The 130803-nt window shown below is 44.1% G+C and overlaps 2 protein-coding genes across 8 annotated transcripts; one reads left to right on the top strand and one right to left on the bottom strand.

Annotated features, from left to right (window-relative positions):
- Positions 1-31984: 31984 nt before the first annotated feature.
- On the bottom strand, positions 31985-117265 carry LOC136562607 (uncharacterized). Of its 7 annotated transcripts, none has more exons than XR_010784534.1 (12): positions 117106-117265; positions 111871-112003; positions 92265-92386; positions 68119-68222; positions 66433-66518; positions 50573-50711; positions 47656-47774; positions 47385-47538; positions 41293-41574; positions 39276-39586; positions 38442-39170; positions 31985-32864 (listed from the first exon to the last, which is right to left on the bottom strand). XR_010784534.1 is itself a non-coding variant. In XM_066559536.1 (12 exons), exons 2-7 carry the CDS (start codon positions 111883-111885, stop codon positions 47688-47690), a joined length of 567 nt encoding a protein of 188 aa, XP_066415633.1. In that variant the 5' UTR covers positions 111886-112003; positions 117106-117265; the 3' UTR covers positions 31985-32864; positions 38442-39170; positions 39276-39586; positions 41293-41574; positions 47385-47538; positions 47656-47687. The 7 variants fall into 7 exon arrangements, 5 of the variants coding, with proteins under 5 accessions (XP_066415633.1, XP_066415631.1, XP_066415632.1 ...); XR_010784533.1 differs by having other exon boundaries at positions 66433-66522; XM_066559536.1 differs by having other exon boundaries at positions 66433-66522; positions 68109-68222.
- A 1083-nt stretch (positions 117266-118348) lies between these two features.
- Positions 118349-121434, top strand: POU3F4 (POU class 3 homeobox 4). Its single transcript, XM_066559636.1, has one exon. The coding sequence runs from the start codon at positions 118356-118358 to the stop codon at positions 119475-119477; it is 1122 nt and encodes a 373-aa protein (XP_066415733.1). The 5' UTR covers positions 118349-118355; the 3' UTR covers positions 119478-121434.
- The last annotated feature ends 9369 nt before the right edge of the window (positions 121435-130803 follow it).

Below are 130803 nucleotides of genomic sequence, written 5' to 3' on the forward strand. Positions count from 1 at the left end.
ACCCTAATGAACATAATCCCAGAAACCTCACATGAAACCCTCTGTGTCAGCCTGAAATGACAGCAGCAACATGCCTAAAATAAAAACTCAGGGTTAAACAACAGTTCTTGACTCTTGGGTCTGAGCAGATGAGCAACATCCATCCATCAGCCACTCAGAATTGTTGTCATCCTCTACTCATACACTTTCCATAAATCCCTGCTGAATGAAATGAAGTTGTGCTGTTGGAAACACAAACCTGGAGTAGCCACCACCCAAACTTGACCACTCCCCAGCTCACCCCATCCTTTTGCCCCACTTGCCCACGATAATCTCCTTTCAATAGACCATGGCGGAGGGTTAACAAAGCTCTTGTTACCTTCTGTGGGAATTTCAGCCCCAAACTGTTTAGGAGCTTAAAAACCAGAAGGCAAACAAGCCTAACATTCACCACAGAGCTTGTAGCAGCCAGCAGGATTTACCATGGGTATTAAGGAGATTGTGGTGTGCATATGCCAACACCACGGCCTGCCGCCATCCCGCTGCTCCCACCACGTTCCTACCACCCGTCCAGCGCCGCGGGACTCGGAGCTGCAGCTCCCTTTGTTTCCGTCTCTTGCAAGAAAAAACTCGAGTTACTAAAATATCCCCCTCTCTCTCTGTAATTCTTTATTTTTTTTTTTTTTTTTGCTATATTAGGTTGACACATCGGTGTCAGAGCGAACCCTCCGCTCTCCAGATGCTCCGCCCGCTCCCGCAGCACGCTGCGGAGGGGAAGGTGGCAGCGAGCCAGCTGGAGCGCTCATCCTGACAACATATTTTTGCAGATTATGCAAAAGCGGCAACATTTAGCTTTAGAGGAACATCACAGCTGTTCCCCTTCCCCTGTCAATCCCAGGCTCAAACCCGCAACAGGTTTCATTTAGGAAGGGCCAAAAGTGCTCCCAAAGCGGCGCTTTCCGCGCGCGCGGCCGCGTGCGGGAAACGTGAGAAGTTGAAGAGCCACCCTTCGAGGACAGAACCAACTCTCCCAGCCAGCAGAGATATCACAGGCTGCCAGGAAGGGACCAGAACAGAAAACTGATCTTTGTCATCACTTTAGGTACTTGTGCCAGATTTGCTTCTTGATGAATTATGAAAAAAAATAAAAACTAGAGTATCAGGCAGACTTCATTCATTCATAGTTGTACAAATGCTCACAGCCCAGAAGGTTCCTGCTCCAACCCAGAGGATGAAATGGAGCCCTTCAACAACAGAGGAACCTTCCTGGCTCTGGCCAAGCTCCCAAAGAGCACAGGAGCACTCTGGAGACAGAAATCAGACTGAAACTCCCATTAACAGAGTCAGGGTGACTCAACAACGCACATTTAAGAGGATATTTTAATTTTAAAGCAGGAGTGAGCATACACTTGCTGATACACAAACTATTACAATGCTCCAGTCATCCATAACCTGTAAACTCTTTGGTTCATGGCTCATTTTGGACCAAGTGCCTTCACATGGTGCTAAAACCAGATTTTTGCCCATCAGCAGGAGGCTCATCTACTTATTAATGCATTGCTCCTAACAGCAGTACATGATGATTTTTCTAACATATTTCTAAAGGCCCATATGGGGAAAATAACTTGTGAAAAACTTGAATATTAAGCCCATAAATAAAATTAAACTTGACATCTTATTGCACGATAAACCAAATGGAGGTGACACTGAATGTGTAGGTGTGTTCAATGGGAACAGAGATACAGTAGAACAAGCTGCATTCAAAATCTCAATATTCTTCTAAACACTATTTAAATTAAGCAAAAAAATTCTGCCCCAGCTTGAGACAGTTCCTACAGTAACTTTTCCCCCTGTATAGAGCCTACAGAGCTTCCTGTGCAGAGAGAAGAATTAGACTCCTCACAAAACACCAAAAAATCAAATTATTCTGAAAAGTGCAGATAAAAGTGAGATCACAGCCTCAGTTTCCTTAGGTAGAAACTTGTGTCTTCAGTGGGGCTTCACACCAGGAGTTTATTTACACAAATTAGGGCAGAGGAACATGGGGTTGGGTTCTGCCATGGTCCCCCTGCTCAGCTCAGGCTCTCCAGCCATTCCTGCTGACACAGCTGAGTCTCCATTCCTCTCATTGATTATTTTTTATTGTCCATTAGTGCCATTTCTGGATTTCTGACACAAACTACCACTAGGTCTCAGGTTTATGGCATCTTACAGTGCTCAGCTGCCACGGGGGACAAGAACACTGAAAGGGAGGGAACTGTGCCTAAAACCATTAAACCAGAGCAAACCTTCATTGATCTTTTAATCTTATTTTTGTTATGATCTACCTAGAGACCTGTGAAAAAATGACGAGCTATTGAAAGACTAAAAAATATTGAAAGACTTGAAGCTTTGTAGCAGAATGTCTTTCAGTGAACTGCAGAACAGGAAGGACAATCAGAGCGTCCTGTGTAATTCCAGAAAACCTTTGGTCATGACAAATCATTTGAATGGTGCCTTTTTCTCTAATAAGGAGTTTATTCCATGGCTGATTGCTCCTGGCAGCCAGAAGGTAATGGCTGCTTTAGAGAAACTGCTGATAAATCTGAGCTAGATGCTTTTTAAGGTCCCATCCAGCCCAAACCACTCTATGAAGAAAAGCCAGTGACCAGGGATGAGCTCTGCTCACATGATGAGGTTGGACTCACAGGAAAGCCCACATTATTTTTAGGTGCCTTTTAAACATTATTTAGGTTTGATCACATTACTCATGGCAAGTCTAGGGTTTGTCAGGTGGTACAAAGAGGCAGAGCTGTTCCTGCTCCTGAATTTCAGCTGCATTTACCAGTCCATAAAACCCATCAGACCCCACTCAGTGGAAAGAGAGCTACCTAAAAAGCCAGAAAGTCACAAGTTAAATTTCAGTTCTCCAAAGGTGTTTGAAGAGAGTAGAAGGGGTGGCTGTGAAATGGAGGAATACATGGGAGGGAAGAGGACTGCACAAAGGTTTGGTTTCAGTTGCAAATTTTCAGGATTATTGATGTCCCCACTCCGTGTGCTCGAGGCAGAGCATTGCCAACAGCTGCATTTGATGGGCAAGGGGAGTAATGAATTCCCTATCACAGAGATGTGAGTTCTCAGATCTAATCTTCACTGATATTGGCACAGAATTTTCACAGCCTCTTCATCTACCCATATTGAAGTCATAGTTTTAAAATAATACAGAAAGATTTATTTTTATTAGAGGCTGTGAGAGCCCGGTTGTCAGCTCCAGTTTGCCCAGCAATGGGCATCCAGAAAAGGTGGAGTTCAGAGCCAAACGTCAGCACTGATATCCAATGCAGGTGATGTCAAATTCCTCCTATGAGGCACAAAAAGGCACCAGGCTGGAAATCTTGTGCTAAATAAACATGTCACTTCAACAGCAGCAAGCATGAAACACGAGCCTGGCACTGCACACTCCTAATACGTGTCAAGGTGTGTTAAAGGGCTCAGTGCAATGATTTTCTAAGGGCTGATATCAAGCATCAGGAAAAAAAACCATCTCTTCCCTTTATTTGTTAAAACAGCCAGCACTGAAACACCCTGTGAGCAGATTTGAGGGGTTAAATTGTTATTTCTGCTCAAATGTGTTGCAAAAGACATTTGAAAAGTCTGTTTCGTGAAAGGAATGGAGGTGGTCCTTTTTTTTTTCTTTCCTTTAATTGAGAGTTAAAACTAAAAATTCCCATATACTCTCACTTCCCTTTAGAGATCTGCTGGGCTTGGCTTATTCCTCTGCTTTGATATGCAAATGGGCAGCTTGCTTTCCTGCAGGGGACACTGGCTGGGGGCCAAGGCACACAGAGGAGATGTCCTGTCAGGAGAGCAGCCCCGAACGCTCCTTGGGCAGCGCCGGAGCCAAGCCTGGGCTTTGGCTTCAAAATAAAATACCTTTGTTAATGGTTTCTCCTTCCAATATAAATGTTTGTGTATTTACCCTTCAAGTCATCTCTGCTGGCCAATGGCAGGAGCACAAGAGTTGAGCTGTTCCTTTTGGGCCAGAGTGGTGCTAAAGTCAGATTCCTCTTTGAAGATACTCTTTAAACTGCCCTTCATTAAAATCATAGAATATGGGTTATTTAAGGAGCATTTAAACCATCCAGCTGCAGTGAACAGCCATATTTTCAGAAATGTGATAAACTTATTTCTACTGGGCAGTTTTCTCATCATTTTTCCATCTGGCCCATTCTGGGGGCATGGCACAAGGGAAAGCCCATTTTAGTTTCTGTGTCCTGGTCCCTTTAAGTTCCACTCTCTCACTTTCTTGTTTTTCTGCCTTTTCTTTTAACTGACATAATGGAGTACCTATAAAAAAAGATTAAATGGGACCATAAAGTTTTATTAATGCCTTACATCACTGATATCGTCTCTGTATTGATAGTTCCACTTCCATTATTGCTACTTAGGCATTTAATTAGTGATTCATACAGTATGTTGTAAACTACAGTATTAGCGTTAACCATCTATATAAAAGCCCTCATTATGTAAAAACTCTTCCTGATATCATAATTGGAGTATAGTTATCCACTTTAACTGACTTGAATTAGATTATTATAGATTAATTTATAAAAAGTTACTTGTAAAGGACATTGAAGATCATGGAATATTAAGAGTGGAACTTCATTACAATAAAATGGACTTCAAGAACAATGGCACTGTCTGAGTTTTATATAAATCCATTAAAATCTTCTGGTAATATGAACAATAACTGTGTTATCTGGCAAGTCAGTGATACTTAAGGATGGAAAGACAGAAGGTGAAAAAAGAAGTGTGCAGAATTAAAGGGAGAGCATGCACTTAAATCCTGGATAAAGCAGCAGAGAGATAATTGCTCTTTGCAGAGGAAATTGGGGTAAGAACATAAGCTATAACAGGCATCTCACATGGAAGAAGTGCATGGAAAACTGTATTTTCCAGAGCATGGAGGTTAAATATAAGAATCAGTAAAGATTAACATGAACTCTTGAGAAAGCTTTGATCCAAATGCAGTTGTTATTAAATCACAGTAAAAAAGAACAAAATTTGGGCCACCTCCCCAAAAAGCCATACATATTTTCTTCTCTCTGGTGTCACCATCTACATTATTCCACTCAGCTCCTGAAATTACACGGTCTGGAGCCCAATTTGCTGACCTGGCAAAGGGAATGCTGAGCTCAGGCCTCAGTTTGGTCACTTTGCAAGGGAAGATGTTGACGTTCCTGTGAATTGGGTCTTCTCACACATCTCCTCCACTTGCCAGTGGATCCCTCCTGGTGAGCAGGGGATGCAGAACCTGTTTTTCTGCCCCAGCTCTGTACTTTATGTCCAAGGCATCCACTTTTGCCAAAGCCAAAAGATGAGCAGATACCACTCTGCTCTTTGCTGCTGGGGGATTTCCCCTTACTAAGGGATAAAATAATCTCTACTGGCTTTATTGAGGCTTGGCACCATCAAACCCAGTGGGAGGATTTTAGTGAGCTCTTGGAATTTGTGGCTGCATTTCTCTGCAATCAGCCCAGGCTTTGGGGTGAGCAGAGTCACTTTTCCTCTGCAGTTTCACCCTTTTCAGAAGGATTTCACTTTTCCTGACAGATAACACATTACAATGTGCACAATATGCATTGTACACATTGTACAATAATGTACAATGTGTACAATGAATGTACAATAATATTCTCTCAAATTTCCCAAGTCCATTTCTATGTGGTTGAGCATTTGCCTGCCTTCCAAAGAAGTGGTCCTCCCCATATTTCAGATTTAATAGGCACAACATGATGTGGGACAACAATACCACATTTGTCACCTGGATATTTGCAGGGTCCCTGAGTGGCCAGGCTGCATTTCCTCTGGGATTCAGGAATCCCAGGAATAATTTCACTGAGTTAATCAACCAGCCCATCCAGCCTGTCAGGTGAAGCTGATGGTCAGTGGGAAATTTCCTTCAGCACACCCTCCCCAAATGGACCAAGAGAAGCCTATCAAGGCTGTCAACCCTCTGCGCTGATTTTCCATATAATACAGAGCCATGCCAGAGGTTCAGACTACAGCTTTTATCTGCTTTTGGACCATTGTGCACTGAAAAAAAAGATTAATATGTAAAGGATGTCAAATGACCTTCCCTGGCACAGTAAGATTTTTTAAGTGTATCCCTGTGGGACACAACTTCCTTGGGAGCTGCTTCAGGAGGAAAGGTCATAGGGGAAAGCTCCAAAAGAAAAAATGAAAGACAGAAAATATCACTTTATGGTCACAGAACCAGACATGGTTCATCAACATTGACCTTCACACCCACACACCAAGGGGAACCCCCAAGTCAGACCTCAGGGTGTCTGTGTGGCTCCTGCTGCAGGACCAACAAATCCTCCAGGATTTGGGGTGGTGGTTCCAGAGGTTAATGCACAGCTGGAGCAGGACCAAACAGTGCTAACACGGGCTGTGAGGAGAAGGGACAGGGCTGGAAGAGCTCTTGTCATCTCAGGCTACTCCAGAGCTCTAATTAACACCAGATGCTTTTCCAAAACTCATTTCCCTGCCCAACAGCCCCTCTCTCCTTCTGAGTTTGGCCAGGTTGACTAAAGGCACTTCCATTACATCCCACCTTTATTAAAGCTGTCTTAAGCCACACTTTTTTCTGTCTCTGACATATCTCAATCCCCAAAGTTTTGTTTTAATTAAACTAATCTGACATCCTTTCCCAGCTCCTTCTTTCCTTTTTCTTCAACTACTCCAAACCCCTATATTTTTTAAAAACCAGAATGCAGCAGAAAGATTAGAATCCAGCTCTCCCTGCCCATACTGTTTCTTGCAGTCTCTCTCTGGCCATAAATTTTGTAGGAGAGCAATAGAATGCAAAACACATTAGCAGTAACGCCGAAATCCCTGTGCTACAGGGTAAATAGGAAATGGAACAGCACATTTACAATTTTGGCCAGCCAAGTACCAGCACTATTCATTGATCTCATTAAAGACCAATCTACATTCAGGGAAGAATAAGATTGATGAGCTGTTAGACTCTTTAAACACAAAAAAAAAAAGTTACCAGCTACATGCATGTGTAAACAGCCCAAAGAGAGGCACGAGGGGCTCTTTGCTCCTTCAGCCTCATGGCAATAATCACTGGGAAATGGAAGTGGAGCCTCCTGCCATTCCAAGAATTGGATGGGAACCTGCTCTGACACTTTGGAATAACCAGTGCACAGAAACAAAAAAGTGATATATTGAAATTTCATTTATCCTGGAAATTTATCATTTCATATAATTTTTTTTTTACTGTAAAAGGGAAAGAGAAAAATACATTCCTTTAGATATTTCTCATCTTTCATTAACCGTAAACAGGTCTAAACTGCAGCCTCTTCACCAACACTCAACTCAGACATTACAGGTGACTCGTCCTAGAACCTGAATTGCTATCCCAGTTCTGCCACAGCCTTCACTCCCTTTGGAAAATGTCTTTTTTTTCCTCTAATCTCAAGTTTCCCCAACTGAAAAATGGAAATGCTGATACTTGCACAGCTTTGGAGCCCAGAGATGTAAAGCACTCCATTGGTGCAAGGTATTACTGTGTTGATGATGATGAAATAAGCTTTCATACACCACTAAATTATTCAGGAACATCTACTTTGGTTTCACCCCTGGCACTCCCAGAATGCACCTCCACTGCCATTACTCTGCAGGGAACAGCAGTGGTGAGTAAATGCCTATGAAACTCATATATTAACCTCACTTGGTGGCTGGAATATTCATTTCTTTTTGAGTCATTTCAAGCAAGAAAGGAAAATCTTCACTCTTGAAAATCATCTTTAGCTGACACATTAAGGAGCAGAGCTGAACAAATAATTTCCAATGAATAATGTGATGAATTTATTTTCCTTTTCTCTGTCCCCAAGCAGACTAGGATTTCCTCAAATGTATTTGTTATTCAAATGTATTCCACAACTATCCTTTGCAGTGTTTTTCTTCTGTGTTTATCGTGCCTGAATGTGCTTAATATCCTTCTTTCCTTCTGCTTTCAGCTCTGGGGTTTTTCTGGGGTTTCTGGGGAGCAGAGTGTGGGGGTATTGCTTCCATTGATCACCCAGGTGTATTTTAGGGATGCGAAAACATCTGATTTGCAACATCCTGATATAAGAACGACACATGATAGCTGTGCGTGCCTGTCCAAACCCCCTGCCCAGACCTCCCTGGAGAATTCACCAGGTTTTTGGGGGGAATTTGCAGTGCCCTGTGTGTCTGGCACCTGAAGGAGCAGGTGAGACACGACGTGTGTCCAATGCGCTGCCCAGGAGCTGCTCCTCTCCCGGCACCTGACGTGCGGCAGAGCCCTGCAACTCCAACAACCCGAGCACAGACTCTGTGACAGAAGGAGAGGAACTGCTGAGGATTTTTTTCTCAGTTTGGACAGCCTCTTAATGTGTTAAGAGAGACATCTTGTCAAGGATATTTTCAGTTTTGTCGTTTGCTTTATCCCAAGCTCTGGAGTTGGCACATTTTGGAGCCATCCTAATGTATTAGCAAAAGTATGGCCTTGGCTGTTATCCTTAACTCTGCTGTAAACCTGGCACAGGACTCTTCCCTTTTCCCACTCTAAGTTTTGCTCCATAAAAGGTGGATTCTATCACTTTTTGAGAGCTCTTCCAAGACCCTCTGACCCAGGTATTACAGTCATTTATAGGTACAGAGCTCAAGGAGACACTTCCCAGCAATGAGTGCCCAGAAATGTATTTCCCGAGTACAGTGAGTAAATCAAAGCTGGAGCTTGTACATTCCTGCTTAAGAAAAGTCTGAGCACATCCTGCATATTTCAGCTGATTTTAGTACCCTCTGATATGTCCCATGGTGGCTCCTCTCTGTACCCAGAGATATTTTGAAGTACAGGCTTACTTGTTTTCTTCCTGTGACTTTGCTACTGAAGAGCCTGGCCATACAAAGGGAAATAAAGGAGCTAATCAATACTCTGGGATTGTGATATATTAACAGGCATCCCCAACCATTAGCAGAGAATTACCCATTAACAGATTAATAATCAAAGAACAGCTGGAAAAAATATGTTGTTATTGCTGGTGAGGCAGTGGGTTTTTTCCCCCCTACAGCTTAATTCAAAATAAGCAGCCAATTTTCAACAAACTTAGAGGTCCCTTCTTCCAGGAAACTTCTTCTGCCTTTAATTACATCAGTGGATCCTCAAGAGCCACCCCTACCAGAACCAATCCTTGGCAAAAATTGCCCCTTTGGTGACTGAAATTGAAATAATTCCATTATTTAACTGAAAGAAGGGTATTTCAGGCAGCTGCTGGCCCATGCTCAATGCAGTCTCCCTTTTCCACGTGCTGCCAGAGAGGCCACATCTGGTTCTGTGAAAACTGGCACTTGGCACAGGTATGGCATTCTTATTTCTTATTCTGACCCTCCTTTTAATTTCTTTAAAATCACACACCATTAAGTATAACCACACATTTCAGAATTTCATCAAGCCATTTCTAACCAAGAAGTCACACAGAAATATTTGGGGGGTTCCAAACCTGTCCCATTCCATGTGCCCCACCTTTAACAGGCACCCAATACTCGTGAGCCACTGCTTGAAACCTCATTTTTATAACAATTTTCCAAAAGTATTTTCCTTATTGAAATAAACAGAGACTTCAGTGACTCCTTTCTGCCTTTCTTCCCAGCCTCCACAGCTCCCAAAGCCCAGGGAGTGGGAAGGAAACGTTTCTTTCAGCAAGATGCTTGTTTCCCCTCGCCTTTGAATTCTTAAAAGAAGAATATTGTTTCATACTCTTCCAAATCTGCTCTGCCTTCCCCGACTCTCACCTTACCTTCTCTTCCTCCCTCTTCTTGATGACTATTTTCTTTCTTCCTCACTGTTTTTCTTTCCTCTCGTCCTCTCCTGCCTCTGCTGCTCTGGTTTCACCATCTGGTTCTGCTCTCCTTATCGCTCTCCTTCCCTCTGCCACAACCGCGCTTTCCCCCTCTCCCACCTTCCCCACCCTTGTTTCTCCTCTCCTTTCCACTCACTCCTTTCCTGTCTTATTTCCCCCAAGGTTTTCAAAGGGAAGCCCAGCCAGGGCCAGCTCTCCCTTCCTGCCTGCTGCTAATTGAGCAGTTCATGAATTCCCACTTCTGGTGGCGGCTTTGCAACTTTCCAGTTCGCCGTTCGACGAGATGGGGACGGCACCAGACAAATCCCAACCAGAAAATTATCCTGGAGGCTGAAAGTCACAGCTCCCACTTGGGTTTTATTTTATTTTATTGTACCACTTACTTTTTAAAATTTCTTTACCATTTTCTCTGTTTCTTAAACAGGCAAGCTGGACTTTAATATACAGTTAAAAAATTCTTATCAAGAACCTTCATACATTTTCAATGCTGAAGCAACAAGTAACTAAATTGGGAGCCTTTTTGTTTCCTTATCGAGCAAATCTATTCCTGAATGCTAACAAGCAGGTCTTTATATACTTTGTCCACTTGATAATAGACTAATAATCTTATCATGATGTTTTCTTGAACTTGAACTAGGTGTACAAAGTTAAGGCTGGAAATGTGGGAAATTACTAAATTATATAATGTGGCAGAGATATTACAAGGAATTTCTTATATTGCGCAGCGAAATATTGCCAATTATTGTAGCTGTCAATTTAACAATAGGCTTATTCACTATGGTGTTTGATTAATGTGAAATTATTCAGTTGGCTACCTTGTAGTTGGCCTATTTTTGTGTCCAATTAGTATGCTAATAATGGTAATTATGTTCTATACTGCATGTCTCATCACCTAGAGGGTTTTTAAAATGATAAAATAATGAGAATAAACAAGCTGATGCTGACATTCACTGGGCCATTCTAATTACTTACTGAGAGCACACTGGGGAATCAACACTCAACCAAAGAAAATGATTCTTGCTTACTTTGTTAAAACTACTCTTTTCAAAGAGCATTAATAGTTTGCTGCTGTTTTCTTTATTACAAGGGACTGCACTATTTTCCCTTTTATTTGCCCTGTTAATGTACAGTACCAGGAAAAAGGAAAAAAAAAAGATAATTTGATTATGTTTGACTGAAGCGATAACTGTTTGCAGGGGGTGTCAGAAAAAACAAATAACTGTAATTGCTGAATTATACACCTTTGTAATGGCTCCCATTTATTTCTTGGCTGTGTGATAAACATACCATCACCTTTCTCACCACGGGAATGGGGCATTTTTCCAGTGCTGGGCTTGCTGTGGGATGGAGAGCTGCCAGGGATGGACCCGAGGTGGGATTCCCGCGGCTGCCGGACCCGCTGCCTCTGCTCCCCCTCCATCCTCTTCCCCACACTCACACTCCCCTCGGGGTTTAGGGTTTTTTTTTTTTTTGCTATTTGTAAAGATAATGCCCTACAATTTTTTTCTGATAAAAGCTTTCACGTTACATGAGGGACATTATTAATAAATAATAAATAATAACACATTCTTGTTAATAGGCTCGGCTTTAAAACAATGCTTGGCACCTTGTGAACAAATACACAGGGTTTGAAAACCCCTGTCATTTCTTAATCCTCCCTTATCCTGCAGTAACAACATCCCTTCTCACTGGCTGCACCAGATATGCCAGCTGAGGATGGGACTCAGACATCTGTTGCACTGACACCGGAATAAAGAGTCAGGATTTTCCAGCTTCAGCACAAAAGGAAACAGAGCTGGGCACAGAGGGTAAAGCTGAGCAGAGCGTGTGGGAATTCTGAATCCTTTATGGAGCAATTTGGGATCCATGCACAGCTCTATTTGTTTTTTGAATGGAATTCAAGTGATAAATTATATAAAAGAAACAAAGACTATGAAAGGAAAAATATTATTTGAAAAGTCACTGCACCAGGTACAAGGGAAGCTGCACAAAAACTTAGGATAATGGGAAAAATTCAAGGAAGCTGCAGACCTGAGGCAGACAGCTGGTCAGGTATGCCTTAACTCTCAGATTAATTGATTGTGCAGAAGAGGGACGTTGAAATACCTCCAAGCTTTGCAATCCAGGCTGCCCTGGGAAGCCTATTTAAAACTACGAGCTGTGATTAAAAAGATTGTTTGAATGGAAATCCCTATAAAGACAATACAAAGGAAAAAACCCTCCATTATGAGAACATTGTGTGTTTATATGGATGCTGATATTTTACTCCACATACAAGCAAGCTCCAGGACAATCCATCATAAAGCTGTGCTGGGGGATGGCTGGAAATGCTGTTTGCCAACATGGAGCAGGGGCTGGTTTTAATAAAGGATGTAATACGTGACATGTTAACAGGGAGTCATTTGTGCACCGTGTATTGGTTACTCCTGTCCTGTCAAATTGAATTATGTCTCAATATATCTCACTTGTTAAAAAAACCAACTACCAGCAAACAAAAAGTTACTGTAATCCAGGAAAAACAACAAAAAATATTGGGATAAGTAATTCCAAAAGACTTTTGTTTTGCACCATAATAAACAGATACTCAACTTAGAAATAGAGTTGCAGTGCTAAAGAGAAAATCCCTGGATGTGCCTGTTCCCCTTTCCCACCCCAGCAGCAAAATGTCACCCTTGTCTCATGGACTATGAGTTTAAATTTCTGTTTGGTGAATTATCCCTGTGTTTATTTTCCACCCCACTGTAGCAATCAGGGAGGGTTTGAAGAGGCTCAGAAACATTTGGAATTGCAGTTTGAATTTCGCAGCGTCCCTGCTGGTGTGGGAAATCTCCCTGACACTTCCTAATAATTTTGGACATTATTTTTTTTTTAATTTCACAACGGCAAGCTACTGAAGAAAGGGGAAACTCCAGGAATTTATCTGAGATCAGCGGTTATTTGTGCCTTTTGTCTGTCAGAGAGATCATCCGTATTTATGCCACAAAATCCTAAAAATTAATTTAACTCCTTTTAATAATTCTGGAGACAAATTCTGAGCAGCAGCTTCACTCCGAGGAGTGTTGAGAGAGTTCAGCGTGGAGTTTGAGTCACCAGTGCCCAAGATAAATTCAGCAGCCTCGTGGCAAATATAATCTGAAACTGTTTTTAAAAGGAAGACTGAAGGAGCGAGGAGGTAATTTAGAAGTGAAAGCTGGTAGTGCAGGAGCTAATAATTAACTGCTGCACAAAGGTGATCTGGATCAACTCATCTGTAAATCCTGGAACTTTCAGTAAGGGTTGTTATAAATGACAAATTATGCCAAACTGCAGATACCTTCTACTTGATAACCTCAGCAATTACCGTCTCACAGTAAATTCTAGGCTGATATCTTTGATTTAGCGTGGAATTTAGCACTATCTACATCATTACCTTTCTAAGTTGCACCCAAATTAATTAGCCATTAGTGAGAACAAATAAGTACAGCCAACTAATAATAAACATAAGTATGTACATTTTTATATAATGCTTATATTATAATGCTTATATAGACATTATTTATATAAAAATTCTTATAGTATAGTTCATCTTTAAGGAACAGGGGGAAGGTCATAAGTAAGGAAAATCTTGCTCCAAAATCTTCAGGTTTCACTGCAAAGGTGAACCATTAATGATTTGTAGGCACCCTGGATTATGTTGTTCGATAGGAACAGTGTCAGAAAGCTGGGGACATTTACAGATGGGTTGGAATCTGATAAAGAAAAATACAGAAAATGTGAACTTGGTAGTTCTGATACTTCAGATCTCAGCAGCTACAGGAGATTGATCTGCAAAATCCAGGCTGCTATCTTGGCATCAGCTGCTGCAATAAATTAGAGATTTTCAAACACTAGCTAGCAAGAGTAGCTGATATTTCTCACAACTGCTTTACTGATCACTGTTTGCTAAAAGTACATAGATGGAAGAGAAAAACTTCCTGTTTTTTGTTTTCTTCTACCCTGAAAGAATTAGGGGGGGAAAAAGTATTTTTCTCTTTGTTTTTGCTGAGCACTGCCTGATGAATTATCTCAGAGCCATATTTTCTTTTTGTTACCCAAGGGTGAGGTTTGGAGGGTTTTTATTACTTATTTAAATTTGCATTGCTCTTATCAGTTGAACTTCTGAGTACTTTTACAACTAAGATAAGCCCCTCCATGTCTTCCCCCGAGTCTGCTCCCTGTTAACAATGTCCCTAAAGTAAAAATATGGGGGATTTCAAAGGGGAAGGGGGGAGAAGGGAAAATATAGTTTGGAAAATATAGTTTGTCAGAAGTAGCTGACAGTGCACACAGCAACCCTTGGGAGAAGAATTTACCTATAGACCATCACTGCCTGCATTAAACCAGGACAGGATTTAACTAATTCTTCTCAAAATAAGGTATCCACACACCTTTTAAATCCCTCATTCTCTTTTGGAGGGATGTTTTGAAGGGTTGAATTAACTTTTCTCGTTGGTAGTGAATATCTCTGTTGCAGATGCAGGGAAAACACCTGAATTTAACACCCTCTCAGCTTTTCCAAATTGAGCAGAGGAGTTAGAGCAGAGAAAGTAGGAGACAGTGGGTTGGGACTTCTCTGCTCCCCTTCTGCACTAAGAATCAAAGGAGAGATAAACCAGATTTTTTAATTTTCATCAGAGTTTGGATGGAGCAGGACAATGAAACAGAAAAGAGAGGATGTGACCCTCATCCCCAACAACCACCCCCAGGAACTGCAGCCAGTCACAGAGACATTTATATTTTATGCCATTTTAAGCCTGGCCCCTCATGTATTTTTGCACTTTAACATCTGATTTCCCAGCACATGACATCAGCAAGAAGTGGAATAGATAAGTATCTTCCACCAAAACATAGTTCAGTGACCTAAATTACATATTCAGCAATGGGAACGCTGCAAGTCCTAAATCTCACCACCATCTCTCTGGGATCAAAGGCTGTTTCTGCTACAGCAGCACTTTTGGGATGAGGAGTTATCCCTTCCTGAACTCAAGTCTCCCCTCTCTGCTTCCCAAGATCAGCCATAGCAGCATAATGGGAAAGGCAGTGCAGATACAAATAAATTACACAGAATCCATTAATTAACAGGCAAACTTTGGATGTTTTCTTGTGTAAGAATAATGCAAACATCAGGGCATTATGTTCCTTCTCTAGGTTGGTTCCTTTAGAACTGTAATTAAATCATAAAACACACTTTTGAATAAGTATTAATGTATAAATTCACTCCTGATTCATCTGAACCTATACTGCTCACTTCAAAATGTGCAGCATATTATTACAGTTAATCACTTAATTATTAGCTAGTGTTGGGCTTTTCTCCTTTCAAGTCTGAAGATGTAATGCACTAAAAATAACATTTTCAGTGGACGTGAAAGACAAGCTCCTGGCCTCCACCAACGCCTCTGATATGAAGATACTGAATTTATCCACCAGGATTTTGGAAACATTTAGTGCTGTCCCAGCCAAGGCAGTTGGTTTCTCATCTCTGCAGCATGTCAGAGGCACAGGAGGGGGTTTGGGGTTGTGTTGCTCAATGCCCCCTGCCCTGGTGCTGGGCTTGGTAGATGCCCCAGGACAAAAGGCTCCAGGCTGACCAAAGGGGCCTTTTCCAGCTCAGCTCTGCAGCTTCTGGGCCACCAGGTCAGTAAAACAGACCAAGGAATGTTGGTGACTCCCAGCCTGAAGCCACAGACTGATACCAGCCCATGCCCTACCTGCAAGCCTTGCAAGGAAACTGGATGGAGCAAATTTGGGTTTATTTTAATTTTAGACCATATTTACTTTTAACATCTTTCTGTCTCTTGGTCTCGTTGGTTTCGTCTTACAGGAATATTTGGTCAATTGGGAAGTCTCTGATATTTTCACTCAGCCCTGAAGCCCAAATTCTCTCCCCTCTCCCCATCCAAATCTGTGATAATTAATTACACAGTTAAAACCTCAACTGCTCTTCCTTTGCTGGAGCCAGGCAGTGATTCCCACTACCCAGAGCTGCTCCCAGACACCACTTCAGTGCCAGCAGCTCCAACCCATTCTTGGCTGGGAATTGCCTTGCCAGGGGAAGCTCTGCAGCATCCCATCCTCCCTGCCAAAGTAATTGGGGCCAGGCAGGGAGTACCCAGCACTCAGGAACCTGGGACTGCACATGCCACTGCAAAGAGAAAATAAAGTGTTGCAGCCATTAGTGAGTTGTCATTAATTGTTCTCCTGGCGAATGGATGAATGAGGAATCTTGGAGGGAAGAATTCCCACCTTCTCCCAGTAATAATTATTTCTGCCAGCCTGACAAGATATCTCAGACCAGGAAATCCACACAGAGGGGAACAAATCCCTGTTTTATTTTGAGTGATGTTCAGGCTTGGATGGCACTTCCAGCATGTGCCATGGGTTCAGTGGGAACTGCCAGGAGTTTTATACCCTGGCAATTGCTTCTCCTGCACAGCCCTTCTGACACAGGGTAAACAATTGAATAAAGACTCTTCTGCATTATAAAAAGCCCAATTCTCAGCCATGACAGCCCTCAGATCCCGACAAACTCCCTGTCCAGTTCAAAACAATCTCAAGCTGAACAAGATACAGCAAAACAAGCAGAAATTCCTTACACAGCAGTTTAACTTTTATAACCAACCACAGTTTCACCCCCTCAGTTTAACAAAGAAGGACTTTTAACCCTCACGTTAGGGACAAGATAAAGTGCCTTTTTTGGGTTGGGAGAGCCTTTTTCCCAAAGATTTGCAGTCATTGTGGTTTATTGGATGGGACTGGTCCAACTTCTGATGATTTTCTTGGAAGATGCTAATTAACAGATTTTCAGATGAGTTTTCCAAGGGTTCTCTCCATCAGCAAAGCACAAAGATCTACATGTGTCACTTCATCTGGTTTTTTGCCCCAACAAACAGGAAACACCAACTGCTAAAAATTGCCAGAACTGAAAAATGCAGCAAAATACTGGGGAAAGACCTCTCCTCACCTGAATATTTCATGTTAAAAAATCAAATGGGAGGTGGAACCAATGGGTCAAAAGTGTAAAAATCTCCCCTCTGAGCATCTGCTTGAGCAAGCCCTGGGCCAGGCAGGCAGAGAGATGATGTTTTATTGTTTGTGGCCTGCTGTAAGAGGTGTTCCAGGGAGCTGCAGGCCCAAGGAAGGGCATCCAGCATCCGTGTGAAGGACGTGTGTTTACAGCTATATTGAATATTGATCTATGCATACTCCACTGGCAATAAACTTCTTAATATGTACTTGAAAATCCCAACTCATACATCCTCCCTGTGAAGGCTCAAGGGCAGGGGGAGGTCTGATTGCTCTGTAGAAGTGAAATTTCTTCGTGTGTCTGTTGAAGGAGTTAAACAGGGTGTGATACATAATCTGCCCTGAGGAGGGGAAAGCCAGGAGCAATTCTGCAGGCTGCTAAAACCTACAATAAGAACTATTGTACGTTGTTGAAATTTAAAATTGATGGACAATTTTTTTTAATTCAGCACTTTTTCTGCAAACATTTTAACAACTAGTGCAAAAAAAAAAAAAAATTAAAAGCCAAGAAACTACCAAAAAAAAAAAAAAAAAAAGAAATATCAACTATTTTGACTTGCAAGTGCATGAAGAGCCCACCACAGCTTTACACTGAAGTACAGGAAGCCTAAAGCAAACCCAAGATCTTTAATGCCAGCTCTGCCACTCCAGTTCAGAAGCTGCTGTATAACCAACTCCTCCTGCCATTCCTTGGCCCTGGGAATCAGCACTAATAAATGTCAAGAGCAAAACTGACCAACTTCCATCTCTTATCAAAGGGCAATGGATGTGGTGCCTCAGGTGTCACTTTGGTGTGATTTTTCATCAAAAATAGTAAATTATGTAAAATCCTGTGCACGTGCCTTTTACTGCAGGGGGTTTTATACTTGGAAAGGTTGAAGATATCTAAGTCTTGCAAGTAAATTCAGACATTTGTTTCCATGCTGACAAACTCCAATCACATTTTTCACTCTTATCCAGTTAAAGAAAGGGAAAAAAAGCTTATTTTCTTTCCAGTCCCCCCTGCAGCATCCCTGGTAACTTAAGAGCAATTGCATATCCACAAAAGCAAAGTATCACTCCATGTATGAGACTAACTAGGAAAAAAACCCTTAATTTATTGAATTGCTTCTTCTTCCATGTGGATCTTCCAGGAAACAACATAGAACACACCAAAACTCCACACATACAGAGACTCTTGCTGACTTGCATCTCAAATTTGACAATGCCCTCTTAACCATCACTTTATCACTAAGTTGTCACAAAATGCATTCCCATTAATTTCCCATAACTACTGTGGAAGTTGGGTCTGGGTGGAGATGAGTCTCCAGCTGCACAACCTCCCCCAGCCAGATTTAGCATGAGAGGTGCAACCTCCAAGCCAATTTCCAAACTTCTGGCGACTTTGGAACAAGAAATGGAAATAGGGAGATGCCAACATGAATTCTGACACATCCAGGGTAAATCCTACAGACTGATCAAACGTTTTGATTGAACATTTCCTCCACCACCTCTCCAGCTAAACATTATTGGGAGTTTGCTTCATCTTTCTTAATCACTTCCTAGAACATTTCCCCTTGACAAGAGTTGAATCCAAGCTTCAAGAAGCAGGAGCTTCTGGATTTGGATTGGATCCAAGGATTTGGATGCCTTGGTCCATCATTTGTGGTCAGCATCCTACAAATCATAGAAATAGCACAGGAGGAGGAGCTGGGACATCCCCAGGACTCACTACACTTTGATATTCATTGACATCCACTTTGACAAAGTTAATATTCCCAGTCTTTCCCAATTTTTACGCTTCCGCAGTTTCTTCCTGCCTTTGACACAATTCCCAAATAGATTTGGTGTTTTGGCTCGTGGGCAGTCGCACCTGACACAGCTTGGCACAGCCACAGCAAAAATCGAAGTTTTTGAAGCGCAATGTCAAAAACACAACTTCAGAGGGAACAGAATTCATTCCTGGGAGTCACACCCTCCCGCCTTTTCTGAGAAACTACGACAACAGGAGAAAACAAATGCTGGGAAAAGCATGGAGAAAAACAGGATGTCTAATTCCTGCCTTAAAGTGCCGTGTTTAGGTTGAGGTCAGCTCCAATGGCAGAACACGATGATGGAACAAGTTGACCTTCTCTGGCATAGACATGATTTCTCAAGCAAATTAACCTTTTTCTCACCTACAGACAGAACAACAAAAACAAAACAAACAACCCATAAATCAACCAGTAAACCTGTTATTTTAGAAAAGACAGAGTAGTGAAGTAAATTCTTCCAAAATGCCCTTACATCATTCATAGAGACAGAAAAACAATTACAAAGCAAATCAGATCCTTTCTTTAATTGATTGCACTCAAGTTCTTTCCTCAAGTAGAAATGTTGCCAAAAAAAAGAAAGTAAAAATCAACCAGTATTTCAATTCCAGGCATCAGTGAAAACATAACTGCCTCTGGATTGCTGGATTGCTTTCCAGCAGTTTATACACTACAGGAAAGATTAAAACAGTCCCTGTTAATCCCTTCCAAAAATGAAGCTTCAAAATGTTGCCTTGGATTATTACACAAACCTAAAAGATCATTAAAAATGCAACATGGAGTTTTGAAGAGGCTGTTTGGGTGTTTGGTTTTTGCTATTTGGGAGTTTAAAACTTCTCTTTTAGAAATTAAAGGAATAGAAGAGTTAGAGGAAAGCAGCAGGTTCAAAAAGAACCCAACCAAAACCCTCTTGTCATATCTGTCATCAACCCTGGCCATGCCCTACTGACAGAGCTTCAGCAGGAGCTGGAATGATCCTATTCCACAGTGGTGACAGCTCTGGAGCCCAGGCAGACCTGGGATAAAAGAAGCAAAACCAAATTAAAGCCCTGGGAAGCCTGGTTTTTTCACATTTAGCACTAAAAGCAAGGTCAATCCATGCTGATGAGGAGTGCTGCACTTGTTCAGTTATTAATGATGTATTAATTCAAAGTTTTTGTATTAATTCAAAGTTTGTTTTTCAAACAAAGCTTTAGTTTGGTGATTCCAGGTCCAGCTTTCAGCTGTCACTGTCTCAGCACATCAGTCCAAACATCATTGAAAATATCCTCACACACTCTCTGAAAAAAAAGTTCATACTTGGACCTATACAGTGCTCCTCTGTTCCTGCTGCAGATTTTCCTGGGAAAATCCTTCACTCCTTAATGCAAAATCCACCTGCCCTGTGCTGGAGCGGCACCAAGATGAATTGCCCTGGTTTTGGAGCTCATAACATTGCAGTGCCACCATTGTCACCTTCCAGGAGTGCCAGAGCTCGGCAATGGGGAAGAAAGAAAATGGATTGAAGTCAGGATTCTTCATCATTTCAGATTCTAGGAGTTCAAAAGGTTACAGCAACTTGCATCCCTAATTAAGGGTGCTTCTCTGGGAGGCCTGACATTCCCATCCCTCTGGATGGGGGGATACATCTCTGGTGCCCAGAAAAGCAGCTCCTGAGACAAACCAGCTCTTCCCCTCATGGCCCTTCACTACAAGTCAAAATTCTTATCATGATCTGTCCAGTCTCCTCCCATAACTTGCTCAAGATCTTGTTTTCATTTACTGTTCCCTGTTTTTTCCAGGTAGAGCTCCTGCCCCCTCATCTCACATGAAACCTTTCCAACTCTCTCGGCCTCTGCCTTGAATTTCTTGCTCTTATCTTCCAAATAATGCAAGGCAGGGATCTGGATTGAAAACCTATTGAATCACCTGACACAAATGGTCTAATGCAAAGTGCAGCCAAACCCAGAAATGCTTTTACTGCGTCAAGGCCCCAGGTGCAGCTCTCAGGGCACTTTGGCCAAGCTGGGTGTTGAACTAATGACTGAACAAATTCCCAAGCAAAAGCCACCAGAAAGTGCTAATCCTTCTCCTGGAGAAAGTTTATCATGCTGGGGTTAGGTTACAGCCATGGCAGAGAGACCAGATAAATCCTTTTAAATTATATTCCACTAAATGATTATCCATTAACTGGAAGAGGTATCTTCTGCACTAAAAGCTTTGCTACTCAATAGAACTAATGACAAATTAAAGCTGACCGTGTAAATAAGCAAGATGGGAGCTGATCTGATTTTGCACTTTACTGAAAAAGTGACAGATTAATCAATTCAAATTCACTACAGAAATATTTATTGTGAGACCCAACAGTTACAATTAGAGCTTTCTCCCCCTCCAAACAAACACTTATTTGTGAAGAAGACTTTTCCAGTTTGAACGGAAAGCACAGGTTCTGATTGCAAGTTTGCAATTGAGATTAAATATCAAATAAATAAAAAGAGATTTGAGTAGTTTTCATTTAGCACAAGAAATATTCCTTCTTATTTTTGTCAGCTGCCTTTCTGGGGAAAAAAAGGCAGTAGGTGGAAGACAGAAAAAGCAATGAAGGTAAAGACATGTTTTCATGTTGCACTTTATAAAAATTTAACTACACCCAGGTATCGCTCTTACTGTGCTTGAAAGAATTTCTGAAAAGCACTTGGCATTTCAATTTTATTTTAGAAAATACATGCATTCAGTTTATGATAAACAAATGTATGTGATCATTATAGAGATGGAAAAAAAAGAACATTACATGATAAAAAGCTTAACAAGCCATGACATTGATGAGGTCAATTAAAGTCAGTATTAAATGTGTTAATTACATATAATATAAGAACTAGATAAAGATATGGAAGAACAAGACAAACACACTCTAAGTTTCCACCCTGATGGAATTTTTTATGCATTGGGAATTTATGTGGGTATAAAGAAGTGTTTTTAATGGGAATAACCTTCAGGGTTTCCTGAAAATAGATTTACAGCTGTAGAAAAGTCCAGGGCTCATCCAGAGTGTCACAAGACTTCTGTTGATTAACATGAAGGCTTTTTGCTGAGCAATCCAAGTTGGTTGTTTTTTAAGGAAATTTATGGCAGTACCAGAACTGCAGCACTTGAGACTCACGTCCCAGTTGCTCAAAATCAGGCAGAGGCTGAAATCTTCAGCTGGGACCATGTCAAGGGGAAGCACAAATCTGAAGAGGGGGAGAGGATGTGAACAACACCTGGGGATGTGGGGAAAAATAATTTCTTTACAGTGCAGGGGGTCCCACCACATATTTTTTCCCTCATCTGGAGTATGTCTAGGAAGAAGGTGGCTTTTTGTAAGGAATAATTCCTGAGCAAGGCTCCTGCACCAGCAGTTATGAGTGGATGCGAGTGTGGGGGAGACTCTGGGCTCAGCCCTTAAGGATTTCACCAGGATTAATGTTCAACCAGAAGTTAGAAAACAAGTAGATTAGATTTTAGCAGAGCAAAGTTGGGAGAGTAAGTGCAGGGTGAAATTCAACATGATAAAGCTGGGGAGAGAAAGGACACAGAGGAAATAGAAAGTGTTCAAAGATAAATTAATGTATGCCCGGGGGTTGTGTGTGCCACCTCCCAGTAATTGCACAGGGAATGTTCAAGTTGTTTTTTCTATTTTTTTTTTCCTGTAAAGCCAGTGTGAAGGAACATCAAAATGTAAAAGTAATCAACAGTGGAAGAAAAGGCAGACACGAGTTATAAAACATCAAATACAGAGCAGGGTTGGAACAATTGCATAATGAAGTTGAGAGCATAAAAAGCGATAAGAAAAGCAAAGGCAGCGAATGAAAAGAAACTTTACAGGGAGGTAAAATAAAATTAGAACAGTTTTCAGGTCCAGGGAGGAAACAAGAGGCTGGAAAAGCAGCTCAGGTGTCTACCAGAGTCAGGACAAGGTGTTACCCAAAGAAGTGACAGTGCTAAAAACCAAAAGCACTGCTCAGTGATTTGGAAAGTAACTAAAATTTAGACTATCTCACAGAAGGCAGCATGGAAGAAATAAATCCCAGAGAGATTTTCTGTGCTTAGGAACCCCCCAGGCAGCTCTTGGGCAAACAGCAGAACAAGCTGAGCTGGTCCTGAGGATTGGGGGACAGGAAAACACAACCCTTGGACAAGGGCTCCCAGCCTGGGTGAGCCCAGGCAGCCACCACCATCCCTGAGAGCCCTGCCAGAATTCCTGTGCCTCATCCTCTCCCCAGAGAGTCCCAACATGGAACAGGCCCCAGAGAAACAGCCCTCAGAAAGGACACAAGAATCACTAACTTTGGAAGAAAGGAGCTGGAATTTGGGTGCCTTTGGCTGCCCCAGCTGGAAGGAGCAGAGTTTGCACTTCACTCTGAAGTCACCAAGTTCCTCCATCAAGGAAGACTTTCCAGTTCCTGGACTAACTCATGCAGGAGACCTTTCCTGTGTCCCAAGGATGCAATAATGTCACTGCAGATTCTGGCCACATTTTCCTCCCCAGGCCTTCCCAAGGCACAGCTCCCCATCCCCAGAGCCAGGTGGAGCTTCCCAAGGACACGGGGGAGTCTACACAAGTCCCACCCCCAAAGCAGCCAAGGACATTTCTTCTGCAGTCCCACATCAAAGGGGGCCTGAGCTGCACCCCAATCACAGGGAGGATGAGGGTGCCTTGTGTTTTCTGTTGATAACACAACATCCTTTGGCTCAACACTATTTTCAGCACCATAGCCTGAAGGACACTTTCTCCCTGGATTTAAGATGCTGTTTCCACCTTTCCTTCACGTAATCTATTAAAGTGAGAGTGTACACTGAAGTCTTTACCAGAAGCAGGGACTGAGTCATGGGGACTAAAACATCAGTGACAGATTCAGAAACCAACCAGGGACAAATGTTTCACCCAGGCTCCCTCCACAGATCAACCTTTCTGCTCATCTAAAACAAATATTAGTGGCTTTATGCTCTTCTTGGGTAGCTAAAGCACCATCAGGAGATGAAAAGCAGAAACAGGACAGAAGATACAGGTTTTATAGAATCCTGGGATGGTTTGGGTGGGAAGGGACCTTAAAGCCCATCCAGTGCCACCCCTGCAATGGGCAGGGACACCTCCCACTGTCCCAGGTTGCTCCAAGCTCCATCCAACCTGGCCTTGGACACTCCCAGGGATCCAGGGGCAGCCACAGCTTCTCTGGGCTTATTATTTGACTTTTAGGTGGTGTTCAGCCTCTCCTGCTTGTAGATACTTTTTTTTTTTTCTTACAGGTGCACAAGGGCAGTTTGGTCCTTGAGAGCAGGTGGGTTTGCATTTTATGTGTCAAATAAACACAGTAGCCCCAGATATGATTCAAACACTCCCCAGCGCAGTTTTCTGAATATCCCCATCCCTCCCTCTCTGCAGGCTGTCCAGTGCCAGGCATTTCAGGGAGGGATGCTGAAATAATTCCAACACTTATTCCCAAGTACAGTGTCTGCTCCATTATTCTGCCACCAGGAATTAGCAGGACACCAAACTGACCAGAATTTGTGTTTCTCAAGTTGTCTCTGTCATACTTTGAGGTCTTAAAAATTAGAGAAACACCATTCAGTGTATTGGTTTTAAGGTATTTCAGTGATTAAAGAGAATCAGGAGGCAGCTGCAGATACTTTGTACCATATTAATATTTCTTTGAAGCTGTAAATAAACAGCAGCTCTTTTACGTCATATGATTTCCCAAAGGGGAAAAAAGAAAAAGAAACTACCTGGTCCAAGAGTTCTGCATCTCCCTTTCTGCTGCCACTAGAGGGAGAAGCCTATTCCTGGGTTCCCGTGGCTCCGAGTCTGTTTTTTTGGAATAGAATGGGAATTATTTCCGTTGCAGGGAAGGACGTTTGTCCCTCTGTGATAAGCAGGGATATGGCAAAGGGAGAGCCTCTAAAATGAAGTGGGATAAACATTTCCTCCCCCCACGCTCAAATAAACTCCAGTTACAATCCTCCAACCTTGTGAATTTAAACACTGCTGCAATTGTTCTTCTTTGTTGGAACACAAATCCTTGCACTGTGTTTATTCCCGTTGCATCCAGGGCAGAGGAGGCCAAACAGGAAGAAAGGAGAATACTGCATTCCTATCAATATAGGAACAAAGGATGTTTTCTAGCGGCCTGAACTAATTCTGATGGAAAAACCATAAAATTTTCAATCAGCTGTAAGGAACAGTGGAAATTCACTGTGGGCAGGAAAAGATCCTAAAGCAGCATTTAAATAACTAAAATAATACAATTCTGGATTTGCACTTTGTCTTGGTCTAATTCAACTTAAGGAATTGTACTGATAAATATTTCTTGTGTCACTACAGTTTAAATATTTGAACTAATAATGATTGCTTTGGATAAGTGATTATAGAAGTTGCACAGTCATTTCACTGCTATGGAAGTGTTGCAAAACAGCCTCAAATGTGGGTGCAGAAAACATTAGCACCTTCCCTAAATATGAAATATCTCAGACATGCAGAGTAACCCCCAAAATATGCTTTCAAACACAGGCTGCTGGTGGCCAACAATGTGCAGCCAGACCTGGCTTTGTGACACTGATGAGCATAACAGACTTAGAGGGTAAAAAAAGTCATTTTTCCAGACAATGAGGCACTTTGCAGGCTCAGGGCTGGGCCACATCTCTTCTGGGACACTCATTGTCCTTGTTCATGCCAAAAAAGAGCAGCAACACTGGTCCTTAAGGTCATCAAGGATGAAACTTTGCCAATCTTAGACTTAAACTGCAGGTGAAAACATCACCATATTCCTAGGATAATCCCAAAGGATTCCTTCCTGTCCTTCAAAGGGTCTGAAAAGTGGCTAAACCCACCTAAACATGAAAACCTCCCATGGCTCAGCCGTCCCAGCCTCCTGCTGCAGTGGCCAAGGTTAGCAAGTTATCCCTGGTACAACCCCTGTGTTTTATCCCAAATATATAAAACCATCCTGCCATGGTTTTAACAGGAAGAATACCAGTCCCCACCTGCTCTTTTGTCACTCTCCTACAGCCTGGACACAAATATCTTGGATATTGTTCTTCACCAACACACTCAGCCTAAATTCTGCCTCTTCTCATCATGCACTAAGCAGGAAAACAAGTTATTCCAAATATAATTCCAATTCTCAGACAATTAATAATAAAATGTTTTAAAAGCAAGATGAGCAATGCAGCAGAAGGCTCCCAGGCTCAGTGCAGGGGCTGCCCCCAAGGTTTGTAGAGAAGCACATCCTCTCTCATCAGCTGAAAACCTGGGGAGCCAAAGCATCAACTACAACAAGCTTTTCTTTTCCTGGTGCTTTACTTGATGTTTTTTCAGACCAGCTGCAGTGCTTTCCTTGCTGAATGGGAGGTCACTTCAGCACTGTTTCTGTAAAAGAGGCTGGAATCTCAAACTGGTGTTAAAAGTTCAAACTCATGACCCATCACATCTACAGTATTTTGTTGTCATTGTTGTGAGAGTGACAGGGTTTGGGATTTAAAAACTGCTGTTATATTTGTATGATCCAAGTGATTTTCTTCTCCTGTGATGATTTCATAGCAGAAAGCTTAAGACAACATTCCAGATTTTCCACCCTTTGGTGTGCATGTGTCTATGTACATGCACACATATACAGAAAATAGAAAACATTCCCCAGTAAGTTTTCCTTTCTGAAAGGATTTTCACCAGCCTTGCAGAGTAACAGCATATGCAATATGTGTGTCACTCAACATTTCCCTTAACTGCAAAGTTTGTGTCAAAATCTGTTCTGAAACAACTCCATAACGTGCACTTCACATAACCCTGAGCTGCAGGTTGGGCTCCACTTTAAGTATGAAATATTAAGTGAGCTCATAATAGCTAAATCACTCCATTGTCACCCAGCACTAACCCAGGTTGGCAGAGCTCACGCTCCATGATGTCACCATTTATACCTTGCTGCAGTTGCCAGCAGAGCCCAGTTTGCATAAATTAGCTTTGATCGATGAAAAGTGTTAACATCTTTTATTTTTACCTTGGAGCACACTTGGAATGATCCTTTTTAGTGTTTTAAAAATGCATATGGGTGGCTTAAGTGCCAGGTTAGAATATATTGCAGTGCCAGCCACTGGAGAACGGTCAGTGCACTGGAATTTGGAGGGACTGGGGACAGCAAACACCCCTGACCATCAGCAACACCTTGATAACATCCAAAAAGCCACATTCCAATGTGCAGGTTGGAAAGAGTTTTGAAGCCAGCCTTGAAATAGCAAGGACAGCTGTAGGATGGATTTCACCATCCCTCCACACATTAAACCCCATCCCACTTTGCATCAACTCCCACTGAAATAAATAACTCAAGAACCACGCAACATAAATAACAGCAGAATGGTTTGGGGGGGGAAATATCATCTCTCCATCTTCTAAAAATAGCTTCCTTTTGGCTATGCTGTTCCTTTATGTCTTTCCTTGAGAAAGCAGGGATGAACAGAATACTGATTGGGATCCACGGGCACAGGCAGCCTCAGGAGCTGCATTAGAGGCACATTTCTCCCCCAGCCTGCTGGTTTTCAGAAGGAGAGGGTCTTTTCCATCTCCCTTTTCCCAAGGTTGGCTCTGTGGCTGCCCATTCCCTGCTCCTCTTCATCTCAAGGCTGTCTCTGCCCAAGAGGTGCCATGGGGTGGCTGAGATTCTGAAATCCCAAACCAAATCCAGCACAGCCCCAAAACTCCCTCTGGGCTTGCATAGAGCCCTCAGGAGGACCTACAGACACATGTGAAAGTGCAGGTTTACCCACCCAGCCTTCCACAGCCTTCCCCTGGTCAGCTCTTACCATCAATTCTTACATTCACAAATGTAGGGGTCAAACCCTGACCAGGGTTAAGCTGAGGACTCCCATCCTTGCTCTCTTCCATTCCCAAATCCTGATGGATCAACTGGAACCTCCTTCACATCAGCAAGTTCCAGCTTGGTCACATTGAGCTCACACAAATTATGGAATCAGAGAATGGTTTGGGTTGGAAGGAATCTTAAATACCAGCTAATCCACCCCTGCCATGGGCAAGGACACCTGCCACTATCCCAGGGTGCTCCAAGCCCTGTCCAACCTGGCCTTGGACACCTCCAGGGATCCAGGGGCAGGCACAATTTCTCTGGACACCCTGTGCCAGGCCTCACACCCCTAAAATATCAAAGAGCTTTGTCCCAAAGCAGAAGGATTGTAAAGAAATTTTTCATTTTTCTATTTTTTTACTGTGTACCTGATTCCAAAGGTATTTGGAAGGAGAAATCCTCTCCCTCCTTGGGCTGAAGCCACAGAGACCTGGGATGCTGCTGGGATTTCACCCAGAGGCTGTGAGCAGATAGAAGATTTGCTTTCCATCCAACACTTCCAACTCTTCTGGGGCACCCAAGAGCTCGGGCACCCAAAATTCCTTATTTTCCCACATTGTCGTGTTTTTGAAAATCCCTGAAACACATTGAAACAAAGGCAAAGTACCTGTGCTGGTGGTGTCTGAGCTTTACAGGCTGAGGGGAGCGAGGGCAGTCGAACACACACAGCCAGATAAATGGAGAAGAGGTCAAATCCAAGTTTATCCCCATCCAAGGTTTATTTCAGGACCCCTTCTCCAGCACTACGAGGGGAGCCCCAGCCCTCTCAGAACCAAGCTGTTCCTGCTATTGCTGGCTTGGGACAAAAAGCACACTGCTGCTAACCTCTTACATAAAGTGAGCAGGCAAACAGCTGAATTGCTGACCCCACGTGGCCTTTTCCCCAGGATTTGTGGGTTTGCACAAAGAAGCCAACATTTTACATGCAGCCCTTGATGGAGTTTGGAATTGTGCAGAAACCCTGTTTGGAGTGCACACTCTTAACCCAATTGTTTGTGTACAATGTTCCTCCACTCTGATGCCAAACACTGGAGGTCTCTGGGTTATTTTTTCTATTTTTATTTTATTTTTTTTAAAGCTGCTTGGTCATACACAACTTTGAGTGCCTGGATATACTTCCACTACCATTAGTATTGCAATATAATACAAGTCTGCTGTCAGGAATGATTTTTTTCCTAGAATCTGTCCTTTCTTTCAACTGAGCACTCAGAGCTCACTAGATATGAGTTCCAAAATTATTAAACACTTCTTGGCTCGGAGTTTTCTGTGCAGGCAGAGATATATATCAGGTTTATTTTGTGAGTGGGAGATACTTAGCAAGAGCAGTTGACTCAGTCTGCGTTTTGAGTAAACAATTCTCTCCATCTTTACATGCAAATTGATTGATTTAAGATTTTTTGGAGGCTTTTGTCAATTGCTAACAGATATAAAACATTCAGAAGGAAGTGCCACTTCCCTTTGAGTGGGGAAAAAACCCTCAGGCACGAGGTGCCAGCAGCTCCTTTCATTAAGCCAGGGGCTGCACTGGCTTTGCCTGCCCAGCAAATCCCAGAGCCTCCAGCACTGCCCCCACCAGATCCATGAAAACCACTCGAGAGTTGTGCTGCAGCAGGGGAGCTCAAGGACCACACACCCCCCTTCCCCGTGCCCTGGATGTTTAAATCATCCCCGAGCAATCAAGCCTCACACCTCGGAGGATGAGAAAGTGCAAGTGATCCCAACTGGTGGATTACACAAGGGGGGGATGAAAGCACAGAACACCACAATGCCCGGATTCAACAACAACAAAACAGCATTGAGGCATCCCAGCACAAAAATCCCCATTGTACATTTGATTTCCAGCCATCCCATCTCTGAGTTGCTAAAAACTACAGGACAAACCATTCCCTCCTCCCCAGCTATCCCAAACCCAACCTTGGCGTTTTTGTTTTTATTCAAAGACACATTAATTGTTGTGAAGGCACAAAGTATTACCTGGAATAACACTTCAAATGCAAATTAAGGGCTGTGTAAAATTATTGTAGTGCAAGAGTACCATGGTTTATTAACAGCAGATTTGCAAGGTTAATTTTCAATTATGTATTTCTTATTAGTTTTCTAGCTGTCTTGCTATTATTAAATTTAAAGAGGAAGATACTTTCAATGTGTCCAGCTTCTGTGGCGTTATTACTGATAATTATTCCTATTTTCCAATTTGTGTTACTCTCATGTCTTGCAAAATTTGTAATTAATGAGCAAATAATTATAGCAGCACTTACTAGAGCTGCTTTAGTTAAAGCTGCGTCAGCTTTTGTATTAGGATCCCCATTTTTCAAGGGTTTATAACTCAAGCATAAAAATTCACTCTGGGCAGAGCCTTGTCATAAGAGCTGTCTGCTGAGCGTGGTTTTTTTTTGTTTTTTAAATATTTCTAAGCAGCATTATTTAGGTCTTTTTTCTTAAAGTTATGGACATTTTAATATAGCTGAAAACTTCTGAGGGCATTAAGTGTACAGCACTCCGCTTTCCTATGCTCCAACATCTTGGAAGTAAAGACATTTTATTTTAAGGTGAAGGCATTCACTTTCACAAATAGGAAACAAGATGCCTCAGCATCTCCAAAGCCCAGAACTGGGTTTTTAATGCCTGGTGGTCATTAGCTTTAGAAAACAGACACAGAAGAGAGAACACAGAAGAGAGCTTGACATTCAGGGATGTTTGTGCTGATCCCACCCAGTTAAAGCATTCAGGCACTGCCTCAATTAAGGCACACGAGTGGTCCTTAGGAGTCAACAGGGCTGGCCAGGCTCTCTGGGATGCCCAAAGCACTCACTGCCCAATTCAGCAGAACAAAGCTCTGCTTTCGAGGGGGTTTTGGGCTGTCCCCATTCACTGCCACCGCTGTCCACGTGCCTGGGAGGGGATCCACAGGGATCTCTCCTAGGATGATGAGGGCTCAGGGGGCTCAAACAGCTCAGCACCTCCTCAGCGAGGGGCTCAGAATCCCACAGGGGCCTGGTTGGTGCCAGTTTACAATTTAGCACAAAACCAGTGCTCCTTCTTTTGTGTGGAAGAGGAAACCCCAAGGGAAAAGCAGCAGCTCCCAGCACACCCAGGTTTGCTGTACACAAAATGAAATTGGAAAGTGGCGGCTCTAGAACAAACATTCTGCAAAATTTAGGCTCTACAGGAGAGCCTGTCACAGCTGCTTCCTCCAAGAATTCCCTGTGGTCACTCATCCAGAAACACTGGACACATTTCTTCATCACTCCTGCTCTTCTGCACCTTTCCTCCTGCAAAGGCCTTGGAGCAGCCACCCAGCTCCTGGAGAGCCACTCTTAGAAATCTGGAATCAGTAGGATTGGAAAAGACCTGCAAAATCATCAAATGACTCTTGGAGTGTTTGACCTTAATACTGACCCTGCTTGACCTTAATATTGAGCTTAATTAAAGCAAGACCGGCATAACTCAGCAAACAAGTCAGCAGGGCTGTGAAAATCACCTTTAGTGCATTTCACACAAGCTTTGAAGAGCAGGGAGGATTTAGACATTTCCAGCAGCAAACAAACAGCAAAAAATCCCAGTTTTACTGGGGGATATAGCCAGAGATGAGATAAAACCAGAGAATGAGGAGATCTACCTGTATCAGCCACAGCAAGTCACAGAATGCAAGGTTTGTCCTCTTGAAAATCCAGGTAACATTTTCCTTGAGCCTCTTCATCAGGAAAGGAGGCTGGGCCTTCCCTGACCTTTTATTTACCCTTCCATGCCTCCCATCCCATAGGTTTTTCACACACTCATTTGGGATAATTATCTCCTCATGTTTGTGTTAATTGCTGATGAGGGGGACCCAGTTTTTATTCTGTTGGTTAATCCAGATCTGCAGCATTTGCAGACTTTTACTGACTAAGGATCCCAATACCCCCCTCCCTGGGGCCATCCTCATGGCCAAACCATATTTTATAAGCCTGTACTTCACTGGCAAACCCCCCCAATCACTTGCAAACCCCCCTGTGTTGCAGGAATTTTGGTATCTTTATTTTACATGTGTGCAGAGCCTGGTCCAAATATGGCTGATAAATATATTATATAAATAATATAATAAATATAATAAACCCCTGCCATCTAAACTAAGTATTCCTCCTCATTATAGGGGTCTGTTTGACTTGCAGGTAAATATTTTCCCTTACCAACCCATGTCATAAGTTTGTCCCAGTTCTGATTACTCTGCAAAACCAAAGGAATCTCTATGCGCTGATATTCCTTGGTTTCTGATGGCCTCCCACTTTGGCTGTAACCATGGAGCTGCTTGATTTATCATGGCTTCATGGCACAACGTGTATCTCATTATTCTCTCCTGGAAGCTTTGTATGGCTTTTATTTAGCTGTAAAAACAATTTACATTTTTTGAGCATCTGAATTAAAGATAGACTAGAACTATGACATCTAGAGCTGGAGATTTTATGCAAATTTATTTATAAATATAAGTCACATTTAGAATGCAAAATTACACAAATGTCTTCTACAGATCACCCATCTCTTAAAGAAATAATTTCTTTACTTTTTTAAGGATAATGCCTAAACTTGTTATCCATATATTTGCAATGGGAATGGAAACTTGGTAAAAAATCCCAAGTGAAATTTGGGATCAGTTATGTGACAAGGAATCTTTCCAGTTTCAAGTCCACCTGACAGTGCTCCTGTACCCACACCACCCCCAGCACTGTGCCAGAACTTGTGTTACTCAAATATTATTCCAGAATAACATTCCTGGGAAAACCCAGCTGCTTACATCTAATTCCAATACTCCCAAGCACCATCAATCCAGGTGTTTTCCCTGTCTTTGGGGATTTCAGAATGGAATAGACTGAACTTTTGAAAGTGGGATACAAGAGATGAGGATTATCTGTTCAGAGCCCCTCTGAACAGATAATATGACAGTAGTTCCTTGGATTTCAAAACAATCATGGATTTTGAATACAATTAGGTCTTCATCAAATTTCTTTTGATGCCTTTTCTCTGCTCTAATCTCAGGTTTTCCCTTTTTCCCTCTTTTGGGGTCAGGTTGTTTTCTCATTTTCTCTTCTAACACAAAATCTCTGCCCTGGGGAAAAAAAATCAGTGGTTGTTTTCTTGACTTTCCAACAAAATAATCCGTGGGTTCTCAGCTTTGATGAACAGTTTTAGCATAACGTTCCTTCTACTTGATGGAAGTGACATCCAAACCATCTCAGAAATCTCCATGCTGCCCATCCTTCTGACACAAGGAATTCTTCACTGAGCAGTTCTATTCCCATTGCACTTTATCCCCTCAAAGAGGGGAGAATTATTTCCTAAGGAAAAAAAAAGGCATCAAACATTAAGTGCCAATGGCCTGCTCTTCCTTAGCTCTGCTTCTACACTGAGGTTAAATACAACTGTGGAATCAAAACTAACACAGAAAAGGACTTTTCCCTAAGTCAGAGCAGCTCTGTGTGGTGTTTGCTACCCTGAGCCTCTGAAATTCACACAACAGAATCACAAAATCACTAAGTTTGGAAAAGACCTCCAAGACTGTCCATTCCAAACTTTGACCCAATTCCACCATATCCACTAAACCAAATCACTCACATTTCTGAGCCTCTTTTCACTATTTTACCTATAAAAGCATCCGGCTGCATTTTCCTGTCATTTGGGTTTGTTTAATTCCACCTTTTGAAAAACTGCAAAGGGAAGAAACTCCAGGATTACAATTGAAAAACTCATAAAATGATCCTCTGAAATTTACCACGTTAGAAACTTCCTGTCAATGTTTTTAACCATGCCACAAAAATCCTTAAAAGACACATAAGTTTTGGTTCAGTATCATGAAAAACTTTTAACACTTAATCAAGTGGATATTCTGGTGGATGAACACTGAGGATACATTTCCAATTTTATACATTTAGGGTGACAGAAGGAAAATACCTTTTCTAGCCAGTTATTGCTCAAATCAGCACACTCAGAATTTACAAAGTGTTTTGGGCAGAATAAAGTCCTATTCCTCAAAATTTTCATTATTAATAAAATCTGGATATTTGGAAGACAGCAGCATCTACTGTGAATAGCAGGAGAGTGGTGGCTGTGGATGCTCAGCTTTGCATCTTGGCTGGTACTGGACCAAACTCATCCAGCAGGGCATCAGAACATTGGAGCAGAGAAGAAGAAATTATAAAGGAAAAAAGGCAGGTGGAAGAATGAGAAAAGTTGTAACTAAGAAGAGCTGAGTTAACTGGAGACTGGTTTAACAGATGTAAAATAGTTTTACACTTCAGGAGGGAATTGTGCTGGTACAACCTCCAGTCCCACCTCAGACAATTGGATTTAAGCACGAGTTTAAGGACAAAGCTGAGCTGGGATAGTTTGTGAGATCACTATAAAAGCACAACCTTCCATTCTCCCAAACCATATGGGTTTGGCTTCCCATATGGAGTGACAAAATAAAAATGTAGTCTAAAAATAACTCTCAAAAGTGCACTGGCTGAAGGCTGCTTCCCATGCCACAGTTTGATTAGCCTTGTGTTTTATTTCTTCAGCAGTATTTTCCATTTATCTCTGATTTGAAGCATGAAAAAAAAGCTGCTTTTATAGTTGTAAGCAGAGGAGAAAAAGGCATCCTGGAAACAAATATAGAGAGAGCTCTTCTGGCTTTACAGGGGCTGCAGGAACAAGGAAAACAATTTCAGAGCAGCACAAACCAAAGTGATGCAGAGAGCGCTCCCATGGGAAGGATGGCACTGAACGCCAGCATTCCCACCTGGGCTCTGCTGGAAGGTGCCTCTGCAAAAACCAGAGATTTATTTACTTGGTTTTTTGGGTTTTTTTCAGGGGAAAAGATTCCAGCCCCTCCTCGGATGCTGTGGTTGGTGTTGGGCTGCTCGCTGTGGGAGAGAACTCGAGGGGCTGGAGAGAGTCCAAGGATGGGAATGGACATGGGAAGGGTCTGGAGCTCCAGGAGAGGCCAAGGGAGCTGGGAAGGGGCTCAGCCTGGAAAAAAGGAGGCTCGGGGGGACCTTGTGGCTCTGCACAGCTCCTGCCAGGAGGGGACAGCCGGGGGTGGGTCAGGCTGTGCTCCCAGGGAACAGGGGAACGGCCTCAGGCTGGGCCAGGGGAGGCTCAGGTGGGATTTTAGAGAATCTTTCTTCATGGAAAGGGTGTAAAGCATTGGAATGGGCTGTCCAAGGCAGTGATGGATTCACTAGTCCTGCAAGTGCTCAGAAAACCTCTGGATGTGGAAAACTTCTGGATGTGGCACTTGGGGACTTGGTGCAGTGGTGAACATGGGGGTGCAGCTGGGCTGACAACTGGACTTGACGACCTTAAAGTTTTTTCCCCAACCTTAATGATTCCTTCCTACCTCAGCTGGAGCAGGGAATAGACCATCACCAAGCACCTGGAGATCTGCTGGTGGCATCCAAGACCTGAAACCCCTGGCTCTGGAGGGGGAAGAGGGAAGATCAGCCTTCGTGGGAGCCCCCTGACATCGAGGAGGAGCTGAGTCACTGCTTGAAGACAAGAAAGAAATATCCCAGCTGGGCTTCTCAGGGATTACTTCCCCCATGCTGGAGAAGCCAAGGAGAGCATAAAGCCACTAATAGATGATGTTTTAGATGAGCAGAAAGGTTGATCTGTGGAGGGAGCCTGGATGAAACATTTGACTTCTGAATCTGTCATTGGTATTTCTCATTATTTGGGTCCTTTGCCAAAATAAGTAAAGAAATAAATAGCAGATAACTATAAAATTCACTTCCAACTTTCCAGGATGATGGAGAGAATAATGTCTTGCTTTTCCAGCATTTCAGTTTTCCCACCTCCCTGCGCTGGCCTGGGTTTTTGCAGGTTAATGGATTTCCTGCAGGCTCTGGCACTGCACATTCTGTGCACACTCTGAGACAGTTTCTGTCCTGTTTCTGCATTAGTATTTGTTACTGCAGATGCAAAAGTGAAATAAAACTGAGAAAAAATTGTGTTTGTAAGAAAAAGATGCCCCTCTCCTCAGCACAGTGGGGAGACAGCAATGTCAAGGTGGGGAGGGAGGAGCAAATCCGGGGTCTGGTTCAGCTCAGAAGGAATGAAAGGTCCAACCCCTTCATTCTTCAGGAATCTGGAGTGAGAAAAATCCAGACTGAAGCCCAGGAGCCTGCACTGGACACACATCACACCACAGCCCAACACCTGCCACAGTGCACAATAAACTTCTTCTATTTGATATTTTTTCTCTCTCCAGTTTCTTAAAGCTCTAGGAATGATTTTCCCAATCTGAGCAAAAGCTCTGCACTCCCCCTTAAAAGAGATTTTTATAATATCTAAGAAATATTCAAATCTAAAGAGGGGAAAGAAATCAAGAGTGGGAAAAGGCTGTAAAAGCATTGGCAGAGAAAGGATTAGAAACCAGCTTTTCTCTACAGAATTTATAGCGAGGAAAAAAAAACCCCAGCACTTCGGAAACAATTATTTACAAAGTTCAAAGAGTTTGGTACCCTTTGCTTGGGTAAGATAAGGGGCAACAAATAGCACCCACAGACACGAGGAGTTTAACCCAATTACTCCTGTCAGCAAAACTAATTTTACAAAGCGCATTTCAGCCAGGAAGAATACTTTCCTTGCTCGCGATTCCTTTTTACATTGCTAATAAGTCTCTTAGCAGTCGATTAGAAGTGCCTCTTCAGGCAGGAGCAGGATCGCCCTGAGCGCAGCCAGCGGTCCCTGCTCCGGAAAAATCCTGATTGGAGCCGGGGGGAATTTCGCCTGAGGAGCTTCCCTGCAGGTGTTTGGTGCCTGGCTGTGTCATTACAGGGGCTGCTGGTGGTTATTACAGCACTGACAGCTCCCAGGAACAGGATCTGGGGCCGCTCTGACCCTGCTCCCTCACTGGCATCCAGAAATCAAAGGGCGTTTTCAGGGCTGCGTGTCCAGAGAGGGGAAGAGGACTCACCTGCCTGACAACTGGATAAAGCTGACAAACCTTAGAAATTTGTCCCAAATGATGCAAAATCTATCTGGAACATCCCAAATCCTGCCAGCTGCTGAGTTGGCTAAACCCTTTAAGGCAATGTAAGTTCAGAGGAACCTAATTTCAGTAAAAAGATGATGGATGAGGGACAAGGATGATCAAGGACAGCCCTCTCCGGGTGGGTACCTCTTTCCCCAGCTCCACAGATGGGGAACATTTCCTGAGGAGATGCTGAAAAGCCCCTGGCTGTGCTCTCTGGAAGTGAACAGCAGCAGGAGCTGCACCAAGGCAGGAAGATGAGCAGTGGATATGGGAGACAGAGAATTTAAACTTTTTGACTCATCCCCAGAACAATCTGAAAAAAAATTCAGTCTCTTTGTGGATAAATACAATTTTATCAACTCTGCTGAAGGCAGTGAGGAGCCCCAGGCAGCCCTTGGCACCTCACCTGCACCTGGAAAATTAATGCAGTGTCTTAATTCATCCAGAGAAATGCTCACTTATGCAAAGAAAATATTTAGATGATGGAGAAGAGGATCAGCTTCCAGCTTTGGGTATTCTGGGCAGCTCTGTGATCCGTGTGTAGGCACCTCACTGAAGAACAGGGACTGGAGGTGTCCATGTCCATCCCAAACATTATAAGAAATCATCTGACATCTAAATCCAGCACACACAAAATAGGTTAAATTCATTAAGTCATGTTATTCCATTTTAATTCTCACTTTTTTAGTTTCTGTTTCAAAGGCTTTGTGGCAATTCCTGTCAAAGAGCCAAGTAAATATTTTCTTATGCTGTGTGGAAGATGATGTCAGGCAGTGATGGGAGTGAAATACTGACTTTGTAAAACTCTTTGGACCTCTGAATTGACTTATTTTGTCAGATTATAGAAAATGCATTCCATGATTATATACACCCCTAGAGGCCCCGTGGAGGTGAGATTCTGCATCTCACAATGTTATTTAACCAGGAAAAAACATACTAAGTAAATAAAAAATTTGCTGGATGTGACTTCATTGTGCACTGTTGACACCTGCTTCTATGATTTAAAGGATGTTACTAAGAATATCAGGGTTGCTAAAGTAAATGATGAAGAAATCAGAGGTCAATCATATAATAATAAATATTAGCATAGGTTTCCCAAGGCCAGAAGTGCCTGCAATGGTAATTGGAATTATGATTTTCCTCTTGAATTATGTGATACTGAAAACACTTTGTTCTCTGCTGCTTTCCTGGAACTGCTCCATTAAAGCCAAGGAGACAAACTCTCCAATTTTGTTTAATCCAAGAATTAATGTCCCCTTTTCATAAGGATTCTTTTTCCTTCCTCACCCTGTACACGAAGTTGTGTCAGAGGGGTGTCCCTTGGGCTTCTGCTGCTGGTCTGAGCACCCCGACTCTGCCATCCCTGCTGGATATTCAGGATAAGGTAGAAAAAGAGGAAAACTCCTCCAAACAGCCCTGCACACAAAGGAAGCATCAAACCCTTCCTCAGCCACAAGCCACTTCCCTATGGAACACCAGGATAAAATGCCCTCAAAGTGCATTAATACAACAGCCAATATATTAAATTTGATGAAAGACTGGTCCCAACAATATAGTTAAATTGACAGAATAACTGAAGCTCATGGCACTATTTACAGCATCTCTGAATTACTCTGGACACACAGAAAGCACCAAAAAAATGTGGCTGTAGCTTAAGAGAAATTCATTTTGGAGTTATCCAGCAGCAACTTGTACAGCAAAAAATCAGCCCAGCAGCCAGGCTGGTGCTGGGAGGAAATTCCAGAGGGTGAGGGGCTGGCAGTGGCTCTAAAGCACTGAGTGTCATCCTTCCCCACCTCCAGACACCCCTCCCTGCACTGCTGTCCCAGAGCAGTCTGAAAGTCAGAAGAATTAAATATTTTCAGCAATAAGAGTTGCTGGGTGCTGCCTGTCTTACCTGGGGATTCCTGCCAGCACCGCAGATTGCTTTGGAAATGCTGCTAAATCATATTTTTTGCAGGGCAAAACCTGCCACAAACTAATCTTCTAATGCTGCCTGAATATTGTTGGGCTGTTTTCCTTTCATGCCTGTGGCTCCTTGCTGACAGGCAGCTCACAGAGGCCGTGCTGGACCTGGTGGCTGATGCTGGAACACTCCGTGTGGGGAAACCGGGATACGCCACGAGTGTTTCAACGCGGTTACACAAAAGTCTAAAATTAGGTCATAAATTATATAATCCTGCAAGGAAACAACAAATTTAATGACTATGCCAAACCAGAGATAAAAGCTGAGGAAGGAAATAGCATCTTGCTCATTAAATATTAAGGATCAGATCCTTCAAACACTTTCCAGTGATGAACTCTGTGGGAGCTTGGCATCTGTATTTGTGTGTGTTCTATAGAATGTGCTTATACATCATATACAAGTGCTGGGTGTGATTTATGGAGCACACACACATAGTAAGTATATTTATAATGCAGAAATACATTCCATCAAGAGCAGAGAAGGTGATTAGTGAGAGTTTCCTAAGAGGTTTAATCAGATATTTTGATGGCTTATTTCCAGTGTTGCTCCAAAAGCATTTTTCATTGCAGGGCACTGGGAGAGAGCAGGTAGAGGCATCTCCTCTCCCCACTTACAGCAGCAGCAGCTTTCACATCACATCTTCAGCGGGATTGAAGAACCCTGTAAAGGAAGAAAGATTTCCAAGATGTAACAATGGATTTGAAAATTCCCTGCAACCTTTGAATCCCTCCCCTAATGCTGCTGTGCCCCAGCCTTTCTTCTCACCTTACACGAGGCAAATCTGGTTTGATCTGTCTGAAACAACGCAGGGGCGAGGTCTTGTGAATATTCCCTTAAAAGTTGGAAGTGATTCCCTCGGGCTGACGGCTGTGCTGATGTCCTGGGTATGTTAATGAGAGGGAATGGGGATCTCTGATGGAAAAAGGCAGATAGCACTCCCGTCCTTGCTGTCGTCAAAGCCTCTCTGATAACCATGTCCTTTTCTTCAAAGATTTGAGTCATTTGTGGATTGACTACATAATCCTTGTGCTGGAGCCTGGGAAAACTGCTGTTGATGCCCTTGGCAAATTCTTAGCCTAAAAAAGCATGAAAAAGAGGACCAAGTAATTTCAATTCCATAAAATACATTAAATGCAGCACACAGGTATGTAAATGGGAAACTCCATAACTGTAATTTGCCCATTTAGAGCCTGATCTAAAGGCTATAAAAGTTAATTTGAAATCTTTTCATTGATTTTAATGGCCTTTAGATCAGGCCCATATTATGCACTGCATATCATGTTTGTTTCAGTGCAATAGTGTATTTATGTACAATGTGAGTTATGTGGATTATAACACATGCAGATCCCCTGCTTATTGTGCCAGGACAAAGCTTGTGAAATTTACAGGCTTTAACAACACACATAAAATCCAACAAAACCAAAATAAAGTCCCAAATAATGAATAGTGTTTTTAAAAGTGAGATTAAAAAAACAATGATGAGGCCTTATTTCATTATATACTAATACAACCTAAATGTATTTTAAGGATCATGAAATCCAAATGGAAATTTGCACAATTCCTCATTTCTGACTGAAGCAGTTCAACAACAACAACAACAAAAAAGTAAATGATTCAAAACCTCTCAAAGAAATAGCACTTTTTTTTCTAATTTGGGGAGAAGAAAAAAAAGGGTTTCAACCCAAGCTCAGCAAGAGATAACAGCATTACAGGCGCTGCATGGAGAATTTAGCCACTCATAATTCCAAATCCTTCTCAAATGCTTTATTGCTATAAGGTGGCTCATAGCAGCCTCCACACAACAGGACTCCCATAGCATTAACCATGAGAGATAGGCTTCCAGAAAGAAACTATAGCAAAGTAATTGTAAATCTCTAATGATGCATAAAACTGAGCTGAATTGGTCCTGAATTCTCAGCATAAAAGAAATGAACCATCAGAAGAACCAATTCTGGTGGCAGTATAACACACCCCAGTGTGGAAACTGTTTATGGTGTTTGCTGCAGTGGAAATATTCCCACTAATATGCAAGGATAGGAATTCATTAAAAAGGCCTGAAATGCTGCAGCTTCTTGGGATGCCACATGTGATTGAAACTGAAAACAAATCGTTAGCCAAAAGGGAAACCTCGTCTGTACCAAAGCAGGTCATTGGCTCAGGCAGTGCCACTTTGCTCTACAATAAATACAGTGGGATCTGCAGGGTCTTTTTTTACTGAAATTAGATCAATAAATTCTGTGGGATCTGCAGGGTTCCAAACCCACCTTGTGAGATCTCCAGGGTGGTTTTATGCATCTTGGGGGGCTTGGCAGCACCAGGCTGGGCTTTGTTGGAACTGCGCCCACCAAGATGTCCCCTGGACTGCTTGGACAGACCAGACTGAAGCCTCATCCCCTTCCAAAAAATCCTGTGCCCAACAGGACACCTGACCTGGGAGCCCCAGTGGTGGCCTTCAAGGGACTTGGCCATAGGCAGCTCAGAGAGCTGTCTGTGTTAACACCCAAACTCTCCATTTTCCTCAGAAAGTTTAGCTGATTCCCACCAGATTAGCACCCAATAAAATATTTAAAACCATAATTAATGACACAATTTAATTAATTAACAACCCAATCCACAAACTCTATGGGCCGGTGTACCTGGCCCATTCCAGAAACCTGGACCCTCTCCAGTTAATCCATCACTGTCCAGAGGCACCTTGCTCCAGGAGCAGATCAGATGGATGTTCTGGGAGACCAGGAATGCCAGAACAAGAGGCTGCACACATTTCCCCACACAGCCTCACCCAGGAGCTCCAGTGTGGCCATAAATCCCATTTTTGGAGCCGTCATGCTTTTCACGTCCAGTAGATCTCTAGGGGGTTTTTTTGGCACTGCCAAGAGGTGTGGGATCATGGGATGAAGCTTTTCTGGCACCAGGGCATCTGTCCACTGAGAAGGAGATTGACAGGGCTGGAATGGTTGGATTTGTTTGTTTTCTCATTTCACAACTCGGAAGAGCCAGACATCTGAGAGCTCGGATGCTTCATTGCACGGTGTCAAAACCGGCGCAGGCACAGATTTGAAATCTGCATTCGTGGACAAAAAGAGGGAGTATTTGAAATTAATTACAATTTCTAGGCACTACCCAGAGAACAATATTTACCCATAATAAGCATGCACCAAGGAATGGCACATTTACTGCACGGTTTTTAGTGAAGCTGCAGTTTTCCACACTGCCGTGTAGGACTCCAAGGCTTAACCAGGACTTTTCATTTTATAAAAGCATTTTTAAGAGTTCTCTTATAAAAAAGAATTAAATATCACTGATTTAAAGTCAAGCTAAAATGAAATGAAATGCGAGTGACCCACTGGGACTTCCTATGCTTGCAGTTGCATTTATCTGCATCACACACAACACATCAGTTATAAAACATCCCAGAACTCTGTATAGGTGTCACAGCCTTACCTATAATCCTCCTGGAAATTCTGGGAAGAATGTAAATGATTTTAAAAGGGAAAAAATTAAGATAAAATAATAATAATAATAAAAACATTAGTTTTACTCTGTTTCAACTGTAGATAAAGAAATAGGTGAAGAAATGAAATTTTCCTAATAAATAACCTCTTTGTGCATAAATATAACAATAAAGGAATGGGAAAAGTGAGAAAAGAGGGGTGACCCACAGCAGGTGTAAATGAAAAATTAATTAATTCACACTGCTGCAAACTTCCTTCTCATGGGTGAGGTGCTGGCACTGTAGTCATCCTTTTATTTGCCTCTGATTTAGGGGTCCTACCCTGTGAGCAATTTATTGGTGCACATTTTGGAAATAAAAATCCAAACTAGCCAATCCATTTCCCTGAGGATCCCACAGCAGGAAGTGCTGTCCAAGATGCCCCAGCTGACACCTCTCTATTCCAAGGTACCTCCATTTTCCCCAATCAAATCAGAGCAACTCTAAAGGTAAACAAGAAGCTAAAGTGAGATGAATGGTTTATAGGTGCTTCATGCTTCCCTACATTGATTAATAGATAAAGAATTCATCCCTCCACCAAATTAGTTGACAAAACCTGCTGTAATTACTCCCTGTACATGATGATCTGTAGGCACAGGGAACTCCAGCAGGGACTGAGCTCCTTCCAAAGATATTTTATGCTGGTTGGCTGCACCCACCAGGTATTTACATCCCACAAATCTTGTCTTTGTATTCCAAGTTTCTCAATATGGTTTTAATTTGAAATTAAAGCAGGGGTGGTCACTATTTCATGGAATGCCATCACTTGTGAATCAGGTTTGCAGCATGGGCAGCTGCCCTGGACTCTGCTGTTTCTTGGCTTTGGGAGCTTAATTTTTCCTTTTGTTTTCCCTGGTTTTGACCTTCTCGTTATTCTGTTCTGTGAGCAGCAAACACAATTTTCTTTCACTCATGGAAGAAATTTTGTGAAAGCAGCACACAACCCCAAAGTTGATCCAGAAGATACCTGACCACTCCTAAAACAGAGCAATACAAGAGAAAAGCACTTCAGGGCTTGCATCAAATATTGCCTGGCCACCATGGACAAGGCTGGAGGCATCCAGAGATGGGCTCCAGCTTCTGGAGAATGCATTGATTGAGTTATTTTTAAGGAGTTTGCTATTAGAATAATTATTGGTTGTTAGGGTAGGAACCAGCAGCTGGGGACGGGGCAGGGGGGGGAGATACAGGGCTTAGTCTTGTTCATTGATTACTTTGCAGTTCAAGTTTTGCAAGGGGGATCCAGCCCTTGAGATGGAGATTCCCGTGCTGGAAAAAGGGGAATCAATAAATCTATTGGGAAAAACATAATTTCATTTTCCTTCTTAACCAGAAATTGAGATACACACATTTCTCCCTCCCTGCTTTTCCCTGACTTAAATATATCCTGTGTTATGTAAGTAATTGTTTTGAACCCACTCTAGGACACAGCCAGAGACATGACTCCAATAACACATTATCAGTAAAACAAAGCAAAACAATTTCATGTCCCTGCTGGGTTTGTATATCCACTCTTAAATGAGCAGATTGTCTCATTATTCACCCTGATCTGGTCATTGTATGCTTAGTCACAGCTGTCACAACAGGTGCCCGAGCCTCCCCCTCCATGGCACTGCCTTTGCTCTCTGGAGTTTGTTGTCACATTCCTCTGGTGGCTTTGCTGTTCCCTCTCTGGCTCTTTCCAGGCTCACCTTCATCATTCCTTCTGAGATCACCCAGGTTTGGCTAACTTGGGATATAACCAACCTTCATCATTCCTTCTGAGGTCATCCAGGTTTGGCTAACTTGGGATATAACAAACCTTGATCATCCCTTCTGAAATCATCCAGGGTTGGCTAACTCAGGATATGACCAACCTTCATCATTCCTTCTGAGGTCATCCAGGTTTGGTTAACTTGGGATATAACAAACCTTCATCGTCCCTTCTGAGGTCATCCAGGGTTGGCTAACTTAGGATATAACAAACCTTCATCGTCCCTTCTGAGGTCATCCAGGTTTGGCTAACTTGGGATATAACAAACCTTCATCATTCCTTCTGAGATATCCAGGGTTGGCTAACTTGGGATATAACAAACCTTCATCGTAGCCATCAATTCTTCACAAGCTGATGTTCCTCATCCCATCACACAAAACCAATTTATCCATCAACTTTGGCCATGGTTGTCTTGCCTGGACTTTTCCCATCTCTCTCAGTATCTCCTGTGACCATCTCTCCTCATGGAATTAGATATTCCAGGACAGGGCTAGAGGCTGATTCCTCCACTAGACCAGATCATGCCAAGCGACAGCAGGAGTCTCCAGTGAGTTGAGAATTTCCATGGGCTCTTGTCCAACATTATATTTAACAAGAAAATTCTTTGGAAACAGCTTTTATGCCCCAAGATATCATCTCTTCCCTTTTATTTCTCTTTAATGTCCTTTGGTGGTGGTGTGGGGCTCCTAGGGTTGAGTGCAGAGCTGCTCCCCTCCTGTTCCTCTGCTCTCACTGCAGATTTATACATCACATTTTCCCACTGAGCTCAGCACTCACTGGGGATCTTTTACTGCTGAAAATCCTGCGAGTTCTTCAATTATCAGCACTGTGCCACTGTGAACTAACAAACTTTATCTAATACAGCAGCATATCAAACATTTTCAGTTCTGTAACAAATGTTTTCTTAGCTGGAAGCAAATCTCCTCTGATATTAAAGTACCTCCAAATAAAGAGACAACTTTATATTAATTTTTTTTTCTATTGTCTTCAAGGAATATATTGCAGGTTGAGGGGAAAATATATACAATTCAAGCAAGCTCTTTTATGTTTTGTAGACATCAGAATTTAGGGCCTAATTCCTGAAATGATGTAATCCATCAGTCCCACTGAATTCCAAAGGCTGGTGAGGGAGAAACTAGACTGAAAGCCAGGAATGTAACCTGTACCAATCCCCTGAAGCACTGAAAAGATTTCTATAATTTTTCTTCAATAAAACTACAAAGGAACAAGGAAAATATCCAGCTCTTGATTTACAGAATAAAGAAATTCAGTGCACTACTACTACTACTACCACCATTTGTTTTCCCTCTAAAAATCCAGAGTTAGGGGCTAAACAGGCATTTTTATCTCAAATTTCATCCATTTGGGATTAAAATCTTCTTTTCTCCCTAATTTACCCTTCCTGCCCTGCCTTCCCTGTCCTGCAGCACAGGAAATCTCTACAGAAACAGAACTCCCTACAGCTGAGAACAAAGTTTTACCAAAATCTTCAATACATTGCCACCATTTTAAATGCAATTTATTGCCTGAAAACCAAAAGTAGAGCCAGAATCATGTTATCCAGATTTCTTTTGGTCACCTCCACTTTAAATAATTCATCCTCTCTGTTACATTTTACAGCTCTTTGGGAATATTAATTAGCACGAGGACCTAAATTGACTTAAATTCTTGCTGCCTTAAAACTGAGTAGGGGATTAATTCCTCTCTTATTCCCCCTCTTTTCCCATGTTACTTAAAAACCAAAATAATTATTTCTGGTGTTTGTGGCTTGACCCTTTTCATGATGGGAAGTGCCCCAGACTGGCATTGGGTCACCTGTTAAAATAAATGGGAGCAGCAGTACCTGAATGCAGGTATGGACTGATGGTCAAGGAAACATCAATCTGCAAAAAATGTAAACAAACTTGGGGGGAGGAACAAATCAGAGGGGTGATTTGGTGGGGAACAGACCAGAACAGAAAGCTGGTATCCTACAAAACCATCAGTGTAAGGATCTGAAGGAAAAGAGCTTGGCCGCTGCTTTTTTTGTTTTGCTCTTTTTGTCCTTAATGGGTTTTTCTTTTGGTGCTGGTGGTGGTTTTGGGGATTTTTCTCTACTTTGTTCTGATTGCTTTATTTCATGGCTTGGCTTAACGTGCTTTCTCCAAAAATCACTGACCAGGATAAAAGAAACTGATTGCTCCAGACATCCCTTCACCAAAGGGAGTAGGACACAGCTCCTCCCAGGATGTTTGAACCCACTCTCATTTTTGGCATTTCTATCCTTATAAAACCTTCATCTTCCATATTATTAAGCTCTTCCCATTCAAAAATCCCAACAAGGCGGCTGTGCCAACTACCCAGAGTAGTACAACTACCTGGAGTTCAAGGCCTTTAGGGGTGAGGAGACATTTTAGAGCACAATAACAACACAAAATCTTTATCAAAGATTGTCAGAGAGTTGGAATTACCAGTGGCTATCAGTCAATAATTGTTGGAGTAAGTGATGGATAAGGGATAACCCTTACCAGGCAATTCTGCTGTGGGAATGAGAAAAGCAGCTGGAAGGAATTCATAACTAGAACCTCGCAGAGCTCAGAGAAATGTGATGTATAAACAGATTATTATTTCCTGTGGATATTGATGATAAATGAACTGGATTTGGTATGCTGGGAAATATCACCACCCTCCAAGCCACCTCAGCTCCCTGTGGCTGAAGGCAAAAACCTCTCCTGTAACTTATGAGAACTTGAGAAAAAAAAAGAAAGCCCTGAGTATCTGGGTCGTTAGAAATACAAAAGTTGCACATTCCTCTTGCACATTTTTCATTTAATTAGTATTTCCTGCAGGCTTTCAGTGTAATGAGTCATTGATTATTGCAAGGAGTGCTTTGTAGGGTAAATTAATTCATTTAAGAGAAACAGTAAGAAGTGTTAAGTAGCTGGATAAATAAATAAAAGGCAAAGTGTTTTGGTCATTTGGTTGCAAGTCAGGCCCAGGGGACCCCCATTTCTCTAAATCAGCTACTCAGTGAGCACACCAACACCTGCCCTCCTCTTTCCTTATCTTTACCTGTACCTACAGCTTTTATAAAATACGGAAAATCCCTATAGATAAAGCAAAAATAAAGAAAACTCTGTTCCTCTGCTGAAAATCAGATTCCCTTTACCAACCTGATAGCTAATTACATGAGAAAATATATGCAAAAAAAAAGAGCTTCCATTTAATTTAGAGAAAACTTCTATTTGCTGCATGTTCATTTCAAATAATAAAAAAAATTTCTGAAAAGAAAATAAAGCAGAAAGAGTACATTAACATTTAAGGTCAAAAAGAGAAAAAAGGTGAAGTTTGGAAGAAGTGATTGTACCTGTGACATTGATCTTAAAACATGAGAGGGACATGGGACAGGACTAAGGATATGTGAGGATGTATTACCTGGCTTTTCACAGGGTTTTCAAAAATATATTCTAAGGGAAAAGTCACTGAAACAAGAAACCTCTTCAATGCAAACAAAGATAGAAAAGGAGTAATTTTTGGTATTTATCAATATATCTATGCAGGATGTGATTTACCAACCCAGTCAGCAACCGGCTTTTGAGAATTCCACAGAGAGGAAAGAAAGAAACAATATAATTCCTCATGACCTTACCTTGAGCCCATTCCCATCACAAATGAGCTTGGATCACAAACGGTTTGGCACCAGTAAAATATGGTTATAGTTTGTGAAGATCCCAAACTCCCTGCAGTATTAAACTCCATAAATCCAGGAGAAATGTTGCCTCGTATTTGGACTGAACACAGAGCTACAAAATCCACAAACATCATGGTTACTTTGGTGGGTTTTATTGTTGAGAAGGGTTCCCAATCTGCTGGGAGGAAATTTCTTTCCATTGGTCTCATTTTGTCTTTACAAAACTTGCCTTTTGCTGCCTCCCACCTTGGAAACTGAATTTTAGGTGTTGGCCAGAAACACTCCATGAACAGCCAAGCACAGAAAGGTAACAATCACCTCAGTTTCCAAATATTTCTTCAATTCACACTGCAAAGAAAGAGAGAAAAAAATACCTTTATACAGGAAATTATTGCTAGAAATCACAATCTAAGCAGGGGAAATGCAGAATTCGAGAAGTAAATTAGTCATTTATAATATGCACTCAGATCTAGCCTGAGATGTGCTATTAACTCATTTTAAGCTGCAAAGCTCTGGGGACGAGAGGCACATTTTCCACGTTGGGACTTGCAGAGTCAAATTTAAACCCATTAGTGGCACTCACCAAGCACCAGCGCTCTGAGGTGGCCTCACTGAGCAAGGCAGAGCCCTGCCAGAGCAAATTCCATTTATCCAAGGTTCTTCTTCCAGTGAGGAGCAGTTATCAGGCTGCATAAAAGCTAAATTAAAAACCTCAACCTAAAATAGGGTGTGTAAGAAGTAGCAGGGAGTCCTTCCCTCCCTGGAGATCCCTGTTTTCCCAACAAACAGGCAGATTGTGAGGAGCCATTGTGCATTATTTTCTGCTGGTAAATGACTTCGCTCCCGTGTCTGCAACACTGCAGGGGACACTCCAGCTTGGGGACAGATCTCCAGCTGGACTAACCCTGTCCAGGCACAGAGCCTCTCCCAGGGAACACAGGAGCTCAGGGAGTTTCATTCCTTGGCATGGAAAAGAGGGGAAAGAAAGGTGCTTTTCCAGCATCGGCAGACAGGTGAGTAGGAATGCATTTACAGACATGGATTTTGGGGTGACCTCAGTGGCAGAAATTTACTTACTGGGAACTCACAAGGTTGGGGGTGTCTCTGGAAGGATGCAGAGGTGGGGAGGCCCTGGCACAGAGAAATTATGGCTGCCCCATCCCTGGAAGTGCTCAAACCTATCTGGCTGGGGTTTGGAACAACCTGATCTGGTGGAAGGTCCCTGTCCATGGCAGGAGGGTTGGAGTGAGGTGATCTTCGAGGTCCCTTTTAACCCAAACCCTCTTGTGACTCTATGACTTAGATTTTTAGATGATGTTGATGTTGAAATAGCTGATAACATCAGGCTTTTTTTTCACAGATCTGTTTGATTACTAAAAATAGCATAGAATCATGTAATAGTTTGGGTTGGAGGGCACCTTAAGGATCACCTAATACCAGTGAGAATGTTCACAAAAAGAGCTGAGTTCTGCCCTATTATTATCTTTGTAAAATATTTTTTATTTTCTAGAAATTGCATATGTTGATCCTTGCAATACTTTACAAATAATGCATTTATCCATCATTTAAACCGTACATTATAATTTATAGGTTAGTTATTTTCTTTTGGTGCCAATCAAAGTGGGAAGCTGTATGAAAGAGCTTAGATTAGGAGAAAGAGATTTTTCATGGTAAGCTTTAATAAACTAACGATGACATTATAAGAGCTATCAAATAAAAACCTGCCATCTAATAATAAGCTTGTTCCTGTTTATTTAAATGTTCCACTTTGTGCTTGTTTGTAACAAGTTAATCATTACAGCAAAGTTCAACCTGTAGAAACAGGTGAGCCTGCTTTGGCTAAAACCTGCAGCACTGAAAAGGGGGCTGGAGATTTCAGCCCCTTTTATTGCAGAATAAAACCTCCTTCTGGAGATGAACAGGAGGTTTTGCCCAAATACCGCCTGTGTTCGGCAGGGTAAGGATTATCCCTGTCCTAGCACAGCCCTGTGCAACCTGACCTTGAATGTTTCCAGGGATGGGGCATCCACCACCTCCCCTGGCAGCCTGTGCCAGTGTTTTGTAAAGGAATTTCCTCCTAAATCTGTCTTGTCCTTACTCCACCAGGCTGGAAGCTCCAGTGGCTCCCAGAGATGGTCCTGCTGGGCAGCCACCTGCTCCCTGGCATTACACAGACTAAAACAAATTCAAAATTTATTTCATCAAGGTTATTATTGGGAAACCATCTCTCCCAGCATCCTGAACCCCAAAATACACCCACATTCTGTGATCCCAGGGGAGCACGTTCACCCTGGCTGCTCCTCTCCTGTGTCCCCCAGCAGGGACAAAGCAGGATGCCCTGACTCCTGGGGGCTGCTCAAACACTCTGTGCCTGCTGCCTGTGCCACAGAGGTTAAACCCTGGCACTCCTGAGAACATGGCAGAGCTCTGCCAGCTGCTGATAAATGAGATTTCAGGATTTCATGTTCAATCATGGATATTTGGACCTGTTACACCCTCTCCTGCCGTGACCCAACCAACTACAGCCATATGGAGTGGTGGGAGCACTGCTGGCCACACCTGCTGGTGGCCTCAGGTCAGCTTTGGCAGCAGCCCTGCCCAGAGCCCCTCCATAAATCACACACTAAACTCGTGTCTCTGGCCATCTGGAGGCTCCCAGCTGGACCACAAGCACAGATCCTACACCTCTTGGCACTGTGGGGGTGGGCAGTGGCAGCACGGGATGCTGAACATTCTTCATGGGAATGGGATGTTCTCTGTGGGAATGGGATGTTCTCTGTGGGAATGGGATGTTCTCCATGGGAATGGGATGTTCTCCATGGGAATGGGATTTTCTCTGTGGGAATGGGATGTTCCCTACAGGAATGGGATGTTCTCTGTGGAAATGGGATACTGTCTGTGGGAAAGGGATGCTCTTCATGGGAATGGGATGTTCTTCATGGGAATGGGATGTTCCCTACAGAAATGGGATGTTCCCTACAGAAATGGGATGTTCTCCATGGGAATGGGAAGTTCTCCACAGGAATGGGATGTTCTCCTTGGGAAAGGGATGCCCTCGGAGCAATGCAGGGCACCAGCCCAAATCATCCAAGACCTAAACAAGTCTGTTCTTTCCCCCACCCTGCAGAGGAATGAGTCCCCCTCACCTGCATTTCAATCCATTTCAGCACACAGGTGCCTGGAAAGCCACATTTCTTCTTTTGAAGGAAAAAACCCCTCTCAGCCCCACCTCTTCCACCTTTTTCTTGTCTAGAGGAAGCTGTTGTTGCTGGTGGTGCTGTTTTCCTGCAGAAAGGAGCAAGTTAACCTCTGTCATTTGGAAATAACATTTGCCTTTTTCCCTCCAGATGGAAACTCTTTCGTTTCTGCTCTCACTAAACACACAACTAAATCAAGATATGATCTGTTAACATATTCAAAATAATGTTTGGCCTGAATATTTTTTTTTAGCTTCAAACATCAATTTCATTTCATAATGAATACATGCTTCATCTCATAACATTTCATTTTTCATACATTTAGCAAAATTGCTTAACTGATACTTTTTTTTTCCCCCAAACAGCTTTATTCCTACACTAAAGACATGCAAATCAAAGCCTTGCACTCTTATATAATGTGCAGAATTCCCTACTGTTGGTTCAATTACTAAATTCTAAAATATTCATAATAACTATATTTTTTAACAACATTAACTTGGTATCCTGATTCTTTTTTTAGGGAAAGCACATTAAGATGCCCAAGCAGAATTTTACAGGTATCTCTGTGCAATGATTTTTTTGTTTTTATTCACTCCCTTCTCCAGAGGGGAGCCTCCCCAGCACCCACCACGGGCTCCAGATCCCGGGAGCGTTATCAGGAATGCTGGCAAGGCACATCCAGCCTCCCTTCCTAAGCCTAAAGCCCTCTGCAATTCTTGTCTGAGCAGTTGTTAGCTGAAGACAAGACGACTTATTTCCATTCATGCCCCGCATAATCCACCTTATGAATTTCCACTTCACCTACCCGCACAGCCAAGGAGCCAGAAATACAAAATATTTCCCACTGTGTTTTAAACCCACATCCTCCTGGATACACGATAAGAGCTTAATAGCTTTGACACTGCACTGTTTTCATATTCATGCCTAAGTTATGGATACAGCAACAGATCAGCACTTCTTTGTGCCTGGCATTGGCTCTGCTTCGCTGCCTTAAACTGTCTGAGTCAAGGCCACGTTTTAATGCCATAGAGCTCTATTCAAATATCAGTATGACCACATTTTAAAAGCCACCCTGTACCACTTCATTGCCGCAGATGTCCTTTACATCTGGCAAGGGCCGTTTCTCTGCGTGTCAACAGTAATTCAGTTTAACAGCTGTCTCTTTTGACAAGCTTAGTGTCAGACTCTAAAATGACAGGGTGACAGTTTTCCTTTTCTTTAACAGAACATAGTGAAAATTAACTGTTTGAATGCAGGAGCACCGAACGCCTCCCGAATACAGTTTGGAGTCAAGGGAATGGGGTTGGGAATTGTTGGTATTAACAACCCGAGCTGGAAACCTGTAGGGTCTGGCAAAATCCTGGCACTGCCCCTGGAACTGAGATTTTTTACCTGAAATCAAAGTGATCAGCAGCCAGAAAACCTTAAATTGGGTTGAAGTAGGTGTCAGAGGGAAACCCTGGGAATTTGCACACTGGCATGATGAGTGATTTTCCTGAATTGCATAAAGAAACAGGACAATATTTCATGTATTTAAAGTGCTTCTTAACACAGCAACTGAAGGTACCCTATGTACCTTTACAGGTACTCAGTACATGTAAAAGTACTCAGCTTTCCAAAATCTCTCCACACATGCAGGTTTTCCACAAATTTCAGGCCTCCAAAAACACCTCAGCATAATTTCTGTAGGACTACAACTGTGCCGGGAATAATACTGTACATCTTCACAACTGAAACCTTTAACTGCAAAACCAGCTTGTGGACAGACACAAAGTGCCACCATGATTTATGAACCACCAATAAATGCTACCAAGGCACTACTTTAATCTGGTGCAAGAGTGAGCTTTACAAGGCTGCTTGTATTTGGCTCACATAAAAGCGAATTAAAAAAATATAAACCTTGCACCATGTGTGTTTAAACCATGTACTGGTGGCAGCTGTACACTGGGTCACCTCCTTGTGTCTCTGTTCTCCAGGGCTGAGCAGTGAGGATGGAAGATGCCTCCCCAATTCAGTTCTTGGCCAACCTCAGAGTGGCTGCAGTGACACTTGATCCATCTCACACTATTTGCTTTAAAGAATTACGAAAGATTTTCTGTTGTGAGTTCCTGGGTAAGCAGGTACAGCTAAAGCATAACAGAATAACCAACAAAAACCCAGCAGGTTGAAAGAATGGAAAAACAAGTAAAATATCGAAGCTCTTTAAGTAATTGCTTTTGTTTGCTTAACATTGTCATAAGGAAGAATTTTCTTACCAAGGTGGCAGAACACTGGCACAGGATACTCAGAGAGGTGAAAAGTGCCCTGTCTCTGGAGACATCCAAGGTTGTCTTGGACAGGGCTCTAAGCAACCTTGAAATGTCCCTGCTCATGACAGGAGGGTTGGACTGGAGGGCATTGAGGGGTCCCTTCCACCCCAAACCATTCTCTGATTCAATGATAAATATTTGTATGCAGTACCCATGATTACACAACGTGTGGCCACCTCATGATATTTAGAACAATTCACACTCAAATGCCTACAAATACCTCTAAAAGCCACACTTAATTTTATAGCTGGGATGGAGATTTCCCATTTCTCAGTCTCATAACACAAGCCCAGATCTTCCTTTTTTATTCCACCTTTTTAAACACAAGTGGTCATGACCTGCAGAAGTCCCTGATTGCCCACCTCTCTCTATCCAGGCCTCTCCTGCAGCAAAACCTTGTCCCTGTGCTGCAGGGGTGGGACAGAGATGCTGACAGTGCCGCCTCCCTCCCCACTCCTTCCTCACCCACACACTGTGTGCTCTCATTTCCATATCCTGGGAATTCATACTTTCATAGCCAGAGGTGAGTCTCTGCAAAGGGAACACGTTGCTGGGGTTTTATTAATATATCATGAAGCTCAGTTAGCTGCAAACACATATTTTTAGCACAACATCAGCCCCATGGGACGTGCAGGTCGCTGCCTTTGGAAGGGTGGGTTGTTATTAGTATTGCACTCAGAGCTCAGCTACACAAAACATAGAGCATCCCTTTAAATACTTCATCTCCCTAAAACCTCTCACATGCCTAGAACACTAATAATTCTATAACTTAAGCTGAACAGAGTACTATTCAGCTGTAAATTTTATGGCTACCCTCTCCACCTCTTATGAAGTGTGAAAAGAGGCTTCATATCTGTCAGTCTTTGCTCAGAAATGACTTTCGCTGATTACTTAAACTTTCGTTAAATAAGCTTTCCACAAGCTGTAAAAACAGAACACAGTAGGGAAAAAATTGGCTCTCCTTTAAAAGTGCTGTAAAGTCTCTTTTTGAATGAGTAATTAGAAATGTGTAAACTCATTTATGGATATGTGAGAAGCACACACAAAAAATTTTACATTCCATGCAAGTATTTCTGTGTGCTATCAAATTTCATTGTATTTCACAGAGACCCAAACTATACAGACCCAAAATACACATACATTAGTGGACATGGGTTATTTGCCAAGGAGGAATTTACGTACAGTACAAGTAAAACATCCTAATTTAAATCTATGACAATGGATACTCACATTCTTAAAGAGAAATCACAGCTGTTTGTCTTTCCTCTCATATTTATACAGATTGCAAAGCTGTTGACAGAGCACGATTTGAGCTGGGCCTTTCCAACTGCTTACTGTTATTTTTATTGCCATTGTCAGCTATCTTTTCCATATCAAGATTAAGCTGAGATGAGGAGGTTCTGATATCCCAAACCCATACAAGAACACCCAGGTGGTCAGGCAGGGAGTGGCAGTGACAGACCTGGGTCCCACTGCTGGTCCTCGTCCCCTTGAAACTCCCAAACCCTTTCAGTTAAACCAAGTTTCCATCTTCATTTCCCGCACACACACAAGCTGCCCATCCCCAAACCAGCTCTGCAGATCCTCTAAAGCCTCCTTATACCTTCATTTTTTGGGGCCCTTTCCCTCTGTTAAAACTTGCATTATTTCTGCTGAAAACTTGCTTTTCCTCCCAGCCTCACGCTCGGCTCCATGGCAGGGGGTGAGCATCTCATCTCAGCAGAAGGGAGAGAAAGGCAGAGCTGAGGGGAGATGGGAGGTGCCCCTGTGTGATTTCCCACCTCCCTGGGAGAGGGGACAGGGCATCTGGGGGCCAGGGAGCTGGAAATCATCCCACCTCCAAACTGGTAGGATGTTTGCTCGGAGACGTCCCGCTGGGCACACGCACTGTGCACTATAAATAGTAATGTCTTCCATGCTCCTCTCAACAGAGAAATCTGCAGGAGGGGAAATAGTCTCAAATCTGTGTCATTTTCAAGGCAAACAGAGCCAGCCTCATTCCCTCCTCGGCAGGGAAGCTGGAGGTAGGGGGTGCTCATCCCCAGCCCCGTGGAGTTGGGAAAAGCAGAGCCCAGCTGATGACTCTGGGGGTGGAGAGCTGCCCCACCACCCACTCCCAACCTTTCCATCCCAGTTTGTCCCACAGGTATTTCACTTTTCCTCCATGAGCCAGCTCAGCCCCTCTCCCAGGAAGATGCTGGTCACCCTGAAAGGTTTAGGGGGTGACATGAGGAGGTGGCATTACCTGCTTCCCAAAGCACCCCTGCTGGAAGGGACCACCAGGTGCTGCTCCCCCTCAATCCCATGGATTTCCAGCATGGAAATGGAGCTGAGGAGACCAAAGAGCACTGCAGTGCTCTCTGCCCAGAAGATATTAGTAAAACACCTCTCCCAGTTAAGCTATTAGGTTTGTTATTATTATTTTGATCCCCCAGAGAGTGATCTGTACCCCACCTGCAAAGTCCAATAATCCTGTTGGTAGCAGAGCAGTGCCCCTGCTCTGCTCCCCACCGCTGCTCGGAGCCAGCTCCCTGGCAAAGCATCCCCAGGCCCAGTTTGGTGCCAAGTCTGTTATAAAACCAACCATGGTGCAAATGTTTTCAAGGAGAAGAACAAAAGTATGAGAAAGGAAAAAGCTTCACACATCTTTAGTGTGGAGAATGTATTTAGTGCTCCCAGAACCCATTAGATGGGGTGATCCAGGCAATTTATTGTTTTGTCAATACCTTTTATTTTGATTTAATAACTTACAAACCCCACGGTCTATCTGTAGCGCAGCCTCAACTTTCTTTACACAGCCCCACTTAACTTCCAAACACTTTAACTTTCAGGTCAAATCTCTGTCATATTGATAAATGGGTCTATTTAAATTTTTATCACCAAAGAATTCTCCCTGGTGTGTTTTTCACTATCAGATTTCACGCCCAAAATAACAGGATACTTATTATTTGTGTTATCCACCACACACACGAGAAGAGTCGCTGCAGAAAGCCCAGATGTGGTGGGGAAACAGCTGTAATTTGTCTGCAATAATCTCATTCCTACAGACATTTCATACAGAGGGTGGTGCAATATTTGCAATACTGTGTAAAAAAAAGGAGGAGAAGCCCAATATGGGGTATATTTACTAAATTAAGCCTGCCCTGTGCTAACCAATAAACAGCTCAGAGTATTTTACCCTCCCAAGGCATTTCTGTGCATGATGTAGAGGCCCTGGACAAAGTTTAATCTGATTTAGCCATTGCTTCATTAAGTAAACGGTGACAAACTGCTACAAAGTCAACAAGTTTTTAGATATTATTAGAAATAATCACCTGGTTTTCTTGCCAGTAATCAGGACCAAAACTACAATCCTTAGTGCCCTAAGCAGGCTATGGATGTGTTTCACCTCTCCTTTAAATGGTATTAAAAGCTGAATTCTGTGGCTACTGTAAAGATAATAAAAACAGATACTGCAGGAATAGAGAAGTGTTTAATGACAAGTCACAAAGAGTTCTACTGAAAGGAAAGCAAGAGCAAGAAAGGTTAAATAAACAGAAACCACAGTGCCTCCCATCTTTCTTACATTACCTTTCAATAACTCTAAGGGAAAATTTCCACTAGCCATGATTTGATTTCCCAGATCCGTGCATTAAATATTTACTTCTAACTATAAACTTATAGGAGATGCAAACAAAAACTAATTTGCATTATTAATGATGCAAGAAATGTGATGCTTAGTCCCTTAAGATTCATAATAAAGCAAGAAATGTTAGAGATTTACTTTCTTTTTCATTTTAAAAGGCAAGTTAAAATGATAAAACTTATTTAATTAACAGAGAGTCTATTTATGAATTAGTTGTTTCTGCCAGCAAGAATGTTTTAAAAAAAAAAAACTGTCTGAAATGAGGCTGAGACTACAAAGAGTCCATTTTCAGCTTGGGAGTCTCAAGGGAAAAATCAAAGGGTTTCTTTCTTTCAACAGTTTGGGTGAGATGATATTTTGAGATGTTGACAGCTGCCAAACTGCAGAACCAGTGAAGAACTACCAAATTGGAGTCATTTTTATCTTTTTGAATTTTCCTCAATATTCAGCTCGACTTCCTTTAACAGCTCACAACTGAAATTTCTGCTTGGTTAAAGGGTTTTTCTCTTCCTTCAGCGCTCGTGTCGACTGCTCCGGGATAAACATGAACTCTCTCTTCTCTAAAATCCACCATAAATAATAAAGAACCATTATTATTACTTCTAGTGGTGTTTCTCTTTTAGTAATGCATTAATTGGCATTCTTTTCTCCCTTATGTTCCCAGTGTGGAACCAAATTTCAGTGGTTCATCATCTTTATCATCTCTATCCCACTGAATTTTCCCTCTCTGTTTACTTACAAGATATTAGCAAAACAGAACTAATGGTCCTTAATAAACAGGGTAGAATTAAAAGTCAACATTTAAAACTTGTTTTCTCCTTTTCTGACAGAAGCTGTTTGTAAAATTCAAGTCAGTCTGTAGTTAATACAATAATAGCAATGATGATAATAACAATAATTAATAATAACAATAAACAATGCTTTCCATGTAGCTCAGAGTGGTTTTCATTTTCCATTTTCTTGCTAATTCCTGTTCCCACTGCTAAAGCCACCCCTCCTTTTCTAACCCTTTCATTTGTGCCAGTCCCATGACCAGCCTTGTGGTGGTTTCTCCTCTGCCTCAGACATCTGCCCCATGTTTCCCCTTCAAACCTCTTCCCCCAGACAATCAACCTGTGCTTGTCTTCACCCCACATTCATTGACCAAACCAAAGTGGAACAATCCCCTTCCTCTCACTGTTCAGGGTTTCAGCCTCTGCTTCAACTTCCTCACCTGCTTCTGCCTTCTTCCCTCTCACTGTCACCTCGGTGTCCCGAAGAAAAGCACTTTCATCTTCCTCAAGCCACCATTTCTCGCTAAACTTGTCCTTAAGGTCTGTCCCAGGTGTCCCTCTGTCCCCTGTCCCCTCCTGGCACCTTTCCTTGGTGGGACTGGGGTGACCCCACCTCATTTTGGTTTGTTGCCACCAAAGCCAGCTCAAGCAAGCCCAGAGTGAGCACGGAGCCAGTCCAGAGTCGTGTTCCAGCAGGGCAAGGGCAGAGCCTCTGGCACTGCTTTAGCACACCCAGTTTCTGGTGTATTTTGTCTTTACTGCACCGAGCATGAATGAGCAGCATTTGTGCCTGATCCCCACTCAGAGACAGGAATTTCTGGAATCCTGCAGCCAACCAAGCCCTGCTCTGCCTCCTGAGATCTGAGGCAAATATTAAATGGAAATATCAAGAGTGACTTCTGCTGGCACCAACACCTCAGAATTTGGATTAGCTGCACTTTGGATTAACTTTCTTAGAAGAAAAATCCCCCAAATTTATATTTAATTTAAAAATGTTTCAAGAATAGAGGTTCAAGTATTGATCACTGCAGGCATCAGATAGCTTTAAAAAAGGGTTTTTTATGAATTATCATAAGAGCTTAATGTCCAGCTAAGGTAGTGGTGTGAGAGAGAATTATATCCCCAGCTGTACCACAGACCTGTTCCCATCAGTGACCTAAGAACTAATTTACAATTACATGAGGAATTAGAATGGATTTCTATAAATTTTTTTCACAATTTTAGTGCAAAAAGCAGCACATGACATTTTTGGGAGAGGTCCTGTCAACACTAAAGAAAAACATTCTCCCCTTTGCAGGAGCCCTTGCACACCATTCTGCTCCTAAACTGGTGAGACACAATACACAAAGTCTTCCTTAACTCTGAAAATAAGTTGTAAATACAAAGATTATTAATTCAGTGCTTTTAGGATTAATAAAGCACATAAAGACTCTCCAAATGACGCCCCTAACTCAGCAAACACAGATCCAGCTGTGCAGCCAGGTGGGTGTCCAGGGGTGAAGCCAGCCTTGCCCTCTGCACTCATTAATTAATTTTGTGAATATCCTCAGAGGATGACCCCTCTTTAGCCCAGACTCAAAGCAGAGCAGTGCCTGCATCTCCCCAGGGCCAGGAGAAGCTCCCCATGGAGCAGCACCACCACGGGATCCCAGCATTCCCCATCCACAGGAGTCCAAGTTTTGTTCTCTGACCCTTCATCCCCCACCCTGTTCCGGACATTTCCATTTGAAATCAGGATCTGTCACTCCTCCAAACCAGGTACTTTTCTTTTCTGTCTGAACCTGAATGAAAAAATCCTGAATCCCTGGGTGTCTGACATCAAAGTGGCATAGAAGGGAGCTACTGGGATGGTGTTGTGGCATTAATGCTGCACTAGAAAGGAAGAGCAGATGGGCAGCGAGGAAGCAAATCCTGTTGAAATATGATTAAGTGACACTGAAGATAAGGAAAACCATGAAAACTAAAGGGCAGGTAAGGAGATTTTAAGTGCAATATAAAAGGGGATTTGTGGCACATGTAATTCTTCCTTTAAATGTTTATTAAACATAGATTTCTTTTTTTTTTTTTTTTTGCCTCTCAGTTATAGCTACAGAACATTTTGTTTCGCTCTGTGCTGTCTACAGGGATTAGCCAAAGCTGAAGGTCCTTGCTGCTTTTGTATCTACTGGATGTTTGTTTTATTCTCTCTCACAAAATACATTTCCAATTACAGATGAAAACAGGAGGCAGAAAGGGAAGAATGTGCCACAAAGTATCTCTGGAATTCCCAGAAATAAACCCCCATGATTTCTTTGAAGATGATGGCTTCACTTCAATCATGCTCCAAATCAAGATTTATCCATCTCCATCTTTGACCAGGCAAATCTGGTTTCTGATCATCCTGTTTCTTACCTGTTGTTTGCCAAATTAGAAAGTCTTTTGTTAGTATAATGGGATGAAGAACACTGATTTATTTTTTTTAATCTATTTTTAAATTATTTGTGCTGATGCAATCAGTCACACCTTTCAATAAATTACTAATGGTGGGCGAATCCTCGTTCTCAGCACCAACAGAAATAGGTTTTGTTCTCACATCCCTGTACATGCCCACGACCACCAAACCCAGCCCTCACTGAGCCAGTTTTCCTGGGAGCTCTTTTACAGCCCTAAGTGACCCAGAGCCTCCAGCCCTCCTCCTCCTCCAGTGGGACAACCTGCTCCAGAGGTGGCCTTTCACCACATGGTGCTGCTTCATCTCAGCATCTCTACATTTTCTTCTGCCTCCCAGAGAAGATTTAATTGAGCCTTTAATTCAATAGGATCTCTGGTGGAGGGGGAAGACAGGGAAGGAGCAAGCACTGGATGGACGGATGTAGGGATGGATAAAAACCCCATGCCTTTTTTTGGCCAATCTACGTATTTTCCTGTACTTTTCCACATCCATAAATCCAATGTGCTCTTTCACTCCCCTCTCTGAGCTGTGCTCTAGCACAAACTCAGGATGAAGAGGGACAGGGAAAGGCAGGTGAGTGCAGACCCAGCACTTGGAAAGAGGAGACCTCCCCACCAACCCTGCCAAACCAACACTGCACTGAGAAAAATATGCACTATTCCTTGCATATAAAACCTGCATTTCTTTTTTTATTTGCATTGGAAATCCTGGCTCAGGCCTGTGGCTGGGATTGGGGTGGCATGTGCTCATCTCGTATTGCTTGCGGCCAGCTAGAAAAATCACATAATCCACCGCAGGTTTAAAACATAATTTAAACCTGCCAAGTCTCATAACTTCCAAGAAGGCAAATTTACCATAAAAAAAAATGGTTTCCACTTACTTGATTTTATATTCAGATCCCTGGCACACGGGCCTGCCACCAAAGAAGCCTTTTATGCAAGCACATAATCAACGGAAGCCTTCATTTTCACTGTGGTTGGATTTAATGTGATAATGAATATTCCAGTGTCAGCTCTGGGTAAACGGATGGGGTTTCACCTCAGATTCCCCCCTTTCAATATCTCACGCAGTCACAGGCTTGCTGAGTGGTAAATAATTTAGCAGCACCAGCAGAAGGACACCTGAGATGTGTTCCCGAGGCGGGCGGATCCGCCGCGCTCGTGTCCTGCCCTGTGTTCCTGCTCTTGTAAACAGCAGCCGTGGAAAAGCTTGATTACCTATTTATAGCTGGCCCTTGCAAAGGAGAACTCCTGGAAAAATGCATGGCTTCAGCCAGCTGCCTGTGGTAGAGTCTCCCTTGGGTGGCCCATGGGCACTGGGGAAGGTCCATGCACACAGCGCTGGGCAGGGAGGTTTGGGGGCCCATCCCAGACCAGTGCCACAGCCAAGAGCAATGCACATGCCCTAATTAGCAACATTTATTTCTATTGTCATTTGCAGAGCTACAGCTGATATTTCACATTCATTTGAGAGTCTCTCTGCAGTTTGCAAACATTTACCCACCACATACGAGGCAAAGCCTTTCGTGCTCATTTTCCAGAACGGAATGTGATGAAATTAATGTTACTGTGAAACCCTTCCCTTCCAGATTCCCCAGTTTGCCCCCAGATCTAACCCTTATTACCCAACCAGGCTGCCTGGGGGAGCAGCTTTCCAACATGATTGTTAGGGATCTGCTCTTTCTTTGGGCTTCTCACCTATTTCCCAGTCACTGGCTGATGTTTTTCCTCTCCATTTTGCCAGTTTCAAGTTTCCACTCCGACACCAAATGCTTCCCTCCTTTCCTACTGCTGTTAACACAAGGCAGATCAAACAAACACAAAAGTGTTTTCTCAAAAAATAATCATTAAGCATCTCGTGGAGTTTGGTTCCAGTGACAGCTGAATATTTGTTTCATTAATAAGTCATTTGCAATTAATTCCCGGAGTCATTTCTAAAAGAACATTGTGATGTTTCCATGGTTTTAAAGTGGCAAAACACCAGTCATTCTTTGACAAAATTTCAGTGCAAAGTGCTCAAAGGCATCCACTGGAAAAATCCAGCCTCTGATGAGGAGTGTCCTGTGATGTGGGAATGTGGCTCCCATCAGTGGAGAGGCACTTCTCACCATGTAAACACCTGCAGGATTCAAAGTTTGAATTTCAGGTGCATGGATGCTCATGCTGCTCCATTCAAATGATTAGTAATGAAATGCTATTAATTTCTCTTATACAGTAACTGTATAACTATTATGTAGTTACAACTATTATAGTTATAACTATCGTCATAGTTAAGGACTTTTCTTCCATTTAAGGCTCATAAACAATTTTTCTATGCTGGAGACATAACAAAATCTCCAATACAAATGGTTCAATGTCTCTCTTTTCAATCAAAAGGCTGGGTGAACAGATCATTTTCATCCTGTATTCTGAAGCTGAAGGTGCTCCAGCTCACAAAGGTTCCTGAGGCTCTAAAATCAAACCAGGATGAGCATCTTTCCTTGGACATCCAAGGGGCTCCATCCTCAACCCACCAAAGTCACCTTCTGCTGGGGGTGGAATAGGCACCATTTGCATTGATGTTTCATTAGGAATTAAATAACAATTTCTCATCTTTCACAGTGCTCTTTCTAACCTCATGAACTGGCACGATTTGGGAATAAATAGCACAAGAAAGAATCTCTAATCCTCAGCATCAGCTCCACTTTCACTCTAAATCCTGAGCCCTGACACGTGGCCAGCAGAGATGAAGGACATTTCTAAGCCATAGAAACAATTACAATTGTTGTCATCTCACCTTGTCAATAACCTTCCCCCAAAATTACAGGTTAGAGAGGTGTCTGTAATCATTAACAGCCTGGAGGAGAAGCACATTACCAAAGCAACAAACCTCTAATCAACAGAGTGGGAGCAGTGCACAAGAGAAAAATAACTCCTTAACGAGCCAGTTGCAATAATTTATTTTTTTTAAATAAAGATTTTACTTGGTACATATAGTTACCATCCCACAGTGGCAAAATTGACATGTTGGAAAAAGCGAACATCATAAAATTCTGCCTACTTGGGAATATAATTTGCTGGAATTACAGTTTTAGAGGGAAGTGCTTGCAGGTTTTCATATTCATCAGGAAGAGGACTAAATCTGTCCATGAACTGACACAACTCTGAAGTGACACAAGAGAAACGGCAAAAAAAAGTGTCAAATATTTGGTTTGCAATCGAAAATTAAGATAAAATATTTTTAAAACTTAAAAATGCCCATTCTCAAACATCCTAATGGAGATGAACAGATAAACTTGGTGTATGGAAAGCAAAGTTCTAGAGCCACTCACAAAAACCTTCAAATGGGAAGGTTTGTAATTTGTCATGAAAAGCAAGTTAAAATGAATCTTTTAAATGTTATTGCAATGCTGTAACTTATGGGCTAAAAAATTAATAAAGTTGGATAAGAGAATCTATAAAAAACCCCGTAAGAAAAAATGGAAACAATCAATTTTGCACCTTTCATCAATACCCCAGGAGTTGCTACACAACTATTTCTATGATAAGATGTGACTTTGCCTTGAATGCAATTTGCAATCTATTAACTTGATCCAGTTTTCACTGAAGGAAATGAAAAGATTACCATTGACTCCAGTGAAAGCTGGATTAGACTCTGTTCACATTCACAGTGGGGAGGAAAAAAAAACCCCTTAATGATTATTTATGCCAGAAATTCCAGTGTAAAAAGCAAAACTGGTGCAAATGTGTTGAAGAATTTGAAGAGAAAAATGAGCACAGTTGATATAAAATATAATTCCACTAAAAAGTAGAAGATTACTAATTACTCTGAATGCACTTATAGAGAAGCTATAGATGTAATTAAATAGCACAAATATACTTTGAAATCCAATTATAGCAATGGAGCAATGATTGCACAGTTGCATGAAGAGTTAAAATAAAATATGATAGCAGATAAATGGGTATATTAGAAAGGCATTATTAGATTTCCTTGCATTTATCCACCACTGAGTGCCACCAACCCTTCAAGCCAGGGACAAATAGGAGAAAACAGATAGAGGAGAGAGATTGAGTTCTCCTGCTAAATATAGACAGCAACAACTGAGATATTTCTACTAAAAAAGATAAGAGGAGAGATACCAGCTACCAATTCATGACATACAACAAATCAAAATCCTGAGTCTTATTCACAGTCCTGCTGTTCCACCAGAACTACCAACTTTTGTAAACACCAAACCATAAAAATAGCAAAATTCAAAAATGATTTACTGCAGGAAGTCGAAAAATCTCCAGGAAAACACAATATACCAATAAAGAGCCAATTATTGCACCATCAATATTCAGCAGTGAACTATCAGGGCAAAGCTATGCAGATTCCATTAGGAAAAAATACAGCCATGCCTATCCTTTGGCAGGAGAACATTACTTAGAGATGGGAAAAGGGACCTGCACTTTATTTGTGGGTTTAAATAATAATTTGATACTTTACCCATTATGTTGAGGAATTAACATTTAGAGGAAACAAATGCATGTCCCTTTCTGATTTAAAACTAAGTCAGCTCTTGCTCTGCTTTCTCTTGTCCTTGGAATTCACATTGCCTTAAAATATATGGATATTTATGGTATGTAAAAGGTATTTATAGAATATTCAAGGTTTGCCAACTTTTGAAATCCAAGGGAAATATTCACCAATTGCCAGTAATTTGCTCATCTCTCTTACAACCTTACCTGGTTTTAAAATTGAAACATAAACCAGGCACAGCTTGCAAGAGGTTTTGGTGAGAATTCCTCTCTAGTGAATTGGTAAATGCTTCTTTGGGAGTTTCCCCATTAATAAACACCTGCAATCAGCCCTATTTCCCAGTTTACCCCCATTTTGTAGTCACGGGGAGAGGGCTCATAAACGCTTTTATTTTGTGAGGTGACACAGACTGTGCCTGCCCCTCCTCAGGTACAAGTTGGGCTGGTAACTTTATCAAAGAGGGGCAAAAAAGAATGAAAATAACCCCTAAAATTAGTCTCTTATTCTGCTTTTGCTGCAACACTACAAACAGAAGCATCCACATGCTCAGCTCTGCCTTGGCTAAGCAAATCTCATAAATGTCTGAATTTCCCATTATGGCCATGATTTCTAGAGGGAGATGAAATATTTTCCTCTCTCTAAATTGATGGGAGTCTCCCTCCTCCCTTCAGATGCCAGAATATGGAAGTAGAAGACTCTCCCTCTGAAGGCTGTATTTTATAATACTCTGATGAGATGCCTTTTGATTTAGGGTTGGCATGAAGGAAGAAAAAAATCCCGTGTAGTCTGCCAGCTCATCTAACCCAACTTTAATCACTTACTGTGTAGACAGCTATATCTGAGCCACTCATCTAAAATCCCTTTAAAGTCAATGGTGAGAAATAGATGTTTTTAGGATGCAATTAATTGATTGGAAGGAAGAGGGATCTATCACATATGGAAAAGAATTATGGCCCGAAGGGTTCTGCTTTTCCTCATTTGCTTTACAGGAGTTCACACATCTGCATTTGAACAGTCACCCAGGACAGGTGAGAAGAATATCTCCAACCACTATTAACAAATCTCTCTTGGTGTTTTTTAATCTGTTTTCCTGTTCCCTTCCCTTCTGTTCCCACACCCAGTCTCTCCTGAGGTATCAGTTCAATTTTTTTTGCATTACAAGCCCATTAACCCCTCAAAGAAATGGTTCATTCATCTGAAGCTAATGAAAATTTTTGGATCACACACTAGAGCCAGAAGAACTGATCCATCAGGTTTAAAAACAGCACTAATGCATATTTTCATGTCAATTGTCACAGAAATATTTGGAATAAGACAAATGACAAAAATATTTCTACAGCTGTGCCACTCCCCCAAGGGTCCTTCAGCTCCCAAGACTGTGGGTGGTCACCACCAAAATGTACCAAAAATTATGGTGGCTACAGAGAGTTTAAGGAGCAGGGGTGAGGATTTTCATGGAGACAAAGAAAAATATTCCCCCTCAAGAAGACCTGCCACATCTGTCACCTTGAACGCACAACAAACTTCTGGAGGAATCAAAATTAATAAGAATAAATTTCCCTCCACCAAATGAGACCCAACAAAGCCAACTTGAAACAAGTTCTGCCAGACCTGAATATTGTGGAGCCTCCCAAACCTTTCCTTTTGCTGCTCTACCACCCAAAGCACGGCCCTGCTCTGCAATTCTGCTCTGCTCTGACAAGCTGGTGAACCACAGCCCATTTCCTCTCACCCAGCAAAGAGCACCATTGTGCTGCAGGTCTTTGAGGAATCTGCTGCTCACTCTGACATAAGGGAGTTGAGTTTTGTTTCATGTTTCCCTCGTTCTGGGCATTCATCTTCAAAGTGCCTGGCACGCACCCGGGGAGCCTCAGAACCTATCGGGGGCAATTCAAAGAGCTTTGCACAGAGCAGGAGGGGGCTCCTGTTCAAAGCTGCAGCTTTGCATCCGCCAGAGAGGAGCAGATTCAAACCCAAAGAGGTCACTTCACCTACCTGTAGTGGGATCTCATATTCAGAAGACTCTGACTAAAAATAAGGGCTATTTAGGCAGTGTGATAACTGAAAGCCTCGAGGCGATGCACTTTCTCTCTGCCTCACACACAGAGCAATGTCTCCTTTAGAGAAAACCTCCAAACTCTGGGAGACATAATGGCCTCCAGAAAACTTACTCAGGGATTAGCTCCAGCTGTAGCATCCTCCTGGTTTCTGCACAAAAGCTTCCAATGAGCTGGACCAGCACAGGTCCCTGTTCAAACTGCCTGAAACAAGGAAAATACAATAAGCACTTGTGCAGGACAGTATGGAGCAGCAAAAACACAGATTCCTTTCAATTACCCCCATTTAATGCAATAGAGAGGGAATATTTTGCTTGGTTCAGAAATGACCATGATCAGAGCTGGAAGCCCCTGGATAACATAAGGGCTGTGCTTGGATGGGCACTGTCTAAACACAGAATAATTCAGAGCTGCTTGCCCCACAAATTATCATTTTCAGAAAAGTACAGAAGAAAATGTTGTTGTCTGAAATTTATACAGGAAGAACTGAGACAAGGGGTTCAGGGAGAGATGCTTAATATCAATGATCAGAGTAAGAAAAATCAGAAAAGGATTAAGAGAAAGAGAAGCATAATGGTTTCGTGGATTATCTGCAGAGTCTTTTTATCAGGCACTTGGTAATTTTAAGAACAATTTTGATTAAATCACTGTAACACCTGATTTTATGAGATGTAGAAGCTCTGCATCTGCAAGGGAATCTCCTATTTTCCACTGGGAGAGGGCAGTGCCATCTCTGGGACTGATAACCACAGTCCTGAGCTAGCAGGGTCTCTCTCCCTGCTCCCACTGCCATCACACACCTGATGTGGCCACATCCCTTCTCTTCCAGCATCCACACCACAGCCACAAATCCCACCTCTGCACAGTTTCTCCCAGCTGAAACACTTCAGCTTTTTATTGTCTCCAAAGACTTTTTTCTCCCTTTTTTAAATGCTGGATTGAAATGCACATCATCCTGCACTGCTCTCTCAGCCTCCTCTTATTCACACTGTATTTTTATTAAAAGCTGCAAAGCCTTTGGGACAGCCTGTGCCTGAATGGCACTTCACAGATACACTTGCATTACTCCCCACATCAAGTTTTTCCTTTTTATTAGTAGTCCCTGGGATATTTTTTTCTTTTAACCTCAATTTAAACATCCCCTCCATTGCCATGCTTGATTTTGCTGCAGTGCTGACTGTGGTGTTTCAGGTTCACTGTGCTCCCTCCATGTTTGGGTTATAACAGCAGGCCAAGATGGATCATAAACTTTATGTCTGATTCTGCTTCTCACGTAACATTTGTGGGGTTTCTTCACATTTTTCTACTTAGCAAAGGCATTATTCCTTTAAAGCATCTGATCAAGTATTCTGGGATCTGTGAGACAAGGCTAAAATTTAATTTAATTACCAAAATATTCTTGTGCTGCACACACCCAGGTACAGCCCAGTTTGAACAAGGCATCTCTCCAGAAGAGCTGAGCACTTTGAGGCCCTTTCACACTGTAAGGAACACACTGTGTGCTCGAGCCTGCTCTCAGAGGGTCTCCTACCCTGCTTTGGCACCGTGTTCCCTTCTGTCTACATTTTATCCTCACTCCCACTGCTCTTGCACTGACCTCACCTGGAGCAAGGAGGCTGCAAGACCTCTGTGTCCCTCTGCTGAAAGAGCAATTGATTTATGCCCTGAATGTTTCCCAGGTTGTAAAACAGCAAAAAAGTACAAAATGAAGAGCCTCACACTATTTTTCTTCCTGCTGTGTGCAATTGAGCCAGAAACTCTCCCTTCCTCCCAAAGAACCTGCAAATTACCTCAGCATACCTGAGCCACCAGCAGCAACACAACATTGGGAATATTTTTCCACACTTGCTCTCCCCCTGCTGAGCTCCTGCACAGGTCTGGGATGCTGCCTGCTTCCACAATGCCTGGTTGGAAACAAAAATCCTGCATGTGAATGAAGCACTAAACCTTTGCCACCAAAATATGTGAATAATATTTAAAGAACTTCACATCCCTCCAGACTTTGTGGAGTTGACCCCATCTATCTGCGGAGTCTGAAAGGGAAATAGATTCAACACAGCCAAGAAATAATCACAGGAAAGCATTTTGGATTCAGCCAAGGATGAAGTAAGGCAGTCTATTTTCTTCAAAGCAAGCTGAGGCCACTTCTCACTACATTCAAATACATCAATTACAGAGAGCTTTAATGGAAAAGGATTAAAAAGTACAAAGGTAAAACAAACAGCATCACTGCAGTGTCCAGGAGGATGAAACAGCTTCCTTCTGTGGTGGGTATGATTAGAAAATTGCTAAAAAAAGAAAGGGAGGAGAAAGGGAATAAAGGTTTTGTGTACCTTGACCAGAATGGTTGTGACAGTGACAAGCCCAGGACACTGCAGCACGTGCAGTGTGGGATTCAGTCCCTATGGCCCCAATCTCACTGCCAGTGTTCAGATCTGAACTCCAGTTCTGTATTTCCTCTTCCCTTCTAGCCAGGAAAGTCCATTATTCCACCAATACAAAGCCTTAGAAAAGGTTTTTTTTCCTTAAATCTCTTCAAATGGTGTCTGGACTGTCCCAGGCCATTGCAAACTGTTTCCTCCAGTCTACTTCCATCCACATTCCCATTTCCAAGATCTGTGCCATTCAGCTCCATCTTCCTTAAAATTTTGGTATTGGGTTTTTCATGTGCCTAATTTGGGCTTAATTTGAGCCTGGGGTAAATCATTGCAACTCAGATGGAGTCAATAGGAGCACAGTGACTTACATCAGCTTTGTGTCACTAAATACTGACAAGATTGATCTCCAACTTTTTCAGAACAAAAGATTTCTGAAGATGGATTAAACAACATAAATGCTGAGCTGTTTTGCCAGACTGCAAATGGCATAACACAAGCTTTGTGTGACATCTCTGAATTATCCCTTCGTGGTAATGTTGACATTACATGGTATTGACTCACAGAAGAAGCTTAAATACCCTTTTAAGTTTTCAAGACTCTTTGACAAAGCACTATTTCATTAACAAAATGTTAATGGAATCCAAGAAGCCTCCAGAAGAGCCTGCTGGCTGGCCAGGGGATGTGGCAGCACAGGGCAAAGCAACCCTGGGTTTTAGACAACAGGAAAGGAAGCGTTTCATGCAGAGCAGTCACTGGTTGAGGGAGGAGGACCTGAGGGCACTTCCAGAGCCCTGCACTGAAGGACTACCACACCTTCTGCTGGAGAAGGTCAAAATAGCACAAATTAGGAGATGCATCACACAAAGTGAGGCAGCAGACACAGCAGGGTTGGCATCAGCTTGGAGAAAAAGCTTCTCCGGCTGGGAAAAGGAGAAAGGTCTGGAGAACATTGCCATGGGGGTTACTGCTCTGGGGTCACCTCTGGGAACAGGGCATTGATGTTCCTACAGCTGACACTGTTGGCTCAAAGGGTCCTGCTAATCACAGGTCCAATTAGGTTGGAAAAGGCCCCTAAGACCATCAAGTCCATCTGTTAATGACACAATGACTCTCAAATAACTACAGGGGTTATATTCTATGGATTTATGCTGCTCAGGACAGAGCCATGCTCCCAGCACCTTCCCAACACTGACCTCTGTAGAGAAACACTTTGTAAGTCAAAGGAAAGGTGACAGACCCTCTCCAGAGCAGTTTTCTCCGACCCTGAGTACTCAGATTTTCAAACTTAAGCTTTCCTGCAGTTGCTTTATGTAATAAGGCAAGTCATTATTAACCAGAAAGATTGGAAGGGATGGGCAGAGAAACACTAAACCTCCCTCCACTTGACACCAACAGCCCATTTCCTCCCAATATTATTCATTTCATCTGATCCATGGACTCACATAAAGCAACAAGTGCAAGAGAATAATGTAAAAAACATAATTAAAAGTTCAGTGCATAAATGCAACACTTGACTGAGGCACTCAAGGGCCACCTTGCTGCCTGAAACCACTTCTTTATAATTGTTTGTATTTCAAGTTGATAAAATTCTCAGTAGTAAAGATGACTTTGCCTGACTTCCAGTAGAAGCCACGATGAGGGGCTGATGGGAGGGAGGGAGGCCTCTGAGATGTTTGTGCACTTGTGCAACACATTAAAAATAAAAAATAAAGGAAGGAAGAAAGAATCCCACAGAAGTAACAGACTCCATCAGACGAGGCAGAGCTGTGAACACTGCACTCTGTCCTGGGGGCTGGATTGAGGGGGAAGAAACCCAGGCGTTAATGAGGGGGGAGCCTCAGGGGACTGCACTCCATGCCTGTCATCAGCTCCAGCACAGACCAGGGATTCAAAAGGAAGATAAAGATCCTCTGACACATCTGAATGATGGACAAAATTCTCCTTCCCTGGTTGAACACAGGCATTTTGGGGCAATAGCAAAAGTGATGCTGATGGTTCGTCCTGTCCCCGGGTTAATGCTGCCCTCGACAGCACCTCACCCTCGTGGGTTTATTGGTTTGAATTCAAGCCAAATGACCTGTCCCTTGAGAGGTAAACAACCACAACATCAGCAGCCTGATGCCCCAACAAGAGGACAAAAAACTCCTGCAGCAAGGGAGGAAAGATTTTGTGCCAGGAGATGATTCATTTTTCCAAGTGCCTTGCTGCTCTCCAAAGGAGAGGAGGAAAGCTGCACTGCCTCGAGGCTGCTTGGCTGCCCTGCACCAATGCCAAGGAGTCTGAAAATCCTCTGCTCGGGGGATTTGCTCCAGCACAAGGCAATCCCACCTCTCAATTCACCACCAAAACACATGAGAAAAGTGCCCAGAGCACACCCCTGGCAGGCAAACCAGCTCCCAAAATCCTCCAGATCTGCCCTCCAAAATCCTCCAGCTAGGAGACTTTCCTCAAATATTTGATGTAACTAAATTGGAAATCAAAGACTGAGGCTCTTTCAAGGATAACCAAATAAAGTCCTGGATGGCTCTTTTGGTGGTAATGGCCACACAGAGCTCAGCCTCTGCACAGGATGAGCACAGCCCATGAGCAGAGGAGCCAGGTGAGCTCTCAGGGCTTCCCACCAGTGTGGAAATTCAATAACTTAGTGAAAGAGAAAGGGGGAACACACACAGCATTCCTCAAAGTTATCTTGGATGATACTGTAGGTTTCAGTATAAAATAATTTAAAAGACTTAGAAAAATTAAAATTCAAGGGAATTCGAGTGAGAAAGACATTTTGACCTTGACTGCAAAGTGTGGCACTTGCTCAAGGACACTGAACTTTGTGATCTCTCTGGGGTGACGAATTTTCCACATGAATTAACAGACGTCCTTTGAGCCACAGAGACCGAGCAGGATTTTTCTCCCAGCTGAAGATCTGCCCCACGATGTTCACATCCCATTGCCAGGAAAGCATCTCCCACCCTCCAGATAGCCTTGGTCAGAGCCCTCTGTGAATAAGCACTTTATGATGTGAGACACTTGCAGTGCAGTGGGTCACTGGCAGCAGGGTTGAGAAAGGGACATTCACATCTGAAATCACAAATCTCCACAGTCAACGCTGTAAAATTTAGCTCTGTCTCAAAGGCTCTTACAGACCTAAGAGAATCAACATGCTCACAGAACACATTGCTGCAGTGTGCTAGCAAAGGTTAGGGAAAGCTGGAGACCCCCAGGTTTTGGAAATCAATCTGTGCCTGGCACAAAAGTTTCTCTCTTTCTAAACCTGAGACAAACACAGGTTGTGTTTGTTGTGCTCCCAGAATAACCTGTTATCAAAAGCTCTTGCTCTTCTAAAACTCCACTGCATGCCCCTGGTGCTTACACACATTTCCGTCCATTCTCTACACTTTGCATTATTTTTCTTCAGCTGCCACATTTAACCACAAGTGCTGTGACCATAAATTAAAAAAAAAAAAAAAAAGAAACAACACTTTAAAGACCCCCCCAAACAGCAAACTCAACAACACTTACAATTGCATTAATATAAAATTCACTCGACACAACTGGCACCACACTGGAGGGTTTTTCTTTCCCAGTCCTAGAGAGGAGTTCAGTTGAGCAGAGCTGGATTTAAATGAGCTGAGCTGTTGCCCACCCTCCTTCCTGCTACTCAGGTGCCTCTCCCCACTTGTCCCCCAAGGAAAACATTCATTCCTCCAGAAGGAAAACACCTGGGTAGTACCAGGCACTGTGCTGAGAGGGTATTTACTATTTCTGCAGGACAATTCTAGGAATCAGCCTTTTTTTTTTAATCTCTGGATGGGTCTTTAAATTGAAGATTAAAGAAGTGAGAAAAGGTTTACAAAAACTGATATTCCCAGACCAGACATCTTCCAATCATAAATACTTGTCATTCTTAGCATAATATGCAACCTTCAATATACTGTTGTTTCAGGCACATTTGGGTACCCTATAGAAATGACTTTATGCTGCTATTATTCCTAAAAAACTTCAGATGGCTTTGGATCCATCATCATTCATCATGTCAGCCCCTCTACGGGTAGTTACACACACTTTGTCTGCTTGGGTTTATCTAATAGCCAGCCTTGGGTTTTTTATTAATTTCCACTGGTTTGCAGAAACTACAGAGCTCCTACGCTCTTTTATAAATTATCTCTGAACTTGTAATCATTTTCCATGAAAACCCAGCAGTGCTTTAAAGGCACTTCAGCTCTTCCAGGGCTGCTACTTCCTTAAGGAGGGCGTCCCAAATGCCTGGTGTGGTTTGGGTTTCTCTGCTCTTTGTTTGCTGGGATTTAAACTTAAGGAAAAGCAGTTTTTGGGTGCTGCTGAAAAATGGATTCCCAAGGGCAAAAAACTGATTTGTGTGGTGGGAACATTCATCTTGAATGTTCAGCAGCCTGAGTTGAGCTCAACTCCTTTTACTCATCAATTTTGCAACTGTGGGATTAGGGAGCATCCCTATGGAAGCAGAGAAAATCTGGATTTCCCCTGCCATGATCACCTGGCACAGAGCAGCTGTGGCTGCCCATGGACCCCTGGAAGTGCCCAAGGCCAGGTTGGACAGGGCTTGGAGCAACCTGGGGTAGTGAGAGGTGTCCCTGCCCATGGATGATCTTTGAGGTCCCTTTCAACCCAAACCCCTCTATTGTGGTTCTGTGACTGAGAAAATAAATCCCCTTGTGTACTATTGACATATATATATGAAGATATACAAAATACCTGCTTATCTATCAGGCATAAATCCCATTTTAGTTACCCAGGTGTAAGCACAGAGATGTGTTACATCTCTGCAATTTTAGTTTCTGTAATTTCAATTGAAATCCCCTCAGTTCACTGCCAAACCCATAATTGTGAATTTAACAGTTCTGCTGCAGAGAACGAAAAGGAAAACAGAACAAATATTTAGTGTGTATGTGTGTGTGTATATATATATATATATATTTAGAATATTGTATATCTTTCCTCTAGAATGTTACTTTATCCTGGTTTATAGAGGATTTCTCTGCTCCTCGGTGAGTTTTGCTCTGTAAAAGCTGTGTAGGAGGCAGTGTAGGTGAGGGTGGAGGGAAGGAAGGCTGCCATGGCATCCAGAGTCCTGGCCAAGGGCACAGCCACTGCCCCAAGGCCACACAGGTCCTGTGTGGCTTCCACAGCATCAGTCCCACCAGCCAAGGCTCCAGAGAAGCATCTCCTGCTCAGGATGGGGACCCACTGGGGTGGCCTGGGTATGTGGCCCCCCAAAAGCCTCCCCTGACACAAGTCCAGCCCTTGGCCCACCTTGGGAGTCTCTGCTGGAGCTGCTCCCTGCCCTGGCAGCTCCGTGGGCATGGAGAATCCCAGAGGGGCTTCCCATCTTCAAACCCTTCCCTTTGGAGCACTCCAGCCACCTGTTCAGCACAGCAGAATATCCAACCCATTTAATGAGGCTTCTGGTAAAATCATCCCTTTGAAGTCCCTCAGACCATGACAGCAATTAACTCCAGGCCCATCCTCATTTCTGTTGTTTTACCTCAGATCATTCAAGATCAACAACATCACCGAGGGTGCAAATTATTTCCCTGCAGAAGCAGTGAGGGAATGTCTCACATCCAGCTGCCAAAGTGACCTGACTGCAATCACAGCCACAACGTGGGGGTCCTCCAGTGTCCCTGGGCTCATCCAGGATTTTTAATAATGTCCCTTCTGCAGACTGAAGCCTGTGAGGAAATTCATTCTGTTAAGATTAGGGATGAATCTGCTGTAGGTACAGAGAGGGCAGGTAAGGATGGCATCACAGAACAACAAAATACACAAATGGGATCATACATTGTGGCACCTCTTAATAAAAATGACTCCAAGCACATCCCACTTGAGCATCACGTGTGCAAATGGATATTCAAAAGCTTTTCCCCAAATGTGCACAATGTGGGTTATTTCCACATTGCAAATTGCTTATAACAATGCACATTGAAAGCAAGTATGACATCAAGTGGATTATAAATAATATAATTTTGAAAAGCAAAAAGGATCTAACTGAAATATGAGTTTCTTCGCATTAGAAATGGGAGAAATAATAAATGAGGAAGATCATGAGCAATAGATACACAACCAGAGGTCATTAGTCTAAAATTACCCTTGGAAGGAACTTCTTCAGGATTTTCTGTTTGCTTTATTTCAGTTTCTGGTTTTTTATTTGCTTTGGGTTCTGTTTTTAAAGCGAGCAAGAATAAGGATAAAAGGAAATTAATTCCCCACCAAAGGGCCTCCTACGGCCGGAGCGGGGAGACCTGCTGGCTGCAGGAACCTCTGCCAGGGGAGGGGACACAGCCCCCAGAGGGCTCCAGGCAATGATCCTCACCAGTGGCAGCACAGATATCACAGGGAGAACAGCAGAGCATCCAAATCCTTCCCCTGCTCCGTGCCTGGGGACACCCCCCATGCATTGATCCATTGGCCAAGGCTGCGTTCCCCAAACCAGAACATGCCCCTCCCCAGATAAAAAGGCAGGAGAAATGGTCACAACATGCAATTCTGTGAGAAATCCCAGTATTTTCCTCAGTATTTCTTAAAAGATCTCTGAAAATGTTCCTAAAATGATTCCGGCGAAGCTGAATTTGGGAAAGCGTTTTATGGAAATGTTCCATTTTAACGAGGTGCAGTGGGAGGCTGAAAATGTTCCAGTTGCCCAATTGGAACAAAATATAAGGCAAAGCATTGGGAAACAGGAAAATGACATTGTAAACAAACAAACAAACAAATAAAAAATACAAGAAGCCTGAACAAGCTAAAATATTACAGCATCATCAGAACGAAGCACCTCAACATTACACCAACAGAGATGATAGCCAAATGGTGCATTGGAACATGTTTCCTCTCAAAAATCATTGTAATCAATAAAACTACAATAGGAATTTTCTTTTTTATTCAGACTGGGGTTTGGATTCTGAGCTCTTGGAGCAGGCTTTGACTTTTTTTCTCCCTAAGAAAATTGCTGCCATCCCAACCTTCTCTGCAAAGGTGATGCAGGAGAATAGAATTGGTATTCATTCTTACTGGAGGAAACCTATGTTTTCTATAAAATTGGTGCTCTTGGCTGATTTCTCAGCAAAAATGCATTGAGGAGAGGCAAAGCAAAGCTATTGTTACCCAGACTTTCTTCCTGTAAGGACCCATCCTACAGCGCATTTACTGGTATGCTCTGAAATACCATAAATCATTCTGACAACGTGATACTTGTCAAAATAAAGGCATAAAATACATCTTGGAATAAAATCTCCTCAATCATATTTATTTGTTTGCTCGCTGGTGCCATTTGGCTTTTCTCAGTGGGTTTCCCAGTCGTTAGGGGGAATTAGTGAGATTCTGCTGGAAAAACAGCCCCATGTGCATATTCACACGCTGAATTTCTGCATCCAGCACTGTGCACTCATTCAAGAGAACTAAAAATAAAGCTTTCAAAGGACACTTCAGCTTTCTTGCTGTATTTTTTCCCCCCTTTTCCAGCTTTTTTTCCCCCCATCCCCCTCGCCAAATATTCCACTAATGCTGAACGGTGGCGTGGTTTAAGGGAGTCCTGCATGGAAAGCTCCTTCAGCTGCTTAGCCCAACAGCATAAATTTGATCTCGTAATTAGTATTCAGCTCAGCATCTTGGATAGAAACCAATGTTACAGCCAAGAGGTGGTTTAAATCACATAAATCATAGATCAATGACAGAACTCTAAGCACTGGATAGATTACAAAAGTAAGCTTTAGTTAAAAATAGATTAACCATTTCCCTGCAGGAATTCCTTCAAAAAAGCCCTGAATATAAAACAAATAAAATTAAATCTGATAATTTTTTTTCCTAATGTATGCATATACTAAATGAATTGTTCTTTCCCCTGACAGTTACACACTGATTAAAGAAATGTGTTAACATGCTATTTCAATGGAAAATATTGTAAATTGTGGGGACTTTAATTTTTTTAATGAGCCTTTAATAGCCAAAAAGTACATCGCAGCAATATTGTGTACAGCCAGGTTTAGAGCACATATCCCAGCAGCTAACAGATACTTCTTCAGCTGCTGGTTTTATAAAAAGGACAAAAATCCTTCCCAAGCCATGAAAAATGTTTTTAAGGAGTGTTTCTAAAGTATTTTGTATTTTAAATTTTACTAAGGAAGCACCCAGTCATAGGAAGCATCACAAACTATCAGCTGTCCTGGTTAAACGCCCATGGGGGTACTCAGCACCTTGGAGGATTGTGCCCAAGATCACCAAACTGTCAAAAGTTCAAGGGAAGAGAAAATGTGAGGCTGAATCTCTTCTCCTTGACTAAGGAAAGCAGGAGGGTTTGGCTGCTGCAAGGTGATTCTGTCAGTGTAAACCCCAGACTGAGGTGCTCCAGGACAGAGAGTGTCACCCAGGAATCTGCCCTGCAACCTGGGAACTGCAGGCATAAATTAAAAGTGTGTTCTTGCTCCTGTACATTGTGCTCTGTTTGCCTCCCATCGGGTCACACATTATTCAAAAGAAGAAAAAATTAAATAAGGAACAAAAATTGAAAACAAAAAGACTTTGCCGCATCTGAAGGACAATTTGCATGCCTGTTTTGTTAGTTGCAGAATTGGAAGCCAGGGATGCCTCAGCAGCACCTCAGCCATTCCTCAGACCAAGGAATTGCAGAATTCCAGCCACCAGGTCTGGAATAACACCCTCAGGTTCCTCCTGGTGACCAGCAAAGGGAAAGAGCCTGGAAAACTCCCATGGTCCCAGCCACATCAGAGAGGAAAAGCAGCCTGATCACCCTCACCAGCCCTGCCACCTTCTGTGCCATTTTCCAGGCTGGAAATGCAGCTTCAAACCAATAAATAAACAAAGGGAGAGAAACCCAACATTTCCTACTGCTGGACTAACAAATTATGATTGAATGGAGAACAGAAAATACAGAAATTCACCTCAATAAAAAGTTGCACAATTCTTCAACCAGTAAATAAACTTTTATAGCTGTGATATAGTGAAGCCAAACTTCCCAGTCGCTGATACCTGTTTGTATATTTAACTTCCTACAGATGACAAAAATGTGAATGTAATTGGTGTTGCCACAGCTTGAATTTTAAAAAAATAAGTAATATTGCGCTTATAGACATTAACATTTGTTTTCAAATACTCCAGCTCCTTCAAAAAGAACATTTTTAGACTTTGAGTGTTTTATGGAAATGACTACTTTCAATTTCCAAGGATATTTTTTCAGCGTAAGAAGAAATAATAAAGCTAGCTGCTCGATGGTTATTTGAGGAACAACATTCAGATTTCAAAACTGGCTCCCTGTGTGATAGAAGACTGCAATATATGCAATCAAGACAGAGATTCAAACAATAATAACTAGCAGAGGCTCCAGGGCATTGCAGAACGTGTCATTTACTTCAGCCCCGTTCCTTTAAACATCAGTCCTACCAGTAGTTCAGTGGAAAATAGATGGGCTGCTCTTGTAAGTATAGACTATTCATACAGGGAAGTTTTCAAAGGCTCTGCATTTTCCAAAGTGCTGAAAAATGCATATCAAGTTTAGTAAAACTAAAGAAGGGAAAAAAAAAGAGAGGGGAAAAAAGGATCTCTTGTAATACGCCAAATTGTCGGAGAGATGTCAGGGTTAATTTTTAAAGGCACATTTCCCTCCAGCAACAATTCTCTTTAATTATTTCAATGTGAAACACATTATCAGACATGTTCCTTGCCTGTTCTCAGCTTGCTGACACAAGATAGGTACAAGATGTTCCCTCTCCTCCGCTGATGCTCACACACGGTGCTGGGCACTCTGGTGCTGCTTGGAGGGAGGGTGGGCAGCTCCTGCTGCACCTCCAGCCTCCAGCCCCTTCTACCAAACCCCTGGGACCACCTCCCCACAGCCAAAGCACCAAAAGAGGGAAGGAGAAGGTTGAGGAGAAGCCACAGGATTTCAGACAACGGTCCTGGACATGTGCACTGGCACCAAGAGCAGCACAAAGCTGCAGCCACGGCAGTTTCAGAGTTATCAGGTAACTAAAACACACAGGCCAGACTTCCAGTAGGTTTGCATGGGGATTTAGCCAGATTTTGGGCTTTTTTTCCTTTACTTTGGTGTTTAGTAGTCATGTAGAATAGACAACAGGTCAGGCAAATCACAGTGAGGGAGTTACTGGCCAGATGCAGCACAACGAGATTCTGCAGGACATGGTCCTGTTGGATTCTTCTTCAGGAATTCATGAGAAGCACTTTATGTTCCTCCCAAGTGGGAAAGGACACTGCTCAGGGACCCAAAATAAAACATCAGCTCAAAATCACGAGGGACAGAGGTTTCAAATTTAGACATGAAGAAGCAACCTTGATCTAACGCATCGGCTCGGTGCCGCACGGCAGCGTGGTTGGCCAAGTATTCCAGCTGGGAAAGGGGACTTCTGTTTTCCCACATCATTTCAGACTTGAGAGATATGTATTTAAGGTTCTTAAATATGCCAGAATCACATCAATCTATTCAACCCTTGTTCTGGTGCAAGGGAAGTCTAATCCTTTTCTTGGGAGGGAAGAGGCTTCAGACCAACTCTACCAGATCAGCTGCAATCTAACGGCCTTTTTTATCCCAGCTCCAGTAAAACTCACTATAGAGCCAGTTGTGAGATTAAAAGCTTTTTTAAGTTGCTATCTTGGGAAATTTCTTTCAAGGAAATTACTACAAAGCCTTGTTTTAGTGTGTTCCCCTACTGTGAGTCCTACTGTGTTTTTTTAATAAGGAAAGCCATCCATCCATAGAGGTGTATCCTGTTCTCCATGCTTGAGTGTCTAACAGCAGGCACATACAGTAGACACTCTGATGTTTTGCCTCTTTAATTTTCACTCCATAATGTTGGTGCCTGGTTCTCCTGACTGCACCTTTCAGAGCAGTTTAATTACAGGCATGCACAGAATTTCGAGAGGGGATCTTCAGTGATAATATTCAGATGTTAGGGACAAGTTTATTACAGAGAGATATCCAGATGATTTTTTTTTTTTAACCATAAAATAAAATCCTTCTATGCAGTTATCACGGGATGGAAAGTGAGATAATATTGCCAAGGGAAAAAAATAAAAATACTTCAAGGCTAAACCAGAAAAGAGTATGGAGATGCTTCATTTAGTCTTTAAAAGATGCTTCATATGGAGATGCTTCATACAGATATAGAGATGCTTCATATAGATATAGAGATGCTTCATTTTAGTCTTTAAGAAGACAACCTTATGCTAAATATGAAAGTATGGCAGATCCATCACTGAGCTTTCAAGCAAATAGGACACAGCCATAGGTTTCCACACTTAAATTCCCAACCAAATGGAAATAGCTCATGCCACTGAATTTATTAGCCCAAGGATTTTACCCCTGATTTTGATGAATTTTTTTAAATTGAGCTAAGCAGCTCCCTGATAAAAGGTTACTGTACCACTCAGATATCAGGCTTGGAATGTTTTTTTATAATAACAGGCCAGGTACAGGGTTATAAATGAGCCCTGCTCCATTGACTCCAGACAGGGTATGAAAATTGATTCAATGGAGCACCATCAGTCCTCACCAGCTGAGTATCTGTCCCTCTAATCACAACTAAAAAGATTTCCCGAGTCAATTAAAGGCTCGAAGCCTCTACTCGCTCACACCAAATCCCTGCTAACAATGCCTTCATTTAAACCCTGATAAACTTCATTTAAACCCTGACAAACGGAGCACACGCTCTGCCTGGTGCCATGGGTGCTGCTGGAGATTGAAATCCCCGCTCATCCCAAGGCTCCAGGCTCTCCCCTCGTGCCTCACGTGGGTTGGGATCACACCTGGCTGCCCCCAGCCCTGACACCTTCCTCGGGTGTCTGACACAAAAATTAGCACATTCATTATCTTTGCCAAGGGGAGGGAGCACCAGCCACGCCAGGCAAACATGTACCTTTGCTGCCAGAGTGGGAGTACTTTAATTTCCAAATTACACCCATAAATAAATCAAGGCGCAGAAGCTGATAAATGAAAGATTATGAAAATAGTAATATCCCGCAAAATCTTGAAAGGCATCATAATTCCTCAAACAATTATCTTCTGTCATATTTGCGAGTAGCCCATGTAGTTCAAGAACAGAAAATACAAATGTGCTCCTTTAAAATTCATGAAACCACTCATTCTGTCATAAAAGCAGGCATCTTTCATGGCTACTTATTTCACACAGTCTCATAACTAATACTGACAGATACTTGGAATGCAAAAAAAAAAAAAAAAGGAGCGCTGGACAAAGAGCTTGAGCTGTTGAGCTGCTCAATTCTTACATTTTTATGCTTGAAATGGAAAATAAAATCATATATTATAGAAGGCTGCAGAATTTCTGGTATAATTAAATCAAAATTTGTAGATAAAAATGAGATTGTACAAAGACTGGTGGTGTAGTGCTCCCAGGATTGGGCTGTGCTGCATCCATGACAACAGGATGGAAGGTTGCTTTTAATACTATTATCTTACATACCCACAGCTGAATGCTAATGCAGCTATACTGAGGAAATCAAGTTTCAGATCTGTATCCACTGAACTTACATCCACCAGGCAGGGACTTTAAAAGCCAGGCGAGCACACAAAGACCAATATTATAGCTCTGTCAACTCCCCAAAGGTCACAGATTTCAAAAGGTATACACAAATATTAATTGTCAGGTAGTTCTGTGCCGAGGAGCAGAACTGAGGCAGAAATCAGGTTTTGTGGCCATAATTCCCTGCCAATTTCAGTTTATAAAATGGAGGTGCAGAAGGAAGCAGGGAAGATTAACTGGGATCAGTTCATGTTCCCTGCGCTGACACTCGGTGACGTGTCCCCTGTGAACATTGTGTCAGGAAGGCTTTTCCCTCTTTCCCTCACTGAGGGAGATAGAAAATGTGGGAGAGCAGCTGGGCAGCCTTGTTTCCCAACACTTCTATTGACTCAGTCCTTGGGTTGTGGGCTCCCCATCCCTGGCAGTGTCCAAGGCCAGGCTGGACAGGGCTTGGAGCAACCTGGGACAGTGGAAGGTGTCTCTCCATGGCAGGGATGGAACTGGATGAATTTTAAGGTCCTTCAAACCCAAACCGTTCCATGATTCCACCCTGGCTGGGGACACACAGAGCTCCTGGTCCCTGCCTGCCCTGTGCCTGCACAAGGAGCCTTCTGCTCTCCCATGGGAATCTCCATATCTGCCCAAGCTCCTTCTACAATCACCTCCAGCTTCTCAATTCATCCTGTCCTGATTTAGAAATATTTTGCTGTAAAATCATGTATCTACATTAAGGATATCTAACTTTGGTTATAAAATCATAAAACATAAAAAATACTGATTTACCTGGGGGCAACTGGGGTAGTATTCCTAAAATTGCAGAGTTCTGAGCTGTCCTGTGAAATCAGGGCATTCTTTCTCCTTAGTGCCAACAAAATCAAAAGGGTTCTGTGAGTTCCCAGGTGAAGAAGTCCTCTCAAGCCTTGTTCTACCAGAAGCAGCCCCACAGCACTGATCCATCCAGTATTCCAAAGGGAAACACAGCCCCACCAACGCTGGAGCCTCCCCTTAGCACTCAGCTCATTTTCAGACACCTCACACTATTTTTCCCTCTCCAACTCCTTACACTTCCAGGCGGAGAGCTCCAAACTAAATGAGCCACTGACCACTCTCCTAAAATAGTTTGTAACCTGTAGTTATCCAAATCCTTCTTCTTGATAAGCCATTGGCTCATACCCTGAGCAATTCATTTTTAGATGCACTATGAAATTCTGATGCACTGCAGGAAGTTCTGGATCTCTGGAGCTCTGGCTTTGTCTCACACAGTCAACAATGTGGACAAGTAAAAATACCCTTTTTTTTGTCTGAAATCGCTCTTAGAGTTACTGTACAGGAAATAGAGATGGTAAAATAAAGAATATATAAAGAAATCAAAAAAAAAATAAAGATAATAAAGTAAACTGAGGCAACTGAACTAAAATATTGAGAAGAGACCAGTGGGAAGGATTTGTATGTCCATCAGGACTTGTGGATCAAGCTCATGGAGTGCAAACCCCTGCAGAAGTTCAGTTCCCAAAGGGTTTTTTCCCTGTTTCTTTCTTTTTTCTCCACAAAACCGTGGCTTCAGTGGGGCAGCATAAAGATGTTTCATTTAAGAAAAGCAAAAGGTGGTAGCAACAGTCACAGTGGTGAAAGCTTTGGCCTCCAAGTGGCAGAATGTCAAAAAAAGTTGTAGCATTTTATGATACTGTAATTGAAAAAAGTATTAAGTTGTTAGTGGAAGTGTATTTAAGGGAAGCCCCACACGTGGATATAATAGAAAATTAATCCTCAGAGCTTAGATAGTCCCTGAGGATGTAGAATCCATCATGAAGTTACCTCCTGTCCCAGATTTTCTTGTTGCTTGCCTCTGCTGACAACAGTTGTCTTTTCATTGGAGAATTTGATATCAATTTACTCAGACACCAGGGGCAAGAAAGGATTTCACTGTCTTCATCTGAAAGACACTGATGCACAGAATTAGGACTTTGAACAGATGCCAGAGTGAAATAGTGACACATCCTCTAAAGCCACAACCACAGGTGGCCTCAGCAAATGGTCCAGAGCCTCTCAGGGCTGCCCAGCCAGCCACAACCCTCCCAAATTTCTGATGATGAGAAGGGAGAGCCCCCCTGATTGCAAAGATCTCCTTCCAGGCAAAGATCTGTTTCCAGGCCAACCCACAGAGAAATGTCCTGGCTGTTAATGCCCTCCTCCAGACCATCCCAGAGTAATGGGTGAGGTTGGAAGCACCACTGGTGCCAAATCCCTGCTCAGGGAGGTCCTCCTGGAGCACCTGGCACAGGGTGGGTCCAGGTGGGTCTGGAATTCCATCCAGAGTGCAGGGAGTGGCTGCTCCCAGGGCATTTTCAGGTTAAAATCCCTCAGAACTGGCTTGTGTATTTTAAGCATTAAATTAACTTCAGATGATGCAACAAATAACTTCAGCAAATTTCTTACCTCCCCTAATCTGAGCACAGAGCTGCCTGCCTTCTGCTGCTCACTGATCCAGAGCTGCAAGAGCCAGTGGGACAGAGCAGCAGGAGAAGTGATGACCCTGCAGGCAATCATGGAGATCATTCCCACCCTTCTGGGCATTTGGTGAAAACTGAGCTTTACCCCAAGCTCATTGTGAATCTTTCCCACTTAAAAGTGCTTTGACTCCTTTCTTTTTCAAGCCTTGCTTACACTGAGGATTTATCACAGAAAGCTCCACAATAAAATGAGCTGCCTCAACAACAAAATTGCCATGCAATGGCTGGTCCTGCCCCCACAGGGGATCTGATTTGGGTGCTCAGTGAGAGCCCAGTGGCCTGGTGACAGCTCTGGAGAGGAACAGCCCTGTCTGAGGTGTGGAGCTGCTCCCACTGTGCTTTCTGCTCAAATGGAAAACTGACTGCAGCTGAAGGGACTTGCAGCAAGCAGAGCTTGTGCTTTGTTACAGCCAGGAGCAACCTAAATTGGACATCTAAAATTAGACAGCGTGAATTTTCTCCTGAACATCCCTGCATCTTGATGGTGGAAGGGTGGAAAATGAAGGTGGAAAGCTGGGAGCAGCAGAGGCAAACCCTCTGCTTGCCAGCAGCCTCCAGAGCCTCTGTACTCAGCACATCCTTGACCTTCCCTGATCCCTCACACCCAGCACAGCCCTGCCAGGGTTTGGACTCAACCATGCTTCTAATAAGGCACAAAACCACATTATTTTTATCAAAAGGCTCAGGGATCAAACTGAGACAAGCAATTTATTCCAACAGAAACCAAGGCATCACCTGAGAATACTCGCATGGAAGGTTTCTCTCCAGAAACAGGGAGTGAAAGGAAATGCAAAGCCATCAGTTGTTGCTGTCCTCCGTCATATTTTATCATATTCCTTTGATGCTCCAGTGAGGTTCCTCACCCTGAGCCCCCCTCTCAGGCTGGTAATTCAGTTCAAGATGTAAAAATCAGCCTGAAAAACTGTGAGACACCAGGCAGAGCTTCCCCTCAGCTGCTTCACTGCCCTCACCTCAGCTTCAGCAGAGACTGAACACCAGACGCCCCTTTCTGCCCACAAACCCCACTTTCCACCCATGGGGAAACTCTAAATACTCCTATTTTATCCCACAACATGGCAAACACCCAAACCCATTAATGCAGCTACAATCAGATCATAACTTCTTGTCCTCACAAGCAGCCCTGATCCAGGATGGGCTCCATGGGCAGGAGAGGGAGTGATGATCCCAGCAGTTGCAAAAAAATGCTCAAACCAACTTGATCTTTGCCATACTTGAATAATCTGGGCATGCAGGGGTGTAATACACTGAATATTTTTATTGGATGTTTTTAAAATAGAGATATGACCTGGCCATGATTCTCTGGTATTGATTTCAGCAAAATTCTGAGGTCATGTTGTTTGTTTAAAAAAATAAATCATAGAAGGGTTTGGTTTGGAAGGGACATTAAAGCTCATCCAGTTTCAAATCCCCTGCCATGGGCAGGGGCATCTTCCACTAGACCAGGTGGAAAAATCACATTTCCTCAGCCCATGAGGGTTCCAGCTGTCAGCAGTCAATGCTGCCTTCAACTCAGGTACCCAGCTCTCATTTTAAAAGCTCTCTCTCACATTTTGTTCTTTTTCCTAAACCAACATTCCTGTTTTGCCAAAAACACACCAAAAACCATTTGGGTTTCTGTGAGTGGGCCAGGGGTTTTGGCAGACAGGGAGTCCCAGGGGCAGCACCGGCTGCTCGGGCTGAGGCTGTGTTAAACTGCCCTCCATAAACCTGGCTCTGGTGTTGTTACAGCAGCAGAAGCCCCCAGTCAGACCCTGGGAGCACAGAAATCCCCGGGTTCCTCATCTCTCTGTGCCTGCAAAACCGAGCACTTGTTGCTGGGAGCTCTGCACACCCAGCACCAGAGCCCGGCCTTGCTCCTCTCCCCTTCCCTGGGAGTGAACCCAACCTGTGCTCAGCCGCTCCTGATACACATTTCCCATTTTTCCCCAGTTTTTACACCAATTCCCTGACAGGCTTTTCCTCAGCAGCGTTTGCAGTGTGGGCAGGGCTTTCCCTCCCCCTCCTCCTCCTCCTCCTCCTCCCTGGCAAAGGGCCCATCTGGCATCCATGTGGCAGCCCCTGCTAAGTGGGATCTGGAGGAAAAGTGCCACATTCCCAGTGGCAATCCCGGCCACACCAGCACAGGGACACACAGGGAAATCACTTCCAGACTATTTCATTTTTTTCCCCCAAAGTGTGGAGCATCTCACATGCATAAAATCTCATTTTCCTGCAACTCTTTGCACGGGGCTGCAGGGATATGGTTTTAAACCTCTCCAAAAGCTTAAGGTCTTGCCTAAACCTGGCTCAAGGTCCTGCCTAAGCTCAGTTCCAGCTGCATCATTCAAGGGGCTCAGTGCACAACCCTGATGAAAAGAGCAGGGAGAACACATTTGCTACACCAAGTTACCTCAGTTAAAAGCTGTTTGGGTTTAATCCATCCCTTTTAGGACCCTTTGTGTTACAGGGGGAAGGGAGTCTATACAAACAGGGTTGAAAAAAAAAAAAATGCATTGCTCACATTTTTTAAAAGTCGCCTTGGGCAGTTATAAGTTACATAAAGTTGCTCCTGTTCCTGTTGTGGTTATGCCAAAGTTATCTGAGGTGACAGGCATAAAGTGACAGCTCCAAACTTGGGAAAGAAAAGTTCCCAAACTGGGCCTTTTCACTTACACAAAATCAGAATAAAACCAACATACTGCAAATTCAGACAGGACTTCACAATTTCATAGCAATGGTGAAGATTATTCTAATACTTTTTACAAAAAATATAAAAAATACTTTGATTTAAAGCCAGAAAAATAGCTTGTAGATAGCAGAGTATGAAACTATTCTTGTTTCCAGTAGTTGCAATCATGAACTTCACTTAGCTTGACACTTGTGTAATAATGTGAATATTTAGCTTTCCTGAGTATTTATTCCCTAAACTCATGACTTCTAGAAATCCTTCTAGAAATCTCTATCACTTGAGAAAGAGAAGTTAAAATGAGAGATATTCTGGGGAAAATTACTCCCTTTTCTTAACATTCTTCTTCCCCCCACACACACATTCCCAATTTCCCACACACATCTTGAAGGCACTGCAATGCAAGTTTTCAGGAACTAAATCTACGAGAGAAATCAAAAAGAAAGGCTATTTTAAAACAATCAAGAGACAAAAATAGAAGCCATCCTTAACTAAATACAATGGCAAAAAGTTGGACATCTTTTGTGTCTTTTATGAGCGACAGGGAGAGGAATGATTAAAAATGTACCAAGAGCCCCGAATGCCATTTTACCGTCATTTCCTTTGATTAACCTTCACCTGACCTCAATCCCTAAGGCAATTTCAGTTTCTTTTTGTTCTTCCATTTAAATTCTCCACTCCAGCAGGTGAGTACAGCCCTGTCACTGCAGATTGGTTTGGGGGAGGACTGCACAGAAAATATCGGGGTTTTTTCTGGAGAATCATTGGGAAAAACCTTAACATGGACAATAACGTGTCACATTTACTCCAAAAGTGTGACTTTTTTAATAATCCTGTAGAACTACAGAATTATTTACTTTTTAGGTATTAATTAAAGCAGAGTTGGACCAGTCACACCAGTTTCCCACCAGTGCAGGAACTTGGTGTTACTGGTCCACCAACCATGCCATGCTGGAAATTCTCACCAACATCCCCACTGTACATCTGCAATATCTGCTTCCACCTGATTTATGAATGTAGCATATAAATGTAACCTTCCCACTGGAATGGGGGGAAAAACAAAGGACAGCATGAAAAAAAACCTTAAAAAATCGATTATAAACTCTTGGCAGAAGGAACGGATCCAGAGTTTGCACAGGAATCTTACATTGCAATTTTTTCTTGCTTTAAAACTGTTTTCCAACAGGTTTCATGATCTCAGGGGTGGAGTAGAAATCATGGAATGCTGCATACTTAGACTCTGTTCTTTTAGTGTTAATGGGATAATAAAAAAAAGACAAAGTTGTATTCAGCACTGATGTATTGATGGTCTTAAAGGTCTTTTCCAACTAAACATTTCCAGGGTTCTCTATCTACAAAAATCCTGTAAGATCTGTAAATTATGCCTGGTTATGAAATGGTGAGGAATTTTCTGACCTATTTGCTACATCATAGGCTGATTTAAGGGATAAACCATCCTCATCCATAGGAACTGATGTGATGCTGAGGCTTCTGATGGCACATTTTTAATCTCTCAGCAAAAAATATGAGATTTAACAGTCAAGTTAAGCCTAGAACCAAAGTGCTTAGTTTCAGCTTGTGCCACTGTACCAGCTTACCTTGGGATGAAGAGATTCTTCACCACACATGGCCTTTTTTATCATCCCAAAATATATTTTATTCCATAAGCAGAACTTATGGGTTCAATGTAGGCTTTGCTTTCTCTGCTGTCAGCCCAAAGCATGATCTGACTGGATTCATATTATCTCACTTCCATATAGTTCTCTCTAGAGGAATTTCAGGACAAAAAAAATAAAATAAAATTGTCCCAAACTGACACAAACATCAGCATTTCTTGCAAACCACCAGGTAAAAAAAAGCTCAGTTTGGAATAACTGAAATTTTTGTAGGGATGAATAATTTTGAAATATTTAATTTCTTCTGGGCTTCCTAATTTTAATTTTCTTGCTACCTGTAGATAAAAATTGAGATGAAACACAGACTGTTGGGTATCAGAATGACGAAATAGATTAACCTGGCAATTTCCAAACTCTGGTGTTGTAGGGAGGTGACTCATTAGCTCTGATCCTCTCCTGGTCCTGATTTTATTCTCAAAAACTGGCAAACTGGCCACAAACTGGCCCTTCCTGAGAGCATGAAGGAGTTACAACAGAAAAGTCTTGTAGATCTCACTCATGAGCCTTTTATGATCTTAAATATTTCACAATATTCATAAAACGCTTTATAGACACTCTTAAAATTCAAGTTTCTTCACCTGCTCTTACCCAAGCTGCGCTTCCTTTGCGCATCCGGACACACCCAACTCTGGGCTGTGCAACTTGGGGCAAATTCTGCCCAGTTTTCCATCCCAACATCTCCCCCGGGCTCCGCAGGAGCGTGTCCAGCTCCTGAGCGACAGAGGCGCTCACCTGAGAGAGCACCAGGCTCCAGTGGAGGAGGAAGGGGCTGGGAAAGCGCCCGGGGGAGGGAGGTCAGGCGGAGGTTAATCGAAGGAAATGACAGTTTGATGGTATGCACGGCCCTGGAGATCACATGTGGGCATTTGCCTGGGAAATATTTAACTGTTTTATCTCTATTTAGGAAGAGAGCAAAGTAAAGTGCACGAAAAGGCAGGAGAAGACATGGGTGGGATGCGAAGATTGCAGCTGGGAGGCAGAGAGAGCCCAAAGGTGCCAATTCTTCACGGGGTTTCGCCCACATCAAACACTTCACTGCCATAAAAAACAGCACAGGGGCTGGGGAGGCAGGGAAATTCAATAAACCTCTCATTTACCTTGCTCCCATAGTTATCCCAATATTTATTGCTCTTCTCCCAAAACAGGTGCTGGAGCTAAGAAGGGAAACTTTGCGGAAGTCTCAAAGTTATTTGTGTCTTGTAATAAACTTGGCTTGGTCACATTCCTGCCTTATTTATGTTTCCTTTCCAACAATTTTTGTGTACTCAGATTTTTACTTTCAGGAGTTCTTTCCAAACCTGATTTAAGCATGTGTGAAGGTGGAAAAGGATTTTTAAAAACTGTCTCCTCAAATATTTAATCATGAAATTTATTCTAGTATTTGTCCTCAACTAATTGGAGAATTAAACCAATACCACCTGACTAATCAATCACAAATACATAACACAGCCTGAATTCTGATTTCTACTTTTGATTAATAAAAAAACCCAATGAGTCACTAGAAAAATTTTGACAACTATTTTTTCTTCATTCTTCCTACAGAATAAGAGGCAAAATTCACTGAGTGAATTATTAATTCTGAGTTATTCATCCAGCCCTACTAAAAACTAATCTGTTTCTTTTTTTTAAGCATCAAAAAGGTCTTTCAAATGGAGGTTGCAATAATGAAATATGGCAGCAGATCTTGAAACGTGCCCTTAGCCAGGCTGCAGATATGGAAAAGGTTACAGAACCAGAGTTATTAATCCCCATCACTCTGACAATTGATTTTGAACACAGTCTGTTGGAGTCTTTATAATGCAAGATCATAAATGTTCAGAACTAATTTATTGCTCTTTGTTCCACCTGGCAAAAACACACTGTCAGATTGAGTTGTGTTGACACAAGGACGCAGATGAGAATTTAAGTTGTGTTTTTATCCACATTTGTAAATTTGTTTGCCATGCCTGTGTGCGGCTAGAAGAAAAGGATTTAGAAACATTCATGAAGGAGTTAAAAATGTCTGCAAAGGAGCAAAAACACAGGTTATGCTCTCTTTCCTAAATGGGAAATGTTTGCACAAATAGTGGTATATTTGAAATTTAATAGTGAAAAGTCCTTATTTGAATTTGCCAGTATTGATAATTTTGGTTTGCACCCTGTTCCCTTGTATCTCTCATATTTCCATAGGTAAACACATAGAAACATTTGCTTTATTCACATATTGACTTCCACACCAGGCAAGGATTCCCCACACACCAACGAGGGAGACACAAAACCTTCCATCCTACCTGGCTTTTTCCATTTTTTAATCAGTCATTTCAAAGCCTGAACCTATTCCATTTATCCCAAAAATTCCTCAATTTGTCCTTGCTGCTTGCAGAGGTTGCCACCACTCCGGCCCTGCCAGGGAAGTGCCAATCCCAAAGAGGGACAAGTCAGGGAAGGAAGGGAGAAGGATCCCCTTTACAGGGACACAAAACTCTCATTTGTAAAGATTAGGGGTTTTTTAAGGATCAAAAAGAATGCATTACAAGAAAGCTCATTTTGATAATAAAATCCTGTACCATAGACCAAGAATTCCAGAAAGGATGAATTACAAGGCTTCCAAAGGCCTACAGAAGCAGGGAACTGAAATACAAAAAATAGCGAAAGGGAAGAAAAACAGAGGAATGTTTCCATATAAAAAATGCTCCTATCCCAACGTCTCCAAAGTATTTTTCCTCAGCAGAAAGACAAACTTGTAAAATTACCATTCTTTTCAAAATAACCACACAATACTTCTTGAATAACACTTTTCCCTCTTACAGATTTTCCAGTCCAAGAATATAACTTTGTCCTTCCATTATCTGGGGGTAGAATCATTTAATTGTCCTGGCAACTTTGTTCCTTTTGAATTCTTATTTTTACCACGATTATGAACTAGGAGAGCTGTGGCTGCATGCTAAAACTGCTGCATTCAAGACTTGTAGGCATCTGTGTGATATTGAAATTAATTTCCAGTATAAAACAGTTAACAGAATAACCCTAGATAAAGGCAAATATAATATTAATTCCATTCTTTTTGTTGGCAATGTTGTAAAGTCCATTGCTGAAGTAAAGAGCACTTTGCTGAGCCAGATACAAATTAATTTTAACATTCTTCTTCAAATAGGAATTTTAAAAGTCAAGTAAAGGCTGCAGTAGCTTTGAAACATTTCAGTGATTATTTTAATTACCTATCATAGAGCTGTGAGACTGCAGAGGGAGGGGAGAACAACACCTGGCGTACTCACAATGTTTTTTCTGACATAAAGAAGAAAAAATACTTTCCAAGCCCTCAGACCAACAAAAAGCTCAACAAAGTCAACACAGATTGGGGTTTTGTCAGTGTATTAATGTTGTGATTTTAGCCTGGACTACGCGTTCTTATTCTGTCAATAACAACTTTCACTTTTAAATAAACCCACCAAATCTCCAAACATTAAATCTATGAATTCTGACAGCTTTAAAGCTTGTTTTTCCACCCAAAGCTGATGCACACGTGGGGTTTCTTTCCAGGCTCTGGCTCTATAGCAAATAAAACGTCGCTTCACTTTTACCACAGCTACACAAGGAAAACTCTATTTTTTGTCATTCCGACCCTAAATAGAATTGGGAACTGGAGGTTATTGGGACTCCTGCTGGCCTTTGACACCCAGCACCTCGGGAATCAGCAGTGCTGGGGGGGAAAAAGCCCCCTCAGAGGCAGAGTTGTCATCCCCACCCTCCATCTGTGGCCGTGCTGGGAGGAAGGGCTGACCCCATCACTGCACCGCAAACACCGCCGGAATCAACAACAACAAATCCAGAAATGAAAAAGGAAACGGCCTGTCAGGAGTCAGGTCAGCCCATTTTATTTGCACATGTGTCAGGAAAGATAGAAGGAATCGCTGAATTAAATTAAATCAAAGCAAACCTGCTAATTAAAACAGCTAAAATTATGTTTGTGAAGATGTGTGACTGGTTTCCTGCTTATCTGCAAATAAGCCTCCCCATAATATAAACATGTTTCCATCTCCACTTCATTTATAATAAGTCTTTAGGCAGATTGTAATTAGTATTTAGAGTTTCTAATAGAAGATCTATTGTGCTGCTGGAGCAATATTTTTCCTGACCATCAAAATAGTGATTATTTCTGCATCAGTCTCAAGGGTTCTCACCTGTTCTTCTCATGCTGGTCAAAGTCTTGCATCCAATTTATCAGAATCAAATTGGGTATTTGTCTGAACACCATCATCTTCAGAACATATTGCTTGTAGTTAACCACTGTATTCAACTCCACCTACAAGCCAAACCAGAAATTATTATCAGTTCTGTTTGAATTTATCCTGTAGCTGGATCCTCATTCAAGATTTAAAGAATTATCATGATAGGAAATAGAAAAATGGAGTCAAACAGAAGTTTTGAATGTAAAAAAATGGTACTATTTACAAAAATCAACTTTTTGTTTCTATTTTACTTATTCCCAAGTTTGCAGTGCATAATTTTATACAAACCCAATTACATAGCTCAGTGATTTACTGGCAAAGCTGGCCAGGAGAAAATTATCTGGCTTTAGCTAATGTGTGTGCCTATTTACAATCAAAACAAACCCAGAGAAAATTGCAAAATGGCCACAGAGAAAAAAAAAATAGTCACGTCAGAAATGCACCAGAGGTGACACAGTTTGCAGGATGAAAAAAGTTCACCTTGTATTTATTATTTCACTGGATGAGCAACAAAGTGTGGGCATGGGTACAGATTCAGCCTCCCAGATCAGGCACTATTTATTTATTTCAGTATTTATCTTGAAGCCTGGCTGAGGTCTCAGTGGTTTGGAAATTCTGGTGTTTTCTTTTTGCCCTTTCCATCATTTTTTTGGGGATTACTTTGCACAGTTGTGTGGGCTCTGTTCACCGGGATTGCTCAGCTGTTTACAGCTCCCCTGGCTCTGAAAAGGTTTTGAGATGCAGGTTTGGGAATGCAGGGTTTGGGATGAAGGTTTGGGATGCAGATTTTGGGATGCAGGGTTTGGGATGAAGGTTTGGGAATGCAGGGTTTGGGGTGCAGGTTTGGGATGAAGGTTTGGGAATGCAGGGTTTGGGATGCAGGTTTGGGATGCAGGTTTTGGGATGCAGGTTTTGGGATGCAGGTTTTGGGATGTAGGGCCCCAAGGCCCCAGAGCTGTGTGCACATCCCAGTAACAGGAGCTGAGTGGATTTTGGGATCTTGGAGATGAAAATCATAACCAGCAACACTGCAATAACATCTGGGTGTTATTTCTGCTGACAAATCCTATGGGTTTTGTTGTTGAAACATTTCTGACCCAACACAGAATGCCTGGAGGGAAGCACAGGATCTTTTCTCATTCGTAGCAAGTGACATTTCTAAGACAAAAATACAAACCAAACCTTTACAGTTTTTTTTAATCACACCACAAATTATTTCAGATTATTGTATGATTTTCCCTGGCACTTGGTACAACTCTTCAGTCTGAGATTTTGCTGGATGTGGCCCAGAGTTCATTTACTCACTCACCTCCAAACAAGAGCTTCCTAAAAATACAGTAAATTGCAAATATGCTAAACGCCAAATTTTGCTGTAATTGCATGTGCCAGCACTAAGTCCTGCATCAATGAGAAACCCCACTGATGTCAGCAGGACTTGTGACAACACAAGATTTCCCTCCCTTCAGCACAGCTCTGAAACTGGATCCTGGGTGAGCACATTTGAGTTATGTGGATTATTTGTGATTAAAGAGATTTGGATTAAATCACAGCACTGGTTGTCTCCTCAAGAACACCCTGTTGGTACCTCGCTGATGTGCAGCAATCCAGGTGACCTTACAGAATTTTACAACCCAGAGCAAGCTCTGAACAACTTCAGGGAACAGGGATTCTTTTAGCTCTGCAAAGATCAGGTTGTAAAATGTAAGGAGTTAAAATGCTGCTGTTCTGATTAAGGTTTTTCATGCTTTAAAATTATAATTCGGTTGACAGGGAGAAATTTTTCTTGCAGGGGAAGCCAATCTCAGCTCAACTCCTTGAGCTCTGTTCCATTCATCAGGATGGAAAACACGGCTCCCTGTGCCTTGTCCTAACTCACAGGAAAATTCAAATAAAGGAGAACAATGTCTGAATACAGAAATCCACCAAAATGCCACCAAATCCTAGCTCACCCTCCACTGCATCCCTGCACTATCTCACCTGATTTTTAAAAAATATCTTTGTGAAACCTTACTTTTCATTACTACAGTCAGTCTTCATTTAGCCCAAAAATAAAATCTATTATTGCTTATATAAATGAGCAATAGGATTAATCATAAACAATAGAAAGTGGTTTCTTCCTCTCTGGAGGACACAGCTGAGAACAGAACTTGGTGAAATGACTCTCTACAGTAACTTCCAGCTCACCAGTGCTCAAGTTGAACTCCAAATGCTTCACACAATTCCAGTATTCTGGAATTCTTTGATACTTCAGCAGCTTGGGAGCATCTGCCCTGTGGATGCTGATACACAGCCTCATATCTAACACAGGGAACTTTTGGCAAATGCAGCCACAGAGGTCATGAGGGAGGGAGGGAGGAAAAAAGGCCTGACGGATATAAAGAGACCCAGGTTGCCAAATTCTGAGGGTTTGGCAGAGTAACAGAGATAAAGGAATCAGCAGCCCAGCTTTGCTGCACCGAGCTCCATGCAGAACCCCGTGTCTGCCTCCTCTGGATTAGGCAGCCTGGGAGTTCCTGGGTCCACAGATAACATTGAAGAGAGAAAAAGGAGAACAGGGGAAAAGTAATGGGAATACTTTTCTGAAGTTTGCTTCAAGTTATCCAGCAGCTCAAAAAGGTTTTTAGCCTAAGATACTTCATAAAATTTTCCAAAGGCTTGGAAAGGCTTGGGGGTGGGAAGCTGTTTTATAATCCCTTAACACCTCCAAGAGTTTGTGCTGCTTTCTCTCCCACGTGGACACTGTAGTAAACACTGTGCTCTGAACCTCTGCATTCACATTTGAGCTGAAGGACTTGGCTGAAGCAGCCAAGCTGTGGTGAAGCCACAGGTCTGGAAACTTCCTCCCCTTTAACATCCATCCTCTCCCACCCCGTCCTCTCCTCCACCAAGGACATTTTTAGTAAGATTGCTCTGCAGCTAATTACATTGCCATGGCATCCAAGTACCACACAGTCACGAGACCTTCTTCTTTTAACAGCCCTTGGCTTTGCAGAGAGGAGTTCATGGGGAAACATCCCTATATTTGGAGAGCTGAGGCACCAGGTCAGAGCCTTTGCCCAACTCTGCAGGGGAGAGAGTGGCCAGGGAGCCAAAGCAGCTGCATGGCCACCAACCCACCCAGCCCTGTGCCCTCTGAGCCGCTCCAGGAGGCAGCTCTGGGATTCCAAGAGGAAACCTTGAGTCAATAGAGCCAAGCACCAGCTCACCTTGTGCACTCTGCAGCCTCCAGCAGCCCTCAGAGCAGTGCCAGGCTCAGGGGTGGCCCCAGAGTCCTTCTGGAGGAGCCCTGGTGCCCCTGGTGCCCTGATCTGCCCAGGCAGGAGGTGCTGGGGCAGCCTGGCCCCAGCAGAGCCCACCCTGCACATGGACAGGGGACTCCCACCCTGAGCACCCCAGCCTGTGCCTCTCTTTGCTCTGCATCAAACACATTCCTGTGGCAAACCTGAGGGAACCTGGGCTTTTAACAGGGCCATCCTCACCAGTGCCCTTGTCTGGGGCTGGGGTTGTACTCTGTTATCCACGTGGTGCTCCCTGACTCTGAGTTTCCTACAGGCAATGGTCTGAACTGAGACACCTTGCCAGGATTTCCCTGGAGCCCTCACTGCTGTGACCTTGCTGGGAACTTGACTTGCCCCAGACAGCTCCTCTGATCCCTTTCAGCTCTTCAAGAGCAGAGCACTGACTTGAAAATCTATTTTCCCCGTGCTATTCCTCCACAGAGAACCCAATTACTCTTTATTTCTAATTTCTCTCAGCAGTTTCTCTCATCTGTTTCCATTTCCTTCCTCTAACAGATTCTTTAGTCACATCTGTGCTACTGCAAGAGTTTGGTCATGACTTACTGCAGCCTGGTGTTTATTTGCCTGTTCCTGCTATTAGATCAGGTGAAACCTGTGTGTTATCTTTGGTGTCATCACCTCTCACCACTCTGATGTTCAAATATTTCTTGCACAGCATTTTCACCGATAGTTACTTGGAAAAAAATTATAAATATATAAATTAATATATTAAAGAACCACAACAAAACCTGGAGCAAGGGGATTAAGCCCCACTCATGGAAAGCACAGTCCCACCTCCAGGCACTCCACCAGCACAAGTTGTATGAGGGAAACAGGCTCAACCACAGCAGTTTGACAGGCTCCTAATTTATTCAATTAACAATAAACTCACAGTACTGCGTCCTGAACCTGTCAGCCAGCTGAACTGAGACAACCAGCTGAATACTAAAATCTGCTCTGCCACTCAACTACCTTGGAGCTGAGGGCTGCTAAAATGGAGAGTGGACCCAAAGTAGCCACGAGAGAGGGACTTTGGCCAAAGGTTTAACTTGCTAGAGGTGACAAAACTTGCTCCAACCTGTGCCAAAAAACTGTGGACGTCACATTGTCAGTCTGCTCTACATCACTCAACATGCAATACTTGCTGTGGCAAACAGATTAATTAATAGAGATAACAGAAACAGTAGTATATAATCATAAAAGAGAGAGCAGAAACCACAAAGGACTACAGCTTCCCTATGGCACAGCAGTGATTTTTTTTTTTAAGTGTCCAGTCCCTTTTCAACAGCATTTTTAGAGGAATAGCAGTCAGCCAGATACAGCCACGGATAATCAGTGGTGGATAAAGAAAACCCTTCTCCTGACAATCAGCATCTGCACTTTAAGCTGCAGAAGAAACAGCTGCCTGGCTGTTCATTAGAGAAGGGATTTGCCAAACACCCTCCCTGGTGCTCTGTTATGCAAGGTAGCACGATGTGTGTTCTCTCCTTCCTCAGAGATGGAGCCTAAAAGCAGCCATCGTATTTAGTCCTCCCATCCCCCTAAATCTTCTCCACAAAGGACACTGTCACCACCAAAGCTCTGCAACAAGGATCGTTTATATATCTGACAACCTTTAAACCCCCAAAGAAAGGCAGAGGGAAGCGGTAAAGCTCTCTGAAGAGCTCTTTGGTGGAACAAGCAGAATTATGAGCAGCAGGAGAAATATGAGTAATTAAGACAACAGTATATCTATATCTTACAGCTGACAGAGTGAAGCTGCAAGTTAGCTCTGGGCAAGATGTTAGCAGAGGAAAGAACTGAGCAGCCTGTTTCTAATGTTAGTGTTGAAAAGCCAGCCCAGGAAAAAGGCTAAAGGGACAATTTCATTAAAAAGAAGGAAGTAGGTTGGATTAAGAGAGCAGTTAGATGCAGACTTGTAACATTAAAGGAGCAGGTCAACAGCTCTCTGTCACAAGACAAGCAATCATTTGGGGAATCAGCCGATGTGCCACTCTCGCTGTGCTCAAAAGAAAACGCTCTCAAATTATCTATGGGTGGCTTATAGAGAAAATTAATGCTGGGGAATTGCACCACGGCACAAAACAAAGCCCTGGGGTGCACGGAGGCTGCAGGAGAGCAAAGCACAGCCAGCCAGGATGTTTGCCACCAAACAGCCCACACCAGGGGCTGGTTTTAGGCAGCGGGCACCGAGCAGAGCCAGCGTGGTGGCCAGGACACAGCTCCGGCTCCTGCCTGTCCTGCACTGCCCGGGCTGAGCCAGGGCTGGAACCACCCCAGGAAGGGCTGGGGCTGCTCCCACCCCACGGCCCCTCTGACAAGGGCATCCCCTGGGTTTGGGTCCTGCCCTGGCTCCTCATGCTCCAGCGACTCCCAGCTGGCAGGACAGCCCTTTGTGGCTCCAGCAGCATGGTTTATAGCAGCCCTGGGGCTGTGTTTTCCATCCAGGATATATAAGTGAATTAGTGGAAAATTCGAGCTTACACAAATCACAGAGCCAATGCTCAGTTTGTCATGGCCAGGCAGAATTTTCTCCAGGCTCAATCCACGAGGTGTGGGAAGAAACTGGGGGCTGCACCCACAGCTGGGTTTGGAGCTGGGAAGTGCTGCAGATGAGAGGGGCACAAAAGACCAAGGGCAGCTCCTCCATCCTCACAGATGAATTGTGTGGCTCAGTCCCCTGGGGCTGGCAGAGCAGGATGTGGGGATGTTGGGAAGGAGCCTCCCTTGCCTCCCAGGCTCCATCTGCACAGAGCAGGAGATGGGAATCACCCCGAGTGCAACATTTGTGCTGGAGAAATGGCAGAGGGGCTGCTCCAGATTCCCATTATTGTAAACAAGAGCAGCATTTCCCCAAATGATAAGAGCTGGAGCCAAAGGGCACCAAACGAGGGTCACCAGCTGCAAGTGCTGCTGCCACCCAAGGAGAGGAGCTCCAGCTGCAGCAGGATGGGGACAGGGGAGCCTGGCAGGTGCCAAAACCTCTCTCTGTGGGTATCAAGGGATTGTCCTGATGTGTCTCTCCCAACATTTAGGATGCTCCTGCTGTGCCTTTCTTTATTTGCACCTACAAGCCCCAACACTTCTCAAGCATTTCCCTATCAACACCACCAAAACTGATTTAGATAAAAATACACCTGGAATAGGGGTTTCACAATGAAGCACAGCACAGGTATTCCCTATTTTCCTTCCCTGCTTTCTCAAGGATCATGCCATTCCTGACCATCCCATCACTTATTTGGTGTAAAGACCCTGAGGTGAAGAGTTTTCTTCCTTCACACAATGCTCTGCCATTTTTTCTCCTATCAGGAAGTGAGTGGGGCTGTGCAAGGAGCCCGAGCACCCTTTCCTACACAAACCTGCATATTTCAAACCACAAACTCTAATGACTCCTTAAAATACACATTTATATTCAGCCCATAAATCAAAACAGAAAGTCAAATCCTGCCTGGAGATCGAAATCCTCCCGTGAGGCTCTGTTCCATACCCAGGGAGTCACAGTGCCTGTGGATTTCTGCCTCCTGCTTCAGCCACATCCTCATGCTCATTGAGAGCGCCACAGGATGGAGCCCTTAAAAAACCCCACAAAATTCTCACTTTCCCAAGCACTACAAGGCAGCTAAAATCAGGGAAAATGGCCTCCTGTCATTTTATTGACTTGCCAATGAGTTTATTTACCCACTCAGCCCACAGAGCAATCGGAAAGGCAGAAATGGTTAATATCCCACCACAAGGCCAGGAACAGGTACCAAACTTTCTCCCTGAGCCAGGAAAAGACAATTGTGAGGCTGAAACTGCTCATCAGCTGCTCTTCCCATAAAGGTGAGCATCCTGACAATTCTTTGGGATATATTCTTAGAAAGAGAGCTCAGAATTTCATGTTATTATCATATTATAGACGACATTCCTTTGATAAAGGGTCAGAGATCAGGAAGACAAGAAAAATAAGGAAATAAAGCCCAGTAACAGACAGATCTTTAACTGGCATAATTGGACACCCAAGTCCAAGGGAACTGTGTCCATTAGCAGGAATGGGTGATCTGACCCATATGCTTTGCCACTTTTAAGTGTAAAGATTAAAACAAGGCACCTAGCAGCAGAAATGGGTTGCATTCCATTTCAGAGAGGCTCAGGTTGCCTAAAATTCCGGAGAAATTTCCAGCCTGCCATCATAAAGACTTCAAGGCTGTTTACCCAAACTTCTCAATAGCTCCTTCTAAAAAAGGATGATGAGCAACCATGTTGGGTAAGACAGATTTTTAATGTAATCTGTTTATAGTTTTAGAACAATTTCCAGAATAGAACATTTTTTAAATGTCCTGAGCCTTTTGCATTCTCACTTTGATCATCTCCCATCACGTTATCGTTCAGAGCAGAACGTGATGGAGCCAGGCTAACGAAGCTGCCAGAAATGACATCAGAAAGCCAAGTGACCTGAAAAAAAAGTGCTCCATTTGAGCACAATGCTCTTCTCAAACATTTTCTTTTTTTTAATTTTTTTAATACATTTTAATTAATGTTTTACTTTCACTGGATTTATCTTACTTGCATACAAACTCGGAGCTTGGTCTCAGAAAAAAGTCCTATTGAAAACAAAAAAAAGCTTTATTTGACCAAGGGAAGACTGTAGGAGGTCCTCAGATAACAATAACTAACAATTCTTTTTGGGGTTGAACAGTTTCAGCAAGGACCACTTTCTGAGGAGGTTAACTCTAAATAATAATTGTGGATTTTGCAGCCTGTGGAAGGCAGAGATTGCTCTCTGACAGAGTTTATATTGCTAACCTGATGCCAGCAGACAGCTGCAAAAATGAAGTGATATCAGTGATAAAAATATTCTTTCTCCATGCAGGCAGGAGGAATTGCATGGAAGCAAAGGGCAAATCCCAGTGGCCTCTGTGCACACCAGATCCAGCACATGAAGACAGGGCCTGGCTGACGTGGCACGGCTGATCCCTGCACCTCCTGACTCACTGAGTGCTCACTTTAAATATTTTTTAACTCCTCACATCAAATTTCACAGAGATATCTTGCATTCCTTAGAAAAACTTTATCTGCACAAGATCATTTTCTGGCCCCTAATTCAAGCTGTGTCAGAACTGGCAAATAACTTGGTTAAAAAATAAAATATCATAACGATGCCCCCACCCCCCCCACCTTCTATCTGACGTAGAAACAGATAATTTCTAGTACTAAAAGTGATTAAATTTGGTGCATTTCCAACTTGTATTTTAACAATGCATTACCTCCTGAATTGCTGCATAAATATTAATAGACAGCCTGCTATGGAACTTTTGCCCGTGGTGCCCTTGGAGAACCACAATCACAGCGAGGGGAGCAAAGGAGATGAGAGGGAGCCCTGGAGATGGAGGCTCCATCCCCAGCTTCACAGAGCCACCCCGGGTCAGGCACTTTCTGTGCAGTCTCACAGATCAGCACCATCTCAAAGCCTCGACTTTGTCTGGTAGGAGATGAAAATCTTGCAGCCATTGATCTGCCCCGTGCTCATCTGAAATGCAACCACAAAAACCCCGCCGGGGCCAAGAAGAGCCGCGCCGATTTCCCCCCAAATTAGCCAGATTTTATTTTTGACATAGTGAGTGCTTTTAAATTTCATCTGCAGATGTTTGCTCCTCTAATCACCTCCAAAACGGGTGCATGGCATTTATCTACCTGCATTTCCTGCCTCTGATATAATCTCATTAAAAGTCACGGTGGCTCCAGCTGCCATTTGAAAGAGGCCAAGTGCCCACAGATCCCCTGAAGTCATGCTCAGCCTTCATGAAAATTGGCCAATTATTTAGTTCCCTAAATATGGACTTTGGGGGCTGAAATTCAGAAGATCCTTTTGGAAAACCTTTCTGGTCTGCCATAAACCAGCTCTCTGAGAAGACAACACTATTGATTTTTGTCACCCTAATACAAGAACACCACTCAAAACCTTAAAATACTGGCAGTAAAAGGCACGAGGAGAAAATATTTCTGCCTGCAAACATCTACTGCCCAGCTGTGTTTTGGACACAGGTGGACTGTGCTAAGGGTTAAGTTAATTTAACTTTCACCAAGTTAGAAAGCTCTGAAAGTTTAATCACAAATGAACTCCAGTGGGCAGTTTGGTAGCTCCCAGACAAATATTCTCATTTTTATTCTTTATAGGCACTGCTCAAATCCTCGTAAACCATATTTAAGGAGGGAGAAATTTCATGAGGGGAGGGAGCTGTTTTATATGACAGAATAAGAGAAAAAGGCAACTTACTGTTTTAAAATTTAAATCCGGCCAAATTACCAGAAATGCTGCTGGAAACAGAACGCTGAGAATTCATTATTTTGTTTCAAAGTTAGTTTATCATAAATCTGCCCTCTGACACGTAATAACTAGTAACATTTCGAAGGTTATTTGATAGTAAGTTCAACAGTGTAGGTGACTGAACATGTGAGCTGCATGATAATGAGTCCCAGGGGAAATCAGGCTTTAGGATGCAGGGTGAAGCATCCCTAGGCTTGTATTCAAATGGAAAAAACATATTCAAAAGTTTATTGTTTATCTCCTAAGAACATCAAATAATACACAGGCTTTTGAATCAAATGCATAAAGCACACTGGAGGACTATTTGCTGGGGGAAAAATGCCTGATTTGATCCAAATTCAAAAAAACTAATAGCTCGTACACTGGAATGCACAGAGTGGTTTTGATATAAAAAGTGGAGGGGAGTTTTTGGGTTTGTTCTTTTGCAGAACTGAGAGGCACAGCCAGTCAATTTGCTGCTGCAGCAGGCTCTAGGAAGAGGAGCTCGACAGCTTTAAACCCAGTTGTTCTCAAATCCTCTGCCTTTGGGTACAATAGAGTCCCTTAAGTGTGACAAATACAAATTGCCCTGCTCGGCCTGAATTTCATCTCCAAAACACGGTGGCAGTAATTGATTAATTTGTAGTGTACAAACTAATTTGCAGCCAATACTGAAAGTGAAAGGGTTTGTTTCTCAGCAGGGAGGTGGGGTGCAAACACCCCGCTCTGCCAGGATGACGCAGTCCCACCTCTCAGCTCGTTAAGCTCTTGCCTAACGAATCCTGGGCTGCCTTTATCCAAGTCAGGGGTAGTTTGGGCACTGGCTGTGCTGGAAAAGCACATGAGGCAGAACTTTTTTATTTATAAACCCTCTGCGTGGCAAATGCCGAGGGCTGGGACATTCCAAGCCCGTAACCACGCAGCCACTGGCACCCTGCCACCCCTCTGGAGCTGGGATGGCGATGCCATCCCCTGCCACCCCTCTGGAGCTGGGATGGAGATGCCTTCCCCTGCCACCCCTCTGGAGCTGGGATGGAGATGCCTTCCCCTGCCACCCCTCTGGAGCTGGGATGGAGGGATGGGCACGGAGCACCCACCTGCTCCTGCCCTCTGGGCATGACCCGACCACAGCACCTCATCACTGCTCACCTCCAGCAGTGCTTCCATAGGTGGCAAAGCCTGTGGAGGAGGCATGGTGTTCAAGGATCACTGAGTGTGGATATCTCAAGTGCTGGGTTTTCATCTCCAGAGGAACATCTGCCCCGTTAAAAGTGATCAAACAGGAGTCCTGCTGTTCAGGTGCACAGCCATACCTCTCTGCCTTGGGGAATCACAGGGGGGCTGAGGCTGGGAAAGACCTTTAGGATCATCCTTTTATAGTTACACAGCCCCCTCTGCCTCATAGGCTCCTATTTCATAGTTTGGACATCAAGAACAAAATTAGCCTTTAATTTCAAGATACCTTTCAATAATAAAATCTATTTTTCCACACATCTTTTTAGATTGTCCTCCTTTTTTAAACTCATTGCTTAAATCGTTATATACCATGTGCTTGAACAGTGAAAAGTTACACAACATCTCTCTTACTCAACATCACCCTATCAGTCCTAACTCTTAATATTATGATTACTTTTTTCAGAGATGCAACTGGCAGAGCTTTCCTGACATGCCACAAATCCTAATTATCATCAAAACTCTAAATTCTATGTTAATGAATATCAGGGGTTGAAACGCTCTTATCTTGACAAGTTCTAAAATATCCACTGAATGTTTGTTTATTCACTTCCTATATCAGTATATATTTCCAGACCTTAACTTTGGGAAAACAACAGCATTTAAATAAGCAATGGCAAAGATAAATAAAACCAAGCAAACAGGCAATAACTCTGTCTAAAATGCTTTTTACTATATTTAAGAAGGAATTACCACAGAGGAGATGATTGAACGCTAAGCTATCTGAAAGAAAATAGATTTAGATGGAGAACTTTTTTGGTTCATTCCTTGAAACATAATCTTACCCACTGTCCAACTTTTGCTAATGCTTACACGTGGAAGATGCACTGAGGAAATTGGGGCTGTATTAAAATAAGACACAAAAAACCAACCGCGGAGCTGCTAAAATGAAAATTAAATATGAACGAGCAGAACCGGATCAACCTCAAACTTTGCCTTTGATTCCAGAAAAGAGTTAAAAATGCTCTTTGGAACTGGAGCAAGCCCTGCCCAGTGGTGGGATATGAAAGTGTGCATAAATCAGGGGCTCATTTTCCTATCAGGCGTTCGAGCTCCCAGCTCCGTTATCGGCAGCATCCGCGGATCCGCGGCGAGCGCTCGGCTCGGGCTCCGGCCTCTGTGTGGTCTTTCAGAACTGTCGTTATCAGCTTTCTGTTTATTATTGTGCTCAGTTTAAAGGGAATTTGCCAAGTGATCCCTGGACTCCAATCTTTAGGCCTGTTGTCAGGACAAATTAATTTCTGTGGAAACCCACTGTGCCTCAGATACCATCTAGGAAATGTAGGATTAATGGAGTCCCTGTACAACACGCTTTGTAGTGCGCTGCTGGGGGAGGGGAGCGGGGCTGCCGAGGCACAAACCTCACAAATAAAGCCCCTGCACTTTGGGGGACTTTGGGGGACTTTGTCTGTTTTTTACTCCATCAGCTCACATCACTAATATTTAAAATTAAAGTCCACTCATCGAAAGGAACAGGGCAACTTTTAACAAAAAGAGCAGTGAATGGAAACTCTCAGCTGCCAAAGAGGAGGGACCTGAGGTCTAATTATCAATATTTTTTTATTTTACCCACTCAAGCCAATCTCATCAGTAGGAAAAACAGGATATTAAAAGAAACAGTCTCCTGTGAATCTTACTAGAAAATAATGAAACTCCACACATGATCCTTTGGAAAAGAGGTATTAAAGCTGGATTTCCTACAGGGCTGGGGCATTGCTGTGCTAGCTGACATTTGGGGCTGTTTTTAACAAATGTGTATTATTTCATTGTTGAAAATGTCTGTCTGTTCTTGCAATGATTAAACTTATAAAATTATTTTTCTGGGGGGGGAAAAAGGAGTGGTTCTGTTGAGAAGAGAAGAGAAGAGAAGAGAAGAGAAGAGAAGAGAAGAGAAGAGAAGAGAAGAGAAGAGAAGAGAAGAGAAGAGAAGAGAAGAGAAGAGAAGAGAAGACTCCAATATGTTTTTATGAACCTTTTCTCATTTTCAGGAGGATGACTCTGCCCATGGTGAAATGTCCAGGTTTAATATCAAACACATTGGGAATTCTTGCCCTTATTCTTTTCTCTCCAAAGATAAATCAGTTGATAACATACAGGACAAAGACAGAAGACCCACAGGTTCACATTCTCTGTGGTTTTACATCTCGTGACTCCTCTGTGGAATCAGAGAGTTAAGTTAGCCCAAAATGGCACAAAAACACCAATGAGATCAAAAAATAAAAATAAAAATTAAAAAAAAGAGCTACCTCTCCTTTCCAAGAGCTAAAGCAAAATCTGACTTTCTAACACGTTGTTCCAATATTACCCTGTCAATAGCAGGGCTAATTTGGCAGCAGAGCATTTTTAGAGCACTCCTATACCTCCCAAGCCTGGCAGATGCAGAGGCTGCAGCTCCTCTACAGTGGCTCTCCAGCTCACAAACACCTCCACACACTCAGCTTTTCCTCCTTAGAGCACTGCAAAAATCCCTGGCTCCTGTGTGACCCCAGTTTGCAGCAGCATTTATGAACAAGGTTCGTTTTGGGAGGTTATTTCATCAGTCCTAAGCTCACTTTCATATGACAACTGCTTTTGTTTTATTCAATATTCCAAAAGAGTGTGTTCTTCCCTAACTAAAACATTTAATCTTGAGAGACTTTTATGTGCCCGTTTTTAACTATTGCAGAAATTCAATTAACTCCATAATTATGAACACAATTACCATGGAGTGTTACATGTGATTTGGTGGTAGCAGTTACATGGCACACACACTCAGATTTGTGATTTCAAACCTTATAGCAATGATAATAAAAGTCAAAAATTCCCCAATATCATCTTTATTCTTTAGATTGTGAGTATAAATGGTTTTTTAAATGCTGTTCATATTTTTTTTCCCCTGCTCATGGCAGCAGGGTAGGAATGAGACAATCTTAAAGGTCTTTTCCAACCCAAACTATTCCAATATTCTATGATTTTTGTGATGAAAGGTTTTATTTTAGAAAGCACATTATATGCAACCAAATAGGCTGGACTGACAGCTGACTGAAGTCACCCAAACTGTGACAATTCACCTTCAACCTGGCCCCATTACCTTATTCCACTGCAAACTCCCAGCAAGGGCAGTAAACGGAGCCCCGGCAATTTTTGCGTGGAGAGGGAAAGAGAAACTAAAATAAATTAGAAAAAAGAAAGGAAAATACATAAGTGGGAGGATGGGGAACTCTAAAAAGTCTTCAAAACTTTGCACAGGGGCACTGGCAAGGAGCTCAGTGCCCAGCCCAGGTGCAGGATGTGCCCGGCTGTGCCAGGGGCTGCCTGGCAGGAGCCACCCCACAAATCCTGCACGGGTGGCCACGAGCTGGGGCTGTGGCAGGAGCAGGGACTGTGGCCACTGCCAGGCTCACCCTGAGCCCTCTCCTGCCTTGGAAGAGCTAAAACACACCGGGGTTGCTGCACAGGATGAGGCACCAGGCAAGGTGAGCGAGGGCTCTGAGGATGTCTCATTTTGGGGCTTTAGGGCTGACGTGGCTGAAAGGAAAGTTTAGGAGGACAGGTTGTAGTCAGGGAAACAGCAAGTTCAGGATGGGCTCAGGCTGAGTACAAAAATACCTGGCTGATGGTCACCATGCCAAAGTCCCCACTTACCCTCTGCTGTACCACAGCTGAGGATCTGTGGCACCTCTGGGCACAGGAATCTGCTGGCTCCTCATGGGTCCTCCCTGCTCCCACCCTCATCACATCAATTCTGCACATGCTGCACATCCAGGGCATGTTCATTGCCAGGCAAAACCAATGAGGAGAACAAGGATCTTACAGAGGCTTTGATTATTTCAAACATTACCCAAAATCACTCTGACGTCACTCATGCAGCCTTTGGTGACACTGCACAAATCCTCTGCTCCTGCAACCCAGCCTTGCTCCCCAAATTTCAGCACCACCCTGTGCAGCGATGTCAGCTCAAGGTCCAGCCCCACATTTTCCTCTAATCTAATTTAATCTAACACAACCCCATTTCTGCTGACACAGCAATATCTGCACAGATCTCCACCTCACCCACGCCTTCCACCAGAGCTTTGTTCCCACCTCCAAGCGCGCAGGTGGCAAAACCTCCCTCAAACTGCACCCAGGGCTTCATCAAGAGATGCCCATGGACCCCGAGCACACAAGGAATCAACAGTCTTTTACCATAATCACTCTTCAAGTAATTGAAAATCAGAATTACCCATGTGGCTTCTCTACATAAAAAGTGATCTGCAACCCTCCAAATCTGAATTCCAAACATGTTCGTGCGAAACATTCGAAATACAAAATGCAGCTCCAGCTTAGTCCTTGGTGGATGTCAGGCACGGCTGGAAAACTATTGCAGGTGTTATTTTAAATGAAAAAAAAGTGAAGAGTGTAATAAGAATGGAGGTCAAAGCATTTCCAGACTTGCCAAGGGTTAGATCTCACCAACACAGTAAAATATTTAAGCTTTAACAGAAAGCTATAAATGCAAATATATATAAAATGAAGCATAAAATAGGCTTCTTATAGAAATTCATCTCTCCTAACATGAACAGTACAAATATTTCACAACATGTCAAACCCACTGTATCTGTACATTCATGCTTTCCTCACTCCTGGCTCTGTAACCACACAGAAATGTAATTTAACAGCACTGGGAACAGTTTTCCAATCTTGGGGCATGGAACCTTTATCCCAAGGACCTGGTTAATAAATGGCAATAAATGTAAACAAAAGGCAGAAGGAGGAGAGAGCAGCAGAGGGCTCAAACCCAGCCCAGCTGCCCTCACCCTCAGCCACCCCCAAAAATCACCCCAGACCCATCCCTGCAGATCGAGCTGCCATGTGGCTGTTTTCTAAAACAACATCTCGCTGCTGTGGAAGAAATTCAGTCCCTATTCCTCTTTAATATTCATATGGAACAGAGCTACATTAACACTAAGTTTTAATTTCAGAAACATTCTGACATTTACCGAGAACAGATTCCAGCCCTGGTTTCACACCAGGGTTTTTTTTCCATTATCACTGTTATTACTGGTATTAGTATCACTGCAGAAGTGATTAAAAGGTCCTGGATGTCTCATTAAAATAGTCTGGATCTACCTCCCTCTTCAGCACCAAGATACAATCTGTTGTTTTATAAATGGGAACCATCTTCCTGGAAATTAAATTTGAAGTATTGCCTGTTCCTCTTTTCCTTGTGAAATACAGGCACTTTTTGCTGTTTAAATTGAATGTAAGAAATAGTCTAAATATTTGAAGCAGAGGAAAAAATAGTTATTATTGAATGCTGAACGCTCCCCAGATCTACTCATAAAATGTGAAAATAATAAAGAGCAGCAACAAACCAACTCCTCAAAACTCTCAGGGAGGTTGAGGAGAGAGATCCCTCATGGAAGTCAACAGTTTTGGCCCCTACATCTATTTTCAGGTGTTCATTTCAGCACAAGCTTATGATTTTCTGAAAGGGTTGGTTTAGCTGCAATTTTGGAAAAAGGCATTTTTGTTTCCCGAGGCAGTTTAAGTACAAATGTTGGTGTCTCAGAGCTCTTTTCCATATCCTCCACTAAATAGGAATTCAAAGAGTCTTAGGCGCAGATTAAATGCTTTCAAAAATCAATTCTAGGCTGGCACAGAAGTCAACCAGTCTGACCTCGTGATTACAGACTAAACACTTCCTTAGGAAGCAAAGTGGAGAAATATTTCATGTTTCAGTGATTATTTCAGATAGCAGCACCACAAATAAAAATGAGAAACCACGGTGACATTTTTAAAAGTTTATCTCGGGATTATTGCATGAGGAATTAAAAGAGGGGTGGGATATTGTAGCATTAAAATCCATTAACAAAAGGGAGTGTTCAATAAACAGCTCATCCAAACTCTAACCAGGCACTTTGAATTTCATGGAGTTTTGAGAAAAAGAGAGAATCATATAACTCAGTTTCTACCTGATTGCTCTGGTATTTTTACTTCTGAAAATTTAATCTCAAGACACAAAATGGCAAAGAAAGCAGCAGTGAGATATGTACTTATTCTAATGGCTGAGGAGCTCTTCCAAACTACCTTGGGACTGATACAAAAATAGGCTCCTTCAGCTCCATATTCCTGGGGACAGAGCTCAGATTTAATGCCCAAGCACTCCTGTGCCTTGCAACAGCATTTTTATTTTCCTTCTTACCAGTGTCAATAGCAGGGTAACCCCAGAGCTTTCACATGAACGTTTGCCTTGGTTTGATCCTCTAAATGTGCTACCCAGTAATTAAATCCAGTTTGTATTTTTAAAGTGCACATGGAGAACTGCTCCATGCTGAGCCAAACTGCCTTGCATTTGTCTCCACCATCTCTCAGTTCAGGGAAATCCATAAATTCATTTGTCAAAGGTAAAAATGCTCCAGCAAAACTCCTTCTAAATCTTTTGAAATGGTTTGTTCAAACTCTTGACATAGCGTTTTGCTCTAAACAAATTTCTAGACAACCCCGTGATTTTCCATCTCAAAATATACTGTTTCCCTGCCACGAAACTGGAACAGAGGGTCTGAGAGAAAGGAAATTATTAAGCATTCTAGTGGGTTTTTTTCCAACAAAAACTAAGATAGAGGTCAATGAATAAGTATGTGCAGGCTGGAACTTAAATCCTCTGGGGTGACTGTAGGCTAATTAATAATTAATGCCAGAGACATGGTGTTTGAAATGCAGATGTGATAACTGGAGGCCTGGCAAAGCTGTTCAGAGGAAGCAGATTTGGATGCTATAGGGAATAGGCACTCCCTTGCCGGCTGGCTCTGAAAGCAGACCTGGGTGCAAAGCAGGGCCTATGGTTTAGATTATATTCCCCTCAGCTGTTAATTACCTGAACCTACTTTGAAGTTTTTCTCTTTTTATCCTCTGCATGAAAAGAGATTGGTTCAGCCAAGGGACTTGAAAAAATGATCAAATACATGGAGTAGAGGAGGGGAATAGAACTTCAGATATAAAAAAGATAAGGAAGAAAAACACTCAGGGAAACACACAGGAACATATTAGGAAGTGCCCGAGTGTGGCTCAATGTTTCAAGCGGGTTGTGCTGCTCTAAGTTATTTCAGCCATTAAGCAGAACCCCCCCGTGTTTTAGGAATAGATTTGTTAAAAGGGATCCCTCTCTGTATGTATAGAGTTTACAGTAATTATTTGATGAAAGTACCATAGGTGATTTCCTATGCTATTTTTAATTCAATAAAGTCATTTAAACCTCCTTGTGTTTGGGGCTATTTAATGAGGTGTGCAACATTAGCAGAATCACCAATGAGCTGTTATTACAAGTATTCAGATTTTGCTAAAAAACGCTCATTTTTTGCCAAGGAAGAGACGGGCACAGGGTGGGCTCCTTGCTGCCACTGCCAGGGAAGGGGGCAGGTGCCCTCAGCACCGCAGCTCCTTGGGCCTCCGGGGGGCACCTGAGGGCACCCGAACCATTTTCACAGCGAGTGGGGAACGGGGTGGCCCAGCAGGACCTGGCACAGGCAGGGGTGGGAAGGCAGAGGGGTGGGGATGAGGGCAGAGAGAGGCAGGGGTGATGGGGATGAGGACAGAGGCACGCGGGGGTGATGGGGATGAAGGCAGCTGTGGGAATGCTGGTGGGAAGGTGCAGGTGATGGGGATGAAGCTGGGGGGGACACAGGTGATGGGGGTGAAGCTGGAAGGGACACACAGGTGATGGGGATGAAGCTGAGGGAGGCACAGGTGATGGGATGAAGGTGAGGGAGGCACAGGTGATGGGGGTGAAGCTGGAAGGGACACACAGGTGATGGGGATGAAGCTGAGGGAGGCACAGGTGATGGGATGAAGCTGGAGGGGACACACAGGTGATGGGGATGAAGCTGAGGGAGGCACAGGTGATGGGATGAAGCTGGAGGGGACACACAGGCGATGGGGATGAAGCTGGGGGACACACAGGTGATGGGATGAAGGCAGGGGTGCTGGCGATGAAGATGAGGTGAGGATGCTGCCGCATCCCGCGGGCGGCCGGGAAGTGTTTGGGGTAACGCAGAGGACGCCCCTGAGAGCAGGAAAACACCCACAGGGGCTGTGGGTACCTCCTGCGACAGCGCTGTCCCCGCGAGGAGCCCGCGGGATCCGGGGCCGGTCCCGCCGCTCCCCGGTGCCCGGTCCCGGTGCCCGGTCCCGGTGCGGGCTCCCCGGGCGCTGCCGGGTCCCTGTGGCCGGAGGGGCCGCGGGATCGCCTCTCACCCTGGTTCGCTTTGCACAGACAGATCGTTCCCTTTTCAAAGCGACTCCAGAGTGGCTTTTTTTGACGCTCTTCCCCGCTCGTTAGAGCCCGCCCGTTCAAAGGCGAAACTTCCCAGCAACTTCACTAAAACCCTTTGAACCAGGGGGAAGACAGTGGTATAATAATTTTTTCCTGGCTCTACCTTTTCTTTCTTTTTTTTTTTCTTTATCCCTTCAGTAGGGTGAAGCAATCTCTGATGAACTCAGAGCTGGCTGTGTTTAAAAATTAATTCGAAAATGCCCGTCTGCAAGGCGCAGGCGCCTCGCATTTACACCTATCACCTTGGCATCGCGGCGCAGCTTCTCCTCCTGCTGATGTGAAGAGCCCACCTCGGCCCAAAACAAGAATTTTTATCCATTTTTCTCTTTCCCAGCACCGTCTTTCACCGTGACGTAAGGAACACGCGGCTGTACTACAGCCTTACGCATAGGGGTACACCTGGGTGATGCCCTGGCTGCTTGGAGGGGGAATTCCCGGTGCCGCCGGGTTCTCCAGCCCTGGCACAGTTACCTGCGGATAAAGCATCCAGGTGAAGGGATGAGTCCGTCCCGGGGTGGAAAATGCCTCGATTTCCGCCAAAACGGGCGTGGGAAGAGCCTCCGTGTCCGCCTCACGGGCGTGGGGTGGGCCGGGAGAGCCACGCCTGGGGGGAGAGGGGCTTTTAATGGAATCACAACAGCCACACGGCTCCCTATTAAATCCTGCTAATTTTCTAGGTGAAGGCTGTGAAGTGAATGTGAGGAAGCATTAAAAGGGAATTGAATTTGCATTCCTTATGCTACAGGCACATGTTTACATGACCTTTAAAACAGAATTAAAGCTGTATCATCAGCAGCTGTAGGCAATTCACATTACTAAGGCAATCAAATCAGAAGGCTAAACTAACTATAAAACATAAATTAAACTGATAGAGAATCTTCCTAATTCACTAGGTTTACTTGCAATTTACTTATCCGCTACTAGTAATTTCTAAACAGTTTGGAGAAGAGGCAGATAGGAAATACTCGGATGTGGCACTCCAAGAACGCGCTGTCCGAGGGGGAGAGCCGGCTCTCCCGGGGTTCTCCATCAGGGAGCGCGGGGATAACACGGGCCCCTAGAGCTCCACGAAGGGACTGCAAACTGATACCTGCATGGCTAAACCCCAGCTCTGTGGGTTGGCTCAAGCCCCTCCCGGAGTCCTTTCCTCTCTGGAGGACCCTCAGAGACGCCGTTGATTTTCTAAAATATGAAATAACTCAATATCCAATGCAGCTCGCGTTGCACCGCTGCCTTCTGCCCCCTCCCCCATCCCCAGAGGGACACTTTCCAATGTCTGAAGCGCGGTAAAAAAACCCCACAGAAATCGATACCGCCGGTGATTTCATTAAAAGTTTGCAGAACGCCTTTGCCCGTCTCCGCTCGGGCGCTCCCGGGCGGAGCAGGGCGGGCCCCGGGCACCCCCTGGCCCGGGCAGCCCCCGCTTTGATTTATTCCCATTTATTTCCCGCAGCCGAGGGCTGTCTCCCCCGCTTTGATGGCGACTCTCCCGTGTGCGCTCCGGGGCCCGCGGTGATTTATCGCCCGCAGCCCTCGCGACCCCCCGGCACGGGCAGGGCACGGAGGGGAAGGGATGCTGCAGCCTCCAGAGCCTTGCACCGGCACTCTGCTGGGCGGAGGGGGGAGAAAAGCCCTGCCAGGAGGTGCCAGGGAACCGCACACGCTGGGGATGGGGCGCATGGAGCTGTGGCAGGGGCTGTTGGGGATTTTTTGGGGGGGGGACGACACCCAGCCTGCCCCACCATCACCATCCTGCACTGCCCAAGCTCGATTCAATAAGGAAACATCTTTTAGCAACGCAGCCTGGCCTGAAAGTTCATTTTTGTAACAGCTTTGGTTTGCGCGATCTGGAGGGAGCGGGGAGGAAACTTTCCACCGAGCCGTAAACACACGAAAGTCTGTGAGAAAACCAAGAATTAGCAGCAGCATCTACGTATTTATAAACGTAAATCTAGGGATGACGAGGCGCTTCAAAATGCAGGAGACGTTTCAATCCCTCTGCGAGATCAGGAGCATCGCTGGATGCTTTGCACGCCGACTGCTACAGCTGGAAAAGCGTATAGTTAAATAAATAATAAATAAATAAATGAAAGGGAAAACACAACACATGAACCCAAACCCCACATGGAAATGGCTCGGTAAGCTACCAAACAGCAACGCAGGTATTTGTCATCCAAGGAACAGAGCGATTTGTCTTCAATGTCTCATTAGTCAACAGAGGTTAACTAGCCAGTGCTCAAATCCAACCCATTCTCCTTTAAACATGTCTGAGCAGAATTCTGTCCGTTCGGGAATTGTATTTGGATTATTTCTAAAGCGCAGGCGGGACGGCCTCTGCGCTGGCAGGAGCTGGGGGCGCCCATCCCTGAGCGCATCCCCCCGATCGCTGGGAGAAGCTTCACCGGAAAATAAAAAAAAAACAACCACAACAACAAAACACAACCAACGACCAAAAAACCACGGGATTTCGGTCCGGGATGAAACCAGCGCGTTCTTGTCATCACGCCGGCTTGAATGGCACGGTGAGGAAAGTGCCTGCGTAGAAGGGAAGGGGTCGGCATTGTTGGGGCTCCGTTAACTCCTGCCGTGACCCCGGAGCCGCCGCGCACCGCCCGAGCCGGGGACGGCAGCGGGGCCGCAGCGGGCCCTGCCCCATCCGCGCTTCTCCACCAAACACAGCAAACCCCAACTCGTGGATGTCACACACAGACGGTGAGACCGCTCCCGAAGCAAAAACGGGCGCTTTGGGGAGACTTCCCGGAATATTTACGGGTTTTTTGCTCCGTCAACCAAATGTTCGAGATAAGACCTCCTAAACCCGACCCAACAGTGACCTGAACATGACGGGGCAGTGCACGAATGAACGACTTTTTTTTTTTTTTTTCCCGCAGCAAGTACATTTTTCAAACATCAACAACGTGGAAAAAATATTAATGATAATAATAATAATTATAATAATAATAATAATAACAATAACAGGCGGTTCGAGCAGAGGAGCAAGGAGTCGCCCAAACCGTTTCGGAAATCGCAGCAGTTAGAATACAAATACTATTTACCTTGTGATTTTTCCTGCCCGGGATTGGCTTTATTGTCCCTCCCTGGACCAGCCCAGCCGCAGCCACGCTCCCTCCGTGCCGGGCTCTGCTGCCGGGCTGGTGCTGGGAGAGATTTGGGGGGGGCCGCATTCATTCGTACATTAGGACTAGTTTAATTTGCAATCTGTCAGTCCATCTCCTGGCTGTGGCTCGGAGATGGCTGTGTGGCTCTCTCCCTCCTCTCTCCCTGCACAGCATTTACTCACGTTCAAGAGCAGCCAACAGAGACCAAAAAAAAAAAAAAAAAAAAAAAAAAGGAACTAATTGAGCTTGTGTCGGTATTGGCTAATTTCTGCTAATACTCTGTAAATTCCTTTTTGCTTCCTAAGCTTCCCCCACGCTGGTTAGGTGTTCCCAAAGCCTCTCCGGAGCTCCAGGAGCCGCTTTCTCAGCACTGATGGGCGGCTGGGCTTCAGCAGGAGCCCCAGCGCCTGGATGTACACAATGCAAACCTTAACTCCTGGCTCCAGAAACGGTTAAATTGCCCTTTCCCAGCCCCCACCCCCGTTATGATTGACTCTGTTTTTAAATTTGCACTTGTTCCCACCAAGCGCAATCTAACTCGTCCTGTCTCTAAAGTGAACTTGTGTTGAAGGTGAAGTTTTCAATATAGAGGTCACGACACCGAGGCACAGCTTACCGCTCCGAGCTTCATGCTGTATTAAACACAATCAAAACGAACCCCTTTTAGACCTTTTTTTTTTTTTTCCCCTCTCTCTCCTTCCCCTCCCGCGGATGAACAATGAGAGGAGTGGTGGTGGTGGTGGTGAGTTAAAAAAAAAAAAAAAATCTGTTAAATATAATAAAATCAGCTCTGTCACGATAATAACGGCGGTGGTGGGTTCAGGTCCCAACCTCCAGCCCGTGGAGAGCCCGAACGAGCGCAGCCCCCGCGGAGCTCTGGAAGGGGAGCGGAGCGGGGACAGCGGGGACAGCCAGCCCTGCCCCACGCGGGGGGACACCGCTGCCACCACCGAGGGACGGCCACGGCCGAGGCACGCAGCCGGTGACCCCAGAGAGCCCCGGTGCCGCCGGTGCCAGGGGGACTCGACACAATCGCAGCTCCCGCACTTCAAAGCGGGGCGTTCTCTATAGCGACTTCTCGCTGCCCCAGGACGGTGGCTGCCTCCAGCTATTGTGAGAGCTTTTTCACGCCAAAGATTTAGCAGAAAAAATAGATATTAAAGCGAGTTATTTGCTGAGGAAACGCGGGTCCCTCCGGGGCGGGGGCACCCAGAGCCAAAGGGCTCCAGCGCGCAGTCCGAACCCAAAAACTTTTTTTTTACATTTTTTTTAATAATAAAAAAAAACTTTATTGGGTTTCGGTCTATGAAAAATAAGTTACAAATTCTTGCAACAGTAGCTTTGCATGTACTTATTTTTCTCCCATGTCCAGACGGGGTCGGCTATTGAATAAGGCTCTTTTATTCTGCATGGGGCAGGGGATTTGTGGCCATGGTCCCCCTTTTATTCCTCTCTCTATGGAAACCCAGATCATGGGGAGAAAAATGCGAGGCTGAATAAAGAAAAGCAGCAGAAAGGACCGCTTGAGAGCGGCATCTGTTACACTTGGGAAGTTAGACTGACAGGAAAGAGCTAAAGAAACCCTCTCCAGCAGATTAGTTAGAACAGCAAGAAGATTTAACTATATGCAGATAAAAACACTATAAAATCCACCATACTCTGCTATAGGCGAGGTGAGAGCCGCCTCGGCAGGAGCAGAGCCGGGCTCTGCCTTAGCTACATTTGCAGCAAAGATTAAAATGGGACGTTCGGGGTTTTATTTCCCTGCCAGAGACTCTGCCTTAATTAAACGGCGGATCTGAACATCTATTTTCACGGGCAATGGGATTTGAAAAATTGTTTCGGAAGTTAAAGTGCAAATTAATTTTAAATAATTTAGTTACGTTTTTATACAGTGCGGATTTGATGTTGTTGGTGTGGGGGGGGGGGGGTTGGTGGTTTTTTTTTCTTTTTTTTTTTCCCCGCGGGCTGCGGTGATGTTTATTTCGAGGAGCTTGTGAAGGCGGAGAGTGGGAAAAAAAAAAAAAAAGGAAAGAAGAGGGGGGGAACAAAAAAAAAAAAAAAAAAGGAAAGGGGAAAAAATAAAAAGGAAAGGCTAAAAAAACCAACGAGGAAGAAGCTGCTGCTGTAACTCCTTCCCTGCCCTCCCTCCCCGCGCTCGGGCGGGCTCGGCCGCGGAGCTGCGCGCCCCGCACCGCCCGCACCGCCCCGCGCCGGCACCGCGGCTCCAGCGGGGACATCCCCAGCTCCCGGCCCTCCCGCTGACCCCCCCGCCGCCCCTCTACCCGCAAACTTCACTCTTTTATTTACTTTTCATTTTTTCTGATTTAATTTTGCGAGCCGCCCCCCCACCCCCCCCCGGCCGCACCCCCGCGGGCGCGCAGCGCAGCGCTCGCCCGGCGGGGACCCGCGGAGTCGCCGATATATCGCGATTTCGCGATTTGCCCCGGCCCGCTCCGCTCCTCAGCACCCAGCCCTGCCTTTACCCCTCTCACACGCTGCCCCGGCGAGAAATTATTGTGATTATTATTATTATAATGAGGAAAGCGATGGGACCCGGCTCGGAAGGAACCAGAGGAGCGCTCACCTTATTTAGATCTATTTTCTCATTTTCTTGAATTTTCTTCAGATCTGTCTTCTCAGAGAAACTAATGCCTTAATGACTTTCTGGTAGCTGCAAGCCTTCTTTTATTTCTGCTAAATATATGAAAATGTATGCAAATTTAAATCAAGCTTAACCTAGGAGCTCTTGCAATATATTTAATGGAATTTCAAACCAATAAGGGGACTCTGATGCAGTCTTCTGGAAGTGCAAATATAATTACGCAGCTCGGTTACCTCCAAAACGATGCAGGGAAAGGTCATTTTGGAACTCGCCGGCGGGTCGGGGGTCCCGGGGCTGCGCCTCCGCCCGCCCCGCCGGGGCTCCGCGGGTGCGGAGCTCTGCCCGCCGGGCCCGGCCGGGCCGGGGGCTCCGCGCTCCCCCCGCTCCTCCCGCGGGGGGGTCCCGGGGACCGCACGCGCTTTTCCCCCCATTCTTTTCCCTTTTCTCACTTTTTTTCCTCCCCTTTTTCTCCTTTTTCCCCCGTTTTGCCCTGCAGCCCGCCCGCCAGGCGAGCAGCGGCGGCGCACCGCGCCCGCGCTGCCAACTTTGAGGAGCATCCACCGGGATTTACCGGCGGCGAGGCCGGGAAGCTCCTTTTTTGGGGGCTGTTTTTTATTATTTGGGGCTTTTCTCCGTTTTTTTTTTCCTGCCGACCGAGCGCGGCGGTGCCGCACGGCCCGGGGCAGGCGGGGACGCGCGGCTCGGGGCAGCCGCACCGGGGGAGGAGCGGAGCGGAGCGGAGCGGGCGCCGCGCACCCGGAGCGCGCCCGGACCGGCGGGCGGGGGCAGCGCCGGGGTGGTCCCGCGGGGCTGCCGCCGGGGCGCCGCCGTTTAACCTCTGCCCGCCGCTAATCGCTCCCCATTTAAGCCGTGCCCCCCGCGCCCCCCCGTTCCCAGGCGCTCCCCATTTAAGCCGAACCCCCCCCTCAGCCCCGCCGCTCCCCGCCCGGCGCGGAAGGAGTTAAGCGGCGGGGCCGCCTCGCGCCCGGCCCCCGGTGCCGGCGGAGTGATTCACTTCCTGCCTCGCGCCCGCGCGGCCCCGCGGCCCCGCCCCGCCGCGGCTCGCCCCGCCCCCGCTCCGCGCCCATTGGTCGGCTCGGCCGGCGGCGCGCCCCCATTGGCCGGCGCGGATGCCAGTCGCGGCGCGGCCGCCGCCGGGCCGCCGTGCCGGTGGATGTCAAAGGCTGGCGCGGCGGCGGCGGCACAGTATAACTCGTGGGGCTGCCGCGGCCATGGCCACAGCCGCCTCCAACCCCTACGGCCTGCTGGGCGCCGGCGCGCTCGCCCACGCCGAGGGCGCGGGCATGCAGCAGGGCAGCCCGTTCCGCAGCCCGCAGAAGCTGCTGCAGAGCGAGTACCTGCAGGGCGTCCCCGGCAATGGGCACCCGCTGGGGCATCACTGGGTGACCAGCCTGAGCGACGGCGCGCCCTGGCCCGCGGCGCTGGCGGGCGGCCCGCTGGAGCAGCCCGACGTGAAGCCGGGCCGCGAGGACCTGCAGCTGGGCGCCATCATCCACCACCGCTCGCCCCACGTCTCCCACCACTCGCCCCACGCCAACCACCCCAGCGCCTGGGGCGCCAGCCCGGCGCACAGCGCCTCGCTGGCCGCCCCCCCCGCCGCCGCCGCCGCCGCCGCCGCCGCCGGGCAGCCCCTGAGCGTGTACTCGCAGGGCGGGTTCGCGGTGGGCGGCATGCTGGAGCACGGCGGGCTCACCCCGCCGCCCGCCGCCGCCGCCGGCCAGGGCTTGCACCCGGGGCTGCGCGGCGAGGCCGGCGGCGAGCACGGCGAGCTGGGCGGCCACCACTGCCAGGACCACTCGGACGAGGAGACGCCGACCTCGGACGAGCTGGAGCAGTTCGCCAAGCAGTTCAAGCAGCGCCGCATCAAGCTGGGCTTCACCCAGGCCGACGTGGGGCTGGCGCTGGGCACCCTGTACGGCAACGTCTTCTCGCAGACCACCATCTGCCGCTTCGAGGCCCTGCAGCTCAGCTTCAAGAACATGTGCAAGCTGAAGCCGCTGCTGAACAAGTGGCTGGAGGAGGCCGACTCCTCCACCGGCAGCCCCACGAGCATCGACAAGATCGCGGCGCAGGGGAGGAAGAGGAAGAAGCGGACCTCCATCGAGGTGAGTGTCAAGGGCGTGCTGGAGACGCACTTCCTCAAGTGCCCCAAGCCGGCCGCCCAGGAGATCTCCTCGCTGGCGGACAGCCTGCAGCTGGAGAAGGAGGTGGTGCGGGTCTGGTTCTGCAACCGGCGGCAGAAGGAGAAGCGCATGACCCCTCCGGGCGAGCAGCCGCAGCACGACGTGTACTCGCACGGCGTGAAAACGGACACGGCCTGCCACGACCTCTGACCGCGGGCTCGGCCCCGGGACTGCCCGGCCGCGGCACTGCCCGCCCGCACTATGGGCTTTAACTTATGGTTTCGGGAGACGCGGCGAGGGGTCCCCGCCCGCCGCCGCCTCGGCAATATTTTTTTTTTCCTCTCTCCGACCTGGTCACACACGGTGTTTACTCGCAGACAAGGTTTGTTTTCGGTCTCCGCTAGGATGAAGGAAAAAAAAAAAAAGACACAAAAAAACCACCCCCACCAACCCCACCGCAAAACAAAACCCAAACAAAAAGGAAGGAAAAAAAAAACGAGAAAAAAAAAAAAACAAAAAAAAAGGGAAAACCCACGGAAAAATAGAAAATGAAAAAAAAAAAAAAAAAGAGAACGAAAAACCCGACAGAAAAGGAAAGACAGATGTGTGCCTATGAATAACCTTCCAGCGCCTTGGTTATATCAGCTGTATTTCAGGTGAATCTGTTTTACAATAGACTAGTTTTGCATTTTTAAAGACTTATATAGCGTTTTTAAATGTCTGAGGTGTTTTACTACAAACTGTACACAATATTTGTGACCTAATTTGTATCGAATTGAGCAGTCCAAACGTTCCTCCCTTCCCCAAGCACCGGCAATGTCACCGAGCGGGGCCGGGGCAGGGCGGCCGCGGCCCTTCCTCACCCCACCCCCGAGGAGATGGGGCTCCCTCCGCGCCCGCGGAGCCCCGCGGAGCCCCGCACCGATGTGAAGAACGGGCTTATTTGTTGCAGCTTTTTTTCTTCCTTTTCAAGAACTTCCCAACACCGTAAAACGGTCGGGTCACAAGCCTGACCTCCCCCCTCCCTTCTTCTCGCAAGGAAAAAAAAAATTATATATATAAATATATAAAATAATTATTTCTAGGAGATTTACCCGAAATTAAGCATCACAACCAAACCCGTGGCATTTGCCAGTCTTTTTTCTTTCCGAAGATGAGTTGGGCTTTTTAATCAGCGCCAGACTGAGAGGTCTGTAGTAAAACACCTTTATCCTTCTGCGCTTTCGCTTCGGAAATCGGTTTCTCTGTATTTTGTTTCGATAGTGAAGAGGAATGAGGTGTCGGGGGGAGGGAGGAAGGGAGGGAGGGAAGAGGACAGAAAACGCCCGCATTTGGTTCACGCTGAGCTTCTTTCCGCGTCGCAGGGAGATGCTGGATTTGTGGAAAAGCTTTTCTAGGGGGGAGGGCCGGGAGGAGGGGGAAGAAAAAAATAATCATAATAATCACCGACAAAACAAAACAGGGAGGAAAAAAAAAAACCCCAACAAAAAAACAAACCCTCAACCACCAAAACAAATTCCCTAAAATGCAAACGCCGTTTTTCGGGCGCAGGGAAGTGCTGAGCTGCACCCGCCCCCTCTCCCCCTGTCCCTCCCAGCCCGGGGCTGCGCTGTCCCCAAGGGCGGGGGGTGCGGTGGCCACGCACCCATCCGCGAGGGGTCCGTGCGAGCGTGTGTGAGTGTCTGTCTGTCTGTCCGTGTGTGTGTGCGCCCCCCGCCCCGAGCCCCGCACCCCCGGGGCCGCCGGGCAGGGCCGGGCTCCCCCCCCCGCTCCCGGGGCTGCACCCGCGGCCCCCCGAGGGCCGGGCCGGTCCCCGCTCCGCAGCTCCCGCACAGCATCCCCCTCCTCTCCTTGCCTCTCCCCCCTCACCCTTTCGCTCCTCCAGATTTTTTCCTTTCGACATTTATATTTTTCAAGTATTTTTCAGTAAGCGCTAAAAAAAAAAAAAAAAAGAAAATAGAAAAAAAAAAGGAATTAAGAGAAAAAGAAAAAAAAAAAAACTCGACACTGAGGACCTGCCTATTTCTGCCAACTTTATAACTGTACAGTTTTGTATATTAAACGTTTTTTGGAAGTTATTAATTTAAAGAAAGATCATTTAGTTTATTCATTTAGTAACTGATGTATAATAAACGCTATTTTCATTAAAGGTTGCTTTTTTCAACTATTTTATCCAAAATTGCCTATTGCAGTTGCCAACAATTATTTATTTTCAATAAATTCCGCATTATGTTTAAAAAAAAAAGAAAGAAAAAAAAACCGTTTCAGAAAGAAACAACAAAAAAAAAGAAGCCTAAATGGGTGTCGGATAAAAATAATAACGAAACACACGAGTGGCTGTAACGTTTGGTTGTCGACCAGTTTTAGTCAAGGGGTTTATATTGACGCAATATTTTATTGTTGTAAAAGGAAAAAAAAAATTAAAAAAAACCAAAAGGTTTAAATAAACATTTTTACGAAAGAAAAACAAAATAGCTGGAAACCTGCGGGTGCGTGGTTTGTGCGCTGGCCGGGCCGGGCTGCGGGGGCTCCTCCGGCCCCTCAGCCCCGGGCACGGCCGGGGGGCTCCAGGGGCCGATCCGGGCAGTGCCGCTGGCACCTGCCGCGGCTTTGGGGTGGGAAAAAGGCGTTTTTGGGGCGGTAAAAGGACCCGTGCGGCTTTGGCGGGGCAGGGCAGCGTGTGTCCACCGGCGGAGCCGCTGCGTTCCGTGTGTATCGATATCGGTGCCGTCCCGCTCGCCGCCCCCGCGCTGCCCCCGGCCCCGGGCAGCGGCGGCGAGCGGGGCAGCGGGCACCGGGCAAGCTTCTTTTGTTCCGCCCGTCCCCCCGCCCACCGTGCCCGGGCCGCGGCCGCCGGCAGCGGAGGGGCCGCGGCGCCGAGCCCCGTCCCCGCCCCGGGCCGCTCCCCCGGCGGGGAGGGCAGCGAGCGGAGGAACAATAACACTTAATCACATCCACCGGGGGAACGGGGAAACCCCGGCGGCCGGGGGTGCAGGGGGAGGCAGGGAAGCGGCAAAAACTTCAAGGGATCGCCAGCGAAACGGGCTTTTATTTTATTTGTTTTTCTTCTCCCCCTTTCTGAAGCCGAACCTCGGAGAAAACAATACCCAACCCTTCTGCCAGCAGTGTAGGGGGGAAAAAAATTACCTTTAGGAATCCTGAGGAGTGGCCCGAGCAGAGAGCGAGCTCTGGTCTTCAATAAGCAGCAGCACGCGAGTGGACAGGCACCTTCCCACTGCACTGCCAGCGCTCCAACCCTCCTGCACCTGGGAGCGAGAGGGATTTGGGATGTGAGCAGTGGCCATGCATTGTTCCTGAACCATAAAACTGATTTATTTCATTGCTAAATCTCTGTGAGCTGCAGCACCACAGCCTTGGGGGCAACGGGCCTGCGGCCGCCCCTGCGCTGGGCAGCGGGGCCCGGGCGGCTCTGCTGAGGGACCATGACCTCCAGCTCTCTCTCCAGAAGGATTACAGCAGCAGCAGAAGGAAATATAACCCCCAAAAGGCCAATTTTTCAGTCAGCTCCAGGAACAGGATGAATGTGGCATGGGGACCAAAGCAGGAGTAAAGAGCCGTGGTTTGTAAACAGCCCCAGCTGATGGAGAAGGTCCAGGTTAAAGCCAGCCCTGGTTAAAGCCAGCCCTGGTTAAAGCCAGCCCTGCGAGCTCACAGTGCCTCTGGGCCCAGGGAGGCAAAGCTCCTCAAGGCAGCCTTGGTTTGGAGGAGGGACAGAAGGCGTTTCACTGAAATTAGCCCGTTTTAGAGCCTTTTGGCTGCTCTGTAAATACAACCACAGCGAGGGCTGGGTTATGTCTTATTTTAAAACAAATTAGGTTGAGACAAAAGGGATGCAATGAAAGACGAAATCAAGTAAGTTTATAAACAGAAGCACTTCAAAGGCTGCTGGAAAGCTGGAGAAAATAGGAGAATTTCGTCTAAAGAAAGGAAAATCTCTGCTGGTTATTGCCCATCGATTTCAGTGTTCCTGTGAGCAAAAGGAAACTCTTTTGTGCCACCTAATGTTAAGTACAGATCACTGTTGTCTTCTTCACTGCCCATCATCCATGGTGAGCGTGGGGAGCCCTCGGGGTGCTGAGCCCATCAGGGTGGAGCTCAGCATCCCAAAGTCCCACCAAACCAAGGGCAAGGAACTTCAAACTTCAGCTTCACAGTTACCTTCTGAATTTAGGGATTTTTTTTTTTAAAAAGAACTCAGGAGGGGGTGGAGAGAAGCACGGGGTAGAATCATAAGAATGAGAGACTCCAAATTTGGGCTTTGTTATAAAAAAGTAGCTGCAGAACGAGCACATCCAGGGTTTATATAAGCTGCCCACCCCCAAGCTCCATCTCAGCAGCCTCTGGGCTTGGGGGAGCTTCTCCCTCCGCTCTCCTCAAGAGCCCAAGTGGCCTGGCCTTTGCACACCCGTGTCTCCCAGCTGGAAGAATTTTGGTGTGTACTTAGCAGCCATTCACATTAATTTAGTACGTAAATATATCACACAATCCTTTAAAGAAAGGGCTGAAAGTAAGTGTTTCTCTGATGACAATAAATTGCACCGTTTTTGTGATTTTAATGGTGAGCGTTAAATGTCTTTAGCAATTTTTGGGGCTGAATCTTCCATGCTTTCTGTATTATACTGAAAAAAAACCAACCAGAGGCTTCCTTTGAGTTAAGTTTTCAATATTTGTAAGCTGTGCTCTTTAAAGATGGCCAGGACATGGGAGAGGGTTCTCTTGAAAGCAAAAGATTACTAGAAGTAAGCAGAGATGTCATTTCACTTTAGGTTGGTCACTATAGATCATTCAAAATATGGACCAGTCAATCCATACCTATGCAACATTTGACCAAGATGTTTTTAAAAGCTCTCAAAATCAAATAATTCAAGGTTTTTTTTCTGTATTTTTAGGTGTTAATTCCCTAGGTTCAGGCAGAGCAGATGAAAGCAGCCTGGTCCTCTTTGGTTGCATCCATGTACCAAAACCACCACTGATTTTAGGGCAGATCCACATGTGGATGGAGGCACATTTAAAACCTCAGTCTTTCCCCCAGGAGCACGTGGGGCTGGGGGTGGATGCCCTGATCCCAAAACCCAGACAAAATTAATTGTTTACTCACCAGAGCAATCAGTGAGCTCACCAGGCAAATGGAGTTATTAATTAATCTTTGCACAATTGAATTCCAGGGTTCCATCCTAGGAAAAAATAGGTATACAATATTTCAGGCAGGTGACCAATCTGCTCAATATCCCCCCAAAATACCCACAGACATCAGGGCCTACATTTGTACTCAGTTTCGCCTTTTTCCAGCATCCTGTAACCAATAGACTGGAAAGGCTCCACAGCAATTACATATTTAGGATATGTGATAGCTGCAGTTAAGATCTTTATGACTGATTGCAGGATAAAATTTACTTCAAATGTGCAAGAGCCCATTTTTAAACCTCAGTCTTTCAGCTGCTTTGCATTAGAGATATTCCAAAGAATCAAAAGCAATTAGAGCATACAAAGTCTAAATGGTAAATAATTTCCAAATCAAAACCTTTATTAAAGCAATAAGCATCTATTTTTGTTAACACTGTAAGAGATGGAAAGGACCAAAGTAAAGAACTTTTGGTTTTATGTCACGGAAAGAAAGCCAGACTTCTATGCTGAAGAGCAGTATAGGGAAAATCTCACCCTAAGTGGGTTTTGGGTTAAGTTTGAAAGACTTGGGAAAGCAGAACAAGCAAAAGGATTTAAAACTCCCGTTTTGGTGGTGGGATGGGAGTGGGGATGGTTTGCACATGCCTGAGATGGGATCTGCGGGTGGATCCGTGGCTCCCGATTCCCAGCGAGCACCTCGTCTGCTTGCAAATATTTGTAGAATCACGTCCTTAATTAGAGCGGTAAAACAGTATTAAATCTTGGAATGGGAGAGAAAGAGGAGAGCGAGGAAGAGCTGTCAGTGGCGAGAGCCTGTCAACAAGAAGTTAAAAAGGCAGTGGTAAATCTCATTTCTGGGAGCTCTGGGTTTGCAGAGCCATCGACCGGCGGCTCCGGGCTCGGCGGCTCCTGATCGATGCTGGCACAGAGCACCACGCCGAGGGGCTGGGGGCTGCTGAAGGACCTCTGGAAATGGGGATGTTTCAAACAGGGACTGGGGAAAGCTGAGCAGCAGCTCTCCCCACCCCTGGTGTTATTTTGACACCCAAAATACTGCTCCATTATTCCGTCACTGGATTTTATTTTTATTTTTTTTTAAATGATGCCGGTCCTTGACTTTTGTGCCTTGAGTACAAATAATATTTACCCAGCACAGAAACGCCATTTCTGAACCCAAGTTGTTTTCCTATTTGGCCAAAGCATGAAGTTTTGTTTTGCATATTCATCTTCAGACTTTGGGAAGGAAAAATCAAATCACATCAAATCAAATAAATCAAATCAAATCAGCCCACAGATCTTACTCACCAAAAAGTGGCTGGGGGAGATGAGAGTGTCTGAGCTCCCCTGCCATCACTGAAGGACAACTGGAGGTAACACGAGCTGCTCCCCATCCAGGGCTTGTACTTCTGTCCAGATTATGGGATTAGTCTCTGTTACATCTATCTACAGTTGGGAACTTGTGATCCAGTTAAAGCAGCTTGAAAGGCGCCCAGCAGGTGCTGGGGGTCCGACTCCGTGGCACAAATTCTGTGAGTTACAGGGGCAAAGCAGGGCTGGCCTTGTGCCGGGCTTCCCAAGGCTCCACACGGCTCAGGGAGACAGGGAAAAAATCAAAATCCTGCCAGAAAACTCTCCCAGACAGGGAAAATCAGCCACAGCCTCCTTTTTTCCACTCTAAATCTTGAAATGGAGTTGCTAAAGCTTAAATACAAACACTGTCAGACATGAGTTTATGATTCTTTGCTGCTCCACACACATCACACGGACACAGGGGATCTCCTACACCTCAGAAATGCTAATTCAGCTCTGAAATTCTGAATTTGCAGAAACTGTCCTGTAAATGTCACGGGGGATTACCAAATCTACAAAGATTATAGCTCTGCATACGTTCAGACTATTGATTTAAAACTTTATTATCTTTGATATAAATTCTTCACAAAGGAAACAGTTCAGCAGTGGGAATTCTGTCCATGTCAAGCTTTTCCAGGGTTGAATCCTTCTGTACAATCCTGTTTTTCACTAGAGTGGGCAGATCTGTAGCTGATGCTACACAAACCCAGCACAGCACCTTATAAACACAAAATCCTGCCCTGCTCAGCCCAAACTTTTCCCAGCTGCAGCAGGGAGAGGATGCAACACACTCCCAGTTATTCAGCCACGAGGAGTTCCTAATGGAAAATGTAATGGTGTGGGGTTTACTCTCGTATGTTCTTCATAGTGTAGTAAAGCTGTAGTAGAGCCTCAGAAAATCTGCCTTTGTAACAAGATCTCTGCAGAAATGAATACATGGTGATGTGGCTGGCAGTGGTTTGCTCAGAAAAACACGCAGTTGCATAGTAAGATATTTATAACAGGATTAGATTTCAAGTACAAAGCCCAGTTCAAAGATTTTTCAGGATGGTGCACGAGAAAATGACAAACTCTGAGATTTTCTGAGTTCCCAGTCCCCTGTGGTGGAGAACCTTTGTGGTAAAGCATCACTTGGAGCTGTCTCAGCTGGACCTGGGAAAATTGTGGCCCCTTCCCAGCCATCCCAGGATGGGATGCAGATGAGCACAACAGATGCTGGGAAAGGTCCTGGGCTCCCATCCCTGACTCCATGGGGCTGGATGTTCAGGGCACAGCAACCTGCCCATCCCACACCCATGGTGGCTCTCACCCCTCTGTGCAGGATTTTCCTTCCCTATGGAATCTCTCTGGATGCCCCTCCTTGGACAGAAACAGAAACAGCAATTCCAGCCCAGCCCAGTGAGAGAGAGCACCCCTTACAGGCCTCCATCCTAAATCCAGGCCAGAAACTGAACTCTGCCTTGTTACAGGACCTCCATCCTAAATCCAGGTTAGAAACTGAACTCTGCCTTGTTACAGGACCTCCATCCTAAATCCAGGTTAGAAACTGAACTCTGCCTTGTTACAGGACCTCCATCCTAAATCCAGGTTAAAAACTGAACTCTGCCTTGTTACAGGACCTCCATCCTAAATCCAGGTTAGAAACTGAACTCTGCCCAGCTTTATGCCCATTTCCTGTGCTGCTCACCAGTTGAGATGAACTCCAAGTGTCAAACTCACTGTGAATATTTCCTGCTCTGTAACATTCTTCATCCTTGACTATAAAATACTTTTTTGCTGGTTTGTCCAATATGAAGCACATCAAACAAAGAACACCAAACAATTCTTTTAGCAGAAAAGACTTGAGGGTTTTTTCCTTATTTCCTGCAGAAAACACTTCCACCTCTCATCCTGAGTTGTTGATAATTCTTGTGGGCACAGGAGTGGTGAAAAGGATGAGTTCAGTGGTGCCTGATCCAATCTCTGTCACAAAACTCTCTTCCCAAGGGATTTATTCTGTGCCCTTTCTTCCTCTTGCCCAACCTAAGCCAGGAAAACACTCTGTGGGAATTGTAACACCTCATATATTCCAAGGGAGAGGATAACAAACCAGGCTGCTCTGACCTTTTTGGGATTTGGTGCTGTTTGATCCCTCATGTCCACAGTGGTGACCTGGGGGATGCCAGGCAGTGAGGCCAGTCCAGCCATGGCACAGTAAAAGGGTTGAAGTCAGGGTTTATGGTCTATTAAATGTTTATGGTCTTTCACAGGCCATACCAGGAATTAAAATTATGATACCTCGTTCCCATAACAAACACCACAAATCACTGGATTCACTCTGAATTTTCCTGGCAGGAAAAGAAAGTTTCTGTCAGCTCTATAGGGTGAAGAAATTCAGTCTGGAGACAAAACCTCCCAAACCAGCAGCAGCCCTGGGCTACTGAGAGCTGCTCAAAGCTCAAAGTTTCCTCAAGCTCCAGGTGACTCCTGTTTAAGAAGAGCTGTGAAAGTAAAATATGCAAAATCATTAAGTGTATTATTTCCTACTATTACCCCAAACAAATTACTCTGGAAAATTACACTGTTTTGTCAAAATCACATCTGATCTGATAGTTGGTAATGAAAATAACAGGTCATTAAAATGGCAGTTACTACAAGTGTATGAAAAGTAAAGCCAAAACATTAAATATAATGATGTTATTGATATTTATTTTATTTTCTGGTATATCACTAGCACCCTTTTTTATTTGTTTTGTAATAGAGTATTAAAAAATAAATATATGTACATAAAATGTTATCAGTTGTAAGAATTAAGAACGTAGTGCAGGCACCAAGCCAGGATTAGTATCACATAAATAGAAATACATGATTTAATGTTAACTAATATGTGGTACCCAGCAGGGACTGAGACACCTGGACACAGGAGAAGAGGACAGGAAGAACTGGGCTGATAGGTGAGAAAAGTGCATGGTTAAATCAGTTATCCCAAACCTTACATCCCAAGTGCTTTATGGAAACCAAAACCTTAAAGAAAGAAAGGAAAGAAAATTAAAAAAGAAAGTTCCACCAGGTTTGACAGCCTTTTAAACATGGCCCCAGGAATTCAATGCTGTTTCTTGGGCTTTCTCCATCATTTACCTCCTGTGTTGAAATAAACTGAAATTCCCAAATAGGGCCAGGTGTCCTTGGGGCAGCTCCTTGGTGACATCCCAGCCCTGCAGTGATGGGTTCCCATTGTCCTCCTAGGCAAGGGAAGTTCCTCCTGTTCTGCAAAACAAGGGAGGAGGGAAGGGAATGAGAGGGGTGGGAAGAGGGGAGCCAAAAAGGGTCAGGCAGGAGATGGGGGGGTTCAGCCTCACCTGTGCCCAGCTGGGTGTTCTTTGGCACAGCACAACCTAGAGGAGGTAAAAATGAGAAAGAACAGTAAAAAAGAGAAAAAAAAGCATTAATTAGAGGGTGGGCTGAAGCATGGGGAGTGCTTTGGTGTGTAAGGGCAGTGCTGGGTTCAGCAAATTTTTGGGGCTGTTACTGAGTGCTGCAGTTCCTGAACATCTGTGGTGCTAACACAGCCTTTGCACTCCAGAACCACCTGTGCAGTAAAATCATCACTGAAGATCCTTTTAGGAGTAACTATTCTTGTACTACAGAAAAGAGCCTTTACAAATTCAATTAAAAGAAAAAAATAAACTAAATTTCTCAAGCAGGATTTTTTTCACTCCATTCCACATGCTAAATATTTGGTCTGTGTTCTAGAAAAAAAATTAATTTTTTTGGGGGGGGGAGGTCTCTGAGCTCTTGCATAGAAAAACTCAGGCTGCCCATGCAATTTTTGCTGTGTTTGAACATGAAAATATTAATGCAATGTGTCCCCACAGCAAACAGCGCTGTGGATGATGGTGATGAAGGGTGCACAGCAGTGCTGCTGAGCTGAGCAGAAAAGCTCCTGATTAGACAAAAATTGTGTTTTTTTCACAGTACTGAACACTGTGGGATGTACCCAAGCAATATATTGTGGAGGTCTCTGGTGCTCCAGCAGCAGCAGGAGGATCCCATGGCTGGGTAATCAGGCACGGGCTCGGTGCTCTCCCAGAGAAGGCTCCGGCTGCCGAGCCCGGATTCCAGAGCTCTGTGATTCCCCCTGTGTCTGCCTGGAGATGCAGGAGATGGAGCAACTGGGAAATCAGCAGAGCAGCAAGCTGAGCACTACAAATTGGTAAAAATTATTTAATACTGGGAAGCCGATCTCGTCACCCCCTGGTAATTCTGTCAATTAAGCAGATGGAATTAATATTAATTATCAACGATGAATTGTTTGCAAGTGTAATAGTGAATGGGGGAAGTAGGGAGAAACACAGCACATTTATGATGCAGAAGTGTTGGCTGTCTCTGAATATTTCCTCTGGAATCCCTTTTGGTTCCATTAAAAAGTACTTTTAGAAATAAATTTTTTTTACTGTTTGAGTTGCAAATCAGCCTGGGCAGATTAGGAAGTGCCACAAAGCAAATGTGTACATTGAAATTCTCTGTGCTCCAAGAAGTTACATTCACTTAAAAAAAAAGTAAATCAGAAAACAACCCACAGAGATGCTCAGCAAGAGCAGTCATCCCAAAAAGAGGGAAGAGCAGCATTGGAAATATTTTAACTGGAGAAGCAATCCTTGGAATATCCCTCCCACTCTGTGCTGATCCCATCAACAGATTGCAATAACTTTCTTTTCATATTAGGGAAAAAAAAAGAAGTCAGAAAGAAATTGTAAAGCTAATCTATAAGCAAGAAACTTGAATCCCTGAGACATCATTTGTAATTAGTTTTCACAAATAATTTTGATTAATCTCTGCCACTTTGCTCTGCCCCTTCAAGGTGCCCCTTGGCAGCTGTTGGGGAACCTTCTCCTTTGCCATTAGAGCAGGGGAGACCTTGGTTAGAGCACCCCTCACAAAGGCATCAGCTTCTGGAGTGTTTGACAGCAAGATTTGCACAAAATTAATCCCCAGAGGAATATTTCCCTCCAGAACAACTTCCCTCCACCCCCAAAAGTTTTCCAAATACTCCCACTGGCAG

Source organism: Molothrus aeneus, chromosome 14, assembly GCF_037042795.1.
Source record: "Molothrus aeneus isolate 106 chromosome 14, BPBGC_Maene_1.0, whole genome shotgun sequence".
NCBI classification, from domain to species: Eukaryota; Metazoa; Chordata; class Aves; order Passeriformes; family Icteridae; genus Molothrus; species Molothrus aeneus.

What these genes read in the sequence shown, in the direction of transcription:
- LOC136562607 (XM_066559535.1), bottom strand. Translation starts at nt 114,584, where the DNA reads ATGCGGCCCCCCCCAAATCTCTCCCAGCACCAGCCCGGCAGCAGAGCC. An exon ending in GACCAGCATGAGAAGAACAG is followed by an intron (nt 68,223 to 92,264) that starts GTGAGAACCCTT and finishes GTTTCCAACCAG; the next exon opens with GCATTGTGGAAGCAGGCAGC. An exon ending in GGTGGCTCAGGTATGCTGAG is followed by an intron (nt 66,523 to 68,108) that starts GTAATTTGCAGG and finishes TCCTTGTTTCAG; the next exon opens with GCAGTTTGAACAGGGACCTG.
- POU3F4 (XM_066559636.1), top strand. Translation starts at nt 118,356, where the DNA reads ATGGCCACAGCCGCCTCCAACCCCTACGGCCTGCTGGGCGCCGGCGCG.